This window comes from Sciurus carolinensis, chromosome 9 (assembly GCF_902686445.1).
Source record: "Sciurus carolinensis chromosome 9, mSciCar1.2, whole genome shotgun sequence".
Classification (NCBI taxonomy): domain Eukaryota; kingdom Metazoa; phylum Chordata; class Mammalia; order Rodentia; family Sciuridae; genus Sciurus; species Sciurus carolinensis.
Window position 1 is genome coordinate 15,340,445 of NC_062221.1, and position 121,896 is coordinate 15,462,340.

A 121,896-nucleotide genomic window follows, 5' to 3' on the forward strand; every position below is an offset into this window, starting at 1 on the left:
ATATTTGTGTATGATATTGTGTCCAAACCCTCTTGGTCTTGATTCTGTTAATTTGGCTGTAGATTCTTTGGAGTTTTCTATCTAGTGTATCAACTGATTCATCATTAGTTTGGGTTTTTCTTTTCCAAATCTTTTTTATCTTTTCTTTCTTATTCTCTTTATTCTTCCTGTTTGTATTAGCTGGGACCTATAGAACAATGACAAATTTTGCTAGCAGGCATTCTTACATTGTTCCCTTTTTTTCAGCTTTTGAGGTTTCACCATTCAGAATGACATTGAAAGCATTTTAGGGATATCCTTTATCTGGGTCCCAGTTTTGTAATGTTTTTGCTTGTGTTTTGAGGGGTTGGGGATAAAACCCAGGGCCTCGTGCATGCTGGACAAGCCCTCCCACCAAGTAGCTTCCGCAGAAGTTCTAAGGTCTGTTTTAATGGTCATCCAATGCTTTTCCTGTACCTATTGAGCTATGATTTTTCTCTTTTAATCTGTTTATGTGGTCAACTGTTTCTCCCCCTGGAGATGGGCTATATTCTCCCTGGATTGTGTATTTCTTGCTTTACCCCAAAACCTGCCTCTTTCTTGAGATTCCCTTCATTCTTCCTTGAAGGTGTATCCTCTTTCCTAAATAAATCTCTGTCCATGCCTCTAACTGATGCATGCTGTCATGTAAGACAAGGACCCCACTAGTCCTGAGGCGAGTTCCCCTGTCTTTTTGAGAACTCTAAGGACCTTTGCTTAGAAACACTCCTTCTCCTGAGAAGGCAACCCAGATGGGACCAGGAGGCACCGACTTTGGCATTTCCAGGAAGGCCGCATGAACTGGCTTCTCATCTGTGTGGAGTAATACACTGCTAAATGTCTTTCAACGTAAACTCAAGTTGATCTAGAATACAACCTTTATACATTTGGATTCTTCAAACCAAACCAAAAAGGGATCTGGGCCACAGAGCTCAACTGGAAGAGAGATGGAGGGATGAGCCCTAATCTTCGGAGGAGACTAGAGTCCAGTGTGGGCCTTGGTCAACTTATCAGCTGACCTGGCAGAGCATTTGCTTGTTGTTGACATGACATGGTGCTCAGGGATGAGGACTATAGAAAAGAAAACGACAATACCTGATTCATACACGATAAGGAGACACCAGGGAGCAAAGCATGAGCTCTGGAGTCACAACCTGGGTTCAAAGTCTGCTGTGAGTGACCTCGAGAGGGTGCTGGGCTTCAGCATGTTCTTACCAGGTGCCTAAGAAGAACCTGCCTACCAGGAAGGGCTGCCACAGTCACAGCACCTACTCAGTTCAGGGCACAGCTCCCTTTCCTCAGAAGCTGGGGTGCAGCGGTAAGGCCAGGGTGGCCATGGACTCAGGGTGGCCTAGAGGCCCTGGAGAGGTCCCAGGAGGAGCCTGGCAGGATCTGAATTGCCCTGGCCCTGGGCTTTCAGCACGACCTGCACTGGCCCACCACCACCTCCATGTCCCCATGAGACAGAGGGTGACACACAGGCAATAGAGCTAGGTCAACCCAGGGGACAGTAAGCCTTGCCCTTTGCCCTGAGGCACCTTTCCCGGACGACCTGGGCTTGGCGAGCTTCCTGGCGCACTTTCCCCCCACATGTTGCCATGAGACGCACAGGACCTGAACCCAGCGTGCTTGGCCTCCAGAGGAGTTGGCATGGAAGGTGCGCTCTCTGGGTTTCCTCTCCCTTCTCCCCATCGGACCTGCACCACGTGCTCTCAACGGGCCCTGCTGCCAGTCCCATGGAGGATGCAGCCTCCCGCTGGCTCCTGGGCGGGATCACCTGCTGCTCCAGCATGTGCCCTCCGCCCTGCCCGCAGCTCTTCCACCAGGATCCCCATCCTGTGCCCTTACCAGCTGGCTGCTCCAGAGCCCCTGGTCAGGAGGCCACTCACTCCACTCTAGGGCACCCTGGGGAAACTCCTGGAAAAAGCCCAGGAGTCAGTGGGCAACTCCCGGGTGTTCAGACCCTTCAGAACCGATAGGACCCTCCTCCCAGCGCAGATCCATTCTTCTGCCCTGGCCACCTGAGCAGGTAGACCAGGCTGTGGAACCCACCACGTCCAGCACCTCGCTCTTCCCTGACCAAGGGAAACAGAGGCAAGGGCCCAAGAGGAGCCTAAGGAGGAGACGGTAAAGGAGGAAGAAGCAGGTCATGCAGAGACCTCAAGAAAGGCAGCACCATCAGGAAAGGGGTCCCCGGCCATGTGACGAGGACACAGCACCATCCTGGCCTTTGGAGACCAAGGAGACCTCACTGGGCCTCAGGAGGGAAGTCTCCATTCCAAGGACTTAAAAGACACCTTGGATGAGACGCCCGGTGACTCCCCCTCTGGCGGCCATGCTCTGGTGGCTCCCACAGCCCTGCTGGAGGTGCCCTAACTCTGGGACAGTGGAATGCAGATGCAGCAGTGCTCCCTGACCCCTGCTCCCAGAGAATGGCTGGAGGAAGTCACCTGGCCAGCTGGCCAGGCTCGCGGGGGTCAGACAAGGAGGAGGGAGCAGCAGCTCGTCTGGCCCCTCAGGAGGCTGTCCTCCAGCCCAGCTGCCAGCCAGGGGCTCCACAAGACAAAGAGGCCGACGCCGATGGTGCCACGGCCAGTCCTGTGGCATCCAGGGGAGCTGCCGCTTCCCACGCTTCCTTGTGTTTGTACGGAGGCGGATTTAGGCACCTTGGAGAAGGACGTTCAGGGTCCAAGGAAGAAGAGCTCGGAGGATAAGACGGAGGTCGTGGAGGGCAAAACGGGCTCTGCCATTCAGCTGGCCTCCGCAGGGGCTGGACTCTGACCTGCCCACTTATCGGAGCCCAGCTATTCTGCCACCACTGACTTAGCAGACCCGCTGCTGGGCCCCTGGTCCTGTCTGTCCCTCTGTCTTCCCCACACCAAATAGTGACGAGGGACTAACACGCAGTTCCGAACTCTCTCCTCCGCCTGGGCCTGCTGGCCCTCTTCCTCCCTTGAAGTCCTGCCCCAGTAGCACCGGCAGACCCGCACTGCCCGCTGTCTTCCCCGTCCTGACGTCCAGTGCGTCCGCACAGCTGAGCTGGCAGCCAGCTGTGGATCCCGGTCACCGACATGGACACACTCCTTCTAAGCCTGTTATTTTCCGCTCGCCCCCAGGCTCCAGCGTGAGTTCTTGCACGTTGCCCGACGTCCATTAGGCAGCACGGGCCCCCAGCAAAGGGACTGGTCTCTCCTTGCCCACCTGCACCTCGGATCTCCTGCTCTGCCCCCAACTTTAACCATCCCTCTGTCCCAGAAACCCCTCAGCCCACCTCTGGGACGCACCATGGACCACAGCAGGGAGCCCCTCCCCAGTGACCCTCTCCTCACCGTCCTTCCTCCCGTGACCCGGGCACCTGCCTCCATCCCAGCAGGCAGGGCCTCTGTGACGTCATCCTCCGGACCGGCTAAGGTCACCGGTGCTGTGGTTACCAGCCCTCCCCCCAAGCCTGTCATCTCCCAGTCACCTCCTGTCTCCAAGGACACCACAGCCCGTGTTGTAGGGTGTTTCTTGGTTCTGGGGACCTAGCACCCAACGGGCAGCGTTGCCTCTGCCCAAATCTCCGATAGCTGGTCAGCGCAGGGACCAACTGCAACGCTCACCGTGCTGGGAACGCAGGAGCCACCCCGCCCACATTCAGGGCCCGGGGTGGGCAGCCGCTTGATGACTTCCCTCTGAGGAACGCCAGCCCTGGTTATGGCTTTGGTTTTTCCCACAGGCAACCGCTGAGCGGGCGTGACATTGCGCGGGTCCACGTGTGGTGTGCCACTCGGCTCCCAGTTCACCCTCGGTAAGAACCCAGCTGCTGTGCGCGTTGGCACAGCCACAGCTCTGGCTTTGGGCTTGCCACCAGGATGCCCGGCTCTGGGGACAGAACCTCACTGTTTGCCAACACCTCTCCCAGCCCTCTGGTGTTCTTGGGACCTGCGGTTCCTATGAATGGAGGGAATTTGGGTTTGGTCTGCCCATCCCTGGCCCCCGGCCCAGGTCCAGAGCCCAGTCAAATTATGCCGAATTGGAGTCACTCCACTGTGGACAGAAGAGAGCGTCTTGGATCTCCAGTTTGACCCCCTGGCTAGCGGGGCTGATCCAGGCTCTGGGCCGTTTTCTCTAGCCTGGGACCTGGCTGGGCTGTCCACTGCCATTGATAGGTGCTCCCTTCCACCTCACCTGTTGGCCTCAGTGGCCTTTATCTTTTCCCACTCATGCATATGAAAACATCATTCTAGTTTTTTAAAAAAAATCCATCCCTGTGATCAATTGCATTAATAAATTTTCTAATATCAGAGCAATCTGGGTCATATTGTATTATCTTTTGCATTCAATGCTAGATTTGGTTTGTTGACATTTTATTTAAGATTTTTGCATGTATGCCTGGTGCAGTGGAGCATGCCTATAATCTCAGCGGCTCAGGAGGCTGAGGCAGGAGGATCGCAAGTTCAAAACCAGCCTCAGCAAGTTAGCTGACCCTGTCTCTAAATATACATATATAAAATATTTAAAAGGAATGGGGATGTGGCTCAGTGGTTAAGCACCCCTGGGTTCATTTTCTGGTACCAAAAAAAAAAATAATAAAAAAAATAAAAGATTTTGCGTGTATGTCGTCTTTGGTGCACTGTGGGTATCAAGGTGATATTAACTTCATAAAATGAACTGAAGAGTCATGGCTTCTCAAAGGTCATAAGTTCCCTCTTCCTCAAGTCAAGGACATGGCTGGCAATTTTCTTGCTACCTCCCTTTGTGGAGTAGATATTTCTCCTGGATTACTCCTTCATTAAAGGCCTGCTATGGTTTGGATCCGGGACGTCCCCAGAGACCCATGTGTTAAACACTTAGTCACAGCTTGTGGCACTGTGGGGAGGTAGTGGAATCTCTAGGAGGTGGGGCCTTGTGGAAGGAAGTAAGGGCATTGGTGTTGCACCTTTGAAGGGGATTTTGGAACCCTGGTCCCTTCTCTCTCTCTGCTTTCTGAACATCATAAGATGAGTAAGCTTCCTCTGCTATGTGCTCCTAACATGATGACTGTACAACGGGCCCAAAGCAAATGGGCCATGTTCATGGTGACATGATTCATGCTAGCCAAAAGGTGTAAACAATCCAATGACAGATGAATGGATAAACAATTGTATGTGGTGCAGACATACAATGAAATATTACTCAGCCCTAAAAAGGAAGAAAATTTTGACATATGCTAAGCAAAATGAACCAGTCACAAAAAGACAAATGTTATTTGATTCTACTTATATCAAGTACTGAAAGGAGTCAAATTTATCCAGACAGTCAGAATGATGATTCCAGGGCCTGGGAGGAGGGAGAAACGGAAGTTGTCAAACAGGTATGGAGATCATTTTGGAAGATGATAAAGTTCTAGAAATTGGTTGCTTGACAAGATGAGTGACCATGTGGACTTAACACTACTGAACTCTACATTTACAAATGGCAAATGTTATGTGTATTTTCCAATAATTTTTTAAAAATATAAGATGTTCATTAGATCGTGGACTGTACAAGAACATAGTTGATCCTTGGGCTGTAGTTTGCTGGCCCCTGTCCTGGGTGACCCCAGCCTGTCCTGTATCAGCACGCAGTCCTCCCTAATGCACAGATGGCCAGAGTCCACGTGGCGAGCCGACGGGTAAACGCGGCCCCAGGAAGGAGGGTAGATGGGTAATCGCGGTTTCACAGTGAGGAACAGAAGAACGCGCTGTTGTCTGGAGGGCGGAGCAAACTTGGGCGAATGCGCTGCACGGTCGGGAGGCGCCCTGTGAGCTCCTCTAGGCCCTGCTGCCTCCTCTTGAGGATGAAGCGCTCATTTTGCTGAGCTGCCCCAGCAAGCTTTGGTGTGCCCGTAACTAACAGCTTCTAATCATAAGGGCATCTTCGTCCCCACTGCTTCTCTGTTATTTTTGGAAAGGATCATAAGTTAACTGGCGCTTTTTGGCTCCTTTACAAATAGCATTGTTTTCTATAAAAAGCTCCTTGCAGACCCACTGGAGAAAAGTGACCCAATAATATATCATCGCTGGCATGAGATACCGCACCGCTCTGTAAAGAACTAATGAGATGCGGAAGATCTTCAAATGGAAAATAGTCCTCAAAGAGTCTGAAGAGGAGAGAAAGAGGGCAATGGGAGATGGACCAGTGACCTGGGCCAGGCTAACTGGGGCTGGAGGACTTCAGGGCGGTTGAACGGCTCTGAGGCATTTGGTTGGATTTGAATGTGCAAAGGATATGTGTGATTCCAGAGAGGGGGAGCTCTGGGTTCGAATCCTGCCTCTCATTCCTTGGCTTTGCCATTTTGAGACGGTAATTCACCTGCTTTGAGCCTCAGTATCCCGTTCTTAATTTGCAGATTGAAATGAGAGATTAAGTATGTGGCATTTACAGGCTCCATAAGCAGTATGGATTATCTTTAGGGGAGAAGGATTTTTGAAGTATTTCCACAAAAGGTTTATAGCATTTTTAAAGAAATGGGTATTTCTGGCTAGTAATAGAGCATGCTCATTGTAGAAAGTTTTAGAAATAAACAGTTAAACAATATAAAATTCATTTCATTTATAATTCCATTAGCCAGAAATGGTCTAATTAATATTTACAGACTCATTTCAAATCCTGGTCTGCCTCCCACTCCTTAAGAAGTTGACTAATCTCTCTGAGACTTAGTTTCTCCCTCTGTAAAATGGGTCTGCTGAAAGGTTGTGTAAGCATTAACTAAGATGGTATTTTTAAAATGCTGGGTCTGGCAGACAAGAGTCATGCCTGAGGCCCTTAAGACAAAAGACAGATTAACACGATGAAAACATACAGATTAATTTAATGTAAGTTTTACCTGACACAGAAGCCTTAAAGGAAAAGAAGACCCAAGGAACCAGTTAAACTTGTGCATTTTTATGCTAATTTGATGAAGAGTGGACAGTCATGAAGAAATACAGTTGGACCGTGTCGGACCTAATGGTAATAACCGGGGGGATTGAGCAAGACCTGTTTGTTCAGATTCTTCTGTGACCCAGGTCTTCAGAGATGGGATGTTCCCTTCCCCTGGGTGTTGGGAGGGCCCCTCTCATGAAGGTCTCCCGATTCTGTCGTTTCCCCAAAGTCCTTTAGCTTAAACTATTAAATAAACCAGTGCTGTCTTGACCCTCCTTAAAACCATCACCGCCATCAAGACAGTGAACCTGTCTATCACCCTCAGATTTCCTGGTGCCCCTAGGAACCCCTCACGGCAGGCCCCGCCCCTGTCCCCCAAACAACCACAGCTCTGCCCTCTGCCACTCTAGATTAGTTTGCACTCTCTGGATCATTCAGCAGGTACTCTGCTTCTGTTGCTCAGCATGACCCTGAGGTTCACCTCTGCGTTTGTGTGTCTTGTCCATTCCTTACGTCACATTCCGTTGTTTGGACACTGCTGTGTATCCGTCCAGCTGTTAATGTCCCAGAACATCAGCAGCAGCTTTTATTATCATTCACATATTTAATAGAAAAAGGCAAGTAGCAAATGGGTTAGGATTGCATGAAAAAAAAAAAAAAATCCAGATGTGTACATCGATGTCACACTACTGGGGAACTATCGGGGACCAGGGCAGTCCTGAGGTGAGCAGCCGCAGGTGCTCCTGGGTGACACCTCTTTGCAGACCCAGCCTTGGCACACTTGGCAAGCCCACTGGGTGTCAGCAGCAGCACCTCTCCTGTGAGGAGAGGGCGCACGGGAGTCTCCGTGTCTGTAGGAGCCACTTGGGTGGCACAGGAGCAGCGGAGGCGAGGTGAGAGGTTCAAGGCCTGAGCGCAGAGGGAGCCGGGCAGGTGAAGCGCGCTCTCTTCCCACCCTAGGACAAACTAAGCTGCTAGAAACCCTTGTTTACAAGTGTCTGTGTGGACAAAGACTTCTCTCCCAACCCAGGCTTAACACCAGCACGCCTCTGAAAGCCTGTGATCCCCAACGCCATTCTTAAGAACGTAGGTGCAGGGGCACCTCCTGCTTTGGGGTCGGCCTCTTGCTAGTGGGGCTTTAACATGGCCGTTCCTCTTTCCTGGGCTTCATGATCGCAGTACACGGAGCCCCCGTCTCTCTCCAATTAAACTCGCAAGTTGTGCAGAGCAGCATAATTTTCAGGCAAGGGGTTTATGCAGCCCCTGTAGAGATCTGTACTTAGGAATTCTTTCTGAGGGGCTGGGCTTTCCAGAAAGGACTGGTGGCCCAAGTCCATGGCCTCACCTGGCTTCTCAGCTCCTTCTTGAGAAATAAGGGGAAACCGAGGCACAGAAGAGACAGTATAATTTGCCATGGTTGGGCCAGGCACCCTCTGCCAGGCCTACCATCCTTCCCCACCGGCCTGACCTTGCATTTTATTGAGAAGCAAGATGCCTGCGGTGATGTCAGTTAAAAACCAGGCACTGAAGTCTTTTTAATTAGAAGGGACTGTTTAAATCACTTACCAGTTAACTCCTCCTCAGGGCAGTGCTCGGCCCTAGGAGTCTATAATCACTTACAAAATGTTTCCATCATTAGGACGCTCATTCAAAAATAACAAACATCAGCACCCCCACAGATGTTTCCTTATTTGTTGAAGGAAAAAGAAGATAAACAGAGTTATTGTGAGTCACAATATTTGTGTAGAAGGCACCACTCTAGAGCCTTCCTAAGTCCTCCCAACAATAATATTTTGGAACTTAATTTTTTTTTTTTTTAATCTTGGATGGATCCATGCCTCGAATTCAGCTTCGGGCTTCCCCCTGCCGATGTTAACACCTACGGTACGCCAGAGAAGCCTCGGAGGGTGACCTGGTGCTTCCAGGAATTGCTTCCGCTGCCCCTGGCGATAGAGGCTGGTTCCCCTGGTCCACAGGGGTCTGTTGGATGGGACACTGGTGGCATCTACAGCACCTGGTAGTTTTTCCAGACCAGCTCAGAAAGACTCAAGCAGAGGTTCTTCAACTGGAAGAGCTGTCTGAATCCCCTGGAGGGTCTCTGGGCCCCGCCCCCAGAGATGTGACTCAGGGGTTGGGGGCTGAACCTCTGTATCTCTATCAAGTTTGCAGATGCAGCCAGTTCAGGGGCCTCCCATTGAGAACTGCTAGTCCAGTGTTTCTTTCCGAAGCTCCCTAGAATATTAAGTCACAGCTGGGAAAAGGATTTACAGAGGCCTGAGAAGTGACATCCCCTCATCCCTGGGATTTGTACTTAAACAGGGGAATTAAGAAGAGGGGTAAAAAGGCCACTCTGGCTGGTTCCCAGATGTTGGGTGTAGGTGGGATGTCTCAAGGTGTTGGGTCCACCTGGTACCTGACAAGTTCCTGGAAGCAGCCAGCTGTGGCTGTTCCCTGGAACAAGTCTGCTTGGGGAAGTTTATCCTGGATTCTCTGGGGCTGTCTGAACTTGCATGCTGTGTCAGGAGGAAGTCCTTTAAGTATGGGGTATCTGAGTCGAGTCCTTGGAGCTCAGCTTGAGGGAGGGAGTACCTGAAGCCTGAGGTTGGGTGTCTTCTCTGTCCAGGCTGCCCGAGAGGGCATCGCAGGCCAGGCAGAGCCTCAGCACTGGGCAGAACGCTCTTTTAGGGAATGAAGCATTGGGAACAAGCACCACGTCCCAGGAGTCCATGGGCCTGGGGGCTGGGGGCAAGCAGGCATGCCAGGCAGCTACAGAGAAGAAGCTGAGTAGAGTGTGGGGAAATGGGGGTGGAGATGGCTTCTGAGCTTGGCAGGACAGGGGTGTGGCCCAAGCCTGTGCCCGTCCTGAAGCAGCTCCATGGTGCACCTGTCTCCCTGGGCCCCGGCTATCGATGTCTTACCCTAACTGTCCTCAGCACTTCCTGTTTGGACCTCAGACACTGAGCTGGGCTACAGGTCAGACCTCTGCAGGCACCTCCCTCCCACGGCGCTTGCTCTGTCTGCATCCAGCTAGCGTATTTCTGGTGCTCTGCGACCCCCCCGGGGCTGGTCAGTGGGCCCAACTGCATGTTGTGACTCCGCTCCTTGCTTCTCTCCCTCCCGCTGAGCCTCAGAGGCACTTTCAAGCCTGCTTTCTAGGTCTCTGGAGCCTTGCACTCAGGCTTCCGCCATGGCCTGTTAACTTGGACAGTTCTGGGGCCACAGCCTTCTCCTCCTCCGGAAGGTCAGTCTCACTGGCTGCAGGTTCTTCCTCGGTGTCTGGACTCTCGTGAGGGTGATGGAGAGAGAGCTCATAAACTGCACATCAGTGCCCCCAGCTTCAGCCCCCAGACTGCTTATAGAGCTGGGATCCTCTCGGCTCTCAGTGTCCAACACCTGAACTTTGTCCTGAAACTGGAGATCTGGACCTTGGGCTGCAAGCTGAGAGGGACTGAGAGCACCAGCCGAGGCTGGAAGGGTGGCCTGAGCTCTCTACCTCCAGGGCATGAAAGTTCAGGTGATTCGGGAATTTGAAAAAGGCCAGATGTTACTCCTAAAATGCTGATCCTTAGAGTGTGATTCAGAGAGTAGCGAAGACTTTTGGAGTGGAACAAATTGAGAGCGCCATTTCTCTTACTCGGAGGTAGGACAAATGCTGCGCTTCCCACAAAGATGACCTCTCCTCTCCCTCAGCTGAGGTACGTTTTAGAGTAGGAAAGAGCAGATGGCCAGAGCAGGTGGTCTTTAGCACAGACTTAGATTTAGGGACCCAGAGAACAGTGACCACCCCTCCCTAACAGGTATGATCCTTTGTTGTGGATCACATAGTTTTGACCCCACACAACCGCACAAGGGAAACAGGGGCCTTTGTCTCCAATTTACAAAGGAATGGAGACCGGAGTCAGTGGGGACTTGCCTAAGGTACAGGATGGCGGGAACAGAGTCCAGGATCCCTGAGTCCAGTTTCCAAGCTCAGAGACATGTCCATCCAGCTTAAATTCCCCATGTCCTTTCATCTGAGAGAAAGACGCTCTGGGGCTGGTTGACCTGAAATTGCAGAAAATTACAAGAAAACTGGTCTAGATGTGAGAAAACAAATCCCGAACTATAATTAGAAACTGTGCCCTTTGCTGGGATGACTGAAAAACAAAAAGATGAATTGGACTTGGGCACCTTCTGAATTGAAGGTGCACAGGTTATATGGTTTGCCTCCCTACTACATTTCTTGTGCTCTGTTTATAAAAGTTTTCATATATCCCTCAATATATGGATGTTATATTTTCAAATGAAGTGATTGGATTTAGACATTTGAATTTCATAACTAAATTTCCTTAAGCATTTAAGAATAATACAATGTGTTGAAATTTTCTAAGATACAAGATAATAGGGTATTTAATCATAAAAGTTAGTTTGAGATAGTAATTTGCTTTGTTTTCTGGCTGTAAATTTTTTTTTTTATTTTAGATGAACACAATACCTTTATTTTATTCATTTTTATGTGGTGCTGAGGATTGAACCCAGTGCCTCACACGTGCCAGGCAAGTGCTGTACCACTGAACCACAGCCCCAGCCCTGTGAATGTTTTTGGTATTTAGCATTTTTAGTTTTCTTTTCAGCCAACACCAAAAAACTCCACTTGAACCCCCAAATGATCATGGCACGATTACTGGCCACAGGCTTTAATTTCCTCCATGTTCCCTGTAAAGAAGGGTAGGAGAGGAGTTGTGGCTAGCTACGAAGACAAAGCCAGACAAGAGGAGGGAAGACACCTGGATCCAAGCTCTGCACAGGAAGGATAGAATATCACCCAGTATGTCCTCTGCGACATTCAGAATGCAACTACTAGACCCTCCAGTGTCTCGTCTGAGTCAGCCCTGTGGGATGAAGGACACCACCAAGCTGCTTCATTTTTAAGTTGGTTATTTCATGAATGGAAATATTTCAGGACTCCTTCTTTCATCAAAGGATGATAATCCATGGTGTGGGGTCTAAGCATGTCAGTGTTATGATGTGGAAACATCCTGTTAGGAGGGATTCATGGAAGAAATCAAATCATCCACATACACACTTGGGTAGGGTGGGAGGGGCCCTCGTGTTGTCTGGGTACTGAACATGTGAGAAATCCTCAGGTTCCCCTGCTCCAGGCCCTAAATGACTAGGAGCAAACTGAGGGTAGCAGCTTAGGCTCCCGGGCTTAGCAGCCAGCTTTGTTCACAGCAGGAGCCCAGTACCTTTTTCCTGAAGATCAAATATTAAAATCTTAAGCATCTAGGGAAACCAAAACCCAAAGACCAAGATCACAAAGGTAGCTTTCAGCTGAGCCACGATGGTTAACCAAGCCCTTGCTGCTGTTGTACCACAAGGAACAGTGTCATTCCTGCAGAGTATTTACCAAGCCTTCTTCAGCTCAGGGTAAAGGCCCTCCTTTCCCCTGGATTCATTTACCACCTAGTGAGGAAGTTGTATCTATAAAACTGGATAGAATATGTGCTGGTACTTAGTGACTTCAACGGGGCTGGCTTCCAGAACCACTAACATGGACACAGGTAAGACACAAAAAAACTTACTCTTTCTATAGTCCTTCCCATTTTAGTAAACCACCCCTCCTTCTCCCAGTTGCTTAGGCTACTGGATCTTTCTAGACTCTTCTGTCTCCCATGTTCTACCTGCCAACAAACCCTGCTGGTTCTATCATCAATCGTAAGCAGAACCCGAGCCCCCTCACCTGGTGGGTGTACTAGCCTATCTGTCCCCCTGCTTCCTCCTTTGGCTTCCTTGAACTTTTCTTAACAGTGGTCGGAGGAATTCAGAAAAGGTAGGTGGACCATGTCACTCCGTGGTGCCATCCGCAGGGGCTTCCTGCTTGTGACTTCCCCTTACTCATCCTGCCACTCGAATCCCCTTGGTCTTCTCGAGGGTACCATAAATTTTATGTCTCCTGCCTAGGAGGATCTTCCCATACACATCTACAAGTCTCCCTTAACACCGTCTCCAAATCTGCTCCAAATCTCTCCTTCCTTGGCAAGACCTCATCTTAAACTGCATCCTCGGCTCATCCCATCTGCAGTCTCCCTTCCTCATGTCACTCTGCTCTGTGTCTATCAACATGTGACACATTTTGTTGTTCTCCTTCTCCCACAATGCAATGCAAGCTTCAAGGAGGCAGTGATTTTGGCTGTATTCTTACCCTTCTGACGGAATTTTTGGTGTATGGTTTAGGACTAAGACTCAGGGTCAAGATTTGAAATTTAACTCGTGGTCCAGTGTTTCCCAAACTTTAAAAACAAATGCTCTGGGCAGGGGATATAGCTCAGTGGGTAGAATGCCTGCTTCACTTGCATACGACCTTGGGTTCAATCCCTAGCACTAGGGGAAAAAACAAACAAACCAAAACACCAAATGCTCCATATTAACCCTAAAATCTCAGACTCCAAAGGTGAGAGTCATGGTCTCATCTGAGTAAGTAGCAGGCAAGATTTTGTTGCTCTTTACTTTTGATAGTTTATATTACAAAAGTAGGTTGATTATTTCCCAAGTATAAAATTATAATATCGACTGTACCTTTTCAAACAATATCCCTTTCCTCTCTTGGTTCCTGCATTTTCTCAGGGAGATTCTGACCTGCCCCTCCAGGGCTTATCTACCCCATTCTGTACCGAAGATCCATCTAAAGTCACGGGTGCTTCTTTAACTCTAGAGGCAGTGCAGTCTGCTTGGTTCTGGATGGAGTTGGGAAATATGTTAAGTCTGGAAGACAATGTTGTGTGTCTGTTCCAGCGCAAAGAATTCTTCTGTGTTAAGTGAAATTTATTTACCTGACTGAACTCCATCTCAAAAAAGCAGATCAGTAAAAAGCAGAGAGTACAAAACAAAGATTTGAAATGTAAGGCAGAAAACGAAATGCATCTTAATAGAACCTTAATTAAACAAGTCTGTTTTTCTGATGTCAATATAAAAACACAGGCGTAAGCTCGAAATATGGTGGTAAATACTATATCCAAACTAAGGTATCAAATAGCAAAACGACATGCTAAAGAATGAACTTTTTGGCCACAAAAGACCAAACCTCAGGTGAGGATGCACATGAAGAATGAAGACCAGAGGCCTCTGTGTTGGTCGGCTTATTTGACCATGCTGAGTCTATCTAGAACAGGTTATTCTCTGAAGGGTCTGAAGAGGAGTCGAGCGCTTGCCACTGAGGTGTAGCAGAAGTCCTAAACCAGCGGCGTGAGGTTATGACTTTTTCCGTATTCTTGTGTGATGAAGGGACTCAGCTTCATCTCAGCTATTTCTCACTTTGGCATCATGTAATTTGGGGAAAACAACAACAAAAAAACAAAACCCAAAGCCTCCAAGTATGACCCCTTCTCCCTTAAAGAACTATCTTTCTTTAATCTCAGAACAGAACCCTAAGCCATCTTTCTTTAATCTCAGAACAGAACCCTAAGCCTGATAGTTCTTACAAGTACTTTTTTACACTTGGGCTAGCACAAGAGGGATTGTGGTGTTCCAATATACAGAATCGGAATCCTAACTCTTTGTTAACCTTAAATTCTTCTGGAGTCTTGGGCTGCGGTGTTTTGTGAGAGGTTTGTTTAAGGATGCCAAAGGGGCTACTGGGGCTACCGTGGGTAAAGATCTCAGCTTTTCATGTTGGGGGCATCATTTACCTACCTACTAACCTAATCTTTGGTGCTGTTACTTTATATTCTTTAGATACCTCATCAACAGGGCACAGCAAGGAATTCTGACCAGATGATGCACTGAAGGTCAAGTACAGGGCAGCTTAACCTGCAGGTGTCCATGCAGGACCTGAGTGGTCAGATGCTGACTTCTTTGAGACGAGCAGAAAGTGGGATTCTTTAAATTGGGGCTTGGCTCTAAAATGGTTCACCCAGACCTCACACAAGATGTGTGAGCCCCTGGGGGACAATAGGAGACTGGTGCCTGAACACTACAGGACCTCAAAACAAGGCTGTGAATGGATGAGCAAACACGAACGCAGCCCATTAAAGCTTGCTCTCATTAAGTGGCAGAAAAGAGTACTGGACCCTTCCAGAGAGTTTGTTCTGCTTTGTTTTTTAAGACTTCTTACTAATAGTCAAGGTGCAGTGATTTTAAATAAGAAATTCCTAAGTCAGTAAGTAAGCTATCACAAAGAACAGGAATAGACAGGCTTTTTGTAATTTATTTGGGTTATTTCCAAGCGACAGTTACAAAAGTTTTTAATTTTTATAATACTCTTGATAAGAAAATAAAATTTAAATAAAAATACATTCTCAACAATACAACATGGTTACACAAAATCACTATATTAAGTTTTGATAACTTACATTTTCAAACTGGACACTGTAAAAACCAATATTTACTAGCAACATATTAATGAAAGCAGATAATATCAATCAAGATTGGTAATTTAACTCTAGAATGAGTCTCGGTTTTTTCACATACTGTAAGGACACCTAAAAGGCTATGCAGAATTCTGTCTTTACAGGATGTACCGTTAGAACAAATTAAAGGTACTTTTACTAAAAAAAAGAAAGAAAAAAAAAGTTTTTCAAAACCTGGCATGAATGAGCTTTTCCTGTAAATGAATGAAATCAGGCTTCAGAAACAGAAACAAAAGCCACATTATCATCTTTTTTGTAAAATCAAAAAAGCCTGGTTTTGACACTTAACCATTCATTACCCGTGATTAACAAAACATATTTCTTTGGCAAATAAAATAGTTCAATTTGATAAATTATATTCCTGGGAGTAAAAACCTTTGTTATTGCCCATTATCTTATTAAATGAATATTAAAAAAAACAAAGCTAAACAACAAGAACAAAACAAGCAACAGGTTGCCATAATTTCAATTGATGGAAATGGTTAAACCAAAAATCAGAGTAGGCATTTAGAGCAAGAATTTCCCCCCATCACCTTTTTCTGTCCTTCCTGGGATTTTCAGGCTTTTAGGGAGAAGTGAGCTGCCATGTATTTTTTCAAATGCTTTCAAGAAAAGGCAAAGAAGGCAGATCGGGTATTAAAACCCAGTGTTCATGAGTAAAGAGGCCCCAGGAAAGCAAGGTCCTTGGTTGTTTTAGGGCCCTACCCATATGGTTTCTTAATGCAAAAACTCAAAAGAAAATTAATCCCACATTTCTTTTTTAGACTGTACCAAGCTGTTTACTTCCAGTCAAAATAGTTGTTTGAAAGTGTCAATGTGAAGAAAATAGTGAGATGACTGAACTCTTCCTTCAAATCCAAAGGTACAGATGCCCACAGCCTAAATCCTTCTGATTGCCCTGTGATCTTTAAAAATAACTGTAATTGGGGATTTGGATTAGAAATGTTAGGAGAATCTATCTATCTATCTATCTATCTATCTATCTATATCTATATATATCTATATAGAGAGATATAGATATATATAGATATAGATATAGATAGATAGATATGTATCTCTTTCTATATATCTATACATATATATTTTTTTTGCCTGTAAAAAAAGAAAAGAAAAGCCACTAAGGAGTAACAAGTGGTACCTGGTAATGCAGGTGGACATTTTTTAGAGAATCCTAAGAGGAATTTTAATATGAATGGAATTCATAATAAATTTATTAAATGGCTAAATTCACATTTATAAATCAGTGTGATTTATGGAATCTATAAATTCATAAAATTTAAAGGACTTCCAGATTTTAGTATGGATCAAGAGGTAATAACTTATCATAATGCAGACAAGTGCTGAGTCAGATGCAACTGATTTTTATAAGTTGTTTAGAGAAACCCAGTCACTTATGGAACGACTCTGATTGTGTGCCAATGGCTTTTAAAAATAATTACTTAATAACAATTCAATTACCCACCAATAACATAATTGGCAAATATATCTTCAAATATAGCTTATGCTCAGGGAAACAAAAAAAAGTACTACTAGCTAGACTTACATAAATAAGTCACAGTTTTAAACAGGAACATATGTAAATACTCCAAGGTTCAAAGTACCACATTTAGAAAATGTTTTGAATTTAAAAAGACAAAATAAAGAGTACCATGGTTTTTAATACTGATGAAGCAAAGTGTATCCCTCCTCTTAACTTCAAGGTGGCAACTTGCTTCGACTGCTAATGTACAGTTATGGTTTTTAGGACAGAAGTAAATTACTATGGAAAAACAGGATTCAAATAATTGCTGACTCAAATTCCATTTTGCTAGTAGGCAATAAGGAAACAGCAATGAAATATAAACATTTTCAGGAAAGCACTATTTCTACACTTAAACACTGATCATTCAACTGATCATATAGATAGATACCACAGAGTATCTAAGGTATAATCTGGGACAGGCCAGATTATTAAAGTGCGCCAAGTGACTGTTCTTGCGTTAGATCACCATCTAACACTATGAAGAGGGCGTCCTTACAGTGCCCTTATTATAGCATGAAACAGCAGGTGAAGTCAAGTGATTTTCCCATCACCTTCTTTCACTGTTTACTCTCTCTTCTGGTTTAGAAGAGATGTCCTTAGAAGTCACGTTAATCTAAACTCTCAAATCAAGAAAATGAGTACCTGATATTTAAAAAAAAAAAAAAAAATTTAGTGGTCTCATTTTATTTCATCTGCCATCACTCATCCCAAATGTAAACATGATGCACACAATAGCACATATTCCCTGATTCCTCCTGAGTTCTGTTTACATCTTTAAATAGGCAAAAGGATCTAACAACTTTCAGGGATGCTCTGGCAGTTTTCTAAAGTTTCTGTCACTGTTTCTATCATAACTTGTAATGACTAAAGGACCAAAGGAAAAAATTGTTTTTCTTTTCTTAAAAGAAGGAGGGTCCAGATGAACTAAATGGAAAGCTCTGAATTGACATGGATTGAAGTTTTCTAGTAGAACCCAACGTTGGCAGTATAGAGCAGGCACTAATGGTAGTGAACACAAGTCCACAGAGCAGAGAGTTACAAGAAGAGATGGTTTCCTGCAATGGAGAAGTGTTCCCTTTGTTTCAAAGCTTCTTTAGAACCTTCTTTAGGAAGATTCTACTAAAAAGAAGTTGCAGAAACATGAACTTTGACACACAAAGATATGAAGGAAATCTTGGGTTTCAAATTCTCTAGTAACAGCAATACCAGAATTCTCAGTTAACTTCAATCATTAAATATTAAATACAATGTGAATGCAGGTGACATTGAAGCCAATGTTCATTCTTAAATATTATGAACAAAATATATGGTGAATTGGAAAACTCCAAGAAGAATATTTTCCAGTTCTCCTGAACCAACTGGTCAAATTCTAAGATGTTTTCCCAACAATTGGATTTTCCCTAGAAAACAGTAAAAGAAAACCATTTTTCAAAAGTTAAAAAATATATAAATTTAAAAAATGACAAATACAGAATCCATTAAGCATATTCTTCTGATAATCTCTCATCCCAAGTCTTTTGTTTCATTAATTCAACAAGTATTTACTGACCACTTATTACTATTCTAGAAGGTAAGGATATTACAGTGAACAAAACAGATGAAACCCTTGTTATCATGGATCTTACATTTTGGTATAGGAAAAATAAATATTTAGTACAAGATAGGTTTTTTTTTTTTAAATAAAGAAAAATAAAAATGGTGTAGTAGTGCAGTGTGTATAGTTATGGTGGTGGTACTATATAAGGAGGATGGGCAAGGACTGGCTAAGACTTCATGTAGAAACTTCCCAGGGCTCCAAGAAAACTGGATTAGTATTGTTAAAAGAGAACCAATTATACCAATGTATAATATATAAAGACAGTTGTTTACAATAAAACCTTTCTAATTTAAGAAGCTTTCTATCCAGGAAAAACAAATATTTACACCAGTCAAACTGACTTATGTTGTTCATAAGTAAAAAAAAATATTAGCACACAAAATTTTCAAAGAATATTTAAAACAGTGGGGCCAGGATGCAAAGCCCTCCCACTAATCAGCTGTGTGACTTTGGGTAAGGCACTTAACTTCCCTGAGTCTCAGCTGTGTTAGTCATGTTGGACTGATGTGAGGATCAATGAGAGAGTGAGTAGATACTATGGCAAATACTGTTAACTGCTGGCCTAGATTCAAACCCTCCCTATCCATTTGTTTATAAACAGGACCCTGATTCTGGTTCAGTACTGGGAAGCCCTCTGTTTTCGAGAGAGAATGAGGGTACTCCAGACAAGGTTCTTTTAGTGAGTAGAAACGCAGATTTTACTGACTTTGGACTATAAAAATGCAGGCCTCTGAACCACTGTAGCTCATCTGTATCAATGGGGGGATAAATTTGAGGAAGACAGAAACCAACTCACTGAGGATGGTTGAATGGCAGGCAGATCTTGATGACAGTATTGAGCTGCTGATTAACCAAACCAAGAAGTTTGGACTTAATTTTGGAGACTAAAAAAATTCTTGTCACTTCAATCAGGATTTTCCTAACTTAACGCTAAAAGCAATCTAAGTGATATGAGGTGAAGTAGTAGGTATGGTGCCCCAGGGCTGGAGTAAGCTCTCTTACGCATTAGCTCTTGCTGTTGTCCACTATAGTATCTTCTGTATCTGTGATGAATCCACAAAATCAACTCTAAGTACTTCTAACATTCACGGCTAAGTTTGTTTCTTTAAACTACTCACTATATATGAAGCATTATGGGTAATATAAAGAAGGACTGAACATGGGGATAAAGTACAGCAGCAACATGATAAAATGACAGCTGGACTGAAGAAAACAATGAGCACCTTGATTCTAAGTGGCAGGGAGATACACACCAGAGAAAGGCTCTGACAGTCAAGGGTAGCAGGCCTGCAGCTGGTTGTGAGGATAAGGTGGGAGAGAGTCTCAGACTGTTTAAAAACATGTTTACAGTAGTTTAAAAATACTCACTTGCTCCCATATTTTGCACTGCTTGATCTTTTCTCTCTATACTTCTCATGAGGTTCGTCCAGCTTCTCTAGGATGCTTTTTATTTGCTGAATTGTCTTAAAGGTTGTTACAGAATCCTCAATTACAAAGTTAGAATAGTCATCGGGCTCTTTCTGTGGTCCTTGATAGACAGCTATCGTTCCACAAGCCTCTACAAGGAGCAGTGAAATCTCTGATCACAAAACTAAATTCCATAAATGCAACTTACAGTATAAATAGACACTTTTCAACTGTCTTAACTGTCTCTGGGGAGATTTTCTTTGAAGTGCATAGAGGACTAAAGTTTATCAATTGTATTATTAGGATCATCAGGTTTATGCATGAATACCTATGAAAAATATCCCATTTAGGGGTTTGTGAGCTTTGGTAAATTTAGGAACACTTTCAACTTTTTAATAATGCCAAAGCAATATTTCAGGAATTGGGAATAAAAGCTCACAGTTTTATAAAAACAGATTAGTTGTGTATTTACCTTCCATTTTCTGCAGCTTAAGTAAACTGAGGGTAAAAAGGGAATAAATTCGTTCTGTTTCTCTGTCTTCATCAATATCTATTTGGATGTCTGCAGGAACACCTCTGTGGTAAAAATGAAATTAAAAGACATTGAAAAAGTTTTATTTTGTTAACATACCAAAGACTTTTGTTAATATCAAAGACTTTCGATTGGGACAAAAACTAGAATCAAGAGTTTTGTAAAAGGAACTTTAGAAGTTTAGTTTTACTGATAGTTAAATAAAATGGAATCAAGAGAGATTTGGTAATTATTTGACTACATATAAGGAGGGAATTTTAACAAACTCATTTTCATAACCTATACTCTATCACAAAAGCAGTACATTATTACTTAAGTCTATAGGACTATGGCTATTCCATATAATTATAAAGAGAATGTTAAATGCCCTTCTCTTCCTTGATATCTTGTTCAAGCTTCTTTTATGGTGGTAGTGAGTGGGGGGCAGGGGGATTGTGGATACTGGAAACTGAACCCAGGGTCTCTCACATGCTAGGCAAGTATTGCCTTCTGGAGTCACACCCCAGTCCTTCGAGTTTATGCTTCTATTTAAACATTGCCTTTCTTTCTTTGCCTTTTACTTGTACAACCATTATTAATTTCAGAACATTTTCTTTTTTAGTACTGGGGACTGAATCCATGGTGCTCTACCACAGAATCATATTCCCCAGCCCTTTTTATTTTGAGACAGGGTCTCAATAAGTCGCCAAGGTTGGCCTTGAACTTGTTATCCTTCTGTCTCAGCCTCTTGAGTGGCTGAGATTACAGGTGTGTGCCACCACACCCAGCTTATTTCTAACATTTTTATCACCCTTTAAAAAATCCTATATTCATTAGCAACCCCCATTCCTTCATCCCTTCATCCCTGATCACCACTAATTTACTTTCTGTCTCTATGAACTTATCTATTCTGGACACTTAAAAAAATTTTTTTTAATTATAGATGGACACATCACCTTCACTTTATTTTTATGTGGCACTGAGGATCGAGCCAGTGCCTCACACATGCTAGGTGAGCACTCCACCACTGAGCCACAACGCCAGTCTCCATCTGGATACTTTCATAGTATTTTCAAGGTTCATCTATATTGCAGCATGTAGCTGTACTTCATTGTTTTTTATCGTCAATAATATTCCATTGTATGGACACATCACAATTTGAAACATCACTTTTTTATTTTTAAAATTTATTAAAAAATTCTTTTTCTTAGTTATAGATGGACACAATACCTTTATTTATTTATTTTTAAGTGGTGCTGAGGATCAAACCCAGTGCATCATGTGCTAGGCAAGTGCTCTACCACCAAGTCACAACTCCTGCCTAAAACACAACTTTTTTAATCAGAAAGAAACTTACGCAGTACATGGCCTGCAGCCTGGAGTGTTTTCACTAGTCTCTTGACAGCAGAGCCAGTTTCCATTTAGATATGCTGAGGGATGGAAAGAACTGAGCCTATTTTGATTGCATCGGCTCACCCTGCAGAGTATATCTATCCATTCATTAGCTTCCACACAATTATTTGCCTGGACATAGAGTGGTTTCTCTGTATGTATTACCTGGAACATCTTCATAGGCAATTAAGATAAAAAGTTAGTCTTCAAAAAACAGAACATAGTACACGTAACAGAAAAAAGTATGTAACAGAAATCCTTGGCTAGATACCTGAAGCCAAGATATCTTATGAACTGTTGCTTTTTAAGCAAGTTAGTCTCAAAGACAATCTGAGTTAGATGGTACCAAGCAGTAATATAACATATTGTAATTTCCAGGAGCCACACAGGTTGAGAGGAATGGATTTTCATGTAAATAAGAATAAAGGGAGCGAATTTCAGATGGAGAGAAAAGTAGGAGAAGGGAAAGCAGTGGGGAAATACTGAGGAATGAGGACATCATCTTGCTAGCTTGAGTGGATCATGTGTGTTGAGTAGCAGCAGAAGATAAAACTAGACAAACAGGTTGGGATGATATCACTTAGAGACTTGAATGTCATACAGAAAAGTGTAATAGGGAAGTACTGAGAAAAGTTCCTTTAACTTAATAAAGTAGGCAGACTAGACGAGGCATCAATAATGGACAATTTTAAGACTGAGTATGAGCTAGCAAGTTATAAACCATTAATTTTGGTAAATAATAAAATAACATCTTAAAAATATTAAATAATACACATATAGTTTAAAATGCTTTAAATATTTATATAACTTACATTTTTCTTATTGAAAGAGCTCTCTTCCAGTTTTTCCACAGCAAGAATGTTTTTTACTGGAATTGTGTAAATTGCATCTTTGCCTAAATAATAAGACAAAATTAAAATAATTTTCTATCAGAATTACAAAGGTAAGACATTAACAGTCTGTAGAGTTTAAGTTCTTCCTCTTGATGGTAGAAATACATATAACCTACAGTAGACTTCTAGATGGTAGGTATTTTTTGTTTTATGAAACAGATTAATTTTGATTATTTTCTATAAATTAATTTCCTTCTTACTTTTTTCAATATAAATTAAAACACTGTCAAGGAAAAATGTGGGAATAAATTTGATCATAATGTAGAAAAGAAGAATGCTACCAATTTAGTAACATTAAATTCTATGGAAACAAATGACTAAATACTAAGCAAGAGAAACCTATTTAAATAGAGGCTGAGACATGGAATTTTCTTTCATGGTAGTTACTATAAGTACTAAATATGACTACCTAAGCAGATTTTTTTTCTATTTTTCCAGTCTAATATTTAATTAAGAGATTACCCCCAATTGGGCATGATGGCACTGTGCCTGTAATCCCAGTGACCCGGGAGGTTGAGGCAGGAAGACTGCAAGTTCAAGAATAGCCTCAGCAACTTAGCAAGGTCCTAAGCACCTTAGTTAAGACCATGTTTCAAAATAAAAATTAAAACAGTGTTGGGGATGTAGTTCAGTGAAAGAGTATCCATGGGTTCAATCCCCGGTACCAAAAAGAAAATTAAAAAATGAACCCTCAAAACAATGTTTCTGAACTAAAAAACTGTGTTCATGACTATCACATATTGTTTGGTCAGCTGACTAAAGCCTAAAGCCACAAAATTTTCTCTAGGAGATACAGGGGACAAAAGCAAAAATTTTATCTGGTGGAATAAATCCTTCAACTAATTTAAGGGTTTAAAAATTAAGGCACAGAAGTTTGAGGTGAAGGAACTCCATTATACTATGGCATGAAATATGAAGCACTGTGATTTCCAATTTACTTGAGAATAAAATACATCTCATACAGTCATAGAAACTACAGGCAAATATAATTCTGCTTGCTGGTCACTGTATAATGCTGTTCTTAGAATATAAAAGCTTTTGCTATTACATCTCCCTCAAGTTTTGCTTTAAAAACTTGTGGGTCAAAATGTTGGAGATTAAGAACTTTACATTTTATATTATTCAATGGATTGGTATAGTTTTTTGGCAAAGAAAATTATTTGGCTAATAAAGAGCTTTTTGTCTCAAAATGAGAGGTTAATATAGAATATATGCTAAGCCAGTTTTCCTGTTATAAAATCTAAAATTTGGGCCATTAAAGAAGTTGTGGGTGTGTATGTGTATTTAAAAAAGATATACATTGAATGTGTACTATATACCAAGCACTATTCTAACTGCTCATGATAGAACAGTAAACAACACACAAGGTCCCCAATGGAGCTTGTGTTTAGGTCTGGAAAGACTGATAGAGGACAAATAAATACTAACTAGAGATAAATGCTACAATGATGCAACAGAATGTAATTGTGAAGTTACTTTAAATTGGGTGGTTAGGGAAAACTTCTCTGAGGAAATGGCATTTACATTAGATAAATACCAACCATAAATGCATGGGAAAAATAGGAAATACTATCAGTAGTGTCCTGGAAGCAGAAAAGATAACATGAAGGTGAAGGAGAGAGTAACTGCAGGAAGCCACAGCCTGAGTCACATGTGGGATAAAATGTCTGTAAAGGCAGGAGTGGTTAGGCAGAGTTTTAAGCCCATTAGTGGACACAGACAGATGGAGTGGGAGGGACTCAGTCACATATCAGGATGATTATCAGATGAGCTGCATCTGGAATAGCTGGGTCAAATGTCCACAAGCTGAAGCAGCAAAGGTGCACAGTGGGCTGCAGAGTGTGATCTCAGAGGCAGCTGCTGACCCTGAGGAGACAAGCAGCAGCACTCCTGCCCATTCCTCAAAATCACAAGAACACTCAAGCAGTTGAATGGATTGTAAAACACAAAGATGAGCAAATTACCAGGACCATAAACAAACAGATGAGGAAAAACATTACTCTGAAGATGAGATGCATGCAATTAAGAGGATAACAACTGAGGAAATGAGGAGTATAAAACACTTGGGGTACAGGCAGAGGAGACACACATCTCTGGGTACTGACAGGACACCACAGAGATTCTAGCCAGAGAATTTAAAAAATTTGCATGTGGACTTGATCTTTGGATTTGCTGAATACACAATATAGACACATACCCTTTCACTGTTGTATTTTTGTCATTTCTGGACAAGTTATAATATTGCATATGGAGGAAGTGTGCTGCTCCCAAACACACACATGTCCTGTCAGGGCTAACCTCACAGTTAGTAGTGCTAACAGAAGTGAGTCCAATGTGAATTAGTAAGATGAAGATTTTACTGAGGAAGCTCCAAAAATACAGAACAAAAGGACAAAGAAGGTAAAAGAGAAAAGTTGGGTCATAGTGAATGGATTTCAAAGTTTCATTATATGACTAATAATTCAAGAAACAGAATAGAAAGTGTTTAGCAGAAAATTATAGGAAATTTCTACCATGAAAAAGGCAGAAATCTGATGGGAAGCATCTCTCAAGTACTAAGCAGGAGAAAAGGAAAAAGACAGTTAAATTCTGGGCAGCACAATACCTGAACTTAAAGGCTAAAGAATATTCCTAGGAGTTTCTAGAGAGAAGAATCCAAAGACTGAGAATCACATTGACATAAAAATTCTCATCAGTTAAAATGGAAGCTAGTAAAACAATGGGGCCATACCTTCAAAGTTCTAAGAGAAAAATTATTTTTAAATCCAGTCTATCATTCAAGAGGGTAAAATAAAGACATTTTTATACATGCAAAGACTTGGAAAATTTATCAGTCTATGTGAAAAAATTCCTTGAGTAAATACTCCTGTCAAATAATTGAGTCCAGGAAAAAGACAGATATATAGTATATAATAAGCAGTGTTGAGCAAAGGAATAGGAAAACTGATAGATGAGAACAGAAAAGTCATGAAAATAATGTAAAAAGGTAAAAGAAACAAAGACCCAAGTATAAAATTCCAGATGACTTCATTACAGAGATATCAGGAAAAGATATCAGCATGATAATATTCTCTCCCAGCTAGAACAGACACGGACTGATTGTAGACATTAAGATAAACACCTAAGTTTAAATTTCTTTACAATTCAAAATAGAATGTCCAAATTCCCTCCTGGGGAGGAGGAGGAGCACATGTGTGCATAAGCACATGCTTAATTATTCCAATAAAAAGAAAGAAAAGAAAAAAAAAAAACAATAAACAGAAAACGCCTAAAATAAAAATACAAAATTAGTAATCACAATAAAAATGCCAGTAAACTTCCTACGAAATGACTAAAATCAGGTTTCAGTTAAAATTGTCATCTCCTCAAAAAGAATTACCACATACTGCACTGATCCCACTTCTATGCACGTACCTAAGAGAGCTGAAGACATATATCTATGCAAAAGCCTGTAAATGAATGTTCACAGCAGCATCATTCATATTTTAACCTAAGTGTCCATCAACTGATAAATCAATAAACCCAATATGTTATATATCTATTCACTAGATTATTATTCAGCCATGAAAGGAATAAAGTACTAAAACACTATGTTAAGAAAAAGAATTTGTTACAAAAGGCTACGTAGTATATGATTTCATTTACATAAAATGTCTAGAACAGGCAAATCCCTGGAGACGGAGAGTATATTAGTGATTGCCAGGGGATGGGAGAAGAGAGGAGTAGGGAGGAGTTATTAGTAAGTACAGGATTTCTTTCTTGGATGATTAAATGTTCTGGAATTAGTGGTGACTGTACAACTTTATGAATACAGTTATTGCTCAGTATCCATGGGGGCTTGATTCCAGGGTCCCCCACCTCTCCCCCCATGAATTCCCAAATCCTTGGATGCTCAAGTTCCTTATATAATATGGCATGGTATTTGCATATAACCTTACTACATCCTCCCATGTATATTGTCATTTCTATTTGTAATACCTAATACTATTCAAAAGTAATCAAAGTAACTGTTTCATTGCATCATTTAGGGAATAGTAACAAAGAAAAAAAAGTCTGTACATGTTCAGCACAGATGTAGCATCATAGATCTAACTACAATTCTGATTTGTGGTTGGCTAAATCACTGGATGTGGAACCCGGGTATACAGAGGGCTACCTACAAGATGAAAACAATACATTTTATATTTTTAAAAGAGTGAATTTTATAATATGTGAACTATTTCTCAAAAAAAATTATTACCAATACAATACTGGCCCCAAGGGACACAACAAAAAATAATCATGATTCTATTTTTGATAATAGTGTAAGAAAATTGGGTGATTCTGGTTTCACAAAAGGCATATATTAACCAGCTGCACATTATTGTAACAAAATATCTGAGATAGTTAATTTACAAAAAGAAAAGGTTTACTTTGGCTCACAGCTTTGAAGGTTTCAGTCCATAATCAAAGGGCTCCACTGCTTTGGGCCTGTGGTGAGGCAGGGTGTTATGGTTTGGATGTGAGACAATGCAGGAAGGTTCAGAGGAAAAATGTCTGGGTTATAAGAGTCTTAACCCAATCATCGAATTAATCCCTGACAGGATTAATTGAAGTGGTAGGGTGTGGCTGGATTAATTGAAGAGGTAAGGTGTGGCTGAAGGAGACTGGAACTGGGGTGTGGCTTTGGGGTATATATTTTGTATCTGAGAGTCTCTCTCTCTCTCTCTCTCTCTCTCTCTCTCTCCCTCCCTCCCTCTCTCCCTGCTTCCTGATGATGCAAGCTGCTTTCCTCTGCCACACTCTTCCACCATGACGTTCTGCCTCACTTGGAGTCCCGAGGAATGGAGCTGGCCTTCTTTGGACTAAGACCTCTGAAACCGTGAGCCCTTGAATAAATCTGTCCTCTCTACAGTTGTGTTGGTTGGGTCATTTAGTCACAGATGTGAAAAATCTGACACAGGTATCATGGCAGGAGTGTGGTGGAGCAAAACTGCTCACTTCATGGCCAGGGACTAGAGGGAGACCAGGGTCCTTTAAAGGGTATGCCTACAGTGACCCAAAGACCTCCCACAGGGTTCTAACTCCTATGGCTCTAACACCTCCCAAGGGACCAATTTCTTAACACATGGACTTTTGGAGGACATTTATTCAAACCACAGCAGCAAGTACAAAACTGGGCAAATCACTGAAAACGACCAAGGGCAGACAACAATCTGAGATGTGCTTACTTATGAAAAACTGCACAGCGTAAGAGTTCTTGGTCTTTTGGTCCTGGGGTGTTTTCCTATCCCCAGCTCTGGCAGTGAAAAAAAAAGTTTTACTGTCTGGAGGCACAGATTCAGGATGAGATCCTGGGAGCAAGAGAGCTCTGGAAGGCTGAGATGATAAAAAAACTGTCCAGATGTCTGACTTACGACTCAAGTATGTATGTATGTAAAACACCCTAGGTAATCTGACAAAATTGAAAATCTGGAGGGACTTGTGAATGTGTTGACTTTGAATATTTTCTACAGTTCACACAAACATAAGGTGACAGGGTGGGAACCTTTGAGGTGTATAAGCTTTCTGCTCAAATCATTTGTTGGTCTCTAAACTGTGCAAGTTCAGGTGAGAACCCTGGGAGCTAGCCAGGCCAGGGTTGGGTGGGGGAAGTTTAAGCAGACACACCAGTACCCACACATTGCAACACAGGGAAGACCTTACAGTTTCAGTGTAGGCAAGCCTTCAAACTCATGAACAGAATCGGGACATACTGGAATATATTATCTATAATGTCCACTTTTTACCTAAAAAAATAAGACATGGAAAGAAACAGGAAAATGTGACCCATAACCTGGGGAAGAAAGCAGCCAACTGAAACAACTCTGGCGTAGATGTTAAATTTAACAGGCAAAGACTTCAAAGCAGCTACTCTAAAAACATGTTCAAGTAATTCAGGGAAAATATGCTAATAATGACTGAACACATATAAACTCTCAATGGAAAAATGTAAACTGTATTTTAAAAAATTTAAACTGTAGAGCTGAAAAGTACAATAAATGAAACATTTACATGAACTTAAAAGGAGAAAAATGAATTGAGACTCAGGTCTGTGGGACAATATTAAGAAAATCAGCATAAATATAATTGTTGCTCTAGAAGGAGAGAAAAGGGGAAGAAAAAAATAATTTGAGGAAAGAAGCAAAAAGCTCCCCAAATTTGGTGAAAATTAGCTTCGTGTTCAAAAACAAACAAAACCCCCCAATTTTTTACAAATTAGAACCACCATATTTTATGCCCATCATATTAACTACCAATACCACCATCATCATCAACAAAAAGGGAAGGAAAGAAGAAAAAGAAAAAGTGATAATATCAGGAAGAGAGACAGTCCAGGAGAGTTTTTATTTTCAATGAAATCCAACTTAAATTTTTTAGGAAAAAACATCAGTACTTTCAATACCCTCCTTAAGAAATTCTTGCACATCCCATGGCTGCAAATTCTACTGAATTGCTTCCATACCTTTGTTGAAACGTTGTTAAAACTGAATTGATCATGTTTTTTTTCTGGACACTCCTGTCAGTTTACTGATCTCCCTGTTATGCTAAAGCTACAAAGGTACCATAGTCTTCATGATGGCCCTGATTATGAGTTTGGAAATTAGTCCTAGACCTTTGCTCAACCTTTTTGACATTGTTTTTTCTGTTAGTTTTTCTAAGTGTTTTAGAGTGTTTTGGAACTGCCATTGAAAAGAATATAATTAAAAAATTTTGCTCTCTGCTGCTAGTTAATAAAAATACAATTGATTTGTGTAATTTTGAATCTCAAAGTTTTACGAAATTTATTTTTTAGTCCAAGAAGTTGTTCTGTGGATTCTTTAAGATTTTGCAAGTAACTGCCTTTTCTTGGCTGAATTCTCCAGTAAAATGTTGAATAGACTTTAACAAGGTGGATAATCCTTGCTTTGTTGACTCCAGATTACTTATATACACCTTTGATCAGATTAAGGGTTATCTTCTAGACGTTATTGAATTTTTTATTTTAAATCATAAACAGGTTAAATATTGTCAAAGAACTTTTTATGAATAGAGATAATTACATGGTTTATTTCTTTCAGTACGTTAATATGAATTATGTGAACTGGTTTTCAGATATTTAACTTTGCATTCTTAGGACAAACTCTACTTGGTTATGATGTATTATCTCGATTTGATTCATCCTATGTATTTTTTCTCATAAAATCTTTGGTTTTAGTATCAGAATTACGCAGTCTTCAAAAGATGAGTTCATAAGTATTTTTTTCCTTTTGGTACTAGGGATTGAACCCAGGGGTGCTTAACCACTGAGCCACATCCCATTCCTTTTAAATATTTAATTAGAGACAGGGTCTTGCTTAGTTGCTCATGCTAAAGTTGCTGAGCTGGCCTTGAACCTGTGATCCTGCCTCAGCCTCCCGAGTGCCTGGGATTACAGATGTGTGCCATGCTCAGTTTTTCCTTCTATTTTCTAAGAGTTTTGTGTTTGAGGTTGAAATTATTTCTTCTTTAAGAAACTGGCCAACTTTGCCAGTAAAGCTATCTCAACTGGAGTTATTTTTTAAATCACAAATTACTTCAAACACAGAGGGCTTTTCGGATGTCCTACTTTTGCTTGTGTCAGTTCTGATAAGCTATGTTTTTCTAGGAATTGGTCTATCCATGGGAATTGGCAAATGTATTGGTAGAAAGTTGCTCAAAACAGTTCTTTATTAGTTTTTTAATGTCATTAGGATCTGTAATAATAAGGAAAAATCTTCTAAGTGCAGGAACAAAAGACAGGTTACATGTAGGGGAACGACAGTACAGTTGACAGTTAACTTCACATAGGAAGTCACCAAACTTTAAAATGTTGAAGGAAAAAAGTTCTCAATCTAGAATTATCCTAATGAAAACTTTGTTCAAATATGAAAACATCCTTTAGTTATCTAAGAGCTGAGAGACTTCATTGTCAACAGGTCTCATGATAGGAAATGCTAAAGGAGATTCTTCATGCTGAAGGGAAATAATACCAAATGGAAACTTAGGTCTACAAGAAGCAATGAAGAACACGAAAAACAGTAAATATGTCCATAAATGCAAGAATTACTTTCTCTTTTCTCAGTTCTTCAAAAGCAACTTTTTAATGTAAAATTTATAATGCTGAGTTGTACGTTTTATAGCATATCTCAATATAAAATGTATGACAATAGTAGCACAAATGAAGGGGATGAAGTAAATTATTTTTAAGGGTCTTATATTTATGAAGGGTCACAAATACAATTTTAAGAAGACTGATGAGTTAAGGCTGTGTATTAAATAACAGACACTTAAGAGGAAAAAAAAACTGCATATAACTAACCAGTTCTTTCTTCCCATCCCCAAAATAATAAAAATGGCAAGAAAGAAAGAATAAAGGATCAAAAATCAGAGGGGGAAAATAGAAAACAAATAGCACAATAATGGCTTAAACCCAACTATATCAATAATTATCAATAATGAACTGTATTTGATAATTAAAAACTGACTAGATTTTTTTAAAAAGTAAGATCCAATAGTATACTTTCTATAATGTATGACTTTAAATATAAAAGCATAGGTAAGATGAAAGTAACTGGATGGGAAAAGACATGTAAAGTTAGCACTAATCCTAGAAAAAGTAGTCTTCAAGACAACTTTTACCAGAAAAGTAAAAGTAAAGTTCATAACAAAAAGAGCATTTCTGAGGAAGGCATAATGATCCAAAATGTTTATGTACCTAATAATAAATTCAGTGCAGTTGGAGGAGAGATACAGAATTGAAATAGGCAAATCTACAGAGTTGAATATTTTGATATTTTTCTTTCAGTAATTGACAGAATAGGCTAGGAAAATCTATTTAAATAAAGAAATTTAAAACAATATGCTGAATCAACTTGATCTAATTTATATTTATGTAACATTACATCAAATAAATAAAGAACACATGTCGTTTTCCTGTACATATTGGAATATTCATCAAGGTAGACCACATACTGAGTCATAAGTCTAGTAAATATCAAAAGGTGGATATTATGCAAACAAGTTTTCTGACCACAACAGTTAATAAGTTTATAGTATCTTGAAAATCCTTCAGATATTTGGAAATGAAATAAACTGAGTAGCTGGGATTACAGGCCATCATGCCTGGCAATACTTGGTTATTAATCCTGGGAGAGTCTTTATTCCTAAATCACCACCATTTTAAGATTTCCATGAAAATCCTGGGGTGTTTACTAAATTTTCTAAGTAAAATTCCAAAGTCTATCTCCCCTGAGGAGGACAAAAGCTGAAATCTCTGCTCATCTTTTTCAATTTTTCAGTTACAGCCTCTCTGGTGTTTCCCTTTGCATGAACAAACTACGTGTCAGTTAAGGATTTCTGATGCAGATTGAATGGCTCCTCCCCTCCTCTCCTCCATTTCCAGGCTGTCGGCCAGCCCTGAACTTCATCCTCTGATACTCAAACCAATAAAACTGCAGGTTTCTGCTTGAATTTTAGCCACTCCACACTGCATGGGCTAGAAGTGATTTTGCTGACTTGGGAACACAGTGACTACGTAGGCTGGAAGTGATTTTGTGGGTGTGGGGAAGGGTGTGCACAACCCATGCTCAGTTTCATGTATTGATTTTAAAAAAGACAACATCATCCCTCTAGTTCTTGATGTCCAAATCCTTGAGGTTATCCTTGACTCGCCTCTCCTGCTCCTAGCATCTAGTACTCCATCAAATCTTGTGAGGACTACTTTTAAAAAGACTGGAAATGGGACTCATTTTACCACTTCCACTACAACCAACTGGTTCAAGCTAGTATATTCTCTCCCCTGTATTATTGTACTAGTAACAGGTTTTCCAAAAGTAGACAATATCTGATCAAATTTTATAGAAAGGAATTTCAAAGATAAATTTGTTAATAATCTATTATTAGTATGCTTAGTAAAAACTTCAGAAATTTAGAGGTGTGGTTTTCAAAGTAATTCAGATGATAGCATATCTGAAAGACCTGGTGTTCTCTGAAGAACATTTACTAAATGCCTTTATGCCCCCAGTACTATGGTCCTTACCACTGAGGATGCTAAAAGACTAGGGGAAGAGACCAATAAAAGCAATGACTATCCTGAGCCAGATGTTATTGCTAAGGCGGCTAAGAAAGTATAATAAAGGAATAGCTACACTGAGGTGGCTAGAGGTTTAAAACAACATCTATAAAGAGTTGACAATCTGAGGTTTAAAGGACATCAGATTACACAAGGAAAGAAGGAAAAAAAGGGACTTCTAGACAGAGTACATGCAGAAGCATGAATGTAAAAAACCCAACTAAAGGAAGTATAAGAGTCAGTTTGGTGTAGTCACATATGGAAAATGCAAAAAATGAGAATGGATAATTCACAAAGACACTAGAATAAAAATAACTCAATTTCAGCATACAACTGGGAGAATTTTTCCTTGTAGAATATGACTACATTACAGTATACTAATATAAAACCATAATCATAAGCACAAGCAACTAATCAACAAAAAGCTGTCAAGTAATCAGACTGTTTAACACTTATTTGCCACACATTAATTTAACTGTACTGAAGATAATTTGCTTACTATTGCTTATTAGTAACTGTGTAAGTGGACATCAAAAATTTAATAGTTTATTGGATAAAAATCCTTAACAAGAAAATTCTAGGGCTGGGGAGATAGCTTAGTTGGTAGAGTGCTCGCCTCGCAAGCACTAAGGCCCTGAGTTCAATCCCCAGCACCGCAAAAAAAAAAAAAAAAAAGAAAAAAAAAAAAGAAAATTCTATTAATTCATTTTCAAGCAAACTGGAAAGAGACCATGTTATTTGATTCTTTGAGGTAGAAATATTGATTCAGAATAATATTGTTTAGCAGGAGATTGAGTAAAACACTCAATGATTTAGAACTATGTTATAAAAAACTTGAGAAGCATTCTCAGACACCCAAGTTACACAGTAAATGTAGCAAGAGATTAACTGGCACATGAGCTATCTAGATAAAAGCAAGGAAACAGGAAGTAAGCAAAACATCTGCTGAACAACCAGGAAATGCAAAGCCCATGTACTTTATTCATAGAGGAAAGTCCTACTGGCTTCACTGGAAGTCTTGTAATCTTTTGCATAATTTTAACAAACATAGTTCAGGCACCCTCATTTATAGAAACTTAGCAGCTTGTGAAGGCTAATGATGAGGATGGGAGTAAGATGCTATATAATGGTTCACTGCAAAAGCAGAGCAGTTCAAGTCATTTAGCTGGGGAGTAAAGGCATTTAGAGGGATTAAACAGCTATACACACCCCTAAGAAGCCTTGAAACTATCACTAAATCAGAATACCACATAATAATATTATCAATGACAGCCCCAAATCAACTAGAAAAAGTTAACTTACGTTCAATGAATTCTTTTTTAGAAGGTAGGAAAGAACATAATACATTTTGAAAAAAAATTCATCAAAATAGTTAAAACGAATGCATGGATGCTTAACTGTAGGCTTTGGGAAATAATCTCCAAACCTCTTATGTCTCATTCCTCCAACACAAAAACAGTGCAGCTCCAATGTGTCTACTTTATACCAACAGTGGTCTAATCCTATAAAATTTTATCCTCCTAACCACTGGATAGAACAGTGATTTAAACCTAAGAACTATGGATAGACTTTGGGCCTATGAACTCCATGAAACTCTATGCAAAATTTTGTGTCTATGTTGTACGTTCAGTTTTCTAGAAGAAAGGGCCCATAGCTATCATCCAATTCTTTTTTTTTTTTTTTTTTTTGTGGTGCTGGGGATCGAACCCAGGGCCTTGTGCTTACGAGGCAAGCACTCTACCGACTGAGCTATCTCCCCAGCCCCTATCATCCAATTCTTAAAGGAGATTATAAAAAAGACTTTAGAATATTGGTTTAGATTAGAAAATGCTTTAAGTGAGGAAAAAGTAACTCATTTACATAATTGGCACCTATGCTAGTCACAGGTGAGAACATAATCAATATAAGCTGTAATTTCTAAAACATTTGAAATATCCTATCTGAAATGACAACTATGTATCCTACTGATCTTTAATTGTCCTAGTATGTATATGCTATAAGAAATGGGGTGTCTAAAAATACAATGCATTTTTTTTTTGTTTTTTTTTTGTTTTACTAATACAATTGGACATATAATTCTGGCTAAGTTGTTCCTAAAGAATTATGGAACAAAAATTTTTTTCTTAGCTGGTGCAATGGCACATGCCTGTAGACCCAGCTACTTTGGAGGCTGAGGGAGGAGCATCATTTGAACCCAGGAGTTTGGGATCAGCCTGGGAAACACAGCAAGACTCGGTTTCTTTTATTTTATTTTTTCTTCTTATTCTTCTATTCAAGAATCTCTGGTGAAGCAGTCTACTTAACTGTGCCTACAGTCTCTCAAAAGATGTTTGTTATCATTCTAGAATTTATAGTGGAAGCTCTGTTAACAGATCTTTAAGAGATTCGATGGATTAACTATGATTCTTCACTTCCTCTGTAAAAACTCCTGAGAGATGGCTCATGAGATGCTCAATGTTTGTGATTGATAGGCTATTCTGTTAATGCCTACACCTTTCTGCTTCCATTGGTTAGGCTGTTCTGCCTACCAATCGAGTCCACTGGATCTGTTTCAAAACTACACCAGTTCTGCATATTGTAAATGTAATTTACTTACATTACATAAAGTAACAAAATAAGTGTCTCTACTAATAACTTTATCACTTATTTGAAAATCGGGAAAAGACTTTTTTGAAAAGCCTTCGCAAAAGAAGACCCAAGCCTATAGAAATAAAGCTTATCTATGTAGGGGTGAGAAAGAAGGCAGGAAGTTTAGGGTGACTATCTGGAAAATCTAAAAGGATTTTGTATTTGAATTATCTTTTAGATACCTAAGATTTAGATTCACTTTGGAAAAAAAAAAAAAACTTGAAAATTGAAGCATTAGTAGTATATTTACACAAAAAAGACAAAAGAGGAAATATAATCTATACCACCATATTCAAAGAAAAGATCTGGGTTCTTTATCAAAAGACTGGTAAACAAATATATAGGTTGAGGTCCTGGATCCAATCCCCAACAACACACACACACACATACACACCACACAGAAAACCAAAACCAAACAAAACCCTCAAATTTTATAAATACTAAGGATATGTGTGCATGTTTTTGTTGTTGTTTTTTTTTTTTTTTTTTTTTTTTTTTAATGATTCTTTACTCACCTTCTTAGTTAAGTGAATATCTCTGGATACTGATCACTTTGGATAAATGAGATTCTAACTCTTTGTGATCTAGGCCCTTGACACTAAATTCTTATTGCTAAAATATCAGTAGCTAATGGCATCGTGTACATAATGCTTTAACTGTAGACAATGCTTTGCCCACTGAGGGACAAACTGCCTCTCTATAGTTCTCAAATCACACTGTAGAAAGACAGCTTTCTTAACCCTAATAGCCCATTTGTGACAATAGCCTTTTTATGAGGCAAACTATTAAATCTTACATCTTGGGTTAGGCTGGTCAATAGCCTACAATAACCTACAATGAATCTGACAATTGTACAGGGTCACAATCTATGGTATGACTGCAGTAAATTTTAGCTGGTGTCTTCTAAAATAGTTGCAGAAAAAGTCTTGCTAATTAGATAGTGAATCCTACTGATTTGGCTCTGAAAGTTAAAGGAATTTCCAAGTCCTAAGGATTGTTGTTCCTTCTATACTGACTGCAACAACAGGGATTTACCAGATATTTTAGAAAACAGAACACATTGAAAAAATGTCATTCTTAGTGACACAAGTAATCCAAAGTGTGCAAAAAACAAAATTTACATGGTGTCACTTGTCAAGTATGTTTTTTATTCTTTATATCACCATGAGAAACTATACACAATTACAACTGTGAACAAATTCACTAGTCAGTCACATTAAGAAACAAAAAGGAAAGCTTCACTGAGAATCGAAGGAAAAAAACCCAGAATAAAGCATAAACACAACTACCTGGCTGCTTGTGGTAGGTGAGCTCCCTGCTGGTTAAGCAGAACCACCGTTTCTTGAAATTCTTTTTTCCAATCCGAGTTCTACCCTGAGCTCTTTTGTACATTTCACTGTCGAAACAACAGATGTAAAAATTTAGCTATAAAAATTAATATAGTTCATATATAACAAAGAATAATCCTTTAATTTTAAAAGACATAACTAGTCATGTAAAATTACAATAAATATATGACACTATCTTTGCTATTTATGATTCCTATATTTGTTTTGGTTGTACTAAGGGAATAAAGTCTTTAATTAACATAGTATTTAAAATTATGCTATACAGAATAAAAAAAAGGGCCAAATAAGGAAATCCCCCTCCCCTTAAATTCCAATAATGACTAGCCTACTTAAAACTGAATACCTGCAACAACACAGGACTCTAATACTCATCTAACTGCAACAACACAAGACTATTATGGACAGGAAGTTGTGGCCCTCTGACAATTTGAAGGACAGTGAGGGTGACTTACCTGACTGATGTGACCTAGGCAGTCCTAGCATAGAACAAAAACTCAGATTTCCTCACTCCCAGACCCATGCTCTTTGTACTTAATGTTTATACTGAAACATGACTTTCACATCTAGTTTCATTCAATTACCCTTCTTTCAGGTGCACAGGCTCACTTGTACCACTGGACTCTTTAGTTTCAGTAGATGAAATTTCATCTAAGAACTAAACAGAGAAATGGGCAAATTTTACACTGTGCAATAAGGTATATAAAAAAAATTTCAGTTTAATTTCCATGCCACTAATTATATTGGAAACTTGGGACTTAATGGGCTTATACTCTTTTACTCTTAAAAGTGTCCTGGTACAGACACCAAATTATATGGTTATTGTATACACAGAACTCCCCAAGTTTTCATCCCACAGATGCAAGGTTGGTTAAATATCCAGAAATCAATAAGTGTAATTCATCACATCAATAGACTTAAAGACAAGAATCACATGATTATCTCAACAGATGCAGAAAAAACATTTGACAAAATATAGCACCCATTCGTGATTAAAACACAAGAAAAAATAGGAATAAAAGGATTATACCTCAACATTGTAAAAGTTATATATGACAAATCCAAGGCTGACATCATTCTAAATGGAGGAAACTGAAAACATTCCTTCTAAAAACAGAAGCAAGACAGGGATACCCATTTTCACCACTTCCATTCAACATAGTCCTCGAATCTCTAGCCAGAGCAATTCGGCAAAATAAAAATAAAAGGGATACAAATAGGAAAAGAAGAGCTAAAACTAGCTCTGTTTGCCAATGACAGTATCCTATATTTAGAAGACTCAAAATATTTCATCAGAAAAATTCTAGAACTCATAAACAAACTAAGTAGCAGGATACAAAATTAAAACTTATAAATCAATTGTGTTCCTATACTCCAAGGATGAATCAGCTGAAAGAGAAATTAGGAAAACCATCCCATTCACAATAGCCTCAAAAAACCCACAAACCCCACAAAACCCTGGGAACAAAAGCAATGAAAGTTACAGAACACTAAAGAAAGAAATTGAGGGACATCTTAGAAGATAGAAAGACTTTCCAGGTTCTTGAATAGCCAGAATTAATATTGTCAAAATGGCCATACTACCAAAAGTGCTATACAGATTCAATGAAATTCCCATCAAAATTCCAATGACTTTCTACATGAAAACAGAAAAAGCACTCATGAAATTCATCAGGAAAAACAAAAGGCCCATAGTATCCAAAGCAATCCTTAGCAAGAAAAGCAAAGCAGAAGGCATCACAATACCTAAAATTAGACTATAAAGCTATAGTAACAAAAATAGCAAGGTATTATTGGCATCAAAACAGGTAAGTAGACCAATGCAACAGAATAAAAGAAACAGAGACAAACCCACAAAAATACAGTTACCTCATACCAGACAAAAGGGCCAATAACATACATTGGAGAACTGAGTATTTTCAACAAAAGGTACTGGGAAAACTGGAAATCCATGTGTAGCAAAATTACATCAAACCTCTATCTCTCATCCTGCCTCAAACTCAGCTCAAAGTGGATCAAGGACTTAGGTATCAGACCAGAAACCCTGCTCATACTAGAAGAAAAGGTAGGCCCAACTCTATATCATATGAGCACAGGAACTGACTTCCTCAATAAGACCTCTAAAGCACAAGAAGTAAAATCAATAATCAATAAATGGGATGGCATCAAATGAAAAAGCTTCTTCACAGCAAGGGAAACAAGAGGGTGAGGAGAGAACCTACAAAATAGGAGAAAATCTTAACCACCTGTACCTCAGACAGAGCATTAATTTGCAGGATATAGAAAGAACTCAAAACACTTAACACCAAAAGAACACCAAATAACCCAATCAACAAATGGGCAAAGGAACTGCACAGACACTTCACAGAAGAAATACAAATGGTCAACAAATGTATGAAAAAATACTCAACATCTCTAGCAATCAGAAAAATGCAAATTAAAACTACACTGAGATTTCACCTCACTCCAGTCAGAATGGCAATTATCACCAATACAAGTAACAATAAACGTTGGCGAGGATGTAGGGGAAAAGGTACACTCATACACTGCTGGTGGGACTGCAGATTGGTGCAACCACTCTGGAAAGCAGTATGGAGATTCCTCAGAAAACTTGGAATGGAACCACCATTTGACCCAGTTACCCAACTCCTTGCTTTATACACAAAGGACTTAAAATCAGCATACTATAGCAGTTCCATTCACAATAGCTAAGCTATGGAACCGACTTAGGGCCCATTCAACAAATGGATGGATAAAGAAAGTGTGATATTTATACACACAAAGGAGTATTACTCAGCCATAAAGAACAAAGATATCTGACAGTAAATGGCTGAAACTGGAGAATACCATACTAAGTGAAATAAGTCAGTTTTAAAAAACCAAAGGCCAAATGTTCTCTCTGATACGTAGATGCTAACCACAACAATTGAGGATGGGGAGGGGAAGAATAGAAGTTCATTGTATTAGACAAAGGGGAATGAAGGAAAGGGAGGAGGGAAGGGAATAAGAAAGAGTAGAGTGAATCAGACATAACTTTCCTATGCTCATATATGAATACACAACCAGTGTAACTTCATATGATGCACAATCACAAGAATAGAATCCTAATTATAATAAGTTATATTCCATGTATGTCAAAATACACTCTACTGTCATGTATATCTAAAAAGAGTAAATAAACAATGCATATATATTTGCATAAAAAACTCAAGAAACTAAAGACCCTTTCAAAACATTCTCAACTTTGAAGCACATAGTTTTTTTACGTTTTAGCCCTCATATTAGGATAGTATATACTATACTTGTCTGAATATTTAAATTTTTTTGTAACATCAATCTCATTACTGCCACAAATCTGTTACTCATTAAATGTTCAATAATTCTTTTTTTTTCTTATTGTAATTAAATATACCCCAATAGGCACATTAGGCCTTTTAACTCTAGACCATGGATTCTCAACTGTAGGCAATTTTATTCTTCAGAGACACTTGGAAATATCTGAAGCATTTCTGGTTGTCAAAACCAGGGATATACTACTGACATCTAATTCAGGCATGTTGCTAAATATCCTATAATGCATAGGTCAGTCCTATACAATCAAGAATTATCTGGCTCCAAATAATGTTACTACCAAGAAACCTTAACTAGAGAAATTTTATATTTTGTGGCAATAGTAGCTGTTCCTAGAACATTTTTAGACACTTTTTTAGCTGAAAAACCCATAGCTTTTTTTTCTTTTTTTTTTTGCAATACTGGGAATTAAACCCAGGGCCTTCTGCATGTTAGATGCGCTACCACTCACTAAGCCACCCCACCCCCCAGCAAAACCCATAGCTTTCTATGAAGGAAAGGAGGGGGTCGTCTTTTTGATGGACACTTTAAACGTTCTTTTTTAAGTTGGAGGTTGACTCCTAGAAACAATATGAAATACTAATATTCTCAGAATTAAAAAAACATACCTTTTTAACTGCTACAATGTATCCTTCTTCTTGAAACATTTTGAAAAATTCACACATGAATGTCTCTTTGAAACTTGACTAAGAAAAAACACAGAGAATTTATGTATGTTAAGTAGAGAACTAAGAAAATAATACTTTATTTTTAAGCTGAGGATCAAAGGTTGAAAGGATTTGATTATATATTTTCAGAGTAATTGGGATAGAAGCTGAGGACTTTTAAAGGTGGAAGATGATTATGGCATAGATGGACAGATAATCAGATTGCTTCTCCAGTTTCTTACTGAACATCTCCTTGCTCAGGTATGTCCAGATGAGTAAAACTGTCCTTTTTAATGTGACTAAAATGCGATATCTACCTAAAAGATAACTAGTGCACCTATGTGTATATGTTTGCTTATTTTTTTTCCCCTCCCTGGTTTTGTTTTTAATATGGAAGAAGGTAGGTGAAGAAGGAATCATAGGATACAACAATATTTAGAAGTGTGAAAATAAAATAAAATATCTAAAGACTTACCTTGCTTTTGGAAAGGCTCCCCCAGCTTCCCAAAGTTTGAATAGTTTTTGAGATGAGAGTTAATGTCCTAATTGTTTGTGCATCCTAGAGAATTCAAAAAGACCAAAATTCTTGTTAAGTTTTCAAGAAACACAATTTATATAAGTAGTAGAGTAGAGAGAATGGGCTATTTGTCTCTAAAACAGTGACTCAAAAATGTTCATTCAAATCACCGGCATGGATAGAACCTGGTCAAGGCTGCACACAACTCACTGGACTAAGGAATTAGGAGACTAAAGAAGTCACTTGTAACTTAAAACTCCTCAGGAATTAATCGTATTTAATGACTGATGTGTTACTTCTGAAAGCCATGATTCAACCAATACTATATATAAATTATTTTGTACAGAGTGGAAAGTATCTACCTGATAAATCATATTTGCTTTTGGAATGCTGGACTTATCTACCTTTTTCTACCTTATAACTTAAAATAGTAGTTTCCAAATTTTCTGAGCTCAATCCACTTAGCATATTCAATAATTTACATGGCTTCTGCGATCAACTCTTCACCATGAAAGCGAAGACATAAAGCTGGACTAGAAAGTGAGTAGTCACTCCTTTCACTTAGGATCTTACTAGAGGGTAACTATCTGCATCTATTATTCAGGGTGTTTTTACAGGCCTAATCGCCCTGAAAAAAGTAAATGTAAATAAAATGGATTGAATGGTATTCTATCATGAGTTTTGTTTTTTGTGGAGCTGGGGCCTCACACTTGCTAGGCAAGGGCTCTACCACTGAGCCTCTTCTCATAAGCCATTGTTTATTTTTATAAATTGAGGTATGATTCACTAATAGTGAAGTGAAGGTCTTAGATATATAGCCTCCTGATTTTTCACCAATCCACACATCAGTGTAACCAACTACACACCCCACCAGGACACAGACCGTTTTTCTTTGTTTTAGGGATTCAAAATAAACAATACTTTCCATCAAAGAAAATCCAGAAAAATTTAGACAAAGTTTAATTTTTAGTTGACATTCCTTAATTTTTTACTATCCCCACAATGAAAACAGGCAGTGAATATGAAGAAGAAAGAACCAGGATGTGAGGCAATCTGGAAAAGAAGGAATATCTGGGAAATGACCACTATAAGATACTTACAAAACAGTTACAGACGTGGATTAAGGTTAATCAGAAAATACTTTAGTTGGAACACCCAGGATTCCATTATATCTATGAAAGGTCCCTACAATTTTCTGCCTTTTAATAAAGTAATATTCTTCAGTTGTTCTGGTAAATTGAATTTGAATTGAATGTCACTAAGACTTCTCCAGTCAAATTTGGTTTTAAATTCAGTGATCTAGATTACTTCTTCCTTGAATTAGCGAAAGGGAACAAAACATATTTTATTCAATTTCAGGACAGCAGAAGCTTGTTTACATCAACACGGTCTTCCATACTATTAGACGATTATGTCATTCCACTGCTGTTGATTCCTGGTGTACTCTCCGTATAAGCTGTACTAAAATTTTCCCTTCATATAATTTTTCATAGACTAGTCATGGATGATCAGGATCTACCTACTCATCTGGCACCTAGTCCACACCCTGGCACTGGCACTCAGTAGATGCTACATTTATTAAATTAAAATGTTGAATTTCTCACCTCAAACTTACCTAGCAACCATTCTCCTATCTTTTTTCCTTGTATTAGGTTAAAGCATATGAAAGTGCTATTATGTGTCTATTTCTGGTCTACAAAAACATTTTCATATGGTTCACCATAATCTTTCAATCTTTTCTCCAAGGTTAACTTCATTGCCTTTTCTTTTAAAGACACTTTTTCTGAATCCTATGGGATAGTGATCTGGTAGTAGACCCCTTCTCTCTTCTTCAATCTCTCCCTTTTGATGGTCTCTTTTCCCTTTATTTAAACCACACTTATCATTTGACAAGCTCCTGCCATCTTTCATTTATCATTTACTCATTGAGCATTTACTTGTCTAGACACTGTGCCATGTGTTTAAGACACAGAAGTCTGAAAAAGACCCAGCTCTGCTCTTCCTGATTAACAGTCCACATGTGGAGATTATACACGTTCATATAACAGCATGAAAAATGTCATGACTAGGGATGCCACAGGATGCTATCGGCACAAGACAGGCACATAACCAAACTAGCAAGTTGAAGGAGTCTGCCTTGGCTGGGTCTTAAAAGGAGCTATGAATGAGAGAATGGGAGTAGAGAAGGAAAGAATGAGATGGAGGGACCAGTCCAGTTCTTTTCTTTTTTTTGCCATTAAACTTCTCAAAAGTGATCCACCATGTCAATGTTAATATCACCCATAAATTTTAAAAGATCATATGTATCTATATGTACACACACACATGTACATTCCTGAATCTGTCTGTCTTTCAGCAGCAGGGGAAGCTCACTTTTTTTTTTTTTTTTTTGGGTGCTGGGGGAAGCTCACTTTTGATATATTTCCTAGGATAAAATGTATCTATCTACTTATTCTTTCATCTTCTGCAATTTGATTTGCTTTTCTTTTCTATTAAAACTACTTTCTCACAATTCAAAGAATTTCTAAGGAAAATCCACCAACTTTTCATCAGTTCTCCTAACTATTCAGTACCCTTCAATACTGGTCTTGACAATGTATCACCCCCAGGTCACTGAGATCATTCATTGCCTGCTCCCAAGTTTCTATAGCAGAATCAACTGATCTAAACTCCTTACTTGGTACTAATCAGGTGCTAGTTTTAAATTTATGTATGAAGCTTTAGATTATGTATCTTATGCATTGTCCTGTTTGGACAATTAACTCAGGTTCTTAAAAAGCAGGAAGGTCATCCTAGCCTCACCAGAAATGACAAAAGAAAGAAAAAAAGAAAAAGTTGGAATAAAATTAGAGATTAAGCAAATAATAAAATCATACAACAGTTTTGAAGCAGACTCTCTGGCATACTGAATGGAAGATGGTGATCTAAAACACAGTCTATGATTAAAAGGATTTAATTTCAACATCTGTTACAGGAGTCAGGAATTCCAAGTCTAAGTACAAGGCAGAGACACAAGGACAGAGGTGGGAGTTCTGTTTATGAACAAAATGCTGCTACCAAATTTCACAGTCCCAGAGGTCTACACAACTTAAGTAACAGAGGAAGAGAGGACAGCCCTGTAAATAAAGGTCCACTCTCTGTTATTACTACACAGAACACTTGCCCTCTGGCAAGAAAGGCTGTGCTGCTGCCACTGCAATGTGGTTCTACTCAGTTCTCACAAGGTTAGATGAATGGCCAAGGTCATGAAGCTGCCCAGAAAGAATGATTACTCAACTCTAGAACTTACATGTCTTCCCTACATTGTATTACTTAACAAGCAATTCTTCTGGACTGTGAAATTCCTAAGGGTATTGCCAGTGCTGAGTACAGTGTTTAATACAGCATGAGTACTTAAATCTGTCTGCTTTAGAGGTTGGAAGAAATAGGGCTAAAAACTCAGACTGAAGACTGAGTTAGAATCCTATTTATTTCAGTTCAAATTGGGTAAGATCCAATCAGTTATTAATTGTGTGATCCTGAAGAAATTATTGTATTGTGATTTCCTTACTTGTACCTGGGTATGATAAAAGAATTTATTCCTAGGGTTACTAGGAGAACTAAAGTGGTTAGAACAGGCAGAGCAGACAGCAAGCACTAAATAATGCTACATATTATATATTATACAAATCAGCAACCAAAAGCAGTAAGACAAGACTATAAGATATCTGGAACAAAAAAGGTTAAAGAATCAGCAAAAACACACATAAGAAGGAAACAAATAAAGCACATATAATAAAGAATTTTGAAATACCAAGAAATAAGCATACAAATCTACATAGCGAAGATTTAGATTTAGGTAACTGAGTAAGACCTCAGAACAAAAAGATTATAAGCTTTAAAAAATTTAAATCTCCTATATTTACAACACGACCTCGGGTAAATAAAAATACGGAGCTACCAAATTACGTTCCAATAAAAGTTCCTATGTCTTTCAAAAATGAGGCTGTTTAAATTTCTGTGAGATTTTTAAATATCCACAAGATTAAACTATTTCAATAAACCAGGAAGCAATTTCTGTTAAAAACCTCTCAAAACCACCACCACCACCTCCAAAATGAAATCTATAACTAATGAGGTTTAACACAAAAAAAAAACAAAAAAAACCCTGTACTATGAAAATTTATAAACATACATAATAGCAGAGGGAAAAATATAATGAATCCATTTTGTGCTCATCACCAGACTTCAACAATTTTCACCATTTTATTATTCCTGTAAAAAAATCTCCTAACAATAGAATTTTTAGTCTTATCTGAAAGACTGAAATGGTCAAGAAAAATGTCATGTAAATTTAATTTCAGTTATAAGAAAACATAGCCAAGTGAAATTGGCTTATTTTATCTTTTCTTCATTTTACTAAAAATAAATAAAAATGGAATAAAGCTTTGAGAAGAACACTTACTGGATGATGAGGTCGCAAATGAAAAGTATGAGGTGATACTACGGCTACAGCAAAGAAACGAAGAAATACAAAGCTGCTCACTGCAGAGTACTGAACATGAGGGTCATCTGCAGGAAAAAAACGGTGAAATGTCATGCACAAAACACTGAATTAAAAAACAAAGATGATAAAGTAAAAAGCATAAAAAACATGTAAACTAAGTAGGAGAGCCATACAATTTGTCTAGTAAGGACTGAATTAATGAAATGATAGTAATGATTATGACTAAATTAAAAGAACACTACATGACTAAAAAAACTGAAAGAAATAATAATCAAGAAAATGAAAGGCAAAGTTTCTAAGCTTTTAGAAAGATTCTAATTTGAAAAATACCTCCTTTCTCATCTACCAGAAGTAACTCTTGAAACTACAACAAAAATAACAGTACCATCTAGCACTGCCTAGTGGTAACACACAATCCCTTTCAGTTTAGGATATTGTTAATTCCGTCCTAAAAATCTTGAATAAATAAAAACAATTAGGCAAACATCTTTACTTTTAAAAGCTATCAACATTTTGTATTAAAATGTTGATGAAGTGAAGACTACTTAAGACTTTATCATTCATCTACAGCATTTTTCTCAGACGAAACATGACATTCAGATGGTAGAGAAGCAGATGGTGAGGGACAGAATCTTTGGGTATGATTCAAATTTTAACTCTATAAATTTAACTCTTTATAAATCACTCAACAGATAACCACCACCAAGTTGTTTAATTTACTGTTCTTTAATAATACTTGCTTCCCCCCTGCTGCCTGTCCACCCTCCATCCATATTCCCAGGGGAGTAATAAGAACAAATGAGAAAATATGAAACTATTTCATAGCAATAAAACTATCAATAGTGGGGTCAACTGACAACATGAAGACATAATAATAGTGATACCAATGAAAAGATAAGTTAAAGATATACAGTTGAAATTATAAAGAAATGATAAGGTGTGTTTTAGATCATTTATATAAATAAGATATATATAAATGAAACAGATTTAAGGCCAAGACACTGGCCTTTAAGAGTATGGTGATTAGCAACTGTCCAGGCCTAGTCAAGACCCTGCTTGCCTGCTGGTCATGTCATGGACCTTGATAAAGTTACTCAAGGTCTCTCTTGATCTTGGGTTCATTATTTAACTAATGGGAGTGACAACCATCTCAAGTAGTGTTGAGAGAATCATCTGTGCTAGCACTGTGCCTATTTACTCATTAAATAGTTACAGTGGTTATCATGATCTAATTCACTATTTTAAAAATATAACCAAATCAGCATTTCATCTTTCCATATGATAATGTCTTCATACCCTTTATTTTGATTACAAAGACTAGATATAGGTAATGCTTATGTCTTCATTATAATTAGTCAAGATATCTAGATCCTAACTTGTAAGTTAGACAACTCAGCCACACCACTCTAGTACTGAGTAAATTAAGCATGATGCAGATAAACATAAACATTTAAAACAATAAAATAGCAAAATCTCTTCACAAAAATAAAGTTTCACATAGCTGGGAAAGACTGATAATTTAAGTAGCACCCTCACCTCCATTATATACAGATCTGGAAAGACAGCTAGCTATAGCCACTATATTTAAATATTGCAGATGTACTGCAAATAAGGGTTCTTCTAAGTACTGACAACAGGAGAGAGAAACTCTTAATTTTATGAAATGTTTCCAAGCAAAACATTAATATACTACTTTTGCAAAATTAAAGTTGCCAGTTACTGATATATGTACTTCAAAATTCTCTGTATGTTTCTTTTCTTGCTTTTTTCTTTTGCAGTGCTGGGGATTCAACCCATGGACTCACACGTACTAGGCAAGCACTCTACCACTGAGCTACATCCCTAACCCACAGCTGAAAAGTTTCTAATGAAAATCATGTCTGTGAAAACATCTCATTACCAAAACCTCAGCATTCTCAAACTATCAAATCCAGTCAACTGTATGGAACTAAAGATTATCACTATTTAAATGCATGCATCCAGAAAAGATGTTTCAAATAACAAAGATATTTGTGTTTATCATATTTAATGAACTCATAAGCATATGGTAGATTTACTTATAGTTCAAAATTTTTGTTTCTCAATTTTGAATTGCTCTTTATATAATAAAGTAGCCGTTATGTTGAAATAAATGGACTATGTGTTTTGAGATTACAAGAAAAAGAAACCAGATGCCTCAGGAAAAAGCAGGAATTATTTTCAAAAACTGAAGAAGGTTGTACCTATAAATCTTAAACATTTCACACAAACCAAACACATAATTCCTACCAAAAGTGTAGAAAATGAAATGCTATGGTCAGTAAAATAAGGCACTTACTAGGAAATCTCTGGGTAGCCATTTGCCTTAGAGAATAAAAGATATCACACATTACAGTGGGGCAGCTCATACTTGATTTTACAATTGTACTAAATAACTTGTCCACATAGTAACGCAGATTTTCCTGCAAGATTTAAAAGGAAACATTAAGATTTTGACTTCCACACATCTTCAACAACCTTTATGGGAAAAAAATACACTGAAAATGAGACTTATTGAACAGTCACTATTTAGTATTCTAAAACCCAGTTTCTCTTCTCCAAACTCTAACATTCTGACCTAATTTAATCAACCAAATTTAGACTTTTTAGACATAAGAGGTGGACATATGAATAAACTTCATAAGAAGAAAGAGAAAATAAAATGATAGAAAGGGAAATCAGGGAAATAACTCAGATATGCAGGCAACAGGACACTGTGACACTGTTATTCACAGCAATGAAAACTTGTGTTCCCTAATATGTAATTGTAGGTTTCCCAGAGGCAACTATAAGTACTGACTGACCAAGTCACTATGCTACTTAGCCTGATCAGTCCGACCTGCAAGGAATAGTCAGAATGCAGGCTGCAACTAGATATAGCCTAGATCCACAACTGTTACTACAGCCAGAAAGAGATAATCAGAAACAAAAACAAAGTGAAACCAACTGAGGAAATAAAATTCTTAAAAACTAGTCCTAGGCCTGGCACGGTGGTGAATGCTGTAATCCCAGAGACTGAGAAGGGTCACAAGTTCAAGGCCAGTCTGGGCACCTTAGTGAGACCATGTGTCAAAATTAAATAAGTTGCACCTCAGTGGTAAAGCACCCCTGAGTTCAAGCTCCAGTACCACAAAACAAACAAACAAACAAAAGCTATTCCTAGGAGAAACTATGAATAGTAAAGGCTAACGCAAACATAAACAACATTGCTTCCTTCCATGGAGCTTTAATGCCATGTAAGTAGAAGACTGGTGCACCATCAAGAACAATTTTAATGCAGGCATGATAAGGACTTACCTTATTGTTTTCTACATTATCTCCTTCTTTCAATTTAATAGGATCAATTTCACAGGACTTTGAGGATTCACATATCTGGAAAATAATTTCTCAGTTAGTGTTCTTTCCTAAATAATTTGACAAATGAAAATAATTATTTCTCTGATAAATTAATGATAAAAATTAAAACTATAACAAAGTTGAAAGCATCCATTCAGAGATTACATATACAAGGATTACAGTTTTTCTAAAGAACTATATCAAAAAGTATTTCTCAGATTCGTGAAACTCTAGCTAAAACGGAAATACAAAAACAAATCTTTATGTAGATTACACTCTAATGTGCCTTTTGAGTAAAAATCTATTGAAAGAAAGGTAAATAATTCACTTCTAAAGTGTTTAGCCTTATTCTTTTTTTTTTTTTTTTTTTGTGGTGCTGGGAATTGAACCCAGGGCCTTATGCTTGCAAGGCAGGCACTCTACCTACTGAGCTATATCCCCAGCCCTAGTCTTATTCTTTCAATAACTCACAAATGGACAGAAGCTTCCTATCCACTAACCACTATAACACACTATAACAAGGCCAGGGGCTATCACTGCAGGAGGCACACTCTACCTCATCTAGAGTAGATTTTAAGGTTACTTTCAGGTAGTGCCCTCCCACTATTTTCATCATCTCATCCAGACATCGGGTAGCCAGGGAGTTTCCTCTAAAAATTGTGTTTGCATCTCTGAAACAGAAACAGAAATAGGTGAAACAAGCGTTAAAAAAAAAAAGGCAGTGAAATCAATATGACATATTTGACTTCGGTCATATAATTTTTACCATCTACTTAAAAACTTGCTGCTACTAGGTTTTTCAAACATTGAAAAACACTTTCCAAAATATGTGAAAAATCAGTTAACAAAAAGAAGAAATTATGTTCATGAACCAAAAATGATGTATATGTCTGTGTGTGTTTACATGCCATAAAACAAGTGTTGTAAGACTGAAGGGACTGGGAAGCCACTGATTGCTTTTTATAAAGTCATGTATGCATACAGGGGTTCCACATAATGGAAAAGGGGGCAAAACAATTTCTGTCCTAGTATTTTATTTGTGACATGTGAATCATTACAGATAAATAAGTAACAAAAAACTTCATTGTGTGAAAAACATTCCTTCTTCAGTTGTTAACTTTTACTGTTGTGGATATTGTCTGTAACTTAAAGGAATGGCTTTTGCCATTTACTATGCAGTTCTTTCAGGCAATTATATAGTAAGGCCGGTTAATACAAAAGAACTCAGACTACAGAAACAATTCAGCAAACTAAGGTCCAATTTTGACAACACATAGTTAACATTTAATAAGATACAATTCTTACTGGGTATCCTTCAAGTCTAATTCCGCCACTGCTGTGACAAAAGGAACAAGTTTATTATGGTGCAGCAGCAGTCGTACCAGAGGCAAAACTGCATCATTTTTATCTCGACATATTTCACCCAAAATGTAAGCAGCTGAGGCAGATATTGGCTGGAATACAGAAAGGTAGAAAAAAAGCACAAAATCAAGAAAACATAATTATGTTCGATCACCAACTTGTAAACAATTCAAATTTTCATATATCTGTATACAGAATATTTAATTTCCTGAATTCCTATCAGAGATTAAATGTGCATACATTGCAATCAATACTCTGGTTCAGATAAACTAAATCGACACACACACTGTTTCAAAAGAGTTGACACTCTTGACATCTTTTTTTTATCATTTACAAAATTAACTTGGCTTTTGTTATATTAAATCATATACTTGAGATTTTTAAAGTACCTGAACATCTGGTGATTTTAGCAGCAAAGTTTTCAAAGGACCATAGTACTCTGAAGGAAGCACATAGTCTTCTGTATAACATATATTTAATCGAAGAGATCCCAGGTCATCAGTTTTGGACGACTTGTTTCCATTATCTCGTGGCTGTAGCAAGTACCTAAGGTAAAAATATAATCAATCCCATGTGTTGGTAATGAGCATCCAAGCCAGTTAGGTAAATAAACGGCTAAGCTTAAACAACCAAACAAACTAGGGTAGAGGTACAGCTCAGCGGTGGAGTATGTGCTTAGTGTGCATGAAGCACTGGGTTCAATCTACAGTACCCAAATAAAACAAATTAAATAAACAAACTGAAAAGTCAACCTAGCAGTTAAAACTAGGGTACTTCTAAGTATCAGACTACTGATCAGCTTGATACTGATTACATATTGAACTAGAAAACTAAGCAGATTTTTATCCAGGAAATAAAAACACAGATAATAAAAAATTAAGATCTCAAAGGGGTTAAATAAGAGTTTATTAGCTTACTGTTTTAGGAAGAAAAGGTAAAACTTACTTAAAATTCAATGTATTTGTCAAAAATAAAATTTTGAAATTTGAGAAACTAAATTTAAGGAAGAAGCATTTAGTTGAAATAGGTAAAATAGAGTATGACCTTGTTTTTGCTTTTTATTTTTTGGTTCTGGGGACTGAACTTATGGCTTTGCGTGCTCCCCACTGAGCTACACTCCCAGCCCTGGGACCTAGTTTTAAAATAAATTCTGTATGTAAAAACTTTGACTTATTTTATAAAAAGTTTGATTAAATTTTATAAATAGCTTTTTATATTATTAAAAGAGTAACAATATAATTATACTGAAAATGTTTTTATTTCCAGAAATCATATTGACATAGTTTTTATCAGGTAAATAAAATGCAAAAAATACACGTATGCAAAAAAATACACAGCTTTAAACACTTCAGGAAAGAAATGTTTACAAGTCAAGAGACAAAAACTGTAGGATCAAAATCAGAAATCTAAATTAAAAAAAAAAAAAAACTTTTTGTCATGGAAATTTTAAATGCATATAAAAGCAAAGAAAGTAGTACACTGAACTCCATGTATTTATCACCTGGTTTCAACAGTTACCAGTTCAAGATTAATCTTGTTTTAGTACCGTTTCAGTCCTGCTTTATTATTCTAAAATGATTTCCAGATATCTTATAGCTTCATGTATTACTTTAAAAATCATCATTATTCAGCTGGTATTCAAATTCTTACAAATTTATCATAAATAGTTTTGTACAGTTTGTTCAAATCCAAATAAGATACATAGATGATAACTGGTTAATAGTATTCTTATGTTTCTTTTAATTTATAGATTCCTCCACTCCTCACAAGAATCATGTAGTTTGTTCTGATCTGAAGAGTTCTCCACATTTGGGATGTTCTTTGTCTTCTCTGTATTTCCTATATATTGGTAGTTAGATATAGAGGCTTGCTGTTTGGGGAAGAATGCTTCATTGATAGTGTTGTGTAATCCAACAAGAGGTACTAATGTCTGTTTCTCTTTTGTGATTTTAGGGGCCATTGAAGATCACTGTCTAGAGCCATTAACCACCAAAATTAATCATCACTGTAATTTTATATTTCTAACATTCCTTTTCACTTATTAGTTGAAATGCTTTTTATAAAGGAATCTTAGTAGTTTTGGTATTTTTATATTTATCAACTACAGCTTCCCCCACTAGACTGACTTGTTTAAAGACAGAAGTGAGGAGGACTTCATAGAATGTTTATTAGTTGTGAGAAAGATATCACAAAGACAGAAAAAAGAACCAGAGGATTAACCAAGCAAAATATAAAAGACAAAGAGATAAAACAGGGAGAAGAAATTATGGGAAACTGTGTCACTACCCCCAACAGAGGAATTCCTATCTTGAAAGATCAACCTTCAGAACTTCTGCTTTCTGATTTGAGAAACACTGATGTAAAGATATAGCTAATGAAATAACTGGAAACAAGCCTGTTAGCAAAGGTGACTCAGAAATACCTCTAAGTCCAGCTGACTGATCACCAAACACCCTGACAAAAACATAACTTTGGTCAATTTCCCACAATCCAGGGTAAGTCTCTGCAGCCTTGCAAATTCCAGCACCTAGCTTTATCAGCATATCTAAAAGTGAACATGAACTGCAAAGATGGACTACAAAGCCTGATATACTTGAAGAAGATCGATAAATTTATGAAAAGAAATATAATAGCCCAGTGGCATAGGTACCTGCATTATTTGGCAACCAATACAACTTATTATGGAAATGTTCATTCACAGAAGTAAAGAGAAGACTGCTAATAGTAATAATGGACATTCCCCCCACTTGCCGCAGCCCCTCCCAGGCACTCACCCCTTGGCTTTAACAAGTATCACCATGTATCATAGTGTTTTCATCTATATCTCTTATTTTAACTAATATTTATGTCTTTTTTACTTGTAGGTAAACTATTTAGAAAAGCAAATTATCAAAAGGTGGAGTGTTAAGTACAGAGACACAACAAGGAAAGTTAAATACTCTTAAGAATCTCTTAAACAATAGTCTTGCCAAAGAAACAGCAATGCTTCTAGGCCAAGCAGGTGTAGCTTCCTCCTCCACTGTATGCCCATATCAGCTTCTTTGGTTCGAATCTTTTTTTATTATTCTATTTTATAACTAGTGTTTTCCATACACAGTAGAATAACATCACTTGTATTACCGCATTCTCAGTTACAACTGGTTCTGCCTCTCTGGGACTGCACCTATTCATCTTAAACAATGTCTCCACATTCTACTTCACACTCTACAGTCAAAACAAATTTTGCTTTGGTTTGTTCTACAGAAATTTTACTTGGGGCAAATTTATTTCCCTATCTCCCAATTACTTGGGGAGTTATATCAGGGTGCTCAGGAACTCCAGAAGGGCTCGCTCCTGCCACTTTTAATACTTGCCCTCTTGGGTTTTTCTTTTGGCAGATAGGAAATCCCTATAAAAAAAAATGCCTCTGTGTCTACCTGGAAAAAACAAAACAAAACAAAACAAAACAAAACAAAACCTTCAAAACATCACTGTTTTGCCCATCCCTTGAAACATTTTAAGTTATATTTTATAAGGGTGATTCAAAATCTTTGCTAATAGCTTAAAAAAAAAAAACATTTTGAGTTTTTTAAATGTATTCAAAAGTATGCCAAAGAATAAATTTATTATAGTCCATTGGTTAATAGCGTGAACACTGGAGTCAGTTTGGTTCAAATTCCTGCTATGTAACTTTGGGCAAGTCACTCAATCTCTGTGTCTCCTCTTCTGTTAAATAAAGGGTATTAATTAATAGTACCCTATCACTTAAACCTTATAACAGCCCCAAAAAAGTAAGCGAAGCACTTAGAATTGTGCCAGGCACACAGTTAACACTATGTAAATGCTACACATATAATAACTATTCCCACTAACACATATGAATAACTTTCATATTTGAATGACATAGTTATTTGTATAACTATATGTGATCATTATTTGAAAATATTACAAAGGCTCAATTTAGTAAATTGCCTGAAGGATCCTTATGAATTATGCAATCATGTATTAATTAGAGCTAAAGAGAAAAGCCTCAAGATCTGTTAAACAGGAGATATCTGATAGGCCTTAGATCTAGGAAAGAACAAACAAGGGAAAAAAAAGCAAAAAACCCTGAAGTATATTTTCTTTAGATTCTGAATGAAATATTTTGGTTTCAAAGAATGAGAAAGAGTAAATAAAGAAAAATTATTAACTGAAGGTAGCATGACATTGCTATCTTTTCCAATCACAATTACAGAGGCATAAAAGCAATTCCATGCTCTCAAAAGTTAACAGGTTTGATAGTTCCTTAATACAAAAAAAAAATCAGCATTTGAAAAATTGTAACCATAAGGTTAAAACTGAGAAAGCAAACCAAAATTATAATTATTTGTACATAATCCATAAGCTGGAAAATAACTGTTCAGAGGTAGCTCTATTAATATTTGAATGTTATTTCTGATTCCATAATAATCACCATAATATCACTAAGGATAGAAGATATTTTACATCTTCCAAATTCAAGTAGTAAAAAGATATGTCAAAAAACAAGGCGAGACAAAAAAAGTGAGAACAAAAGTTTCCAAAATTGGCAAACCAGACAAATAATTTCAAGTAAAACATTAATCTAGCTTTAAATTATGTATAAAGTGCTTATTTTGTAAAATCCCAATCATTTATTTTATCTACTATTTGAATGTTATTTTCAAAACAAAAATTACAACATGAAAAGATATTTAAATGTATTTTTTAAATGTCCACTTATATTTTGGATCACCTGGGGGTAATTACTATATCAATTTATACACAAAAATTATGCAAATATTAAATTCTCTTATACTGAGATAACTAATAAAATGAATTAAACTAGATTATTCCTAAGGTTGTCTTTATTTATAACATTCCAAACAATGGGATATTATGCAAAAAAAAAAAAAGCAGAAATTCTATATGCATTGATTTGGAATACTGGTGATGATAGCAAAGCAGCAGTATATAACTATGAGAGCATGATTTATACCCATCGACAAAGTCCTTGCCACTTACTTTATGTTAACTCATTTCATCCTCCTAACAACTTTAGAAAGTATCAACCCATTTTATAAAGAAATTAAAGGCAAACAGATTGAGTTCAAGGTTATAAAAGTAGTTAACAGCAGAAGTGGAACCAAACCAAGGCAGTTTGGTTCCAGAGTCCATACTCTTAACCACCATCAATAGTCAACAAAAGACTTACTGATGTTCTATTGTTATATTGATGTTATATGGTTAAGTAAAAAAAGCAAGGTGACTTTCTTTATACAGTGTGTACTTATGTGTGTAAAAAAAGGGAAAAATATGTATTTATTTGTATATAAACAAAACATTTTCAGAAACTTTGGAACAATGGTCACCTCAGAAGTGGGAAACTGAGTAGCTGAGGGGAAGGAGGACAGATTTTTACTTGACCTGGGAACCAAGTGAGTATATTACCTATTAAAAAAAAAAAATCAAACAATTCTATTATCTACCCAGGGAAAAGTAAAAACTAACCGAACCAACAATATAGTAAAACTACTAAGATAATCCTAACATCTGATCAAAACATCAGCATTAAGAACACAATTCTACTAAGGAACTGAACAGCCAAGAAAGGGAAGGGTGACTGAGGCATCATGTTAAAATTTGAGAATAAAATCAAATTAGAATGATGAAAAATCAATTTTAGGAGAACTTGAAATAGACAAATACTAATAGAAATTACTTGAAAAAAGAAAGTGAACTGAGACTTTTTAAACAACAGAAGTATACTACTGACAGTTATTCTAGCCCTTTGCTAATATGGAAATTACAAAGAGCATGCCTGAAATCCTGAAGGTAAACAAAGCTTTTCTTGAGTTTTCATGCAGTTACCATCAACCCCACAAGGGGATGCTACAGTTCTACAATTCAAGAGTTTTGTTTCTGACCTAAAAGGAAACAACATTCACATTTTTATATTTCCTTACATCTATGTTAGCATAAACAAAATTGTATGTAACTTGACAGAGTTCAGAAATTTTCATTTAAAAATGTATGCTATTTTATGGAAGGCAGAAAAAGATATAATGCGAAGGGAGGGTGAAGAATCCCAAATGTTCATCAATTTTTCACTGTGACTAAGTTAAATTATTTTTCCTCTGTGGATGCATTTTAGAAATCATATAAAATGCCATCAAGACCAATAATCTTATATCTTCGGTAGAGGTAAAAATTAAAAAGTTTAAGTCTAAAAATCAATCTGCAAGTGTCAGAAGACAACAGAGTCTAGTCAGGGAAGGCATGACCAAGAGAAACATCTAAACATTCAGTGTCAACCTCTTCCAGACAGAAGAAACTTAGTTCTAAAAAGTGGCTCTTATAAAGTGGTTAATATTCCATGGTATATATGCCACGTTTTAAAAATCCATTCATCCATTGATGGACATTCTATCAGAAAAAGGATGAAATTCTGTTGTTCATGCAACACGGGCATGAAAAAAGCCAATGCTGTACGTTCTCCCTCATTTGTGGAAGTTAAATAGTTGACCACACGCCAGTAGAAATGGAACACATGTCACAAGAGGACAGGAAGGAGGAGGAGTGTAGAGAGAAAGTAGATAATGGGTACAAAAATGAAGTTGTTGGGGGAGTAGTTTTAATGTGAAAAAGCACAATAGGGTAGCTACTATCTATAACAATTATAAATTTCACCACAATTAGTGAAGAGTTTCAAGTTTTCCAATATAGAGAAATGATATTTAAGGAGAGAGAAATGGTAATTTCTCTCTGATTTGATCATTATACATTATATCATGTATTGAATTAAAATAGTGTACTCTGCAAATAAATAAAAATACACCATTTTTTAAAAATTAGTCTCTAAAAGACAAATGAGAAAAGGCATGTTCATTTACATTCAGCTGAAATTCAAGTCTAGCCTGAGGGATGTTGGCAGCCTACTGGAAGGGACAAGACACACATGCTTTTTCAAGTGCTGGAGACAGAGAAAACCATAGTTTCATACTGATTTGGCCAAAGGAAATCAGCATCAATTTAATGTCACATAAGTTACAAAAATGTAAAATAATACTGTAGCCATTATTGAGCCCCTAGAGCTCCAGCAAAGTGTATTACTTAAATCAGCTCAACAACATCAAGACCCTAGAAATTTAGGAAATAACATCAGGTACAGTGCATTTCAACATAGTGTGGTGAGGGAAAATCACTGGTTAGTTTTCACGAACAACTGACACTCCCAAATAAGCCCTTTGCTTTCAAATATCCACGGTTCCAATAACTGATGATAAAGCTTTTGAGCAGTAGATGTTCACTTGTGAGCAAGTATCTTCTCAGATAGGCAACTTGTCATGTTTTATGTTCTCTACTTTCTCAGAGTTTCTAAAATTTCATTATTGAACAGAAAAGTAATTCTGGAAAATTCAGTTATTGTATCTAAGAAGCACAGGTCAAGTCATAAAACCACTGATGTACTTATATTTCTACGATCAAGAATTCATAATCAAATCAATTAATGTCAATGACTTTTTGCTTATTCCATAGCAAATTTAAAATATTTATAGTGAGCATTTTTGTTTGTAATATATACTGTATTACAGAGGATTAAGTTACAGAGTTCACTAGAACATCTGTCTTTCTTACCAGGCTTGATAAGAGGTATCATTTCTTAACACATTCACAGGAACCTTAATCTCACCCAGGAAAACATCCTGGACCAGGTTTCCATTATTCCACAAGTCGATCCTGAAATTGAAAACTGGCTTTATGTTTGCCAAGTAATGTTTAAGTAAATGCACACCATCAAATAGTTTCAAATAACTCTGAACTGTATTATAGCATTAATTTTACATGCTTACAAGTAAGAGATGTTAGCATTGCCATATACCTCACTATCCAGACTAGAAATTCAAAATAGTATAGCAGTTTTTATTTAAAAACACAAAAAGTGTCAATTCTAAATAGTCTAAAAGAAGTCACATAAGATTCTTAGTTTGAAAATCTACACTTTATTTTAACCTGTAGCAATAAGGATAACAAAGTTACTTCATTTAATTCAGGAAAAGAAACCAATAGAAGACTACAGTTTCTTTTTCAATTATGACCAATATGTAAAGATTGATGATTTAGAAAAATATATTACCTGATCACTTCAAACTCATGATTAATATGCCCTTTAGATAAACACACTGTTAACACCACACCTACACATGCATTTGCCAAACTTCCCTTTCCAAAACAGCATAGATATTTAAGACCTAGGTAATATCACAAACTGCAAACACATGCACCTGTTGAATTATCTTCTTACCTCACTGAAATTTCTGATAGTCAGCAGATATGTTAAGAAGAATAAAAAAATTATTTCTAAATTGGCGTAGATATAATTGCTTTTCCATCCATTATGCTATGATCCAGATATTTAAGGAACAATTAAATTAAGGAAAAAATTTAAAATAAAACAGGTGAAAATTAGGTAGTCTATGTTTACAAAAATCAAGATAGTTTGCAAATAAATCAGGTTTTGAAAAGATCATTTAAGTTAGATGCATCATCCTCTAAGTTTCATTAATCAACTTGCTGTGGTGAATTCTAGTAAGGTTGGTTCTCCCTTTTCAGTTAAATTTAGGATTTTCTTTCGGCACACACATACACAAAACAATTATGTAAAATCCCAAGGTACATACCTAATTTCTAGCTTTTCAATGTCCTCCTCTTCTACCTGGAATTGGGACTTTTTCGTATAACTACTGGATCTGGTTACCTGTAAACAAAAACAGTGTAGTAAAAAAAAAAAAAAAAAAATTAAGTATTTTTTTCCTAAATGAACTTAAAAATGATCACTCCCAAAATATTCAATTACAGATACAAACAGAAGAAAACAATGAGGTAATATTTTACCTAAAAGTACGGAAAGTAAGCTATGGAAGTAGCAGGAAGGTAACAATAGGTAGTGGGGGAAAATAAAAATCCTTGCCTCCATGCTGTTCCTATCAACTCAATACATAGGAACATTAAGCTCTGGCTCATGGGTTGTCGCCTAGTGGCTTGAAGAGTAAAAAAATTCTTAATTCAATGAAGCTGTACTTGCTTAAAACTATTTAAAGACATTCTCACATTTTTCAAGATACCAATTTTACTCACAACACTTTCTCCCTTTTTGGTAAAAACATCAAAGTCAGTGGCAGGAACTGCTTCAACTACCATCCACCTGAACAGGTCCACTGCCACACAGGTGTCTTCACTTGGTGAGTTTTCTCATCCTCTTCTCAACAAGGGGATGAGATGATTCTCCTCTTTTCTAAGATTACTCCACCCACAGATAGTATGTAATAAGCATGCAGTAAGCATTCAATCTGCTTTAATTGCAGCTTTCTTTACTAGTTTGTTCATCTCACTCAAATTGGAGAAAAATTCTCCCCTTAAATTAAGGTCTTTCTATCTTTCTTTTCTCAGATAAGTATCTGAAAACTATAATTCATCCTTCAGCCTGTGCTTCCTCAGCACCCACTCACAACTCCTATCTGGCCTCCTCACAGATCACCCTCCTACAATCTTTCTCTGCATCACCAATTCTGATGACCAGTTCTTATTATCACTGTCCTTGACCTCTCTCTCTCTGACCGAGTGAACATACAACCACAGCTCCTCTCCCAGAACACCCTTGGCTTTGAGTTACCTGGGCACTATTCTAGCAACCTTCTCTGCTGTTTTTTCCCTCTGATCCTATGGACATGGGTACTTTCCACGGTTTTAGCTTTTACTTTGCCCTAAAAACAACCTGATGCTACATGGTGCTTACAGTTTATAAAATGCGTTCACACACATTATCTCCTTTATTCATCAGAACGTTGCTCTGAGGCAGGCAGGGCTAGATTTATTATCCTCATCTTGAAAATGAGGAAGCAAAAGTACAAAAATTAAATGACATGCTCAAAGCTGAATACTGAATAAGCAGCTGAACCAAGTCTCTTCACTTTTTCTCCTTTATTGTACACCTCTACTCCCAGAACTTTTTTGATACCTTGTAAACAAATCTTTATCTTGATCTACAACCATCACTTATCTTATGTTTCAGTTATGAACTGGAGCACTGGAGCATTTTACATGTCAGATTTCTTTATGTCTCAAACTAAGTCACCTATTTTCTTCCTCCTATTTTTCCAGACTTGAAACCATGGGGGCAACTTTCACTCTTTTCTTTCCTTTTTCCTCTATAACCAATCTGTCATCTTGCCCTTTGCAGTATCTTTCTTATCTGCCTCTTACACTATTCTCTAGAACAGACCCTCCCTAGTTGGTTTTTTTTTTTTTTTTTTTTTTAAACACCTCAGTCACCTGGTCCACAGATCATGGTTAATTCTTTTCAAAACACTGCTTACCATTTTCAGACTCAAAAATACTCAACAGCTAAAATTAAAGCACCCTACCCAAGAAACAGGAGGGTTTCAATAGCTGGTCCTGTTCTACCATTCTAATCTCGGTTGCCATTATTTTCTTAAACAAACCCAGTTTAATCATTACTTGCTATTCTTTGGACATAACTTTCTAGCTGTCTGTCTTTGTGCTCAAAATGCTCTTTTTCCTCATTAAGAAAATTTAGTCTTTCCTGCCCTCTCAAGCCTCTCCTGACCACCACAGGTAAACGGTGTCTACTGCATTTGCCTGCTGTGTAGATACATGCATATGTGTACTGTCTTCTACTCCAGCCAGAGGACAGAGATGGAACTTTTTCCATCTTTATAACCAACACCAAAAGGGCCACTGGATAAATGTTTCAAGGCCTAACAGGTCCTCTGGTACACCAAACAGGTCAGCTCTTGACTTTCAAAAAGCCCTCTGCTTGCTGCAAGGCTCTATAATGCTAGTAGATTCCATCCCATCTGTGGTTCAAGGTATGTGGACTTATGGGGAGGGTGAGGGCCTTCAGTCAGTAGCCCCTTTTTGGCCCTTTCAGTTTTCTCCAGTTTATATGTAACAACCATTAATAAATGCAGACTATAAATGCAGAACCATTAATAAATGTATAATGATTGTAACAAGTCCTTAGCCAGGAAGTGGGAAAGTCACATTGGTACATCTTCTCCCTTCCTTCTACCCCCAGTCTTCTATTTCATTTTTGGTTTTTTTTTTTTTTTTTTTTTTGGCCTGTGCTCTTTTATTACAGAACAATAATCAGGAATGACTAGAGATACCATAGCACTCTCTTTCCACTCTGAAGGAGAATAAAAAAATACAAAAAAGAAGAAAAAGCACAAAGTTCAACTCCTTTTAGCAAACCTTTGTCACAAATTAATATCAACTGCAACATGTTCTACTATTACACAATCTTTCAGAGTTTGATATATTTTTTCCTGTAGTCTTTAAGTAATATAAAAAAGGATTTCTTTACTGGATGTTCTCAAGTAAAGAACTCCAAAGCACCATGTTTGGGACAATTTTGAGGCAGCTGAAGATCTCCATGAAAATAAACAAGCATGTGTCTAAGAGGAAATTAGATTAAAAAGAACTTAATAACACCCTCCCCTTCTGGGTACTGGAGATCAAACCCAGGGATTTGCTCATGCTGGGTAAGTGCTCTACCACTGAGCAATACTGCCAGTCCCAATAATAAGGTTTTAGACACAAAGTATTTTATACTCTTAAAGGGTTCTTACATGCTCTGGGCATGTAACACTCCTGAGTTAGGTAGGGCTGCTAATATTTCCCTTACAATATTACCCTTTCAAAAAGTTTTTTAACTTGAGTCTCACATTGAGTGACTCATTCAAAATCAACTGGGACTAGATCTCAGATCTGCTAAATGATAACCATACTTATTTCACTGGTGGTTTTCAAACAGTATGCTGTAGAAGAGTCTTGTGGCCATTATGTGTCAGATGGGGAGCCGGACAGGGTGGGGAGGGTATAGAGGAAGGTGTGACAGTGAGGATGACTGGAGTGGGGACGGGAGTGGGAGTGGGAATGGCCCTAGCCGTCCCTACTACCAAACCAATCAGAGCTCTACTTTTATCTCTTTTATGTGCAGTACATGGTTCTATTGCTTTCTGGATAGAAATGGTTGCATTAGTTGATAATATAATTACAATGGCTGTGGTTTGAGAAAAGAAATCAACTAGAACTCAATCTTAAATATTCACTGTTAACATTTATATAAAACAAGAAATTACCTCAAAATAAAAGATTTCATTAAACTGCGGATTGCTTGTTTTCTTCTTTACTTTTGTCTTCTTTTGGTCATTCCTGTTCCAATGTGGTAGAGTTTTACCTTGTAGAACTTAATAGTACACAATTATAAAACATGCTATTTCCAACCAGGGAGACTGGCCTCCGTTTAAATGTTAAGATGACTCAGGGAAGACTGCAGTTTTAAATATACTTGGGGGGGCAGGGCACCAAGTATCCCCACAAACAAACAAAAATTCTATATATGCCAAGAGTGTATTATTCTCTCTATGCCTATACCAGACTGACTATCAAGCTCTCTTCAGAGGTTTTAAAACACATTCTATTACATAAGCCAATCAGAATAGTGAGAAGGCAGATTACAAGATTTACAGTGCCTTTGCCTATGTTGAAAAACACCCGAGGACCATGAAAAGCATTCTTAACTCACTTGACTTCTTGAGCTTCAGCTGTAATAGTGACTGAAACATTTTTTTTTTAACTTTGAAATAAGTATTCAGAGGTTATAAAGAAATGTACAGCCAAGTCCTGTAGCTGTACCCAGCCTCCCCCAATGTGAAAATCTTACACAGTATGGTACAATAGCAAAACCAACAGCGACTTTTTTTAAAACAAATTCGTATGCTAAACAGTTTCTAATTATATGTTACTAAACAATTACACTAAACAATTTGTATGTCAGGTACAGATCATTAAGCAAAAAAAAAAAAAAAAAAACCAGCTCCACAAAGTTGAACATTTTTAACATGCAAAAATAAACCACTCTGATAGCACTAAATATTATATGATTATTTGCTTTTAATACCAACATACTAATAGTAGCATGCCATTTCTAAGCACCCATGGTTCAGGCACAGTATGGTATTAGGTACTTTATATACATATGTGAATACAGTTTTCAAAGTGACTTATTAGCAGGTTTTTTATTTTTAATCAGAATAACTAGAGCTCTCGGGAATGGAGACAAGGGGTGTGTGTGTGTGTGTGTGTGTGTGTGTGTGTGTGTGTGTAGAGGAAATCTTGTGCTTTTTATTTCCTGATTCTAAAACCTCAAGTTGTAGAAAAATTTCAGACTAGTCAGTCCCTTAGATAAACCACAAGAAGCTATACAACTCAAAACTTCACAAACTGCTATAGTTTTTTTCTCATAAATTATCACAAATCGGTTAAACCAATGATATGGTACCTACACTTCATCATGCTCTAGTACTTCAGTAGTTTGTCTACAGCTTCGAATTCTCTTTGAAGAACACAGATCTCATGAGTAGGAAAGGCAGTCCCAAGATGCTTTCCAGATAACAATATGGAAACTGCCTCATTATTCTGAGTTGGCATTTTTTGTTTTGTTTCTGTAGTGCTGGGGATCAAACCTAGGGCTTTGTGGATGGTAGGCAAGTGGGATTGGTATTTATTAAGACAGAATTTTACCTGTGTAAAATTTAGGTCATTTGAAAGAAGGAATACTGATGAGTGAAGAAGGCCAAGTTTACGTTTTAAAGCACATTTTAATAGTATGAGACTGAGGTTTCCTCACAGACTAAGCATATGGAAGATTTAAAATGGCACTCAATATCTTTCTGTAAAAACAGAAACCTTATTGCTTACATGTGTATAATGAACTCATCAAAGATTCTTCTTTCAAAGGATTATTTTGTGTCATAGTTACTTAGCATTTGCTCTAAGAACATTAATTTTCCAATTCTTAAAGCCAACTTTAAACTTAAAAACCCACTAACCATTCAATACACATTACCTAGAAGGACCCACTAGAGAAACTGTTGCATAAGGATCACAGCTTTGTCCATTTATGAGAGGCAACCCATGGCACGCCTTGATGCTAAAATGGAATGAAAGAGATTAAACCTATTAGAGTCAAGTTAAACAATATAACACATTATCTTTTTTTGTATGTGTGCTGCTGGGATTGCATGAGGCTTTGTGTATGCCAGGCAAGAGCTCAACCACTGAGCAACATTCCCAGATCTAAAATACTATTTTAAACAGAACCTAATATATTCAAAGGGTTCAAAACTGTTTTCCACATGTCTGCCTAGATACTAGCTACCCCCAATATATGTATGCATACATTTATTTATGCTGTATTTTCAAAAAAAGGCTAAATGGAACGCCATAATCAGTACTAAGACTATCAAACAATATTAACACATTTCCTCCTACTACATAACCAAGAAGGTACATTTTGTGGTTTGATAATACATCAAAAACTGCTGTGGCTTCCAGAAAAGAAAAGAAAGCAGTGCAACCTTAAATAAGAAGCTACAAAACAAGCCAGTTCTATGGCATCATATCCTCTGCTAAAGCATGAATGACATACAAGGAAACAATTGTGGTTTCCACTTAAAATCTGATTCATAAATACAGGATAAGCCTCACATAATTCTGTAGCCTTTTATTCTGATTCTCAGTAACAGTTTCTGCACCATTCTGCAGAGAATGTTTTAGACTATGAAAACCCAGGTAATCTAATCCACTTCATGAATTACAATCATTGGTATTTACAGAGAACACAGAATCTGACTTAATGATTTGTTCCTCAAGTTTTCTCACTAATTATTAATGAGTTAATTAGTTTAATGTCTATGAGTCTTCACTTCCTAAGGCCTAACAGAAACTCACAAGTGTTGCTGAAAAGTATTCTTTGTCTAAAGTTATTCATCAATATCCTTATTTCTCTCCATAACCCACGGATCACATATGTGGGTGAAGAGCAAATGGTGTACCGTCAAGTAAAGAGAGGAAGGATAATGTGACTCATTTCTATTAAACTGGGCATCAAAACTCAAATTGAAAAATTTCTGAAACTAAAGAAAACACAGGCCAAGATAATAATTCTAGTTATTAATGTTAGGTTTGGGTACAAATTTTCCCACTGTATTTACTACCTGAAATTTATACTTCTAAGGCTAAGCTTCCAAATGTTACCTGATTATTATATAGCATTTGTAGTTTACTATGCACTTTCACAAAATGCACTTAATTCTTGCAACTACCTTTGAGAAAAGTATTATGTCATTTTAAAGAAAGTAAGACTCAAAGAAGTACTACAAGTTATAAGAAACTAGCCAAGACTCAACTTATACTTTCTTCACTCACTCTTACCTTAGTCCAGAGTCCTTCTACATCACCACTGTGCCTGATAATATCATTATTATTCTCCCTGCACTATCAAATTTATCTCATATTACACTAATCATGAGAAATCCTCAATTATAAAAATGTAATTTGCTATAATCTTGATAAGGTATAAAAATGAGAAAAATGCAGTGGAGTTTACAAACATACACATACCAAACCAATGGATGCCCATAAAGAAAAGCATAAGTCTAAAAAAAAAAAAAATCACAAGTATTCTTAATTTTCAAAAGGAAGATAAGGTAAAAATTGGGTTTCCTACCAAACTTAAGTAATATTAGTAAATACAGGTTATTTTATTTGCTACTTATATCCTAAAATATTATTTTCCTAATTACCTAGGATGTCACTGTTGTTCTAATCTATAAATCAAATACATCATAAACATGGACAGGCAGAAACCAAATGTTGAAAATGACCTCAGTATCCCGAATCATCATTTTTTGTTGTTTATACTGACATATAAAGTTTTTGTATTACTGTGCTACCTAGAAATTACAAGGGGAAATGGACATAGTCCAAACTTGTTTATAATACCGATTAATCTAAATCTTTTCACTGGATGTTTTTAAAACTGAAAGACAAAGGTTAACTTCTACATCCAGCCAAGATGGAGTAACAGGGACTAGATTTACCCTCCAATGGTAACGACCAAAAAAATAGACAAAAGCTGGGGAGGTCAAAGTGGCTAGAGTTCCAGGGCAGAGTACTGAAGTACAGAGGAAGAAAAACCTCCAGAGAGCTACAAAAATTCTCCCTGAGTCTTCTGCTGAGTGTTGATAAGCATATTTATGTGAGGAAACTACAGGAAGAGAGGGAAAGAATCATTTGAAAAGAGTAAAGGGAATAATTCCTCAGCCCACATATGGCTAGCTAGAGGTTGCAGCAGCCACAGTAGAAAACATGGTAACTCAAGTGAGCTGCCACAGGGTTGGGAAAAATATAAGCCCTAGCATACAAGTTGCTCTTATCTGTATAACAAAGCTGGAAAGCAAATCATAAATGGATCAAACAGTTTCCAAGTAACTTAACTGATACCTAATATTTATGGGAATACAAAAAAATACAGCAACTTCATAATGTCTGGTGTTCAAGAGAAAACAACCTGGAATACCAAAAAACCAAGAAAATATGACCTAAAATTTAAAAAAAAATCAAAACAGAACCAGAAATGACAAACAGAATTGGCAGAAAATGACATTTTAAAGACTATATTTCATATATTCTATGGAGACACAGATAAAATAAAAAATTGATGGTCTAGAGATGACAGTTTAACTTGAAAACACACTGAATGAAATCAAACATTTGCTAAGATTGTGGGAAGGAGATGTATAGACAGGAGAATCAAAAATTCAGTTTTAAATGAGTTAAGTTTGCAATGTTGTGAAACATCAAGTGGACCATATTAAGTTTGGAACTCAGAAGACAAACCTGGATGGAATGCACAAAGGTATAGACGATTTTTAAACATTTTGTTTGAAAACAATTTCAAACTTTCAGAAAAGTTGTAAAAGTAATAGTTTCTATAGACCTAATGTCCAACATTAATCTTTTGTGTAACTATAGTGGAGTTACTGAAATCAGGAAACTAACATTAATATATTGCTGACTAAAAATATTAGTACTAATCTACAGACTTTACTTAAATTCTACCAAAGGTCTGATCTGATTCAGGAGGCAATATGGGATCCCACATTCTACTCAGTTGTCATGTCTTCTTAGTCTCTTCCATCCTGAGACAGTTCCTTAGTTATGGTTTTGGCTAGTTATTTTGTAGCATATTTTCTAATCTGAGTTTGTCTAATGTTTGCTCAGGATTATGTTAGAACTGTGTATACTGGTGTCCTCTCAATCATTTCAGCAGGTGCTGAATATCTAGTTATTGGTAATTTAACTTTGATCACTTGGTTCAGGTGGTAGCTATTAGGTACCTTACAGGGAGATTCTTTGAGACCATATATATGCTGTTTGTCACTAGACTTATAATTACTTAATTAATACCCACAGATGACTTGTCCCTGTATCCAATTACTTTTCAAAATGTATTTTAATTGATACACAGTAATTAATACACACACACACACACATATTTATGGGTACAGTGTACCATTTCAATATATGTCTACAATGTGTAATGATCATACCAGGGTAAATGGCATCCATCCCTATCAAGTCAGATTCTCATCATTTCTTTGTGTTAGTAACATTCAAAATCTTCTCTAATAGCTATGCTTAAACATTCAATTAACTGCTGTCAATCATAGTTATCCTACTATACTACAGAATAGAAGTTATTCCTCCTAACCCACTATACCTGCTGACCATATTCTGGTCTCACCCACTGACCATCTTCTTTTCATCACTCCCTCCCCATACCCTGGTAACCATTTTTCTGTTCCCTACTTCTTTGAGATCAACTTTTAAATTTGAGTACTTCCTTACTCTCTCACTCCACAAGGTATTCCAGCCTTATCTTATATGTTCCCTACTCTAGTCCTGAAATTAGCCACTGCTAAAAGTAAGTACAGATTCTTTTTATTGGAATCATACTGTCTAATATACAGTCATTAACCACATATGGCTATTTAAATTAATTAAGATTAAACAAAATTTTTAAATGCAGTTCTCTAGTCACATTCACCATAATTCAAGTTTTCAAAAGTCGTACATAGCTAGTGGCTATTATATTGGACAATGAAGACATAAAACATTTTCTTCATCATAGAAAGATCTACTGATGAGAACAGAGAATGGTATTTAGAAACCAAGATGTAGGTACTACATATGCTCATTGCAAATGGAATGACAAAATTGCTTCTAGGACTTCTCAGTGAACACAGCTAGTGTTCTCTCTCTCTCTCCCTCTCTCTCTCCCTCTCACACACACACCCCTACATCTATTCAGTAATTTTTCTTTGAGAAGTTTTCCTTCAAAGAAGAGCACAGAAATAGAGACAGTGTAGCTGGAGGTGGGTGAGGTAAGAGAGATGAGGTTTGGGAGGTATGCCTTTTAGGACAGTGGACATCAGAACACCTAGGGGCGAAGGTAAAGCTGATAAAACTGGAGAAAGAAAGTATAACTGAAGGAGCTCCTCCTTGAGTAGCTCAAGCTTATATGTAAGAATTCACTCTCAACAAGAGAAGGGGCACCTCTTATGCTATAACATAAAGTAAATGAAATGGATGCAAATATAGGTTTGCATATTTAGATTTAGGAAAGTGAAATCACTTTCAAGTCTAAAGACAGAATCTTGTAAATATACTAGGGAAGCAAAGTAAAACTCCAGGGCAAATATAAGTGCCCATGTATTGCTGAATTTAAAGTGAAAGTAGTCTATTATTTTTCCCAGAAACATCCAGGTACAGACTGGAGGCATTTGTATCAGGGATTTTCCAGATAAATAAGCGGGATGAAGAGAAGAGAGGAGTTTAGGAAATTTGCAAGAAAATAATTACAGTGACAGATGATGGAAAAAGAAGTAGAGGGATGTGAAGACAGGAGTGGGTAAAAACAGGGTGAAAATGAATGAATAGGGGGGTGGGAATCTTAATGCAGTTAAAAAAAATAATGCAGCAAGGATCTTCTAAGGTCTACATAGGACAATAACAACTACTAAGATATGAATCTGTACACAAACTATCCCTGCAAACCAAAAGTTCACAAGAAGCACAATGAAAACCACAGATGAAACCATGCCATCAGCATTATTAAGGAACAGAGCCTATAAAAAACTTTTAAATGCCTGTAAAGTTGAGATATCAACAATAAATTCCACAAAGCTACCACTGGAGCTTTGCTGCTACAAGTCAGAAGAATATGAACAGTACAGGCTTAAGAAACTGTTGAAAAGAATACAGATCAGCCTATGTTCAGATAAAGACTTGTCTGTGAACATTTCTTTATAACAGCTCCAAATAGCTATCAATTGGTGAATGGATGAACAAATTCTATATAATGGAATACTATCTATGAGCAAAAAGAAATATACTGTTTTAAAGTTTTAGAACATCATGTCTCCTTATTCCCCAAGAATAGCTAAAAACCTTGGATGTTATATATAAAACCAAGAAAAAAAACTCTGAAAGGTGAAGATGAAAGCTAACCAATTACAGATCTTCAGATTTAAGGAGACACGGCAATACATTGGCAGGGCTTTCTTTTTTACGTTATATATTCCAGACTAGGTGCTAGAGAAGTTAGCAACTTGGAAACCAGTGGGCACAGATTTTTTTAAAAAGTCCTAAGAAAAGAACTCAGCTCTCTCTATCAAAGAATCAAGAAATGGGCAGCCTGGCAAGAGAGAAACCTTTTTTAACCAATATACACCTATCCCAAGAATAAGCAACAACTAAAACCCCATTATGAGTCAAAGTGTGGCTCTACCCCACTTCCATTAACAAAGGCCAAGGTTCAGGAGGGGAGTAGAACAAGACTTTCATCTTCTCATCACTGTTGTTGTGGTACTGGCAACTGAACCAGGGGTGATTTATCACTGAGCTATGCCCCTGGCCCTTCTTGTTTATTATTCTGAGACAGGGTTTGCCAAGACTGGCTTCAAATTTGGGATCCTCCTGCCTCAGACTCCTGAGTCTCTGGAATTATGTTCACCATTGACAGAGAGTAACGAGTGAGGTCCTTTCCTCCTGGTTTTAGTAGAGAACACCTGGGGAGCCTGAGCTTCCGGTTCCCCAGCAAAAATGAGGTACTCCTCCCTCTTAATGTCAGGATGGCATAAAAAAAAAGCTGAGTGGGAAGCCAGAACTTTTATCACCTTATGGATGTATCAAGCCCTCCAACCATAGTGTCAAGATGACCATACAGGGAGTAGGAATGAGGCAGCCCTCCCCATGCCAGTGTGATCAAAAGAAAGGACTAGCAGAGCGCCTGAGCACCCAGTGAGCAGTAACAAGAAACCCTTCTCAACCTTCTCCCAGGAATGTCAAAGTATGTTGAGTTAGGAACCTGGACTTCTACCTCTATTTGACAGTAAGTGTTTGGGCACTCCTTCCCTTTCCCCTACCAGCTGAGGTCAGGGAAAGCTAGTTATAATATTTAAATAAGATGCAAAGTCTCATAATATCCCAAATTTCCAGGACATAGAGATTGTTAAGTTGAACATATCCTAAGCTGAAAACATACTTGATACACCTAACCTACTGAATAGCACAACTCAGCAACACAGTATGCTGTACAGGACTGGTGTACCCTTGTATTTGTGTGGCTGACATCATGAGAAGGTACTGTACTGCATATCATCACTAACCAAGGAAAAGCAAAATTCAAAGTATAGTTTCTACTGAATGCATATCACTTTAGCATCATTAGCCAAAAAAAAAAAAAAAAAAAAAAACACTGAGGCAAAACTGTAAGTTAGGGATTATCAGTAATTGAAAAATCATTCATTATACCAAGAACCAGAGAAATATCAACCTAAATTAGAAAGGACAATCAATGGATGCCAACACAAAGGTGACATGGATGTTGGATTATCTGACAAGAATTCAAAAGCAGTCCCCCCTAAAAAAGACTGAATGAACAATTGAATTGATTCAATGAGAATATTCATGTTTGCTTAAAACAAATGAAAAATAGAAAGTCTCATCAAAATAACAGACCCAACAAAAAGAAGACATAAAGATGAATCAAGTATAAATTTTAGAATTTCAAAGTAACCAAAATTAAAAATTCAATAGATAGATTCAACAGAAAATGAGAGAACAGAGGCAAGAATCAGTGATCTTGAAAACAGAAAATAGAAATTACCCAATATGAACAATAAAGGGAAATAAACTGGGGTAGGGGTAGGGTGTGTGTGCAACTATAAAAAAAGATCTAACATTTGTGCCACTGGAGTTCCAAAAGGTGACAACAGGACTGATAAAGTATTAGAAGAACAAATGGCTGACAATTCTCCACATTTGGCAAAAGATATAAAAATACATATCCAAGAAGTTGAATTAACCCCAAACAGGGCAAACCCAAGGAAATCTATTTTCAGATACATCATAGTCAAAACTAAAATGCATAGAAAACTAAAAACAGGGGAAAAAAATCTTGAAAGCAGTCAGAGACAAGAGAATGTGTCACTAGCAAACCTACCAACCCTATAAGAATGTGAGAAAATTCCCTAAACTTAAAAATAATAAAAGGACTCTCAAAATATCAGAAAGGAAAAAAGAACATGAAAAGAGCAAAAATATGGGCACTTTATCCTCTTAACAGTTCTGAAGTTAGATGGCTGGAGCAAAAATTGTTGCATTCTTTAATGTGCTTCTCAGTGTATATAGAGGAAATATTTAAGACAAAATATATTACAAATGGGGGAAGGTAACAGGCTTTAAAAGAAGACAAAATTTCTATACATCATCCTAACTGGTAAAATATTATTATTGGTAGGCTATAAATTATGCATGTACAATGTAATACCTAAATCAACCACTAAAAAAATCTATACAAAGAGATATACTAGTTGGGCACGGTGGCTCACACTTGCAATCCCAGTGGCTCAGGAGGGTGAGGCAGGAGGATCTCGAGTTCAAAGCTAGCCTCAGCATCATCTAGGCACTACGCAATTCAGTGAGACTCTTGTCTCTAAATAAAATACAAATTAGGCTGGGGATGTGGCTCAGTGGTCGAGTGCTCCTGAATTTAATCCTCAGTACCCTCTGCCAAAAAAAAAGAGAGAGATACTACAGAGAGAATAAACTATAAATAAAAGTAGAATTCTATAGAATGCTCAATTAACACATGGGAAAAATTGTATATATTGAAAATAACAAAAAAGGCAGATTTAAGCCTAATATCTCAATAATTACATTAAATACAATTGAGAAAAATTCACCAAATAGAAGACAGATTGGTGAAAATTATTCTTTTCTGTGGGGGCGGGAGGAGAAAATCTCATGAAAATAGAAGGGCAACCAGTAGAACAGAGAAAGAGGAGCAGAGGGAAGAAGGATGGGAATGGAAAGAGACTCTAGGGAATTAAATTGATGAAATTAATTATGAACATGTACAAATGTGCCACAAAGAAATCCACTATTCTGTGTAATTATTATGCAACAACAAAAATTTTTGCAGTACTGGGGATTTAACCCAGAAGTGCTCTACCAGTAAGCTACAGCCCAAGCCCCTTTTCCCTTTTTTTTTTTTTTGAAGCTGCCAAGGCTGGCTTCAAACCTGCAATACTCCTGTCTCAGTCTCCTGAGTCACTGGGATTACAGGTATACGACACCAAGCTTGGCTAATGATACTCAACTTTTTTTTAAAAAAGCATTTCTTGAGGGCTGGGGTTGCTCCTCAGTGGTAGAGCGCTTGCCTAGCATGTGTGATGCATTGGGTGCAATTCTCGGCACCACATACAAATAAGTAAAATAAAGGTCCACTGACAACTAAAACATTTTTTTTTTTTAAAAGCATCTCACTAAAAGAAACTAAACAAGACACAAAAGATACATATCATATGATTCTCTTCGTATGACATTCTGAAAAAGGCAAAAACAACAGGTACAGAAATCAGACTGTGATTGCCTACAGTTGGGTGGGATTGAATTACATCTCTGAGTAAGGTTTTTTGGTATAATTTCTAATGTTGAAATCATGATAATATTCTACATATCAAAAATAAAATTAAACTAACAGAGATGAGGAGGAGCCTAAAATGGAATGCAAACAAACCAAACCAACTCAACTGACTGCATTTCAAATGACTATCATAAACAAATAGAAACAGGAGTGAGAGTAGCAGAAGGAGGCCTAATTCTAGGACTCTCACCAAATACTCTCAGTCTACGGGGGAAAAGAGCAAACAAATTTGAAGTATTACTATACTATACTATTACTATAGTTTAAAGTTCTGTGACAACCTTAAATTTCCTGAATTTGGTAACTAAACTGGAATCACTTAGGATTTATCCTTATTCTTAGGAAATACACACTGATACATTAAGAGATAAAGGAACATATGTATGCAACCTTTTTTCAAACTTTTCAGGAAAAACTAACTAAATAATATCATAAATAGTATTAGATATGCATACATTAATATATAAAGAAAACACCTCAAAGCAGCTGGAATTTTCACAATTAAGTTACAGTCTGGAGTAGCAATAGGAACACATTTTCTCTTCTGCAGCCTTGCCCTAAGGTATGTGGGTATGCCAGAAAAACAAGGCCTCAGATCCAGAAGGATGTAGAAGTGCCTCAGAACCTTTGAGATATTCAGATATTAACTGAGGAAAGATGGAGAAAGCATCCAGAATAAAGGTTATCAGTCATCAGCTGGTAACCCAGAATGAGGATGTGGAGGGGAAGGAAGTAGGAGGAGGTTGGGCTAGCACAAGGGACTAGAGCCAGCAGATTAAGAGTCTGGGTGATAAAAAATGACCTAAGGGTAAAAAGAGTAAAAAGAAATCCAAAGTATGTGGAAATTAATGCAGTAATCTCAGAGCAGACTTAAATTCTAGCCTCACAGTCTTCAAAGTTCTGCTTGGTGTATGTTTCTAGAGGATCTTTTCTATAAAGCCTTTCCAAGTCTGCACTGCCAGGTAGGCAGCTACCCTTATCTGTGATCCTGTCATTCTCTAAAGTATCTACATACCATTTAATCCAACTAAATAAAAATTGGTTGAATGAATTAATGACTCACTTTAACCTGAGCAGATTAGATATGAGGAAAATAAACTGATTATCAACTGAGTAAAAAAAAAAAAAAAAAATGACATATCAGGGTTTCTTTTTCGTTTTTGGGTATCAGGGATTGAACAGAGGTACGTGACCACTGAGCCACATCCCCAGCCCTAGTCTGTATTTTTTCTAGAGACAGGGTCTCACTGAGTTGCTTAGAACCTCACTTTTGCTGAGGCTGGTTTTGAACTTGCAATTGTCCTATCTCAGCCTCCCAAACTGCTGATATTTCAGGAGTACGCCACCATGCCCAGCTCTTTTTTCTTTTTATTGTGGTAAATAAATCTGGCAACTGAATCTGGGGCCTAGAAGTTTCGAGGCAAACACTCTAACACTGAAGCTACACCCCTGGCCCAGAGTTTCATTCTTTGAAATGAGTTTTTAAAGTATTTAAAATAAGAAGTTGGTTTAAGAACACAAAATGGAGAATTATTTCTAGCTGATTTTGGTAAAAGAAATATGCTTACTGTACAACAAGCTGCTGGCACACAGTCCCATTTTCTGTTATCAGTTCATTCAGCTTTAATTCAAGGTGAACTTTACCCTATAAAGACAAAAAAATTATAAACTGAGTAGTCTGTTTTACTGAGAAAATATCAACTAAAAGTATGTACTTTTTCAAATGTTACCCATATTTAATTATACACTGACTTATCAGTAGCACATAGCTTTGACAAAAGTATTTGTTAAATGACTATCAATGTAAATTAAAGTTCTTAAAGATATAAAAACAGTCAAATGTATCAAACATGGTATTCAAATTTAAGAATTTTATGTCTTGTTCAATAAAAAGTTATATATCTCAGTTATCATAGACCAAAAATAAAGATAATACTTATGTTTTAGGAAATTTTAAATGAAATTAAATTATAAAATGTAGGCTGCTTTTTTCAAAGAAGATAAACCAGCAATAAGAACTGAAGCAATATCATTAAAAGAAAAAAAAAAAAAAAAAAAACTTACAATTCCAAAACAATAAAACTCTAACGAGTTAAAACTAGTGTAAGACTCAATTTGTTAATAATTTTATCAACTAATCAAGAAGAATGGGATACTTACTATGTTTTGGGAGGCACTGTGTGAGCAAGTAGGAATCTTCAGATGTCTAAGACACACTTACTATTTACAAGAAGCTTACAGGGCTGGGGATGTAGCTCAGTGGTAGAATACTTGCCTACCATGTGCAAGGTCCTGAGCTTGATTCCCAGAACCAAAAGGAAGGAAAAAAAAAAAAAAAAAAAAAGGTATATATCTAGTTAGGGAGACAACAAACAAAAGACAACAACATATGGCCAAGAACACTGATGGAAAGATAACAGTAAAATAAAGGCGTACTTTTTTGAATAGCCACTAAGAGATTGAATTGCAAAAAAAAAAAAAAAAAAAGTCTAGGAAGTTTAAAGGAATATGAACTGTCACTTTCTTTAAAAATCAAAGGCTTAGGAACAATGTAATCTAGAGCTTGGTTTGTCTTCCTTTCAATGGTGATGAACAATTCTACACTGGTTATGAATAGAATCAGTGCTAGATTACCTCCACTCAGCTGACAAGACAAACTGGCAAGATAAAAAGTGGAGATTACAGGGAAGTGTTATCCATGGGCTGATGATGTTGAGTGATTTCATCAGAGGCAGGGAAGTTTATTACCTATCACTGCTCTTCTTAACAACCCCTTTTAGACATTCTTTCAAAGCATCTAACCTGAATCAACCTATTTTATGGGGACCCATCTCTCAATAATGAATCTGAGGGGTCCAACAGCTATAAAATTCAGGGTTAGATGCAGAGTAAATGATAAGCAATAAATACTGATGGATCTTAATACAAAAGACTGCATGAGAAAGTTAGGCTCTAAAGCAAAAAAAGCATAAACGGTAGTAAAATTGGCAGTTAGGTGGAGCTGGAACCAAACGAAATAAATCATTCACTAAAATTCTAGGCACGAATATTCATGAAATCATATATAATTTACAAAGCAGGGTCTTCTGTTATTCCTGCCTTTAATATTAATAAGCTCTACTATTCAAGAGTGACCTTGAAGGTTCACAATGTAATCACTTATACTATTATTCAACTAGAATTTTAAGTCATGTTTTCTGTAATGCCAGCATGTGTGTTACTTAGCCAACAAGGGATCTTAGCCATCTGAACAAACATCTGCATCTGAAAGCAGTTTTGCTATTTTAAAATGCAGTATTTTATAATAGAAACTGTATACTAACAAAGCACTCCCAACCATCTAATAGGAAATGTCTAGGACCTACATAAACACCATTAAAACAGAAAGTAGAAAAGAGTATGATCATTTTATTCATAATTAAAATCAGTACTGTTAAGGCTAGAAATAAAGAGCTATTTAATGGGATTCTATCATTACCACAGAGACAGAGCCTACCTAGTGTGTTCCTTACTCCCACTGCCTGGTAAGCAGAACATTCCTTTGGTATTAGTCAGTAATGACACAATTGTGTATAACCTAGTCAAGAAAACAGTACGGACAGAATAGGCAGATACAAACCACCTACTTATTAGGGTAGAACATTAAAATTAAAAAGCTTTATGGGATTGGGGATATAGCTCAGTTGGTAGAGTGCTTGCCTCGCAAGCATAAGGCCCTGGGTTCAAATCCCTAGCACTGCAAAACAAACAAACAAACAAACAAAAAACAAAAAAAGAAAACAACAAAAAAGCTTTATGAATTAAATTAAGGAAAAGTATAATTTATAAACTACAAAACACCTCATTGTACACATAAATATGGAAACGTGTACATGATACTTAGTACAGAAGCAAATTACAGAATACGGTGTATAATATGTTAATTTGTAAAAAAAACTCAACACACACACACACACACATACACACACACACACACACACACACACACACAGACATATATATTCACCAAAAATTGACAGACATTATCTTTAGTAAGGAATTTGGATTTTGGCTTAGCTTGTTTTGCTTTAGAATTTCAAGCTTTACTATCAATCTAGATATTCAAAGCTTCTACTAGTGTACTACTGTGCTGCTTTTAGTAAAGAAAAATGAACAAAGGTGTCAAATTATTTGAGGCTGCTTTTCAGTTGTTAGAAAAATAAAATCTATGAACATTTTAGAAAATTTAGTCTTCTTGGCTATTTCATGTAAAATTTCAGTTTTACTTGTATCTGTCATCATTTTATAGATTTGAATTACAGCAAATCAAGTCTTTATTTTTTTGAGGGGACAGCTGAGTTCAGAAAAATATGATATTCTCTACCCTTGAGGCCAAGAACAGTGGCTAAGAATAGACATATGATGCAGTTCTGGCCAATGAAATAGAAAGAGCAGTTGTGGTGGGCTATCATGAATCTTCTTTGGAAGAAAAGCCTCAGATTATTTCCAATCTATTTAAAATTCCACTATTCCATTAAAAATGAACAAACATGCCAGAAGATAACACCAAAACCATAAGGAAAAATAAAATGACAAGAGCAACAGATTTACAAGAGATTAAATGAGAATTTAAAATAATTATTTTGCCGGGTGTGGTGGCACAGCCTGTAATCCCAGCAGCTCGGGAGGCTAAGGCAAGAGGATCATGAGTTCAAAGCAGCCTCAGCATAAGTGAGACCCTAAGCAACTCAGTGAGACTTGTTTCTAAATAAAATACAAAATAAGGCTGGGGATGTGGTTCAGTAGTTGAGTGCCCCTGAGTTCAATTCTTGGTGCCAAAAAAAAAAAAAACCCAAAAAATTAGTTTAACAATTTTTAAAGATAGAAAGCAAAGTGTTCCAATTCAGCAGATAACTGGGAATTATAAAATGAATCAAATGACAAATTTAGAACCAATTAACAAACAAAGTGAAGACATATTTAGATTAACCAGTTGAAAAAATGATTGGGAAATGGGAGATGGGTCAGTCAGTAGAAAAAATTCACAATAAAACAGAAAAGAATAAAGCATAAGAGACATATGAAACACAGTTAAACAGTCTACTATTAATGTAACTGGAATTCCAACAGAGAACGAATAGGCTAAAAAAAATGTAGATGAAAATATAATTGCCTGGAATTGCCCAAAACTGATGAAAGGCATCAAGTCATAGATTCAAGAACTCCTGGGATCACACAATAGGATAAACATAAAGAAAACTACAACTAGACACAGCACAATAAGACAGCTAAGAACTAACAGAAGTCCTAGATGGGCACAATGACTCACACCTGTGACCCCAATAGCTCAGGAGTTTAAGGCAGGAGGATAGTGAGTTCAAAGCCAGTCTCAGCAACTTAGTGAGATCCTGTCTCTAAATAAAATACAAAAAAAGGGCTGAGGAAGTGGTTCAGTGGTTAAGTACCCCTGAATTCAATTCCTGTGACAAAAAAAGAAAGAAAGTCCTAAATGCAACCACAGAAAACAGAGACATTACCTACAAAGAAACAACAGTAAGACTGTGTGTGACATGGTACCACAGCATGTTTGATGATGAACATGCAATGGTGATTTAGTCCTCAATTGTTTTTTTATTATTTAATCTCCTGAGGGAAGGGATGCTCAATGAGAGCAAAATTTTCACATGTGTCAGGAAATGTTGGAAGGTTAAATACATTGCACTGTATTGTATACTTCTAATTTAAAATAAATTCTTAGAAGGTATTATTCAATGTGAATTTCATAGCATTAATTATGTTAGGCTGATATATACAATTTAAAATTATATTCCTTTGTATTAAGGAGCATTTTGGGGAATTCACATTACTCTGATACTATCTGAAGGTTTAGTATTTTTACATTCTAAATGTATTTCAATTAATTTTACAAAAATTTCACAGAGAAATACCTATGATCATTTGAACTTTACATTAATGTATATTCTGTACCATATAAAAATACATGTTAAACTCTGCACACAGTTTGGGGAAACTCAGATGAATAGAGGTATTTGGGCAAAGTACAATGTAAGAATTTAAAATTCTCTCAAGTCTAAACATTTTTTAAGTCACAAATCAATAAATTTTAACAAACATTTCCACATAAAAGAACTAAGTTCAACTGGTCAAAAAACATTATGAGGGGTGGGATCATGGCTCAGTGGTACAGCGCTTGCCTAGCATGTGGGAGGCACTGAATTCAATCCTCAGCACCACATAAAAATAAATAAACAAAATACAGTTATACCAAAAAATGTAAAAAATTATAGGAGAGGAGAATCAAAGCTTCTGGACTTCTGATGAAAAAAAAATTTTTTTTTTGAGACAGGGTCTTACAATGTTGTCCAGGCTGGTTTCAAACTCATTGTCTCAAGTGATTCTCCTGCCTCAGTTTCCCAAGTAGCTGGGATTATAGGCATTACAGGCAAGTGCCACCACACCTGGTTAAGAGCATATTCATACATATATATAAATTACCTCTGTAAATCATTTTAAACACAATTCCTGTGATATAAAAAGCAAAATAAAGGTTTTACTTATTTCTTATATCAGTGGTAGTTCTTTATGGTAAGATTTGTTTTCTCCTTAAACATTTAATATGATCTAGGATGGTTAATTCCTTTGTTATTTTACATACACAAATTTATAAACAAAATTTTAAAACAAAACAACCTACAATAATGAACTATGCTTCTTTTGTATTTGTTAGGTCTTAACTGAGCATGTTTTAAAAAACTGGTATAAGAATTACTAGATATAATCACTGCATTTTGTTTTAAATACTTGTTTAAACAGATAAAGCAGAGGCTATGGTAAAAAAAATGATAAAATAATCAATAACTTGTGGCATGATTCAGAAATTCAAGTTAAGCTTGTTGGAAAAGACTTATCAACTTAAGTAATTGCATTGAAAGGTATGACTGACATTACATCTAGATTCTGCTTGTACAAGTTGTGTGAGACAAACACCCTTAATAAGAGCAGTGACCTCTCAATATGGAAGATATGGCTTAATCAGTCTAATGTAAAGCATGAAATAAGGAATGGAAAAATACATAGAAGTTTTTGTGAGTTCCAAGACCTAATAGCTAAGAGCATGGCTGTAGATCACTGAAGCAAAAGAGAATTTACAGAAAGCACCACACAATGCACACTAACATCACCTATGTGGCAATCAATATGGAAAAAGAATACCATGCGAAGTAGACTGGTGACCAGGACCAGAAACAAAGGGAAAGAATGCTTCAAAATTAAGGAAGGGGTTGCCCAGAATCAACTCTGCTAAAGGTCAAATAAGAAGACTGAATAATGACCACTAGACGTAAGTGATATGATGTCATGGGTGATGAGAGCCATTTGTACTCTCCGTATGATCACTGTGGAATCTGAAGACAAAACAGAGTGGCACGAAGAGAATGGTTCAACCCACAGGAGAAAACTGTAAAAGGTAAAAGAACGAAGTCAAGAAAAAAAAAGTTTAAGCAGAAAAATGCACTTAAGAAACACTACTATTCATTTGAAAAGAAAATGGAAAATAATTATTAACATTATAGTAATAAAGCATCTGAGTCAAATTCAAGGTAAGAAGTTATAATTCTTAATTTTTCAACTGTTTTGTAATAAGACTCTACCTTACTTTACTATGAGGATATTTTCATTTGAAGGTTAAATTACGTGTATGCATATTACTTCCCTAGTACTTTACAACCAACCTTTATATTGAAGTTCTCATTTCAAATATGATCCTCAAGCAACAATAAGTTAGCAAGTATTTTGGGTACGAATGTCAATGAGTGGTTAAGCTAGGAAATCAAACATCTCCCCCTTCTGAGGTAGAGATGCCAATCATTTCCTCCACCCAAACCCCCTTTTTTGGGGGTACTGGGGATCTGAACCCAGGGATGCTACATCTCCAGCCCTTCATTTTTTGAGACAGGGTCTCACTAAGCTGCTCAGGGTCTCACTAAATTGCTGTGGCTGACCTAAATCTTGTGATCCATATGCCTCGGTCTTCCAATTCATAGGGATTACAGGTGTAAGCCACTACACCTGGCCCAAACCCCTTTCTTAAGGAGCAAAGCCCCAGAATGTATTGCCCTCCAATGCTTTTCCTCCAACCATATCAAATTAGACTTCAGCAGATATGTGACCCAAGTCTGTCCAATTTGAATTGTTAAGTCTTACTTCTCTTCAAGGGTTAAGAGGCCGCATGGTCACATGACTCAGGCTCGCAGGGCATTTTTTTTTTTTTGGTAGCAAGAAGAGTGGATTTACAGAGAAGCTAGGAAGAGATACAGTCTCATCAGATATACAAAAAGAATACAATAGAATCTTATCTTTAAATGATGTTTTTTCCTTCGAAAGCAAAAACATTCACTATTCACTCTTCAAAATCAAAGGGAAAGAAAAAAACACTACTTCAACAGTGAATACCTGTACTCAATGAGCACAATGGGTATGAGTAGGAAGAAATCAATCAATGAGTCTCAGTTCCCACATGCCTCCTGCTGTGTCTATTACTGCTCTAAGTGGATTTCTATAGTGAACAATGTAGAACACATTTTTCATTCACCATGGCCCCACACATAAGCCAACTATTTTATGTGGTGGTTAACAAAAAACAAACGGCTTTAGTATGCTTTATGAGAAATTAAAGTTCTTTTCAAAAATAAATTTAATTTATATCAAATTTTTCAGGTCTGTTATTGTCATAACCTAACCTCCACTTAAAAGATGCAACTTCTCTGCAAATACTTGATACCTCTCTTACTCAAAGGGACATTCCTATAATTACATTTCAAGAAGCTCCCTAGGAGATTCCTCAGAAAACTTGGAATGGAACCACCATTTGACCCAGTTATCTCACTCCACAGCATATACCCAAAGGACTTAAAATCAGCATACTATAGTGACAGCCACATCAATGTTTATATAGCACCTCAATTCACAATAACTATGCTATGAAACCAACCTAGGTGCCCTTCAACAGATGAATGGATAAAGAAAATGTGGTATATACACACATGGAATATTGCTCAGCCATAAAGAAGAATGTATTGCCAGTAAATGGATGGAACTAGATGCTATCATGCTAAATGAAATAAGCCAATTCCAAAAAAACTGAAGGCCAAATGTTCTCTCAGATATGCAGATGCTAACACAATAAGCAGGGTGGGACAGAGGTTCCACTGGATTAGACAAAGGGGAACAAAGAGGGTGGGCGGGAATAGGAAAGATAGTAGAATGAATGGGACTTAACTTTCCTATGTTCATATATGAATACAAGACCAGTGTAACTCCACATCATGTTCAACCACAAGAATGGCTAGTTATACTCCATGTATGTATAATATGTCAAAATACTTTCTATTGTCATGTATATCTAAAAAGAACAAATTAAAAAAAAAGAAAGAACTGGATTCACTCCATGGCAAAACAAACAAATGAACAATAGCCCCACCCCCTGCCTACATATTAAAAAAAAAGGAAAAAAAAAAAAAAAAAAAAACTCCCTAAGAACTTTCCAATGCCCCTTCTCTTTTTCTTTGAGCTAATTTTTTTTTTTTTAAAGTACTGGGGGACTAAATGCCAATCAAGGGGCTCTCTTACCACTGAGCTAGATCCCCATCTCTTTTTAAAATTTTATTTTAAAACAGAGACTCACTATTGCCCACGGCTGGCCTCAAGGTTGTGATCTTCCTGCCTTAGCCTCCCAAGGAGCTGTGATTACCAGAATGTACCACTGTACACTGCTTTTTTGAGCTAATTTGAGTAGGCTTCTATTCCTGCAGATTTAGATGCTACCTAAGTAACTTTCCTGATCTGCTAAAGACTTTTGATGACTAACAGTACAGAGTATTAAAAAGTCAGAAAGCACTGTGGTTAGGAGTCTTAGATTGTTGCTGGAATCAGTGCTTTAGTAGTGCTGTGACTGTGGGGAAGTCATTTAATCTCTGTGAATCCCATTTATCCTGTCTGTAAAATGGAGGTAATATTACTTACCTCATAGGCTATTATGAAGATTAAATGAGGTAACATATATTATTTAGTACTGTTTAATATATACTGACATGATTATATAAAAGTAATTAGAATTCTTGCTGAACTTAGTCTCATAGTTTTCTCCTACTGCCCTCATCAACTGTTCTTACTTTTTCACAATATTTTTTTTGTAAAATTTACAAAGGTAAACAAACATTTTTTTAAATAATTGGGATCTGTACTAATCATGGGCCACTTTTCTATCTTTTCTAGACTCACAAAGTTAACTTAGTACTACCTGATCCATTTTGGGGGAACATAATAATATTCCCAATGGTACCTTATTTATTTGTATTATGCATCCCTCCCACCTCCTAAGGTACGCTTCCTTCTAAAATCTATTTAAATAGTGAGTAACTCTTACTAGTTAATTATCACTTAAGACAGAAGACAGCAAAGGTTAGCAACCCAGTCATGAAAATAACCTGTAGAAAATTAAAAAATGTCAATATGTATCTAATAGATATACGGTGCTTCCACAATTTTCTTGTTTCAGAGATGTTTTATATATATAACTATTTCAGTATTAATCTCTAATAAGCGTTATACTATATAGATTTCTACTTTTTCAGAACTAGAGTCCTTAAATCCTTTAGCAAATTCATACTGGTCAGAAGAACACTTATTAAGCTAAATCTTATAATAATCCTCAAATTTCATTTCAGACAAAATGTTCAAAACCATTTCTAGTCTTCTCTTAAAACTATTAGAAAAATTAATATTATACCAAAAGTTTCTCATGATCAGTGGAAAAGGTGTTAAATCAGGTACCAAAAACTAAAAATAAAATAAAAAGAAAAGCAGGTATTTTAATGTAAAATTTTCATGTATGCCTTCTGTAGAGGCATATTATTTAACATATAATAGCCACCAGATTGGTGGTAAAATATTTTATATTTGTACAGCAATGAATGGTTTTTAAAGTACTCTTAAATATATTCCACTTAATTCTTAACAATCATATGAGTCAAAGATGACTTTTCCGGTTTTATATAAATGAAATTCAAGGTCATTAAAGTAACCACATAAAAACACTAGGACCTAAATTTTCTGACTTCTAATTTAAGCCTTTTCCACTTCCTCATATTGCTTCTCACCTGTATCATTAACAACACTGTCTAATTGGTATCTTAAAAGTACTTATAATCAAATGGAAAGAAGAGTATTAAAATGGGGTAGAGTAGATAAAACAGGAAGAGTAGGTTGTATGTTGTATTTTGTATTTAAGCAAGAGTTTTAGTACACAAAGCTCAGTTTTTTGAGAATCTCATCACAAAGAATGCTTGAGAGGTTATGAGGAAATAGAGAAACAGGCACTTTATTTGCAAATTATCTGTGGGTGTGCATATAGCACTTTTTTTGTCTTAAACTTCTGTTTGAGTCACAGCGCAAATTATAACTTCTTTTAGAGAAGAATCCTGTTTGCAGTTATGCCCTCGGGAAATTGTTTCACAATACTTACCATATTTTATATATAAATAGGGTTACAGAAAATTTTTTTCCCTTTAGATAGAAATAACAATTTCTAAGACAGAGCAACTCAAACTTTCCAGAAGGAAATAGAAACTTCAGCTATGTGGTTAAAAGATTAATTTCTACTCGTATAGAATCTGCAAAAGGCCTCTTATTTTGACAAAAGGAAAGAAGAGATTAAAAGGAGTAATGATACCCTTTCAAATAAAAATAGAGGTGAACAACAGGAAGGGTGGGTATGGGAATGAAGCTTTGCACGGTGGGCTCAGGCATGGTTTGAATGAGTAACATCTTCCCAAGTCTAGCTTATTGGAGAGTGAACAGAGTATCCGATGAAAATGAATAAATCACAGACTTCTAAGGTCAGAGTTAATAAAACATGCCTTTTCTCTTCTCTAAAAAAATTAATACTTTGCTTCTGTTTATTCAAACAGCAGAACTAAGGTAGGAAAAAAATCTGTGCTCCCTAATGTAATCTCCTTGAACTCACACATTTGCATACACACGTGCAGTATTTTTTAATAAATACACCATAGCCATTTCCTTTTAGCGCTATATTACCCACAGTTCTATATTACTCAAAGGTCTATAATCTGATATTAAAATTTAAAATAAAGTATCACAAACTCTAGCTAAATAAGCCAGCATAAACATTTCATTTTCACTCATTTTCTGTGTGTGATTCGCATTACTTAAGACTTAATATTTACCTGAACCTCTGAATTGGAATCAATGGGCTGTAGTGAAAACCAAGTTTCTTTGCCACTATGATTACACAAGTCTTCTTTTTTGATGGCTACTTTTCCTATAAAAAATAAGTAAAACAATTTGAGAAAACATGTTGCATGATCCTAAGACTCATCAGCACTGTCATATAAAATACTTTATAGAAAATATTTTAAAGTTCTTTGCACCTATGATATAAAAAATATGTTTCTATAAAGCTTCCTATGTCTAAAGAATGAAGAAGTGTCTCCTCCTTGTCCCTTGTGAGACCCTTCTCTGGGCCATTCTGAATCAGGAGATTGGACAAAAACTCAGTTGCATTTGCATGCAATTGCACTTTGTAGTAGTTACTCAGATTCACACTCTTACCCATAGTATATACAGTATAAAAAGCAACGTGAAATGGCAGTGAAAACTAATCTTCCCACCTGTTCAACACTTATGAATGAACCATATGTTCAGATTAATTTTGAGCAGATATAGCTGCATTTAGTAATAGGTTATAAGTACCAATTAAGTAAAAAGGAAAAACCATATCATACATTACTAACTGAAAACTATACTAGTATTAAAAATTCATCCTATCAAAACAATACACTGACTCCACTGCTTCACTACAAAAACCAAGGCAGTTCCCTAAAGAGTTTCACCTCCCAGGGAAAGACCCAGCACAATGAACAAAGTAATATGAGAGGAAGAAACAGAAATGTTCTTATTATAATGAAGTATTTGCCATGGTGGTATAAAGCATTTCCTTCCTCAATTCAAGTTTTAAGAAGTAGAAACAGTTTTGCATATGACTAACAATTTATTCCAAGAGTCTACTCAAAAGCTTTAACGAAGGACATAAACCAAAGTTAAAAGCAGTTCACTTTCTTTCATTTTTTCAAATAAAGATTTCACTTTATGTCTCCTAATTATACTTCATCTTTTCACTTATGACATAAATTTAACATTTGAAAACTTTAAGATAATGGTAAGAAATTTTTTGATGTCAAGACACATCAACTTTTGTATATTAAGTGAAAAGTAAGGACAAAAATAAACAGAAAAGTATGCTTAAAATACTCTTCTGGAAGCAAATAGTGGTGACTATACAATTTTATAATAAAACCCACTGCATTGTATACTTTTATTTTCATTTTACAATATTTTTAAATAATTACAAACGTGGGAGAAAAAAGTTGCAAGAACAGTACAAAAATTTCCATATTCTTTACCCAGATTCCCTAAACATTAGTATTTCACCATGTTTCTCTCCCCCTTTCCTTCTGCTATATATGATTCCTTTTCTAAACCACTGAAAAACAAGTTGTAAATGTAATACATACTTTAAAAGGGTAAATTTTAAGGCATGTAAATTACATCTTAATAAATCCATTGTTTAAAATTTTTTAATCATATTACAGTTTTTGATAAGATTATCTTCCCATTTATGAGTTGCAACTCAAGCTATAGACTGCCTACTTATGTGTAATTTTAATAAAAAGATTAAAATACACAATTAAGATTTGTTATAGTGGTAACTGTATGAATAGTACAACCCAGAGGATATCTATTGAAAATTCATGAGCTATATCTGTTAACACATGAAAGTTAAAAAATGTAATACTTTAAAATTAATAAAGGGGCCCTAACCAGAATAAATTTCCCCAAACTTTAAAATAATATTTTGGAAGAAATCTCAAGTGATGATTAAAATCTTTATGTGAATACACAACATTTATAATTCATTCAAATATTGTAGCAAATGGCACTAGGAAGATATACCTTGTTTCTCTGTGATAAAAGTTTAGATAGAAATAATGGAAAAACAAAATTTTCCTACTACTGAATTAAGAGACAAGTACGAAACTGAAACATCCACATATTCCTTATACTATTAAATGAATTTATATTAAGAACTAAGTCATACAACTTTTGGTACTTTTTATTTATGGGTTATATAGAATTTCTAGCAAATTAATAAAATACTAGGAAAAGTTGGGATATAAAATTATGACAAAGTATTCAAAATTGTATGCCACAAATGATTATCTTAGTTTCAATCACCACTGATTCCACATGAGATAATTAAATTTAAAGGTAATGCATGATAGTCTGATACTTTGAAAAAATAATACATGTATACACAGAAATAGCTCTATATATCCTGTAGCTGAAGTTCTTACCTTTTGGAAACCATTCCCCCTGCTCTTAAGAATCTTTGTAGTTATGTTATCTTTGGTGTCCTATCTCCACAAAAAGGAACAGATAATATCTGGCATACAATTTTTTTTTGGTGCTGGGAATCAAACCCAGGGACTAGCACAAGCTAAGAAAGTGCTCTACCACTGAGTTCTGGCATACAATTTTAAGAGCATTTACCTACCATCCAGAAACTGATTGGTAGAGTGCTGATAAGAACCTCTGATCTACAATTCCCTTGATGTCTAGTTTTATATGTAATTTTTGAATGTTGATGTAGATGTACATATATTATGTGTACATATAATATAAAGCAAGTACCAACTTTTAAAAGAGGGTTCTAAAACAAATTTTATTCAGAAGTTTATAGGTTTGGCCAATTCATTCCCTCATTCTACATACAGCCACACTGACAATATGTTTAAGTGATGATTTGATTTCCACGCTCCCTCAACCTGTCTAACCAACAATGTTTCTAAAAACTGTAGGAATCCACTTGTCCTATTTATGACTCACAACTCAGGTCATCTTCTCTATCACATCTTCTCTATTCTCTTTTATTTCAAAAGTGAATCCTCACAAGTCCAAAACTCCAGAAACAAAATCCTCTTCCTCTTACTCAGTCCCTCATATAACATGATACTCATTGTCACTGAAGAGTTGTATGGTTCTTGTCCTATGAGAGGGAAACTCTTCTCTGACTAGCTGCATAAATAAGTCATTTGTAAGCTAAAAAGAACTTGAAGTGTTATTGCCAAATCTTATTCTTAAGTCCCTAAGATGTCAGTTTCTGATATATAAAGATGGAGTTGCATGAGGCTAGTTGGCCTGAAGAACCAGGGAAGAAAGAGCACATAATCTCAAGAAGCCAGAAATTATTATATAAAAATTCTAGACGAAGACAAAGAGATATATTTTAACTCATTAGGTAGCAGGAAACCTACAACAGGTTCAGCATTTTATTAAGCAATATGACATCTGAAAAAGAAATGCATGTCATGAGAATAAAACAGGTGAAGGGGAGTGGAGAACAGAAGAATGAAAGACAGAAAAAGGTAGGAGGGTAAATGAGAAGGAAGTATGGCGTAGGGAGGGAAATAAGACGTTAAGTTTCTGAAACACAAGACAAAAAAAAATCACTATTCTGATTTATTGTTCTTATCATTAAACTGGCATGCATTAACTGTAAAAGACAAAGCAGTGTAATATGGAAGAAAGAGCGCTGAACTCAAAAGCCAGCAACCTCCTTAACAGGTAGAGGCTATCATCCCCATTTTACAAAAAATAAAAGATGAACAATATTTAGAAGTGCCTACTAACAAGTGATGAAGCCAGATTTTGGAGCCAGTCTGTGCCTACTGATGTTCCTTCTGGTACAGGTACTAATTCTGTAGACTAGTGTCAATTCTGTTACTTATTAGCTGTGTAACCATGAGTTAATTATTTGAACTCTCTACATCTGATTTGCCTCCTCTGCATGAGAAATGACTTTCAACTCTAATGATCTTAAAAACTATTCTTGCCTCTACTGGTCCCAAAGGTTGTTTTCATTTAAGGTTTATTATTTTTTAATAAATCAACTCATTATTTCACTAGCCATGAAATCACCAACTTTAAAAAAAAAAAAAAAGGGAAAGAAAAGAGAAAGAAAAAGAACAATTATCCAGGAACAAACTTCCCAACAAATCATTTAAAGGTATTATTTCATTTCCCCACTGTCCTGGCAGACAGAGCTTAAAACCAAACAAACAACACTAGATACTACAATAATTTCTTAAATAGACAAAGACAGGAAACAAAAAGAAGTGAAGGAACCACCTTTGTGTCTAAATTTAAAAAGTATTCTTAGCTTTCCAATACAACTTTTAAGCAATATTTTCTTGCCATCAGTAAAAACTAGTTTATCCTTGGGGCCCATTTTTAGTCATGATATGGTCTTAGAATTTCAAACTGATACAGATCCTGCTTCTACTTGAGCACCTGGGAGAAATGGCTGAAAGAATAGATAAAGGTGGTGATGAGTGGGACTGCCTATATAAGACCAAAAGACTGAATGAATTCTGCAGATAATCAACAAGAGCAATTCAGAGCCAAAGGCAGCACTTAGAAGCCTTAGTATACAGGGTTTAGGTGGATGCATTTTGGTCTCTGTGGTAGACTAAACTGGTATGTTAGTGTCTTCCAATAAATCATGCTTTCAGGTATGTAGGCCATTGTGTATTCCCCTCCAGCACTGACTCTGGGACTGGTTATGTGACTTGCTTTGGCCAATGGAACATCAGAAAACATAATGCAAGAAAAGGCTTAATAAGCACCTGTGCAGTAGCACTTGAACTCTTGGAATGCAGAAACCACGTGGAGAGTAAGAACCAGCTAATAACTAGCACAGACAATCAGACCGTCAGAGCATTCAGCACCCATCTCCCAGATAACTTTACATTAGCAACTCCAAGTAAGATCAGCCGAACTATTCAGCTGAGTGAAGTCCAAACTAAGAACCCAGAAGATCATATATATGGTTACTGTATTAAGCCACTAAATATCAGCTGATTTGTCTGTAGTAATGGATAACTGGCATAGTACCTATACAAACAGATACAAAGTGTTGCCACAAGCAAATTCTAAACAGTAGATCTGACTTAAGAGCTAAATTCCAGCAGAAATTACTATTCAAAGAGTTGGAAAAGACCTAACTATTTAAAACCCAGCCTTATTTTATAGATGAACAGGCATACAAAAGTGACTTGTTAAAAGGTTACAGAGTCAGTGACAGAGTTATGACTGGAATTCAGGTCTCCTACATCCTAGTGAAATACTCTTTGTACAATTCAGAGCCAAGGGGAAGTGGGGGGGGCTGCCAACATCTACTAAGATAGCCACAATTTACTTGAATTTTCTTGAACAATAATTTCCTTGAAAAATTCCCTTAAAAATAAAAGAACTAGAACATTGGGAGGCAAATATTTACATTTTAATTTCAATATTAAAATCACTCATTAGAAATAAAAATATATTCTTTAAGTATTTTTATCCATCTTACTCCTTTCAGGAAAGATGTTACTATATATTAGGAAAATATGTCACTGTAAAAGAGGACTTAAACTTTACAATTACCTTTTGTAGCATGTATCATACACCTCACAAGTTTTTAATTAATCCACTATCTATTTTTTGCACCAGCTATTCCTGGCACATCAAGATGCCCAATATGAGAAAATTATGCCCTGTATTGATAATTATTACTTCAGGGAAGGGGACTGCAAGAGGGCAGTACTCAAAAGTAGTTAAGAGGGCTGGGGATACAGCTCAGTTCATAGAAAGCTTGCCGGTCAAACACAAAGCCCTGGGTTCAATCCCCAGTACCGCAAAAAAAAAAAAAAAAAGTAATTAAAGGTTGTGGGTAGAGCTCAGTGGTTAAGAGCTTGCCTTGCCTTGCATGTGTGAGGCCCTGAGTTTAATCCCCAGCACTGCAGGAAAAAAAACAAAATACCTCAAAGTAATTCAGCATTATTTCTAATGTCCTAAATTAAAAAAACATTTTACAAGAATAATTTCTAATAGCTCAAAATAAAAACAAAACAACTTTATGAGCTAATAACAGAAAGTATGTTAAACTAGAAAAATGTTAAAAATGTAAGTAAAAATATCAAGACCATTTTTTTGAAATTTTATATATATATATATATATATATTTAAAGGTAGACACAATACCTTTATTTTATTTTTATGTGGTACAAAGGGTTGAACCCAGGGTCTCACACGTGCTAAGTGAGCACTCTATCACTAAGCCACAACCCCCAGCCCTCAAAGACCATTTTCAAAATGGGGATATACTATGTTTACTTTTAATATTAATTTCTACATGAAAAAACAAACATCCCACTAAATGTAGGTATTTTATCTTTCCCTATTTTTATAAGAAATAACATTTAAGAAGAAAAATCTTCAGGTCCACAGTTATGGATTTTTGACACCACTTAATAAAGAATTAATTTTTACTTAAGATTGATTTTTACTTCAAAAATAAATACTAGGGCTGGGGTTGTAGCTCAGTGGTAGAGTGCTTGCCTTGCAAATGTGAAGCACTGGGTTCAATCTTCACCACCTCATAAAAATAAATTTAAAAATAAAGACATTGTGTCCATCTATAACAAACCAACCAACAAATAAATAAATAAATAACAAAGCCAACTTTCAGAAATCCTAATTATAAACTTCAACTAAAGGACTTTCCTAAAATATATACATAGATTATATGTAAAGGGACAAGAGAAATCACTAAACTTTCTTAAAGAGATACCATGATGGTCAAAGTTACATACTCTCCTCAAGGGTACTAATAACTACTAACAGCCTCTATCCAATCCTTGCCCCCTCTCGCTCTCTGGTTGCTGACATTTTTAAAAGACTTCCTTGCCTCCTGTGGTAGCAATCTCCTCTCTCTCTCTTTCCTACTTTTCTGATAAGGCTTTATCAGTGTTCACTGAAGCCTCTGTATCCCTGAAACCCTTCTTGTATGCTAGGTAATTTCACTCATTCCAGCACAGTCTTCAAGTATCACTTAATGCTGATGCTCTCAAATCTGCAGCTCCAGCTCTTTTCTTTAAGCTTCAAATCTGTATTCCCAGCTGTCAACTAACATGTCCAACAAGAAATTCCCCAGATAATACAAGGTTAACTTGTTTAAAACCAAAATCTCTTCTCTCCGTTTTACCATCTCCCCAAACTGAATGATCTCCTTGTGTTCCCTATCTCAGTTAATGACAGCCATAGAAACAACATCATTTGTAACTCTTCCCCTTCTCACATCATCTTTAACCCCTTGGTCCTTAAGTCCTATGTGAAACCTTTCAAGTACATTCTCTCATTCACATTCCCACTAACACTGCCCTATTTAATTTCATTTGATAACAGTCTCCTCGTTGCTCTCCAGGTCTTAATCTCTCCTATTTTAAATCAACAAATTTCTATTGCCTACAACTTCCAAACTAGAAATTCAACATATAAAGATTACAAAAAGTGTAATAGATATGTGTGTGTGTGTATACCTACACATACACACTGTCATATACAGTGGTATATATTCTTAAGAAATTCAAAATCATTGTCTTCAGGATAAAGTCTAAGCTCCTTAGTATCTGATATGTGGAACATGTTTTAGGGTCCATCACAGTCTGGCCCCAGTTTACACTCCCAGCTTTACTTTCTATCACCTACCTATGCAAGTTATATACTCAATCAGGATACGCCACAAATATAAGGTTCACCTTCCCCCTCCACTTCTGCCAATTCCTATCACTTGGTAACTGTTCTTTTCCTACCCAAGTAGTCTCTTAATCCTCCACCAAACAACCTATTCTCCCTCTATGTTCCCTAATGCTTTGTTCATACCTCCAGCACAGACTCTATTATAATACAGTCTGAAAAGCTGAAATATTTTGAGCATCAACATGACATTCAAAAAGTTTCAGATTATGAAGCATTTTAGATTTGGACTATCAGATTAGAGATACTCAACCAGGAAAGTCTATGCAAAACTCCAAAATATGAAACACTTCTGGTCCCAAGCATTCCAGATATAGGATACACAACCTATATATTAATGTTAGAGTAAAAGTCTGTCCCTCTGATTGCATGCAGGCACTCTCAGTCTTATTCATCTTAAAAGTCCCATCTTTTGTATGCTGCACAGAAGTATCTTAGTAAATATTTATATAATTGAATTGAGGATGGCACCTTAGGGGTGAATCATAAATAAGGGGTTGCTAGAAACAGAAGAGTGTATGTAAGTCAAGAAGTACAGATGGACAAAGACTTAAATTTAAGAAAATACAACACCATGAAAAATATTTTCCATGGCTTTCATGAAATTGAATAAGGAATCAAAAGTCAAAAGTGACAAAAACTAAGACAATGCTTTTTTTAAATTTTTTTTTTTGACAATGCTTTCTTGAAAAAGAAAAAGTATTTGGAACATACATAACTAACAAAAGCTAAACTCTCTAACAAATAAGAATAATTAAGAATGAATTAAAGAACTCCAACCAAAAGAAATATCGGTAAAAGAATCAATTCACAGAAGAAAAACATAAAAAGTCAATAAATATTTGAGAAACACTTCAAATTCCTTGAAAATCAGAAAAATCACAAGTTAAAATATAAAATATTATTTTCATCTATCATATTGACAATTTTTTCCCAATGATAGTATCCAAGAATGTCCAGGGTGTGTAAAATGGTTAGGCCCCAAGGCATGCTTGGGGAAAGATACGTTAGTACAAAATTTCTGAAGTCCGATGTAGAAATATATAGAGGAAATCTTAAAATATTCATACCCTTTGACCCAGTATTTTCGATTTTGGAATTTACCCTAAGAAAAAAAAAGACATGCCAAAATTTATGCTGAAGAATATTTGTTTATAGTAACACCACTTAAAAAGCCAAAAATTTGGAAACAAAACGTTCACCAACAAAGAGAGTGGTTAAAACAATACATTTTCATACGAAGTATTTTATACAGCAAATATTTTTGTAAAATATGACACACGGAAAGGATCATTAGATGTATTAAGTGAAAAAGAAAAAAAAACTGAATAAACAATGTAATAATATAAATGCACAAAAAAAAGAATGGGAAAAATATGCCAATCTAGTATCTGTAGTTATTCCTGGGCAGTCACTATCAGTCACTAAAAACATGTTAAAAATTTTGTAAGTAAGAAAAATGTATTGTTTCTAAAAGTGACTTGATTTGCTTAAAAATAACTTTCGTAAAGTTCAAAAAAGGTTTGTCAGAAAAATATGGAAGTTAGACAAGAGAGGGCTTTCAAAAAAATTAAGTACTAAGCACAGGATAGAGACCATTTGTTAGAGAGTTCAATAGCAAAAGCTGAGACACTAGCAGTCAGTTATGAAGACAAAGTCAGATGAACAATTTTTTAAGCTGTAGGAGACTTGAACATGTTTCAATCAGTAAGGAAGAGACAAGAGAAAACGAAATTCAGGGCACTCAGAAGAAAGAGGATAATACATGTAAATTAGACATCTACCCATAATTAACACACTGAGACGGTGGTACAATGCAGCCAGTTTCTGTCAACTATTTAATACATTGACTGATTACCAATACAACCAGGGAGAAAATATATATTTAAAGTTAATTATTTCTCTATTAGAAAAACCTCAAAGACACGTTTTTAAGATGGTCAATACTGATTGCATAAAATCATTTGAATAAAAACATTATTTGAACCTTTCAGCAAGTACTTTTTGAACATTTACTAAATGTAAGGCCATCCCTGCCCTCATAAGTACCACATTTAAAAAAAAAAAATCTAGACCCTAAATGATACACTAAGGAATAAGCATGAGTATTATGCAAGGGCAACCATGGGTAGTATGGAAACAGGATACATGATGAGGGGACCAGTAAGCTTTCTTGAGAAGTGTCATATAAAATAAACACACAAATTAAAAGTCAAATTCAGAAGTAAACAGTCTAGACAACAGGATTAGAAAATTGAGTATTAATTTACAGTTTTAACACTTTACACATAAAGAATGAATATAAATAAACACCAATTTTGTAACAAAAAATAATCATGAATAGTACCTACCTATACGAAGGTCTCGTTGTAAAACATTCTTATCATAAACATAGAAAGACAAATACTGGAAAGTTCTTGGAATCTCAAAGTAAAATTCTTCACTGAAAAATGGACTAGAAAGAAAAGGGGAGAAAGTACATTCCTTCAAATAATATCAAATAATTAAAAAATAACTTATTACTACCACTAACAATAATACTATTAATATTCAAAAGATATTGTCTTCAATAAAATCAATAAAAATTACATACTAAAATTCCATTGAAAAGAACTTTAAAAACCTCAAAATAATTCTCAATGCTAAGTTTCAACTAAATCCTTTACAAACCAAGTTGAACTCAAGAGATCTTGGTTGCCAGGATGAGTTCTAAACAAAGAGCTTTTTAGAAGTCCTGTGGACAGAAGACAGTCATTACCTGGGGGCATGATAACCTAAAGTGGACTTACACGAGAGTTGAGGACCACGTTACTCACACCACCAGCAGTCTTCAAAATATTTAAATATGTAAAATTGTATTAATCACAATAATACATACCACCTAAAGCAAGTAATGTTATGTAAAGTGTTATTTTAAAAATATATTTTAAAAATTGAAACAGGCTATTTTTAAAGGAACTTTATTGAGGTATAAATTACATAAAATAAACTCCAATTTACAGTAGAGGCTAGTGACCTTTGATATATTTATAAGCTTATGTAGACTCTTCCCCAATCAAAATATAGAATATTGCTATTCTCCCCAGAAAGCTCCCTTATTCCCTTCTGCAGTTACCCTACCACACCTATCACAGGCAACCAGAGATCTGATTTCTATCACTGCAGCTCTATTCTAGAATTTCATATAAATGGACTCATACAGTATGTACTATCGTATTCTGCTTCTTTCCCTTGGTTTGTCTGTGAGGTGTTTTCCAATGTTGTTATATACAGTAGTTCATTTGCTTTAACTGCTGTGAAATATTCCATTGTGTTCCACACTCCATTCTCCTAGTGATGTCATTTGAGTGCTTTCCAGTTTGGGCTATTAAAAATAAAGCTGCTATGAACATTTTTATATAAAACATTTTCCAGACACAGACCTTTAATTCTTCTGGATAAGTAACACAGTAAAATTCCTGAGTTAAAGGGCAGGTGAATGTAAACTGTAAGAAACTGTCAAACTATCTTCCAAGGTAACTGTACAATTTTACCCTCCTCACTAGCAACACATGAGCATTCCAGTAGCTTTAGATCAACTGACAGTCTTTAATTTTAGCCATTCTAGTGAATGTGACATTACAAATTTATACACATGTGTAATCTCTACCCTAATCAATATATAAACATTTCTCTCTCCCCCAAAATTTCTCTTGCACCCTTCTGCTATCACCTGTGCCATACTGGTCACTGTCAGCCAAAGTTCTCTCTCTACAGATTATGTTGTAGAACCTACAGTGACAGAAATGGTTTAAAACTGCATTTTCTTGATGAATAATTATGTTAAATATCTTTTAACATGCTTCTTGGCCATTTGTATATGATCTTTTGTGAAATACATGTGCAAGTTTTTTCTATTTTCAATGACTGTCTTCTTACTGAATTAAGTTTTTGCTTTGTTTTTAAATAAATTCCAGATTCAAGTCCTTTGTCAGACTATCTTCACCCAGGTGTGACTTATCATTTAATTTTTTTGACAGTGACTTTTGAATAGAAGGCTCTAATTTACTGGAACCTAAGTTCTTTTCTTTTATCATCAGTGTTTTTTGTATTCTAAGAAAACTCTGCCTACCCCAAAGTTGCAGGGTTTTCTCTTATTAAACAGTTTATTTTTTATAAGTTCATTTTAAGAATGTTATTTGGTTATATTTAAATGCCTCTTTGAAGACATAAATCTCTGAAATCCTAGTAGATATCTTTTCTTATGAATACTTCTTTCTCAAGCATGCTTAAATTACAAAATGATTGTTTAAAAATATCACCATGAAATGCAATATTAGGAAGTCATAATTAAAAAAGCTGAAATGCAAAGTAAAATACTACTACAGAAGTCATTCTGACATTGCCCAAAAAATGGCTGATGCAGTTTTTTAGTTGTTATAAAGTTCAGTTAAATTCTGCACAATTTTCACTTCAAACACAATTGATATTTTTTCCATATTTTAAATGGAAATAGTTGCTCATAATGATGCAATTTGTTGTTACACATTCATACATACACACAGTATAACAACATAATTTGGTCAATATAATTCCCCAGTATTTCCCCTTTCTGCAAACTACTTTCAAAAGTTGGTTTGTTAAAATAACTGGAGTCTTCTAGTTAGTCTCAACGTAAAAATCAAAGCAAAAACAACTATTAGGTAAAGATGACATGTAGATATTTCTGTATTATTTTAAAGAATTATAAAATAGAGAATTTCCTTTATATAGTACATATCTACATTCAAATATTATTTTAGAGCACATTCTAAAGTCAAATAAGAACAGGAGAATTACTAAATTACCTGTATTGTTGTGGCATGAAAATATCGACAACCTAACCTCCATATTTGATTGCCCACATCTTTATATAATTAATTAACTAATCAGTGTATTTGAAGAAGACTTTTCAACAAGGTTGAAGCACCAGTAACGTGCTGTTAATATTTAAATACTACCTCTTTCTTAAAAGGATTTGTACTAGGTTTAGCTTATCTCTTACTACAAATTCTTTTGGGCTGCAAAGTATTTTCAGTTTCATATACCTTTCCTATGAAGAACTCAACAGATATTTTAAATGATAAAAACTAAAAGACATAAAAGGAAACTTCACAGAAAAAAAGGCAAGTACAATGGAAAAAAAAGATATGAAAAAAAAAGTATCAAACTTTTACCTATATACAAAAACTATACTATTCAGAACCTATAAAAGATCCGAATGGTACCAACTGACTTTCAGCTTTACAGCTTATCACAATATCCACAAGCACTAGGATACTGAAATGAAAACAAGGCAAGCAAGGGTTTTTACTACAAATTCTTTTGCCCTATTCCACAATGAAAAACGCTAGAGGACACCCAGAATCCCAGAAGCATCTTATCTAACTACATCAAAATTGCCTGGGGGTGTGGTTGTGGCTCAGTGGTGAAGCGCTTGCCTAGCAAGTGTGAGGCACTGAGTTCAATCCTCAACACCACATAAAATAAAATAAAGGTATTGTGTCCTTCTACAACTAAAAAAAAAAAATTCTTAATTGCCTAAGATAAGCACTGCTAGCTTGAAATTATATCAAGCTGCTATGCAGTTAGAAAAATATGGATCTTAAAAAAAAAAAACTGATTTCATTTTCCCTATACAAACATTCAGAAAGGGTTAAAAAAAAAAAAAGGTGGGTTGATTTTAGTTAGTTATCCATTTATAAGGCTACATATTAGAAACTACTAGGGTATCCAATTTATGGACAGTTACAAGCTACTTTTGTATCTTACTGATCACTTTGCAATATGAAATCCAAGTACATTAAAGTATCAAATTAAATTTTAAATGGTATTAGCTTTGCTTCTAATGTTCTATGACATATGAAAGATTACTCAGTCTCAGTGACTCAATTTTCATTATTTATAAATATAAAACAAAATATATTTATAAATTTATATTTACAAATATAAAGAATACCAAAATTCTAACACAAAGGACAGTTGACTTGTAACTAAAGATTTAAAGTGTATTACTGCAAATCTTTTGGGGCTACTAAAGTTACTTTCAGTTTTATACAGTACCTCCTCTGTGAAGAACTCAGTATATATTCAAAATTATAGAAAATGAAAATAAAGATACAAAGGCAAACTTCAGAGGGAAAAAAAGGCAAGTATAAAGAAAAAAGGGTATGAAAAAATATCAAAAGATATCTCTGAAATACAACTGATCTGAAATACAATTCACATAATTTATGGCATGTAATATTTCACCTACCACATGCTTATTTCAACAACTCCCTGTACCCTTCTTTTAATTCTTATCTCTGAATAAGACTGCATCTTTCCAGCACAGTTCTGCACCAGAATCACGTCCACAAATAGTGCCAGGGGCAGAGATGGCATGTTCTCATTTTATAAATTAGAATTTACTATGATAATCTTAAAGTGCAATTATACTTTAAAAGATGAAAAATCTACTGAAGAGTCCATTCTTTGATAACATACTACTAATTTAAGCAACATATATGAACTTTAAGAAGTAATTTAATTTATTCTTTGGAGAAACAAAATAATGATGTACTCTGAGGTAAATTAAAATAAATGGGCAAAATTTAACCTAGAGAACAGACTGAAATATGATAGTTCTTTTCAAAAACTTGAAAGACCGCCTAGGTGAAAGACACACTAAATTTGCTTCCCACTAATACAAGGGATAAAAATAGGTACAATTTAAGAGAAAAATACATTCTGAGGTGATGAAAGTCACATGAATTAATACATAAATAAACAGAATCCAGCAAGTTATTGGCATATAATTGGTTCTTGTTGTACTAATCATGAACCAACTAAACATAAGATCTTTCTAAGAGTCAGAATAGTTCAAAGACCAAATGAGCTACTTAGGAGGCAATGAACTCCCTGGTCACTGCAACATTACTAAGCAAATGCCACATGATCATTTGTCAAAGCCATGGTCAAGAAGATGATAAGCACAGGCAGTTAGTCCAGTTCAATGAACATTCAGGTTCTTTCAAATTCTTAGATTCTGTAACTCTAAAAATAAATTCCTAATGTAAAAGAAAAGTTTCAAATGCAAATATAAAAGTTTCAAATGAAGAAAGTCTTCTTGATGATTATAATCTGGAAAACATACACATTGATCAATCAATATGTATTTTCTGAATGATAATTTCTAATTTTTCTACCAACCTTAAAGATTTTTCAACAACCTGGGTACGATAAACTTCTTCCTGGTCCAAATTTATGGTACAGAAGCAATCTCTCATCTTGTTGGGTCCAAGATATGGCAATAAATTTTTTGCTTCACCTGTTGGTACAAAAATTAAAATTGGCATTACACATCACCAGTTGCTTTATGGTAAGACTTCTATACAATGAATTCAATCTGACAGAAGGATGTGTGTAACACAGGAAAAAAGAAGTAGTGATTAGAGAAAGATCAACTTGGTCTATTGAGACTGCTAAGACTGAAGGAAGGGACTCTGAGTAAAGGGACATGTGAGGTCATATTACATGACTGCATCCCTGTCTCTGTGAAAGGCAATTCCCCTACTTGTGCTCTCCACGCTATCCCACCAGCACTACCTCAAGGACTTTAATCAGTATAAATTTCTCTTCTACCAGTCTGCTCCCACCCTCATATAAACAAGTATGGGAGTTTCCCAATTTTTTAAAAAAAGCAAACAAACAAAAAAATCTTCTATGACTCTACTTTATTCATCTTGATTATCATTCCATTTCCAGACTCCATTCTCAAAACTTCTCAAAAGCATCATCTCTAGTCAATATCTCCTCCACTTTCTTACTTTTCATTCGTTCTTTGACCTTCTCCAGTCAGCTCTGGATTCCATTATGACAGTGAAACTGCTTCAGCCAAGGGCAACAATACCTTCCAAACTGCTAAATATAAAGATCATTTCCCTGTCCTTATCATATCCAACCTTAAACATTCTTTCCTCTTTAATATGCTCTCCTCGGGCTGGGGTTGTGGCTCAATGGTAGAGCACTTGCCAGATGTGTGAGGCACTGGATTCAATCCTCAACACCACAAAAATAAATAAATAAATAAAGATTTGGTGTCCATCTATTACTAAAAAAATTTTTTTAAAAATGCCTCTCCTCTTTAAAATGTCCTCTTCTCCTGGCTTCCACAAAACAACATTCTGTCTTCCCTCTGTATGGCTGGTCCTCTGCTCACACTTTTCACCTCTCAATGTTGCAAATGCCTCAGGGCTCAGTTCTGGATGCCATTCCCTTCCTTCAGTATGTGAATTCCTGCAGTAGAAGGTACCTGCCAGTTCTGCCTGACCTCCCCCGGTCAAACACTAAGTGTGAACATTCACTTGTCTCCTTGGATATCCAGTAGGTACCTCAAATTTAACCAGTTTCAGCAAACCATGAGGTTACCTCCCCTAAAACATGTTCTTCCCTCATCTCCGGCTCTTAATCACCATCCTCCCACTACCCTCCCTAACCACCACACATCTAGTTTATTAGCAAACCTAGTCAACCTCTAAAACCTCCAAGTCACTATAATCAAGTCAACCTCCAAGTCACTATAATCTTTCATTTGGACAACACCAGATTCCTAACTAGTGCTTCTGCTTCTACTATTACCCTTCCTACACTCCATTCTTCACTAAGCATTGTGATTTGGGGGAGGGAGGGTACAGGGGCAGGTCACTTAACCATTGAGTCACAGCCCAGCTCTTTTTAATATTTTATTTAGAGACAGGGTCTCACTAAATAGATTAGGGCCTCACTGAGTTGCTGAGGCTGGTTTTAAACTTGGAATCATCCTCCTCAGCCTCCTGAACCACTGGGATTGCAGGCGTGTGCCACTTCATCCAGTCTGTGATCTGTTAAACATGATTCAAATCAGTCACTACCCAGCTCTAATACCACACCATTTCACTTAGAGTAAAACCCCATTTTTCTACCACTGTCTTCATGGTCATAAAAACTGTCTGTTCTGACCTCCTCTGCTCTTGCTCTCTCCAGGATCACTTTTTTCCACTCATTAGCCATACTGAGGGTCTCTGCCTGGAAAGCTCTACTCCACTGGTAATTCTTTATTATTCACATCTCAGCTCAAATGTTACTTCTTCAGAGAAACCTTCCCTGTTTATTCTATCTAAAGTTGATAATCCTTCTACTATATTCTATTTCTGTTTTGTCTCCCTGATAGCATTCATAATTATCTAAACCTGTTAATTTTTAATTATGAGTTTATTTTCTAGGTCCTCTGTTCTTGAGGCCAGAGAATTTGTTGAACCTAAAGATCTAAAATAGAGGCTGGCATACAGCAAACACTTGAGAAATATTTGTTGAAGTGAATATCAAAGAACGTAATATGATTAGTTTTAAAGTTCTTGTGAGATATTCATGTACCAAAAAGACAAACAAAAAGCATAAGAGCTGAAATCATACACTACTATAATAATCTAAGAAAGTAAAGGAGATGGCTTAAGGAAAGAGCGTTAATCCCAAGAATCATGAAACCAATGTTCCTATCTGAACTCTCCTGCTAAGTAGTTGCATGATTTCACAAAATCACTGATATACAGTTTTCCTGATAAAGGTTAGGAAAACTAGATAAACTCTAATCTCTTTTGCTTATCAACCTTAAAGCTAAAGGTCATTAAGACCAATATATTTTAAAGTCAATTAGAAACTTAAGAAGCATCTATTAAAAAAAAAAAAAAACTCAGTGAAAAATTTTTAAATTAAAACTAGAAAACCAATGGAAAAGTACCAGTAAGCTACTGTTATTAAATTTGTTATTGAGACATTAGAAAAATGTTAAATTACCACTTAACCAGAATAAATAAATTTATGTTCAAGTCAGAACCTAGGAATCTAACCTTGTAAATGACCCCAAAATTGCCTAAAAAGGCTCAGTCCTTACAAATGAACCATTTCCCTACCAGGAAAAATATACATATCTGAATCAGTATTCATTGGTCTCTTCCTCAAAAGACTAGCATTCCTCCTCTTCTTACCTGAAACTCATCCTTCCAGCTGTGTTCTCTACCCATTCCTACCATTCCCTCAGGACACTCAAGAAATCTATTTTCATTGTTTTCAATCTTCTCTTTCAGTTTCTCTTTAAAAAAAAAAATTTAGTTGTAGATGGACACAATATCTTTATTTTATTTATTTTTAAGTGGTGCTGAGGATCGAACCCAGTGCCTCACACGTGCTAGGCAAGTGCTCTACCACTGAGTCACAACCTCAGCCAGTCCTCAGTTTCTCTTCTTTTGACATCTCCTTACTGCATAATCCAATGGGGTTTTTATTTTTTTTTAAGTCAAAAGTTCATGTAGGCCACCATACAAGGACTATACTATAAAAGAATTTGAAATTAGATCATAATAAATATGCTCCATATACAATGGAACTTTGGAACACTAAATTTCTGCCCCTGAACATGTTCTCATTTCATTCACTTAAATGCAGTTAAAAAATACTGTATAAATGTGTATATCATCGGCCACTTTCTCCCCCTTTTAAGAGGAACACAATGGAGTTATTTGGTCTCCAGAATCCAATGAACTTGACATTATCAGATATTTACTTAGAATAATATTTTATATAATATAAAAATGCATCCACATCACTTCCTGTAAAAGCAGTTGTCATAATCTGTGCTTAATCTACCACTGGTTAAATTCAAATTAACTATGCTGAAAGTTAATCCATCAATCCTGACTATGTTAAGTCAGCTATCAGGATTTTAAAGCATAATTCCAAACTACAATAGTAATTAACTTTTTTTTAAATATTTTTTTTAGTAGTAGGTGGACAAAACACCTTTATTTCATTTTTATGTGGTGCTGAGAATCAAACCCAGGGCCTCACATGTGCTTGGCGAGCACTCTACTGAGCCACAACCCCAGACCCAAGTAACTGACATTTTATAAACAATATAATCCAAAGTGAGGTCAAATGGTTAGAAAATTAATAAAAGTAATGTTGTATGTATTATAGCTCTGAGTAGCAAATGAATATGTTAAGAGAACACATTCCATGCAAGTATACAAAAAACCAAAAGAGAAGAACTTCCAAAGATTATACTAGTTCACATGTGATATTTGTACAGGGTTTTACTAGCTCTAGCCAATTCTGGTATAGAAGCAAGTGCACTGGACAAAAAACAAAACAAAACAAAACAAAACAAAAAAAAAAAAAAAGAAGAAAAAAGAAAAAGAAAAAGAAAAAAACCCAAAATCTATTATCTCTGAAAACCCAAACTTCTTAAAAACACATTCTCTGTCTCTGATCTCTGCCTTTTACTCCTATGTTAAACCTGCTATTTAGCTTCTGATCCCACTTCTTTTCCAAAACCTTTGAGAACACTAATATTAGGTGCTACCAAGTCAAATGATTGTTTTTCAGTTCCCACTTTATTTGACCACTCTTCGACATTGATAATATTTACCTTTCCTCAGTTTAGGTAACCTATTGTTTCTTCTACTCCCTCTTTCAGGCTTTTTACCCACCAAGCACACCTTAAATATAAGGAAACTTTTGGCACAAAACACTTAACTTATGATAGAGGTGGAGGACCAATTTTAATTTTTTTTTTTTTTTTTTTTTTTTTGCGGTGCTGGGGATCGAACCCAGGGCCTTGTGCTTGCAAGGCAAGCACTCTACCAACTGAGCTATCTCCCCAGCCCTTAATTATTTTTTAAAAGTAGCATTATAAAAAATATATATACTAACAAACAACAATTTCTCAACATTCTTTGGTGGTATTATTTGCAATTTTTCTCAGCTTCTCTCTATCCTTAATCTAACCTTAAGAAGAATCAGGTTCAATACCTGCAGTAGATAAACAGGATTAGTGTTCAACAGTCATTTCAATCTCCTTTGGTATATACCTTGCTATATTACAGAGAACGGAAAGATAAAAACTACATCTCCCAGTCTTTATTGCAGCTAGAATTGTGGATGTGATTTAAGTCCCACCAATCATAGTCACTTAGTGTGGGGGGGGAGATGGGGGTAACAGAAGAGAAAAGTGGTTGAGCTTTGGCTGCTTCCACTAGAAAACACTGTCATAGAGATGTCCATGTTCTACAACAGCATCTGTAGAAGTCCTGGGAATTCAGTCACAAGTTTCACATGTATTAAGAAGGAAGATATAAGGCATCCATTCTGAAGTACAGGCTGTGACAGGTAGGGATGGATTGGCTCTTGAACCAGCAGCAGTGACAACAGCTTACTGATGAAGGTGGCTGCTTGCCAACAGCTGTTTCCTAATATTAGCACATTCCTAATCATGACAGAGGTGGCAAGGTTCTATGATAAAAGCAGCTAAAAATTATAGCTTCCCAATTGTGCAGGAGCCTTTCTGATCCTAAAAGAGGTAGTAAATTTCATGATGGCTCAGCTGCAATATGGCCTTTTAATGTCATTCCTAAAACTTCCACCTAGAGTCTGGGTGGGTTTTTTTGTCTTGTTTTATGTTCTTTTAAAAAATTCTATAAGTCACTTAAACTCCTCCCACTCCCCCTGCAGTATTGGAGGCTGAACCCAGGGCACTTGTTCATACTAGGCAAGCACTCTACCACTGAGCTACATTTCAGCCCATTTTATTTATTTTATTTTATCTTATCTTATTTTATTTTATTTTTCAGAAAGGTATCACAGGCCTCAAACTAACAATCTTCCTGCCTTAGCCCCGAGTATGTGGGATTATGGGTACATACATTTTACTCAGTCTCCTTCTACTTGAACTGGCTAGAGTTGCTTTCTATTAGAAACCCTTTGTTTCTAATGAAGGAGAAAATTCCACTTTACTTTACTAGTCATCACTTTGGCATACCCATCAGCAGCAGACATACACATAGGGATTCCATATACTATTTCATTCAATCTTCATAATAACTCTTCCAAGTGACAACGCATTTTCAAAATGTAGAAGTTAGGAGTGAAAAGATAACATTCCAGGTGGAAGACACAATGTGAACAAGGTCTGGAGGTGAGAACAAGAGGGGTGCCTTCAGGGAGGAAGTAAATAGCACAAACCAGCGAAGGAGATGAAAGGGGATAAAGAGAGATAAGATTATAAAAGAAGTCTGGAGATGAACAGAGAACCTAGAATGTCAAGCTAGGGAGTTTTAACTTTATTCAGTAGGCAACAAAAGTCACTAAAAAGTTCTGTGTGGTCAGAACTATACCTCAGAAAAATTATTCTGATGTCTGTTAAGAGCCTAACTAAGGTAACAAAAAAGTTAATGTCAGTGTAGGAGAAATGGAAGAGATACTGCAGACATAATTCACAGAATTTGGCATCAACTGGCCTGAGGGACTCCAGATATAATATCCTAATAACAGAAATATCAGCCCTAACAGATGATTAGAACTTTAGGAGGTAAAAAGATACCAAAACATACAAACGTTACCACACATAGTAAAAAAGAATTGATCACATGCACACCTTAAAATATAATATGGACTGTGGTGCTGACAAGTATAGGGTAAAACTGAAATGCTATTGTGCAATCTAATTAGACATAAATAAGACAATCCTATCTAATGGTAGTAATCAAATTGTCTTAGAAATTTTCTTTTAAAGTTTAATATCAATTTTTGCAACAGAATAATTCTAAAAATATAAGCAATATTGGTATAGTATAAGAAGTTAAATGAATACATTTTGGTAGACACTTGAGTTTTTGTTCATTTGTTTGTTTGTTGTGCTGGGGATTGAACCCAGAGCCTTGTACATGCGAGGCAAGCATTCTACCAACTGAGCTATATCCAACGCCTGAGATTTAATACAAGATGTTCACTTAACAATATGTTTATCCTTAGTCTTAATCCCCTGTTTTAAAAAGTGGCAACTATGAAGCTTCAGGATCCTTTGAACATAAACTGAGGTAAAGCATTTGTACAATGCCTAAAACGAAGTAAGCACTTAGTAACTCCTAGGTGCTCTTCCTTGGCTAGAAATCCTAAAAAACTGGCATCTGTACATAATTCCCTTCACCCAAACCATTGGGTCCTAATGAAAGATAATCTGTAATTCAACAACTAGAGATACATGGGAAGAGTGTTTTTTTTTTTTAAATTAGGCTTTTTATTACAGAAGAAATTCATTTCTATTTTAGGAAAAACATCTGAACTTTCTATACCTCAGGCTTCACATCTCCAAAAGGAGAACACAAATTGGAGGTTGGCTAGTCCAAGATTTATTCTCCTTGGCACATCCAGTATTTAAAAAAAAAAAAAAAAAAAAAGTGGTTAACATCTAGAAACTGAGAATACTAACAATAACATATACATAATTCTGTTTTCTCTTTAATAAATCAAAATTATGGTAATATGGTTCTGAGCAGAAACTATAGAAGGCACATCTCACTAAATGGTAATAATCCCGAGATGGCTTTACCTCATTAAACCTGGTCTCCGTAGATTTGAGTTCACAAATCCTTAATAAGTTAATCTTCTAGGTTTCCCCATAACTCTAAAATTTTAAGAGGCAACACTTGAAATTAAAACAGCACAGGGCAACACTGACTTCTAACGCTTTTAGATATTGCTACTTATTGTCATTTAATCTGATAAATACTACAAGAACTGCATATAGGGCTTGGGGTGTACTTCAGTGGCAGAGCGCCTGCTTAGCATGTGCAAGTCCCTGGGTCTGATTTCCAACACTGCCAAAAAAAAAAAAAAAAAAAAAAAAAAATTTTTTTAAAGATAAAATATTTTGGCCAGGCACAGTGGCACACATCTGTAATCTTAGCTACTGGGGAGGCTGAGGCAGGAGGATCCAGTTCAAAGCCAGGCTTGGTACCTTACCCTCTCTTAAAAAAAAAAAAATTAAAATGGTTGGGGATGTAGTTCAGTGGTACAGTGTCATGGGTTCAATCCCCAGTGCCACTCACATGCACAAAAAGGTGTATTTATGAATATTTTAGTATATATTAAGTGAATTATTAAGAAATTATTAAGAGTATGAAAATACTCTTTACTGAGTATCTACTGCTTATGTCCCAGTCAACAATTAACTGAATACAGTGTGCCAGGCAGTATACCACATCATTCAATCTTTTCACAATTGCCCTGTAAGATTAGTGAAACTAGTATTCCCAATTTATAGACAAACAAGCTGAGGTTCACAGAGATTAAGTGATTCCTAGAAAAGCAGCAGAAAACCATGCTTTCAACATACTACAAGATCCTTTATTATTCAATCAACTTCTACATACCTGTTATAATAAATATTTTGTATAAGATAAAGAAATCTTACACACGATAAGATCCCTATTGTTCATTTACCTTTAAAAGTTCTCAATGGAGAAAGGAAAAGAATTGCCTTTAGCACACATGATCTTACAACAAGTCTCATATTCAGAGTCCTCCTTCAGAGTATGTCACATTGCTATAGGTATATGGAGATCAAAAGAAGGTGAGTGAAAAAAGATTTGTAGATATTTCCCTTCTTAGTTATTGTCTTGAAAACAACTAAGTTCTACATTTGTGATATTATTCAGCAAGAGAATGAGAAATGGTACCAACAGGCATATGGTAACTGTCAGAATATCTACTAGCAGGTTGCTTTTCCAATGCACAAATTAACATAGTCAGATAACTGAATTATTAGGTGATTTTTCTCACTCTCAATAAATGATACGTATCTCTAAAATATATAATACAAGATTCTGTTATCCCACACAATTGGTATCTTAAAAGAACCAACCATTAAATAATTCCTGTTAGAAATCTGATTCTGCCTAAGAACATGGCATTATAGTAAAATAAGGCAGCACCACTGAGCAAGCACTTGAGTAGGCACAGGACTCCTGGAACCCAGCAGTTAGACTCGCTGAGCAAAAAATTGCTCTTTGTGGCTAGAAAATCCAAACTATACCAAGTAACAGACAAGAGAAATAAGTTCTGGTGTCCTATTATACAGTAAGGTGACTACAGATACTGATAATGTATATTTTAAAAAAACTAGAAAAAAGGATTTTGAATTATTTCATCACAAAGATAAATGACGCTGCATATATGGCTCAGTGGTAGAGTGTTTGCCTAGCATATATGAAAGGTCCTGGGTTGGATCCCCAGTACTACAAAATAGAACAAAACGAAGATAAATGTTCAAGGAGATAGAGATGCTTACTTTGCTATGAACATCATACGATGTATAGATGTATCAAAACATCACATGGTATCCCATAATTATGTACAATTATTGTGTCAATTTTTTAAAAATTATTTTTAAAACTCTGAACTACATATCATTCTTGACAAAGCATTAAGGTAAAAAATAAGGCATAAATTCTACCACAACTCTTAAAAAATATTCCATTATGTAAACTGCAACTCCTCAGTGGGAAAGTCTATAAAAACATAATTAGCGACCAGCTGCTGTATACAAGTCATATATCATAATAACCATCATAGAATTATTTATATTGCTATCATATTAATCACCTCTGACTGAAGCTTAGTCTAGAAGAAGAAGTTAGGAAACTACTGTGCACGAAAAGGCAAGTTTCATAAGGTATTGCCAGGAAGTGTCCATGCTTATAGAGGTACATACCAAGTGCAGGGGGATCTTCCTGTTTACTGTGGTCAGTTTTGAATGTGTGTTAGTCTCTAAGGTCTTGACAAGCCCCTTCTCAAGGTGGCAAACCAAACTCTGAAGTGCTTATGCTGGGAATCTCTCCTAGGCTAGGCCAATGGTTCCTTCAGTTACATGCAGCTTAACCAGACTCAGAGGCAACCAAGAGTCCATACGGTAAAAGAAAGGCCTAAAGATAAGAGATCAGGGCTATACAGACAATCCAAAAATGGGATAGGGTTATTTCCAGTAATGGCATCCAGGGAGACAAAATGGGACTTATTCTGATGCAGTGCTTTTCTTTTCTTTTTCTTTCTTTTTCTTTTTTTTTTTTTTGCAGTACTGGGGATCGAACTCAGGGCTTTGTACTTGCAAGGCAAGCACTCTACCAGCTGAGCTATCTCCCCAGCCCTTGATGCAGTGCTTTTCAAAAGAAAAAATCTAAAAGGAAAACCTAGATGTGAAGACATACAATGCACTTGTGTATGCACAAGTGTGCATTCTAAAAGAACTGCTCAAAAATACAGAGAAACCCCCAATGAGCAGAGTCAGAAAAACAATGTTTTTGGTGAACTCCAAAACAGTGATTTTTATTGCACTTAAAACATTCTAATTTTATTAGCCCTCAAATTCGACTACAGTCAATTTAGGTGTAATCATCAACTTCTTGACAAAAGAAATGTACTCATCAGTTCCTTCCAATATACTACTGGACAGGTCACTTGGCAGAAAAAGGGATATGGGCTTTGGTAATAGAGACCTTCTGAAAATCTGGCTTTGCTACATAATACTCCTAAGGGGAAAAAACCTCTCTGCTTCTCTAAAATATGAATACCAATCTTCTTTATGAAAATGATTAAATGAAACAATTTTCAAGTATCCTAACAGCATCTGGAAACCAGTAAATACTCAATAAACAGTAGTTCACATCCTCTGACCTACTGAAGAAATTTTATATAAATAAAACTGTTCAAATCCAAAACTAAGAGGTTCTGTACCACTCACACACATATTCATTTAAAGAATCAAAATTATTCAGAACCTTTTTACCACATTTCTCTGAAACAAAGTATTAACTTTTTGAAAAGTTGACTTTTTAAATAAGAATTGACCTAACAGACAAAACAGATGGGAATTCACTTTTTTTTTTTAATTTTAAGTAAAATAAAAAGTTACCCAAAAAACAGAAAAGTTGACATTTATACACACTCAAAATGTTCCTAAACTTAACATTTGGTTATCCTTGTTTTTACAGATAGGATAGTCTTAAGAGAGACTAATAGCTTAAGACTAAGACTATATTTAATTCATTTATATTAATAGTCATTTTGGTAACATAACCAATACATAAATACACCCAGTGCAGAAAATTAAAGCATTATGGCAAGGCCAATTCCCTTTGTTCACCACTGAGGAAATCAAAGTTTGTACAACTAATTTTTCATTTTTCAAAAATTGACAATATTTTCAAATATTTATTTTCCTCATCACTTTTTGTTCAACTTTGCCAGTATTTCCATGTTTACTGGACATTTATATTTCCTTTGCTGTGAAAATCCTATTCATATACTTTATTTTTCTAATGGTCTCTCATATTTTGCATGAATTCTTTACATTATTATTATATTACTCTGAACATTAACAAATAGAGAAATAGGGCTGGGTATGTTATAGCTCAGTGATAGAGTGGTTGTCTCATATATAAGAGGCACTGGGTTTGGTCCTCAGCACCACATAAAAATAAAAGACACTGTGTCCATCTACAACTAAAAATATTTTTTAAATAAATAAGTAGCGTTACGGTTAAGAGAAGCAGGATAGACCTGGGTCAGTCTATCTAATTTGAATAACAGCTCTACCAATCACTCACAGTCTGACCTTGGTCAAGTTGGCTTAGCTACTTTCTTTCTGTTTCCTCATCCTCTATAAAAATGGGGATAATAACGGCACGTAAAGAGTTACACTTGGGATTAGTTAATATGCATAAAGTGTCTTAAAGTGCTTTAAGACGGTGTCTAACATGGAATCAGTATTACATATATGTTTTCTATGAATGAAGGATATGCTGCAAATAACCTATTATGCTTTTTTTAAGAAAATATTTTTAGTTGCAGATGGACACATACCTTTATTTTGTTTATTTAGTTTTACGCGGTGCTGGGGATCAAACCCAGTGCTTCACATGTGCTAGGCAAATGCTTTACCACTGAGGCACAATCTTAGTCCATAACCTATTATGTTTTAACCCTTGTTTTTAAGTCTGCACTTACCTTTCTTCAATCAGTTCTTTTTCCATCTCTATTCTAATATAGGACCCTACACACACATAGTATGTGTAAAATCAACAATTGACTGCCCTAATTAGATCTCATAATAAATTTCTCAAGAATAAATTCAAGCATCAGCCAAAACATAATTTTTGAAAATCTTTCCACAAAAAAAGAGAAGCTAACTTCCCTACAGCATAAAGTGTTCCCACAAGTCAATAAGAAGACTGATAACCCAGTAGAAAAAAGAACAAAAGAATAAACAGAAAAGTTCACCAAAAGGGGAAATAGCTCTTTAAAATATGAAGAGATCATCAACTTCAATAAAAAGTGCATCTTAAAAATTTAAAAATTAAAAGTTCATTTTCACCTTACAGACCAGTAAAGATCAAGAAGTTTTAAATACACATAAGTGGGTGTAAAGAAATAGGCACTCTAGACTGGGGGTATGGCTCAGTGGCAAAGCACCTGCACAGAATGCAAGAGGACTGGGGTCTGATTCCCAGGATTGAAAAAAAAAAAAAAACAGACACTTATTTATACATTATAAATTGCATAAATTGCTATAGCTTCTATAAAAGGCAATTTGGCATTGTTTTTCCAAAATAAAAATGCACATACCCTTTGATTTGTCGATTGAACATCTAGAAATTTATCCTACTATAAACACATAGACATGATGTGTCCATCATTGTAATAATGTGTATAATCACAAAGACTGGAAACAAATGTTAATCTATAAGGAACTGGTTAAATAAACTATAGTATATCCAGATGAAGAAATATTATGTGGTTGTTTAAAAAATAATGCAGCTTTCTATATCTGTGGATATGAAAAATCTTCAAGCTATATTACATAAAAAAGGAAGATGCAGAACAATGTTATATCTTCCTATTGTTTTTCTGTTGATAGAAAAGACATTAACACACATTTTATGTTTGTAAGTGCTTAAACAATCTCTGGAAGGATGCAAAACAAAATGGTACTGCTTGCTTCTGGAGAGGTAATAGCTAGGGCATTACCTCTTCAGAAGGAATGAAAGGAATGCTTTTCAACCTATACCCTTTCATAATGTTTAACTTTTGAACCAGTTGTTTACATTCTCTAATCAAATGAATACATCTTTTAAAGAAATATAAGCAAACAAAACAACCCTGTGACCACACCAAAACTTAAAGTGGTCATGTACAACAGGTTGCTACCATTCAGTTTGTGACTAGTCTGTTCAGCCAGCAAAAACAGAGGTTAACCATCCTAGCTGCTTAAATCACACCCTGAGGAATTTTTTAAACCTTCAGGTATCCAGGTAGACACCAAAAATCATTCAATAAATCAGAAGTAAAGCCTGGGCATCAGAATTTTTTGAAGTTCACAGGTGACACTGACGGGCAGTCAAGACGGCTAAAAGCTAACTATGACACAAATAAGTAAACACCCAAGTTCAATCTCTACCTAAGTCACAATCAAGTTCCATCACTAATGCTAATCACTTCACAAAGTTCTTAAGAAGGAACGCATGAGAGTATGTACAAAGCATAGTGGAAATCTATTACCACTGTGTACACTCCACTAGACAGTCGGGTGATCTTCACAGAATAAATGGAGTACATGTACCACATTAATACTATGTAGCATTCTAGGAAGAAATTTGAAAGTAGCGGACCAGTGCCCAAAGAGATATTAACTGTGTGACACTTAGATTCCTGAATTTCAGAATCTTCATGTGTAAAATGAGGGAAAGAATAAACTCTAAATTTTCATAATTCTCTATGAATACAATGAATAAAAACAACTATTGCTTAATATGGACTTTAGGATAAGACATTAAGGGAATTTTTTATCCCTTTACGTTTAGACCTATTTTTCAACCAAATTCTTGTGTGCCCTAAAGGACACTGAGATGTGTATTATGAACTGCTAAATTAATTAATTAATGGTCATAGAAAAATATTTTAGGATTCGAACAACTGTATCTAATAACCCTTAAATATTTAAAACAGCAAATTTTATGCAAAACAGGTATACTAAACACATTTAAATACTAAAATAGAAGCATCTGATGTATTGTCCTAAAACAAATGGTTCATGCTACAAAGAAAAAATTAAAGTGGTAGAAGGGATGTTAAAAAAACATATTTGACCCTCTCATTTTATAAGCTGGGGTGCCTCAAGGTTAAAGAATCTGTCTAAGGTCATTCTGTTATTAACAGCACCGTCAGAATCAAAGATCCTGAAAATATGCCATTTTAACTAGGGATTTTTTGGGGGGGGGTGTGCTGGGGATAGAACCCAGGGCCTTGTGCTTACAAGGCAAGCACTCTACCGACTGAGCTATCTCCCCAGCCCCTTAACTAGGGATTTTTGATGACTAAAATGACAAAGTCCAAGATATGTCAAAAACATCTTAATATATCTAAAAAGTTTCTTAACTTAATACTAAAATATGACTGCATAACAAAACTTTGTTAGCAGTTCCATCCAAGGAGCATAGAACTTCTTAGTACATAAAACACATAATCTAAAATTGTTAAATAATTTCATAAAGCACATTAAAAAGGAAATAGGATTAGCATCTATGATTAAAGGATAAAACAATATGGTTTTATTCTAGCCACATCAGCTTCAGTCACTTATGAGTCTATTCAAAGACCCAACTACTATGTATAACCATTAAGCTCCAATAAAAAAATGAAAATAAAAGAGTCTATTCAAAGAACTCTTAGTTTAAAAAAAAAAAAAAAAACACTCTATGAACTCATTGAGGCTTACCTCCTGTCTTCCGCAGAGCAAATGATTAGCAGACTGCTCTCTGAACTTTTACAAAGAACCCTTTTCTCTCCTGTTTCCACTCATATCAAAGATGGATTCATCTTCCATCTTAAATAACTCATCTTCTCATTTCAAATATTTGATACTAATGAATTCTTATAATGAATAAACCCCATTTAATCTCTTCCTCTCAATTCTATTGGGTAGTCAATAAAATGTTTTGATTTGTACTTTATTATCAAAAAATTCAAACCTACCATGCCAAATAAAAACACCTGATGAGTAAAGTATGGTTATGAGATGTTTCTTCCAGATCCCAAAACCAATTAGTAATAATACTCATGAACAGGTAACAATATTCAAATACTCTACTAATAAAGCATCAGAGTAATTAGGAAAATTTAATCCTTTTCCTAAGGAAGCAACTTTGGCATCAGTTCAAATCTACCCATAGAGAGTAAGTACCATAATTTTGAAAGAGATGAACCTTCCTGACAGATTCGTACAGTTTTCTTTTAATAATAGGAATAGCTTCTAGTTTATTCAGCTGTACAGTGACCAAAACACTTTCATATCCAGTACTGCAAACTATCCTAGGGTAACACTGCAAGGCCTACTCTCTTCTAGTTAGACAGGAAGGACAGAAAGAGAGAAATGGGGGGCGGGGGTAAATGAATAAGAAGGAATTCTACCCTGGAAGAGTTCACATTATAACAGGGGAAATATACAAATGATATCTATGAAATGTGTTATAACAGGAAAATAGAAAAGGAATTGTGATTCCCAGTAGCAGGAAGGTCTAACACCCTCTGGCCAGAGAAGGGAAGGTGGGGTGGTGTGTGCCCCAAAGAGAGTTTTAAGGAAAGGATGACAAAGAGCAGGCTTTTAAAGGATGTGTAACAGTTCCTTCACATAACTTACGGGGAGAAGGGAAAGAGAAAGACAATCCATGCAAAGATGAGGAAGACAAGCTCAAAGGTAAATGAGTTGTCTAAAATCACAAGAATATTAACAATGTGTAAAGCAGAATACAGAACTGTCTTTAATCAACTTTGTACCCCAGGAAATACCAGTACATGTTAGACAAGAACATCAAATAATGATGAAGTTTGTTTTTGTTTTTTTGGTACCAGGGAATGAACTCAGGGGCACTCAATGACTGAGACAAACCCCCAACCCTATTTTGTACTGTATTTTAGAGACAGTGCCTCACTTTTGCTGAGGTTGGCTTTGAACTCTCGATCCTCCTGCCTCAGCCTCCCCAGCTGCTGGGATTACAGGTGTGCATCACCACACCCCACTAAAGATGAGTTTTCAATCTCTTATTCTACTCCTTTCTAAGAGATGTCCACAGCTGACCCAACTCCTGGTGGGTGAGGATGGGGTGGGGGACAAGCCTATTTAATCCTCAGAGCAGTCCTATGAGATATATATTTTTACTATGCCCATTTTACACATGAGAATACGGAGGTACATAGAGGCTAACAAAAGTTGGAAATTAAGAGAAAATTCAAACCCAGGTGACTAACTTCACTAGGCCTTTAAGTGAGTACTTAACCATATCCCATAGATTCTCCCTACTTTGTCCAACAACCCAGTCATTCTTGGCCTCAAAACATCAGGCATATCAAATAAGTTCTTGGACACATAATGATCACACATCTAAAAACTCATACAGGAGCTAGGGTTGTAGCTTAGTAGTAGAGCGCTTGCCCAGCACATGTGAGGCACTGGGTTTGATCCTCAGCACCACATAATGAATAAATCAAATAAAGGTATTATGCTAATCTACAACTAAAAATATTTTTAAATAAAATAAAAAATGAAAATTCACACAGATCTTAACATTTGGCTCTTACGAATATGGTACCCCTTGAGTAGATAAATCCATGCACCATTTGGTGTGGGCCCCTTCAGTAACATTTTTACAACCTGATTTAATTGCACAAGAACAAAAAGTGGCAACCAAAAAAGTCGTAAAATAATAGTATGAAGCCCTAAGATATATAACAAAGAAAGCACAAATCCTTTTTTCACCTGAGTGTAGAGTTTTCTGGAGAGAAGGCATGCAATGTGCTTCAGATATGCTAGCATACCTGCTACTCACTGCACAAGAGTTCAAAATTAAAGGAAGAAATCTGGAATACAGTCCTAATTTCATTTATCAAAGGTTCACAAGACAGCCCTAGGATATCCAACAACCACCTTTGCCTGATTTAAGGAGCAGAGCATTCAGAACTGTCAAGGTTTCCTAGGGCACTAAAATGACTTCAGGAAATTGCAAAATTGTTAGATTTGCTAACATCAAATGATAATTTGAAACTAGCAATAAAATGGTTTTTCAATCTGTCAATCTAATTTCACCTGGTGAAATACATATATGGGAAATTAATAAGTTTAAGAATAAAGTCCCTAAAGAAGGTTGTGAAAATTATCTATATCTAGAACTTTAAAGATGTATAAATCAATCCATCCTCTCTTTTTTACTGGAATGATTTGAAGTTGAAGGGACCCACCCAAGTCCAGGAATAAGAGCACTTCTTTTCAGGCTCACTTTCAGTCCTATGCATCTCTAACTCTCCAGAACAGGGACTCCCAATTAGAGTTTAGGATTTACCAGCATTATGTCTAGGTCAGTAGGTACCATTAAGGTTTCTTCCAAGATTTCTCGGTGTAGTGAAAAGGAAAGAAGGCACAGATGCCCCCTTCCCCAAGCTGCTTAATAGCTTCATCGTGGGAACCACCATCATCCCACTTCTGTAACTTCAGTACCTTAAGACTCATCTACCCTTCAGCCCTCTCCCTACAAAAGCTACACATCAGTTTCAGGGAAACAGAGAACAGCACCTCTTCACAAGTTCTGAAGCTAAACCAATTTCGGATTACATTAGTTAAAAGGACAGAAAAGAAATGTGAGATGAGGAATTTTGTATATAAATATACTAATATATATTTCCTATGAAATGATCACTCCATGACTTGAGCTTTATGCTGAGCAATTCAAAAAGCAAGAAGCCGACTAACAGATGTAATACTTTGACTATGGTTAAAGCAGTATCACTCCCAGTTAACTGAATGGCCAATTTCCAAGTCTTTATGCCAGCATTGGTCTAAACTATAGAAACAAACATTTTTTGTTTGTTTTATTTGTATACCCAAGTTTCACTTACAGTGATGCCTCTTACAAAACTATTCTCAATGGTCATTGCCATGGAGCAGGTGAAAGTAAGATTACCAAGTCTTTCTGGAAACAGCCCAACTCAAATCCATCACACACACACACACACATATATGTTGTTTCATGGACAACCTGCAGTTATGCATCAGTGGAGGCTCCAATAGTGTGTAATATCAATAATGCTAAAATGTAAAGTGGTAAAAATTAGGAAAACCAGATGGGGGGGGGGACTCTGCCCATTTAGTTTTCCCAATTAAATTAGGCATATGCATACATTAAATAAATATTTAGCCTAAATTCTGAAAAGGCTTTATTCCCTAAAAGTATCTTTAAGGTTGGAAACTTAGATGCAGGAAACATCTTCATCTCAGGTGTCATTCTTTTGATTTTTAAGAATTGGAATCTCTTAAGAGTTCCACAACTATAACAGGGAATTAAAATGTGAGAAAATTTAATAGTTTGCTTCTGGGATTCAATAAATTCCCAAATCCTTAGCCCAGCGTGGTGGCGCATGCTTGTAATCCCAGCGACTCAGGATGCTGAGATGGGAGGACTGCAATCTGAGGACAGCTTCAGCAATTTAGAGAGGCCCTAAGTAACTTAGTGAGATGTTGGCTCAAAGTAAAACATTAAAAATAAAAAGGAGGGCTGGGGATGTAGCTCAAAGGTAAAGCGCCCCTAGGATTCCATTCCTAGTACCAAATAAACAAACAAACAAAATCCCAAATCCTTGAAAAAGGAAGCAGCCTTAAAAGAGACTCCAGAATCAATTAATAGCATCATTAGTCAAAAAGAAAATTTTATAGCCTGCCCACGAAAGAGTGCTGTAATTTTAATGCAATTCAGTTTTCTTCATACAACGTACAAAGGACCCCACATAACTAGCGCGTTTCCAATCTGAGAATATTGAATAAAGAAAACTTAACTTTCAACAAAAGCAAAGTAAGTTCTATAGCTCTATCTTAAAAAAAAGGGGGGGGGGTATTTTGTCTAAGTAAACTACTGTAGGAAAATGGCAATTAATACCAAAAGGGCATTTTAAAAAACCAATATGCAAATGACTGAACTCGAACTGGCATATTTAGACTATGGAGCCAACTAGTAATGGCTCGCTCACAAAAGTAACAATTAAATGCTTGAAAAGGAAAGGAATTAAGTGGGTTAAGTGCGGATTGGATGACTGTGTTTTGAGACCTGCTCACAGGAAGCCACTACATCCTGCCCCGAGTCCCTGTCAGTCACGCCGCTCTCGATTCAAGCCGCGCGGCCGCGCGGCGGGGCGGAGTACAGGTGTCCAGCGAGCCCCTCCCGCGCGCTCCCTCGCCAGCACGCCGCGCGGCACCCTCCCGGGTCTCCGGGCGGCCGCTCGGCTCCCGCTCAGGGCGCCTTTTTCAAGCTCTCCCGGGCTCGGGAGCCCGGGGAGCAGGCAGCCCCCTCCCCTCGGGCCAGCCCCACTTCCACGCCGCCTCCTCTTCTCCGGCCGCGCCTCCCCATAATTGCGGCTCGGCTCCCACCTCGGGGCCGCTCCCCGGCGCCCGCCGCCGCCCGGAGGCCTGCGTCGGAGGGCGGCCGGAAGCTCCTCACGCCCCCGGCCCGCGCCCCCGGCCGCGCCCCGCCGCCGAGCCCCTCACGCCCGCGCGCCCAGGCCACCTCCCCCAGCACTGCCCGCTCTCCACTCCCTCCCCAGAGGGGCGGCCGCAGCCCACGCCGCCCCGTCCAGGCGACACCTCCCCCAACACACCCCCTCCAGCCTCGCCCGCACCCGCCCTCCCGGCCCCGCGCGCCGCGCCTCGCCGGGCCCCGGCCCCCTCTCAGCCCACCATCCAGCGCGGCTCGGCGCCGCCACCCCAGCGCGCCCGCTGCCCCCTCAGCCGTGCAGCCGCCACCGCCGGGGAAGCCCCTCAGCCAGACCCCCGCTTACAGATCTTGCCCCGCAGGCTCTGCAGCACTCGGACCTCGCGACTGTCCTCGTCCCCCGCCTCAGGCTCTGCCGTCGCAGTCGCCGCCGGCGCCTCGGAAGAAGCCGCCGCCGCAGCAGGCGCCGCCGCCGCCATGGTGCCGCCCGGCCCGTGCCGCAGCCCCGCCGCCTGCGTAGCCCGGCGAGGCGGAGCCGAGCGGCGCGCCTGGCCCCGCCCCCGGCCCCGGCCTGGTCGCCCCGCCCCGCCCCACCCGGCCTCTCACTCGTCGCCCCGCCCCCTCGGACCCGGACGGCTGGGGCTGGAACCCCCGTCTGGGCTCTAGGCGCTGACCAGTCGTGGACCTTAGTCGTGTGGCTCTGAGTAGTCTCGAAACCCCCACAGGGAGAAAACCTGACCCTCCTGTGATCCCCAAATCCTCTGGGAATTGGACTCCTCTTGCGAACAGACTTCCACGTCTCCTACCGCTCGGGAATAGACGGGCCCTTCCCAATCGGGGTACTTCGCGGTTGAAAGAAAACAGAATTTGGCAGTTTGGTAGACATCAAAACTAACCTATACAAAAGGAGGCAAGAGGTGTAGTAAGGACTTCCCCAAAATATCCACATGCTCCCCTCTCTGGGTCAAGCACCACATGCACAAACCCTCACGCTGCTCTGCAAAAGCCGGTTTACGAAAAGGACCAGACTCCTATTTCCGCTTGAGTGCAACGCCCAAGACCCTCCCATAGAGAAATTCTGAAGCACTTACTACCACTTGTTTATGTCGGAATCAGAAAGAGGTTGGTCCTAGGAAATTCGTAAATCTTCAACTAATTGTTAGCTTTATCTCAAGGGAACCCTTTACAGTGAGTAAACTGCATGAATAATACCCTGGTATGTGATGAGGAAGATGATTTCCTGGTCTTGAGGTTGTTAGCTGCGCTGCCCTAAGAAGGAAGAAACTGTGACTTAACAGGGCAGGGTAGTTCTTTACCAGGGCAACAACAGGAATCCGTCAGTCACTGTCAACAAATACTTCTTGCGGGTCAGAGTGATAGCCTTAGAGACTAACAAAGGTCAAGGGGAAGACAGTCGCACTCCAGCTGTTCAGCCTGGTAGGAGACGCAGCAAAGGGCAGACGCACTGGGAGTTAAGAAGGAAGATGGGGAAAATGGGGAGTCAGAGAGACCCTTCCTGGGAATGCACCCTTCCCGGGAAGGGTGAACTGAAGACAAGCAAGAGGAAGCAGCAGTGTGCCAAGGGGTGGAAACTGCTTGTGCAAAAGTTGGACAGCCTGAGAGAGTGGCCTGGGCTGAGATGTGGCTGGCATTGAGGGGCAGCACTTCTGGTCCTGCCTGTGCTGTGGGTGACCCTTCTTTGCCCCTCAAAGAAAGTGTACATCGTGGCTCTTCAGTGGGTGTTTTGTTGTCATTTCAAACTTCAAAACTTATTTACGGCCAGAGGCAGTGGCACACACCTGTAATCCCAGCGACTCAGGAGGCTGAGGCAGGAGGATTGGGAGTTCAAAGCCAGCCTCAGCAACTTAACAAGACCCTAAGCAACTCAGTGAGAACCTATTTCTAAATAAAATATTAAGAGTGGGCTGGGAATGTGGTTCCGCGGTTACAGGCCCCTGGGTTCGATCCCAGTACCTAAACAAACAAAAACAACTTATTTTCCTAGCTTCCTTTCCAGATCAGCATTTACAGGCATGTGCTATTATTTGAGCTAGAGACTTTAACTCTTTCTTGTCCCTTGTCCTCATACTGTTTTCATTGCCACATCCTTTTCATACCGAAATCTCTCTCCCTCCTTTCCATTCACTGTCATCGCCCTTGTTGAAATCATCCTCATTCAAGGAGTGATCAATATGTTTCAGCTTTATTTTTGTTTCTGTTAAGGCATGCCTTTTTAGATTCAGGCATGAAGCCCAATTCTACATTTTTGCACGAGTGACATTTGGGTGCAAGTTCCTCAACCTTTCTGAACCATGTTTCTTTAACAGTAAAATGCTCTACTGACTCTTCTTTGAAGGGTTGTCATTAGGATTCAATATTTATCCAAAGCATGTGTGTGAAGCATCTAATGGGATTATCTCATAAATGTCACTTCATGCTCTTGATTAAAACTCTTACAATAGGTCTCCCATCCCTCTCATTCCTCCCATACACCACTTAAAATAATCTTCCTAAAGCA

The 121,896-nt window shown here is 36.8% G+C and overlaps 1 protein-coding gene across 2 annotated transcripts; it reads right to left on the reverse strand.

Annotated features, from left to right (window-relative positions):
- Nucleotides 1–15,985: 15,985 nt before the first annotated feature.
- Nucleotides 15,986–119,871, reverse strand: Rasa2 (RAS p21 protein activator 2). Of its 2 annotated transcripts, none has more exons than XM_047564412.1 (24): nt 119,725–119,871; nt 100,195–100,312; nt 95,337–95,440; nt 85,518–85,612; nt 74,844–74,920; nt 64,288–64,371; nt 62,519–62,591; nt 59,036–59,112; nt 57,993–58,094; nt 50,765–50,921; nt 50,319–50,467; nt 49,570–49,684; nt 48,975–49,049; nt 47,977–48,100; nt 45,618–45,724; nt 41,132–41,215; nt 40,618–40,695; nt 37,243–37,316; nt 36,602–36,708; nt 22,514–22,596; nt 21,667–21,875; nt 20,271–20,374; nt 19,760–19,949; nt 15,986–18,194 (listed from the first exon to the last, which is right to left on the reverse strand). In XM_047564412.1, the coding sequence occupies exons 1-24, from the start codon at nt 119,855–119,857 to the stop codon at nt 18,164–18,166; spliced, it is 2,550 nt and encodes an 849-aa protein (XP_047420368.1). In that variant the 5' UTR covers nt 119,858–119,871; the 3' UTR covers nt 15,986–18,163. The 2 variants fall into 2 exon arrangements, with proteins under 2 accessions (XP_047420368.1, XP_047420367.1); XM_047564411.1 differs by having other exon boundaries at nt 36,599–36,708.
- Between the last annotated feature and the right edge of the window lie 2,025 nt (nt 119,872–121,896).

Excerpts from the sequence above, each read along its gene's own strand:
- Rasa2 (XM_047564411.1), bottom strand. The coding sequence starts at position 119,857 with ATGGCGGCGGCGGCGCCTGCTGCGGCGGCGGCTTCTTCCGAGGCGCCG. Across the intron at positions 95,441-100,194 it reads GTTGTTGAAAAATCTTTAAG|TCCATTTTTCAGTGAAGAAT; the intron begins GTTGGTAGAAAA and ends TTTTCTTTCTAG. Across the intron at positions 62,592-64,287 it reads TCTCTAGTGGGTCCTTCTAG|GAATGACCAAAAGAAGACAA; the intron begins GTAATGTGTATT and ends ACATTGGAACAG.